At 47.0% G+C, this 142,944-nt stretch overlaps 3 protein-coding genes, 1 long non-coding RNA gene, 1 other non-coding gene and 1 pseudogene across 5 annotated transcripts; 5 read left to right on the top strand and 1 right to left on the bottom strand.

The window, feature by feature from the left end:
* The first annotated feature begins 16,159 nt into the window (after window positions 1-16,159).
* LOC148093034 (large ribosomal subunit protein eL34 pseudogene) lies at window positions 16,160-16,532 on the top strand (annotated as a pseudogene).
* A 10,877-nt stretch (window positions 16,533-27,409) lies between these two features.
* Window positions 27,410-28,250, top strand: TMEM217 (transmembrane protein 217). Its single transcript, XM_016223693.2, has one exon. The coding sequence runs from the start codon at window positions 27,410-27,412 to the stop codon at window positions 27,977-27,979; it is 570 nt and encodes a 189-aa protein (XP_016079179.2). The 3' UTR covers window positions 27,980-28,250.
* Window positions 28,251-36,754: 8,504 nt separating this feature from the next.
* TMEM217B (transmembrane protein 217B) lies at window positions 36,755-37,309 on the top strand. Its single transcript, XM_016223666.2, has one exon. The coding sequence runs from the start codon at window positions 36,755-36,757 to the stop codon at window positions 37,307-37,309; it is 555 nt and encodes a 184-aa protein (XP_016079152.2).
* A 17,659-nt stretch (window positions 37,310-54,968) lies between these two features.
* On the bottom strand, window positions 54,969-62,689 carry PIM1 (Pim-1 proto-oncogene, serine/threonine kinase). The gene is made up of 7 exons (XM_016223767.2): window positions 62,651-62,689; window positions 59,676-60,036; window positions 59,462-59,568; window positions 59,305-59,355; window positions 58,847-59,213; window positions 57,138-57,314; window positions 54,969-56,415 (listed from the first exon to the last, which is right to left on the bottom strand). The coding sequence occupies exons 1-7, from the start codon at window positions 62,687-62,689 to the stop codon at window positions 56,258-56,260; spliced, it is 1,260 nt and encodes a 419-aa protein (XP_016079253.2). The 3' UTR covers window positions 54,969-56,257.
* A 6,034-nt stretch (window positions 62,690-68,723) lies between these two features.
* LOC148093033 (U6 spliceosomal RNA) lies at window positions 68,724-68,830 on the top strand. The gene has a single exon (XR_015714621.1). It is a non-coding gene; the product is annotated as a U6 spliceosomal RNA (small nuclear RNA).
* Window positions 68,831-83,724: 14,894 nt separating this feature from the next.
* Window positions 83,725-88,154, top strand: LOC107545580 (uncharacterized). Its single transcript, XR_001604045.2, has 3 exons — window positions 83,725-83,794; window positions 84,373-85,775; window positions 87,725-88,154. It is a non-coding gene; the product is annotated as an uncharacterized LOC107545580 (long non-coding RNA).
* Window positions 88,155-142,944: the final 54,790 nt, after the last annotated feature.

Genomic DNA, 142,944 nt, shown 5'->3' with positions numbered 1-142,944 from the left:
AATATAAAAGTTTAACATGAGGCGGTAGTTACACAAATTATGGTGTGTGGTTTGTAATCTTGAACCATGCTATGCCATTAAAATGTATAAATTTAAATGCTCCATAGCACATCGAAAATGTTTATGAACTGATGTACGGGGGATGGGGGGCAGAATGTGCACTGTCTTTGCCTGATTTCAATAAAAATATATGGGTTTTGTCAAAGACTAGAAAACATGAAAAATTAAGCAAATTTTGTTAGATGGTTGAATTATACATCTTTTTATTTCTGGAATTTTTCTTTAATGCTATTACTTCTTGAATTATTATGAACCAAATGTCACACAATAAACCAGGGGCTGGCAAACGAAAGGGTCAGGTTGTAAATATTTTCAGCTTTGTAGGCTGTACAATTTCTGTTACATCTACTCAACTCTGCTGTTGAAGCATGAAAGCAACCACAGACAATATGAAAATAAATTAGTGTGGCTGTGTTCCAACAAAACTTTATTGGTGGACATAAACATTTTATGTAATTTTCAAATCTCATGAAATATTATTCTTTCAGTTCTTTTTTTCACAATTAAAAATGTAGCCCTGGCCAGGTAGCTCCATTGGTTAGAGGGTTGTTTCATATGCCAAAGTTGTGGGTTTGATTCCAGTCAGGACACATATAAGAATCAACCAATGAATGCATAAATAATTGAGACAACAAATCAATGTTTCTCTCTCTCTGTCCCCCTCCCCTCTCTTTTTAAAATCTATAAATTTTTTTAAAATATAAAAACCATTCTTAGTTAACAGGTCGTACAAAAACAGACTTGCCTCATAGAACAGTTTGCCAACCCCTAAAGAATAAAGAAAAAAAAACATGTAAGAGCAAGGTTAAGAAACAAAAAAACCTATGATACAGTTAGAGTCACCTTTTGTCCCTCCTTGATCCCCTTCCCCTCCCTTTCTCCAGTGGAAGCCACCGTCCTGAGTTATGTGCTCAACATTCCCGTGCATGTTGTAGACTCATGACATATGTGCATATCCATAAACAACATGTTTTTCATGTTTTGAAACTTTAAAATAGCATCACACTGTACATATGCTTCAACAACTGGCTTTTTTCACTCAGCATTCTGTTGATACGTGGCTGTATTTTCTTCAACTTAAATGCGATAGTTTGCCACTATGTGAATATTCCTCGATTGTCGTGTCCAGTCTTTTTAATTTCAAAAACAGTGCTCAGTTAACATTCTTTCCCACATTACCATGTGCAAAATCTTCTCTAATGCGGCCTTTTTCCAAATACAGTTTGTCAACTCTTGGAGAATTGTAGTAAATTTAAAAGCTGATACCTTCAGTGAAATAGAATAGCAGGAATAAAAGCGATCGGAGTGTTGTTCCATGCAATGTGGGTAGGAATTGCTCTGCAACATCTTTGTTTCAGCTGTATACACACTAAACATCTGTGTGTATGTGTGTTGTGTGCGTATGTGTGTACTTGGTTGTAATGTAAAGTATATTTCTTAATAAGAGGTTTGATTGGAAAGTTTGAAAACCACTGCTTTAAGGCACCGGGGAATACCTGGGAAAGGCATTGCCAGGTCGCAGAACATGCACAACTTCCACTTTACAAGATACTGCAAAATGCCTTCCAAATGGTTTTCCTTGTTTATATTCATCCTCACAGCAATTAGTGAGAATTTCTCTTGCTCCACACCCTTACCTATAGTAGTGTTTGCTCACGAGATGTTACATATATCATACACACACAAATAATGTATAAAATGAATATGCGCAGCCCTGGCCAGTGTGGCTCAGTGGTAGAGTGTCGGCCGATGCATCAAATGGTCTTGGGTTCGATTCCCGGTCAAGGGCACGTGCCTGGGTTGCTGGTTCATTACCTGGCCTCGTGCAGGGTGCGTGCAGGCGGCAACCAATTGATGTTTTTCTCTCTCTCTCTCTCCTCTCCCCCCCACCTCCTCCTCCCTCTCTTCCACTCTGCCTGAAAATCAATGAAAAAAAAATCCTCAGGTGAGAATTAACAAAAACAAAACAAAAAAAACTAATATGTGCAATTGATAAATAATAATAACATTTGCACTCAGGTTCTTTCATCCCATACTATACAAAGGACATGACGAGTACCTTAGGAGCCTCTTGGGGGTTCCTTCCCATAGGCATACCCCATTCTCCCCCTTTCAGGTGTAATCACTGTGCCAAACTTTGTATTAATCATCCTTTTGTTTTGTTTTTGAATTGAATTTATTGGGGTGACATTGGTTAATAAAATTATATAGATTTCAGGTATAGAATTCTATAATACATCATCTATATATTGTATTGTGTGCTCACCACCCCAAGTCCAATCTTCTTCCATCACCATTTATCCCCCCTTTACCCTTTTCTACCTCCCTCCACCCCCCTTGCCCCTGGTAATCACCAGACTACCATGAGTTGTTGGGTTTTTGTTTTGTTTTTGCTTAATTCCTTTACCTTTATCAACCAGCCCCGCAACACCCCTCTCCTCTGATGCTGTCAGTCTGTTCTCTATGAGTCTGTTTCAATTTTGTTAGTTTATTTTGTTTATTGGATTCCACATATGAGTGAGATCATATGGTACTTGTCTTTCTCTGACTGGCTTATTTCACTTAGCGTAATGCATTTCTCTGATGATTAGTGTCATTGAGCATTTTTTTCATATGTCTATCGGCCATCTGTATGTCCTCTTTGGAAAAGTGTCTATTCAGGTCCTTTGCCCATTTTTAAATTAGATTATTTGTCTTTTGGTGTTGAGTTTCATAAGTTCTTTATAAATTTTGGATATTATTTCCTTGTCAGATGCATCATTAGTGAATATGTTCTTCCATTCATTAGGTTGCCTTTCACTTTGTTGATGGTTTGCTTTGATGTGCAAAAACTTTTTAGTTTGATGTAGTTTCTTTTGTTTATTTTTTCTTTTGTTTCCCTTGCCTGAGGCAGCATATCAGAAAAAATATTGCTATGAGAAATGCTCAAGATTTTACTATGTTTTCTTATAGGATTTTTAGGTTTTGAGTCTAACATTTAAGTCTTTAACCCATTTTGAGTTTATTCTTGTGTATGTTGTAAGAAGGTGGTGTAGTTTCATTTTTTTGCATGTATCTGTCCAATTTTACCAGCATCATCCATTGAATAGATTATATTTACCCCATTGTATGTTTTTGCCTCCTCTGTCAAATATTAATTGACCATAAAGGTGTGGGTTGATTTCTTGGCCTCTATTCTGTTCCATTGATCCATATGTCTGTTTTTATGCCAGGACCATACTATTTTGGTTACTAGGGCCTTGTAGTACAGTTTGATATCAGGTAGCATGATTCTTCCCACTTTGTTCTTTCTCAAGATTGCTGTGACTATTAGGGTCTTTTGTGGTTTCACATACATTTTTGGACTATTTATTCTAGTTCTGTGAAAAATATCATTGGCATCTTGATACAAATTGAGCTGAACCTATAGTTTGCTTTGGGTAGTATGGACATTTTAATTACATTAATTCTTCCTATCCATGAACACATTATATGCTTCCACTTATTTGTATCTTCTTCAGTTTCTTTCTTCAGTGTCATATAATTTTCTGAGTACAGGTCTTTTACATCCTTGGTTAAACTTATTCCTAGGTTCTTTATTTTTTTTAATTTTAAAATATTTTTTATTGTTGACACTATTACATTCCCCCACCCCTTTGCCCACCTCCACCCAGCACTTGCCACCCCTCCCCTGGCCTTCACCACACTGTTGTCTGTGTCCATGGGCTATGTATATATGTTCTTTGGCAGGTTTTTTATTTTGAAGTAATTGTGAATGGGATTGTTTTCTGTTTCCCTTTCTGATAGTTCATTACTGTTGTATAAAAATACAACCAATTTCTGAATACTTATTTTGTATCCTGCTACTTTACTGAATTGATTTATCAGTTCTAGTAGTTTTTTGGTGGAATCTTTAGGGTTCTCTATATGCTGTATCATGTCATCTGCAAATAATGACAGTTTTACGTCTTCCTTTCCAATTTGGATGCTTTTTATTTCTTCTTTTTGTCTGATTGTTGTGGCTAGGACTTCCAGTACTATGTTGAATAAGAGTGGTGAGAGTGGACATCCCTATCTTGTTCCTGACCTTAAGGGAAATGCTTTTAGTTTTTGTTCATTAAGTTTGATGTTGGCTGTATGTTTGTCATATATGGTCTTTATTATGTTCAGGTATGTTCCCTCTATTCCCACTTTGCTGAGAGTTTTTATCATAAATGGGTGCTGGATTTTATCAAATGCTTTTTCTGCTTCTATCAATATGATCATGTGGTTTTTATCCTTTATTTTGTTTATATGGTGTATCACATTTATTTTATTAATGTTTTTATTGATTTTTTTAGAGAGAGGGGGGAAGGGAGAGGGAACAAGAAACATCAATGTAAGGGAAAAACATTGATTGGTTGCCTCATGCACACACCCTGACCAGGGATCAAACCCACAACCTGGCCATGTGCCCGGACCGAGGGTTGAACCAGCGACCTTTGGGTGGATGGGACTACACACAACCCACTGAGCCACACTGGCCAGGGCAGTGTATCATGTCTTGTTGATTTTCAAATTTTGCGCAACCTTGCATCCCTGGAATAAATTCCACTTGATCATGTTGTATGATCTTTTTAATGTATTGCTGGATCCTGTTTGCTCATATTTTGTTGAGGATTTTGGCATCTATGTTCATCAGGGATATTGGCCTATGTTTTTGTGTGTTTTTTAATAGTTTTTATTGATTTTTAGAGAGAGAGGAAGGGAAATGGAGGGAGAGAGAGATAGAAACAGCGATGTGAAAGCACATCTATCGGCTGCCTCCTGCATGTCCCTTACCAGGGATCGAGCCCAAAACCCAGGCATGTACCCTTGACTGGGAATTGAACCAGCAACCTCCTGGTGCACAGAATGATACCCAACCAACTGAGCCACACCAGCCAGGGCTGGCCTATAATTTTCTTCCTTTGTAGTGTTTTCACCTGGTTTTGGAATTAGGATAATGCTGGCCTCGTAAAATGAGCTTGTGAGTGTTCCCTCCACTTAAATTTTTTGGAATAGTTTGAGAAAGATAGGTGTTACTTCTTTGAATCTTTGGTAAATTTCACCTGTGAAGCCATCTAGTCCAGGACTTTTGTTTGTTGGGAGTTTTTTTTATTACTGCTTCAATTCACTAGTTGAAATCTGTCTATTCAGATTCTCTGATTCGTCCTGATTCAGTTTTGGAAGATTGTATGTTTCTAGGAATTTATCCCTTCTGTCCAGATTGTCCAATTTATTGGCATATACTTGTTCATAATATTTTCTTACAATCCTTTGTATTTATTTGGTAACAGCAGTTACTTCTCTTCTTTCATTTCCGATTTTATTTATTTGGGTCATGTCTCTTTTTTTCTTGTTGAGTCTGGTTATTGGTTTGTCAGTCTTGTTTATCTTTTCAAAGAACCAGCTCTTGGTTTCATTGATCTTTTGTATTTTTTTTAGACCCTATTTTGTTTATGTCTGCTCTGATATTTATTATTTCCTCCCTCTATTCACTTTGGACTTTGTTTGTTGTTCCTTTTCAAGTTCCTTTATGTGTAAAGTTATATTGTTTATTTGAAATTTTTCTTGTTTCTTGAGATAGGTCTGTAATGCTATGAATTTCCCTGTTGGGACAGCTTTTGCTGTATCCCATAGATTTTTATGGTCTCATTTTCATTTGTTTCAAGGTATCTTTTGATTTCTTTCTTGATCTCATTGTTAACCCATTCATTGTTTGGTAACATGTTATTTAGCTTCCATGTCTTCGTGTGCTTTTTAGTTGTTGTTTTTTCCTTGTGATTGTTTTCTAGTTTCATATCACTATAGTCAGAGAAGATGCTTGATATTATTTCAGCCTCCTTAAATTTATTGAGACTTGTTTTATGTCCTAACATGTGGTCTATCCTAGAAAATATTTCATGTGCACTTGAAAAAAATGTATATTCTGCTGCTTTGATGTAAAATGCTTTGAAGATATCAATTAAATTCATCTGATCTAGTGCGGGGTGCGTCACTTACGGCTGCCATTTTCTTATTGATTTTCTGTCTGGAAGATCTATCCATTGATGTTAATGGGGTGTTAAAATCCCCTGCTATGACTGTATTACTGTCAGTCGATTCCTTTGCTTTACATATTTTGGTACTGCTATGTTGGGTGCATAAGTGTTTATAAAGGTTAATAGCCTCTTGTTGGATTGCTTCCTTTATCATTATGTAGTGCCTTTCTTTGTCTCTTACTATAACCTTTGTTTTAAAGTTTATTTTATCAGATACAATTATTGCTACCCCAGATTTTTTTTCATTTCCACTTGCATGAAATAACATTTTCCATCCCTCTGCTTTTAGTCTATGTGTATCTTTTGTTCTGAGGTGGGTCTCTTGTAGACAATATATATATGGGTCTTGTTTTCTTATCCATTCAGCTCCCTATGTCTTTTGATTGGAGCATTTAAGTCATTTGCATTTATAGTGATTATTGATAGGTACCTATTTATTGCCATTTTATTCTTTTAACTATGTTCTTCTGTTTGTTTTTCTCTCTTCCCCTCCTTCTCCTCCTCCTCCTCCAAGAAGATAAACTCCTTTAGCTTTTTCTTGTCTGGGAAGCTCTTTATTTCTCCTTCAATTTTAATATGATAGCCTCACTGGATAAAATAGTCTTGAGTGTAGGTCCTTGCTTTTCATCACTTTGAATATTTCATGCCAATCTCTTCTGGCCTGAAATGTTTCTGTTAAGAAATCAGCCTACAGTCTTATGGGAGCTCGCTTGCAGGTAACTAACTGTCTTTTTAAAAGAAATTTATCTTTGCCCTGCTGGGCATGGCTCAGCGGTTGAGCATCGACCTAGGATTCAGGCGATCGGGGTTCGATTCCCGATCAGGGCACATGCCCGGGTTGCAGGCTCGATCCCCAGTCGGGGGCATGCAGGAGGCAGCCGATCAATGACTCTCTCATCATTGATGTTTCTATCTCTCTCTTCCTCTCCTTTCCTCTCTCTGAAATCAATAAAGATATATTTTTAAAAAATTGTTTAAAAGAAATTTATCTTTATTGTTGAAAGTATTACAGATGTCCTCTTTTTTCTCCATTGACCCCTTCTACCCCCACACCCATCCCCCACCCCAGGCATTCACCACACTATTGTGTGTGTCCATGGGTCATGAATACATGCATATAAGTTCTTTGGTTAATTTCTTCCCTCCCATCCACCCACCCTTGCCTTCCCTCTGAGAATGGTCAGACTGTTCGATGCTTTTATGTCTCTGGATCTATTTTGTTCATCAGTTTATTTTGTTCTTTAGATTCCACATATGAGTGAGATCATGTGATACTTGTCTTTCTTTGACTGGCTTATTTCACTTAACATAATACTCTCCAGGTCCCTCCGTGTTGTCTCAAAGGGTAAGAGGTCCTTCTTTTTTACACATGCATATTCCATGGTGTAAATGTACCACAATTTTTTTATCCACTCATCTACTGAAGGGTAGTTGGACAGTTTCCAGATCTTAGCTATTGTAAATTGTGCTGCTGTGAACAAAGGGGTGCAAATATTCTTTCTGATTGGTGTTTCAGGTTTCTTAGGATATATTCCTAGAAGTAGGATCACTGGGTCAAATGGCAGTTCCATAAATCCATCTTATCTAATGTGTCATTTAGAGTCACCGTTTCTTTGTTGACTTTTTGTCTGGAAGATCTCTCTAGTGAAGTCAGTGGGGTGTTAAAGTCCACTACGATGACTGTATTGCTGCCGATCTCTCCCTTAAAGTCCTCTAGAAAGTTTTTTAATATATTTAAGTGCTCCTATATTGTGTACATATATGTTTACAAGGATAACATCCTTTTGTTGGATTGATTCCTTTAGTATTATATAGTGACCTTTCTTGTCTCTTGTTATGGCCTTCATTTTGAAGCCTATTTTGTCAGATACGAGTATTGTTACTACAGCTTGTTTTCATTTCCATTTGCACAGAAAAATTTTTTCCATCCCTTTATTCTCACCTTGTGTGAGTCTTTTGTTTTGAGGTGGGTCTCTTCTAGACAGCACATATTTGGGACTTTTCTAATCCATTCATCTATCCTATGCTTTTGATTGGAGCATTTAATCCATTTACATTTAGGGTTATTATTGATAGGTACTTATTTGTTGCCATTTTAATTATTTATGCCTATGTTTTTCTCTCTGTATATTCTTATTACAGCAATCCGTTTAACTTTTCTTGCAATGCTGGTTTGGTGGTGATAAACTCCTTTATCCTTTTTTTGTCTGGGAAGCTCTTTATTTCACCGTCTATTTTGAATGATAGTCTTGGTTTCAGAACTTTACTTTTCATTACCTTGAATATTTCATGCCATTCCTTTCTGGCCTGTAGAGTTTCTGATGGGTAATAAGCTGACAGCTTTATGGGAGCTCCTTTGTAGGTAACAAATTGCTTTTCTCTTGCTGCCTTTAAGATTCTCTCCTTGTCTTGGATTTTTGGCATTTTAATTATGATGTGTCTGGGCATGAGCCTCTTTGGGTTCTTCTTGCTTGGGACTCTCTGTGCCTCCTGAACTTTTGTGACTTTTTCCTTTATCAGGTCAGGGAAGTTTCTGCCATTATTTCTTCAAACAGCTTCTCTATCCTTTGCATATTTTTCTTCACCTTCTGGTACTCATATGATGTGAATATTGTTATGTTTCATGTTGTCCCACAGCTCCCTTAATCTGTCCTGTTTTTTAATTGTTTTTTCTTTTTGGTTCTCTGAGTGATTTGTTTCTACCCTGTCTTCTAATTCACTGACCCAATCTTAAACTTCCTGTAATCTGCACTTTATCCCTTCCAATATATTCTTTATTTCTGCTCTGTCATTTTTAATTTCCTTCTTAGTTTCCTTATCTTTTCTTATGCTGTTGAACATCATTACAATCAGTATTCTGAACTCTATATCTGATAGATTGCTTATATCCATTTCATTTATCTATTCTTCTGGAGATCTCTCTTGTTCTTTCTTTGGGGCTTGTTTGTTGTTGTTTTTTGTCTCCCCATTTTTGCTGTCTGTTTGGATTTGTTTCTATGCATTAGGTAGATCTGCTAAGACTTCCAGTCTTTCTGGATGGTCTCTGGTGCAGGCCAATGTCAGATGCTGTTTGCGACTCTCCTTTAGTACCCTGTTTGAAGTTTTCTGCACTCCACAACTTGTGGTTCCCTCTGCTGGGGCTGGATGTGTTTGGAAAGGACCAAGATGCACACCAAGGTCTGCTTTTCCTAGCCTCAGGTCCAGAAGAAGATCAGGGAAAGACTCAAAGCATCCAGAGATCCACCTTTGCCTGCAGGCTGATTGATATTCAGACTTTTAATGAGCCTCAGGCTGTAGGCCACAGCCAGGAGTCAACTCCACAGGGTGGGGCAAGAGGTTTTCTAACAGGGTGGGGCAATTGTTTCCCCAGGCAAAAGCTCCCTGGATGGCAGAGGTCCACTTGAGAAAGATGTCCTCTGCAGTCTAGGTGAATGACTCAGCACAGGAGTACAAGTTCTCTCCCCAGAACCCCCAGTCCTGGAGTCTCCTTACACAGCTCTAGTCCCCTCTGCCCTCTCTCTGCTGGAGCCCAAGGTAAGTGGCTGCACCTGAAAATTTTGTGCATTGGCCCTTTAAGAGGGTTCCTGCATTTCCAGCCATCCTTCCTTGGCAGACAGAAACCCTGCTGCGTTTCACAGCCAGATGTTATGTGGGCACCTTTCTCAGTTCTGGAACTCTGGGTTGGGGAGCCCAGCTTGGGTTTCGACCCCACAGTTCTCAGTAGGGACCCCCCACAGCTGAGATGTCCCTCTAGACCTTCAGCTGCTGCCTATGGAAGTCTGGCCAGCCCTCTCACCCACCTTCACACTTCCTACCAGTCTCTCCCTTTTCATCCTTGGTTATGAGGGTTCTCTCCAGGTAGTCTTCAGTTGATTACTCAGGATGTTTTTTCTATATTTTAGTTGTAATTCCAGTTTGGTCCTGGGAGAGTGTCAGTGTAACTTCCACTTAATCTGCTGCCATCTTGGAATCCTCTGGTAACTGTCTTTCTCTGGCTGCTTTTAAGATTCTCTCTTTGTCTTTAACCTTTGCCATTTCGATTGTGATGTGTCTTGGTGTGGGCCTCTTTGTGTTGATCTTGTTTGGGACTCTTTGCGCTTCCTTGACTTGTGTCTCTTTCCTTCACCAGGTTAGGGAGGTTTTGGGTTGTATTTCTTAAGATAGGTTCTAATCCCTTCCTCTCTTTCTGTTCTCCTTCCCTTTTGGTGCTGATGTTGTTATGCTTCATATTGTCCCAGTGGTCCCTTAAACTATGCTCATTTTTCCAAAAAAAAATTTCTTTTTTTCTGCTCTGATTGAGTGGTGTGTTTTTTTACCTTGTCTTCCAAATCGCTAATTCAATTCTCTGCTTCATGTAACCTACTGTTTATTCCTTCCAGTGTATTATTCATTTCAAATATTCTATTCCTTGTTTCTGACTGGTTCTTTTTTATGGTTTCTGTGTCTTTTTCATGCTGTCATAGTTCTCACTAAGTTTCTTGTAGTTCTTGCTAAGTTTCTTGAGCATTCTTATAACCATTTTTCTGAATTCTATATCTGATAAATTGCTTGCCTCTATTTCATTTAGTTGTTTTTCTGGAGATTTCTCCTGTTCTTTCATTTGGGACATGTTTCTTTGTTGCCCCATTTTGGCTGCTTCTTTGTGTTTGTTTCTATATATTAGGTAGATCTGCTATAACTCCCAGTCTTGGTGGGGTAGCCTTGTGTAGTAAGTGTCCTGTGGCATCCAGTGGTGCAGTCTCCTTGATCATCTGTGCTGTGTGCTCCAGGAATGTCCCATGTGTAGGTTATGTGTACCCTCCTGTCATAATTGAGTCTTGATTGTTATTGGCCCATTTGTGTATGGGATCAGCCCTCAGACTGACTGACTATGAGGCTCAACCCCAACTACCGCATAGGAGATCCTGTATGGGTGCTGACCACGTGATGTAGAATTTGCCTCAGCAGGGTTTGGTGCCTGCTGAGATCTCTCTTTGGATATGCTACTTGTGAAGCATATTGAGTCCTGCTCTGATGTTGTCTGAAGCTGGCCACTGGATGTGTTGGTTCTGGGCTTCTGTGAGAGACTCTGGTGCAGTCACAGTCAGATGTTGCCTGTGACTGGCCCTGGGCAACCTGTTTAGAGCTACAAAGCGATCCACAGTTTACAGCTGCCTCTGCTGGGCCTGGTTGTACGCAGGAAGGATCAAGGTGCACACCAAAGTTGGCTGTTACTGGCACCAGGCCTGGGGGTAGGTCAGCAAAAGTTCCAAGGCACCCTGAGATCCCTCTCTGTCTGCCTCCACCTGCCAGCTGCCTGTTAGGCTCAGTCACTGAAAGAGCCTCTGGCAGTACTCATTGAATGAGGTAGGTTCTTAGTGAGTCACCGGGTAGAGATCAAGTGGTGTTCATCCGATTGTTACAGGTTAAAACTTGGTGCCAGTACTGGGTCTGAGACCACTAGCAAAAGTCTCAGGGTATACGAAATCTAGCTGCCACCCTCTGGGTGCTCATACTCCTTTGTGGTGGGGGAGGGTCTCAGGAAGTCATCAGGGTGAGGCCAGCAGAGTTTATCAGGCTTAAACAGAACAAGATTTGGCCATATGAAGGGAGAGTTCTGCACTACTCAGATGTGCGAAGGAATAATGGCCCCTGTTGTAGAGCCACACAACTCAGTCTGTCCCAGATTCTGCCAGGAGGAGCCCAAGCTGAGCAGGGTGGGGCCTTCAGGAGTCAGAAGGATGAGGCTAATGGATCTCCTATGAGAAAGAGGTGACAGTCAGGCTTCAGGGAAAGTTGGGGGCATGGCCCCCAGCCCCAGAGCCACACAACTCAGTCTATCCCAGATTTTACCCAGCCCTTGGCAGGGTGGAGCCACCAGGAATCAAGTTGGGTGGGGCCACTGGGACACTGGAGGGTAGACCTGCTGGGAGCCTGGAAGGTGGGGCTAGTGGATCTCCCATGAGACAGGAGCACCAGTCAGGTCCACAGAAAAGTGAGGGGAATGGCCCCCACCTGAAAGCCACACAACTCAGTCACAGACAGTGTCTGAGCCTACCCAGACCTTTACACCCCGGCCAAGGCAGCTGACTCCTTAGCAGGGTGTAAGCTCTGCAGGGTGGGGTGAGAGGGAGGACAGAGGGTGGAGTTATTGCTTTCCCTGAGGCTAATGCTTATGAAGGGCAGTGGTCCACCCAAGAAAGATGGCATCTGCTGTATGGGAGAGGGACTCAGCAAAGGGACCCTGGTGGCTGTTACTTCACCTCTCTTCCCAGAGCCACAAACCCCAAACTCTCCTCACATGACTCTAGTCTGGTCCACCCTCCCTCTGCTGGAGCCCAGGGTGAGTGGCTGCAAACAAAATTTTGTGTGTTGGCCCTTTAAGAAAGTGCCTGTGACTCTAGCAAACCTCTCTCTCTCCCTGACAGACAGAATCCCTGCTGATTTTCACAGCCAGATGTTATGTGGGTCCCTCTTCTTGGCTCTGGTGCTCTGGGCTGGGGAGCCCATCTTGGGGTTGAGACCCCATGCTTCTCAGGGGGAACTCCCCACAGCTTGGATATCCCTCCAGAACCTCAGCCACTGCCGGTGGGAGTAGGGCCATCCCTTTTCACGTCTTCACCTTTCTTACCAGTCTCAATGTAGCTTCTTCTGTAAATCCTTAGTTATAAGACTTCTCTTCAGCTAATCTTCAGTTGGTTATTCAGGATGATTGTTCTATAATTTAGTTGTAATTCCAGTTTGGTCCTGGGAGGAGGTGAGTTTACCTTCCACATATTCTGCCAATATCTTCAATGTCCTCATCTTCTTGTTTTTCTTTATGCTTTTTCAGCTATGTACATAACCATAAATAATATATTGTTTAAATTAATGATGTTATATTGTATCTCTTCTATTGCTTGTTTCTTGTAAACAACAGTATGGTATTGAGATTTACCCATGTCAATGAATGTAGCTATAGTTCATTCATTTTCACTGTTGTATAATATTCCATTTTATAAATAGCACAGTTTATCTATGTTATTACTGATGGGCATTTGGTTGTTTCACATTTCGTGGTACTGTGAACTGCTGCTATGAACATTCTTATTCATGCCTCCTGGCTAAGTGGACAAGCAGAAAGGTTTCTCTAGAATATTGATGTGTTAGGAGTGGAATTGCTGGTCTGGAATGTATACATATGTTCAACTTTGCAAAACAGAACCCAGTTGTTTTTCAAAGTGGTTTTATTACTTCCCTCTTCCACCCACTTGGGATGAGAGTTCCATTTTTATTTCCTAGAACATGGTTTCAACAGTAAATAAAAACTTGGGTGGGAGGTGGAGAGTTGTTTCAAAGCCAGATTCTTTAAGAACAAAATTGGGTTGAACATGAGGCAGGAAAGTAGAAACTTTAATACCTGTTCAGTCACATAAGTCTTTCTTTTTTCCTTCCTTCTTTCTTTCATAAATTTGTACATGATACTAATTCAAAATGTACAAATAGGTATGTAGAAGATTGAGTGGTAACCTCCCCCCAAAAAAGATAGGTCCACATAAAAATTCCTGAAACATGTGAATGTTACCTTATTTGGAAAAAAGGTCTTTGCAGATATAATTAAGAATTTTGAGATGAGATCATCCTGGTTTACCTAGTTGTACCATAAATCCAATGTTAAGTGTCCTTATAAGAGAGAAGACACAGAAAGAAGAGGAGGCAGCACTGTGACTGTAAAGGGAGAGAGAGTGATGAAGCCACAAGTCAAGGAATGCCTGAGGCCACCTGAACCCAGAATAGCATGGAAAGATTCTTCCTGAAAGCCTTCAGAGGGAGTGTGACCCTGCCAACACATTTATTTTGGTCCTCCAGCTTCCAGAACTGTGAGAGAACACATTTCGGTTGTTTTATGCCACCAAATTTGTGGCAATTTGTTGCAGCAGTTCTAGGAAACTAATATAAGACATAAGGAGAAAGTTGGTTTCCCTCACATCCTTGGCCCATAGCCACCCATTTTTTCTTCTCTATTGCAATTCTAGAGATTTTTTTTTCTTTAAATCCTCACCAGAGGATATTTTTCCATTGATTCTTAGAGAGAGTGGAAGGGAGGGAAGAGGGGAAGAGAGAGAGAAAGAAACATTGATGTGAGAGACACATCAACTGGTTTCCTCCCACCCTATCTGGGGCCAGGGATTGAGCCTGCAACCGAGGCACATGCCCTTGACTGGGAATCAAACCCACTACCTTTTGGTCCACAGGCCAATGCTCTAACCACTGAACAAAACTGTCCAGGGCTAGAGATATTCTTAATAATTGGCAGGGACATCCAAGGTTATTTTACAAATGAGGAGTCTAAAGCTCAGAGAGGAAGAAACTTGCCCAAGGACCCTCAAGCTAGTCAATAGCAAAGATGACCAGGAACCCAGGTTTCCTATCTCTTAGTTTTGTGTTCCTTTGATATAAAAAAAAGTATCGAGCCCAGCCAGTGTGGCTCAGTGTTTGATCATGGTCCCATGAACCAAGAGGTGACCTGTTCGAATCCCAGTCAGGGCACAAGCCCAGGTTGCAGGCTCAGTCCCTAGTAGGGGGCATACAGGAGGCAGCTGATTGATGTTTCTCTCTCATCTATGTTTCTATCTTTCTATCCTTCTCCCTTCCTCTCTCTCTAAAATATATATATATGGAAAGAAGTATTTAGGAGCAGATTTCGATATTAGGATAGGGAAAGAGAAAAGAAGGGTGCTGGGTGAATGAAGGAAGGGGAATATGTGGAAATGATAAAGGGGCATAAAAACTGTTATGATTTCTCCTCAGGTTGGCCTCAGTTCAATGAAACACTTCACCAGGTCATTGACAGACTCTCTAAGTAGAAATTAATGCTTACTTCTAACTAGCTTTTATTGAGCATCTATTATATTCCAGGTACCAAACTAGAGTAAACCCTTGATTTTGCGGCCCTCAATTTAATGGATTTCAGATTTAATGGACAAAATTTCTGGCCCATATGTCATATGTGAAAATTAACACTTTGTTAATTTTAAAATGCTTTTAACCAAGATTTGCTTATACTTAAATTAACAGGTTATTTTTTTTTGTTATTAAGTCACTGTTACTTTTAAAAAACTTAGCAAATAAGTCATATGTTAGAAAAGACACTATAGTAATTTCATCGACTTACATAAATATTACACATCTACAACCATAGTATATATATTCTAATCCAAGAGTCACTGCTCATAAACAATGTTGGGTGAATGATTAGCATGTGATCACACAGCATTATGCAGTAATTGGTTCTGTTGTCTCGTCTCGTGACTTTCTGAAGCAGTTTTAACACATGCCTATGAAGTTCTGACGTGCGCTAAGCCACGCCCCAGCTGTGTGCATTTGTTTACTCTTGGTGCCTAGTGAATGCACACATTTACTAGACCTATTTGGTAAAAATTTAAAATTACAGGCGCAGCCAGCGTGACTCAGCAGTTGAAAATGACCTATGATCCAGGAGATCTCTGTTCGATTCCCAGTCAGGCAACGTGCCCAGGTTGCAGGCTCAATCCCCAGTGGGGGGCGTGCAGAAGGCAGCCAATCAATGATTTTCCCTCATCATTGATGTTTCTATTTCTCTCCCTCTCCCTTGCTCTCTCTGAAATCAATTTAAAAATATTTAAAATTAAAGTAATACATATAGAAAACTTTCCTGTGAAATTAAACTTTTCTTACATACTTCATTTTACCCAAATGTGTCTACATAAGTAAAAACAAACTAATTTGTCAAATTTTTAACATACACACATTTGAAAAACACACACATTTGGAAAACACACATACACACATAAGTAAAAACAAGTTAACTAATTTGTCAATTTTTTAACCTACACACATTTTTATATAACGGACTCTTGGCTTTAACAGACACCTCATTGCCTGAATTAGTCCATTACGTCAGGTTTTACTGTATACTAAGAGCTGTCAACATGCAGCCTGTGCCTTCTACAAGTATAATATCTCATAGGGAAGTCAGGCTAGTAAGTAAAGCAGTATGACAAGTAATTTTTAAAAATAGAGTTGTGGCTCTTCCGGGGATGGTGACTTTAGGTATTCACAATGGTCCAGCGTTTGACATACCGTCGGAGGCTGTCCTACAATACAGCCTCTAACAAAACTAGGCTGTCCCGAACCCCTGGTAATAGAATAGTTTACCTTTATACCAAGAAGGTTGGGAAAGCACCAAGATCTGCATGTGGCGTGTGCCCAGGCCGACTTCATGGAGTTTGTGCTGTGAGACCTAAAGTTCTAATGAGGTTGTCTAAAACAAAAAAACATGTCAGCAGGGCCTGTGGTGGATCACTGTGTGCTAAATGTGTCCGTGACAGGATCAAGCGTGTATTCCTTATTGAGGAGCAGAAAATATTGTGAAAGTATTGAAGGCACAAGCACAGAGTCAGAAAGCTAAATTTAAAAATGAAGCTTTTTTGAGTAATAAAAGCAATTTAAAAATTCAAAAAAAAAAAAAAAAAATAGAGTTGTGTACTATGTCCCAAGAAAAGACAGAGCGGGGAAGCTGGAAAAGGTCTTGAAGGATAAGTAGGAGTTTAGCAGGTAGACAGGAAGGGAAAGGCATCTTAGGCAGAAGGCTGACACATTTATGGAACTAGGGAAGTTCACAAGAGAAGCCGTATTTGAGAAAATCACATAGGAGAGGCTGTTAGTGCCCCACCCACATCCCTCGACTTCTCCATGTGCTCTCTTTGCCAGAAGGCTTGTCCCCCAACTCCCCAGAACTGCAGAAAGCCATACTCCCCACACTTATAGCATACTAGAAGTGCCCAGGAATTAACTTTTCCTGGGAGCAGCCCCCCAGCCAATGACTGTCAGGAGTTGGTGTGTAAATACCCCAGCTCCTTCACCCCTCAGATGGGATAATTCTGACGTGTGTGTTTCTGAGTTTCTTTACAGGATTAAGCTCCTGTTGTCCACTCTTGTATGTGGCTTAATAGCTCACCCTTTCCCGTATCACTTTCCGACCTCTTCCCCACTGGTGTTTCCCTCACCTCCCAAATAAACTACTTGTGCTCAGGATCAGCTCTGGGAGAATCCAAACTAAATTAAACCGTAAGTAGGTGTGCATGGTAAGAACAAAGTATAAGGAATGAGGTGTAGTGACAGGAGATGTTGGAGCAGGGCTTTTCATGGTGGACTTCTAATGCCATGTAAGGATCGTGGTACCTTTTCCTCTAGGCAGTGAGACGTTCATTCCAAGTTTACTAGGGGCATGATTGACCAGATATGCATTGTAAAAAGACCGATGTGGTTACATAGCCAATTATTAAATAGTTTCCCCTACTCTTATTTATTTATTTGTTGTTGTTGTTGTTAATCCTCACCAGAGGATATTTTTCCCATTAATTTTTTAGAGAGTGGAAGAGAGGGAAGTGGGGAAGAGAGAGAGAGAGAAACATTGATGTAAGAGAGACACATCAATTGGTTGCCTCCCACATGCACTCTGACTGGGACGGGGGATTAACCCTGCAACCCTGGTATGTGGCCTTGATTGGGAATCAAACCCACAATCCTTCAGTGCATGGGCCGATGCTCTAACCACTGAGAACACTGGCCAGGGCTTGCTTTTTTTTTTAACAAGTTGTTATTTATTTATTTATTTATTTATTTATTTATTTATTTATTTATTTATTTTTATTGGTGCCCTGACCGGGAAATGAACCAGCAACCTTTCAGTGCACAGGATGATGCCCTACCAACTGAGCCTTGCCAGCCAAGGCCCTACTCTTAGAATGAAATCCAAACTCCTAACCATGGCCTATAGGCACTGCATTATGTGGCACATGCCGGCCTGCTCATCCGCTGAAAACTGTCCGATTTGGCAGCTGTTGGGCTACTGCTGACCCAAGCAGCTCAGCAGGGTGAGAAGCCGGATGAAGAGCTGTGGGAAACTGGATTCTCCTTCCCACATCTTCACTCTTCGCCACGAGACCTTGCCGCACATGAAAGTGGGTGGAGCACATTTCCCTGCTAGACTTCTGGCCAGTGGAATGTGAGCGAAGGTTGTGTGCCTTAAAGGGCATCGCGTGTTGCCACTCACTGTCTTGCATGCCCGCCATTCACCATAGAAGAACATGCCTGGCGGGGGTGCTGCTGGTCCAAGGAGGGCCAGAGCTGAGGAGCAGGCAAGCGCCCGCCTGAAGCCTCAGCCCAGCCCAGCCATCCTGCAGCTGAGGCATGAGAGAGGAAAACAGATGCTTGTGGTTGGAAACCTCTGGATTTTACATTATTAGTGCGGCGATAACTAATTGCTTCAGAAGTGAGATTAAGACGAGGAAAATCAGCTAGGAGTATTTCAGAAGCTTAGAGTGAAGAGAGCGGGAGGCTAGTATATCCCTGCTCCTCCTGTTTTGATTTTTAGTTGCCCATAACGTAAGTCCCTGTCCCGTTTATGGACAGTTTTCCACTCTGAAACTGGGGAGCAGAGCTCACCTCCCAGCATTCTAGCTAAACATGCCAGTTCCTCCCCACTTTCCCACCCTTTCTTGGGAACTAAGTCATGTGCATGTGTCGTAGACTCTGCTAATAAAATCTGCCCAACCTAGACATTGAATCAGGAGGAGATTGTAATGCAAAGAAGCAGAAGCAGAAAAAATATTCATTGTTTTGATAGGCGGTGCCAGTTGTGGCAGCATCACCCAGGGTCTGGTGCTAGAAGGCCTCTCAGTAACCATGGTGTCCCATGATCATCAGTGGCACTAACAGTGTCTTCAGTGGCCCAGCTCTGTGGTGTGATATTGGCCACTACCCTGTACGCAAAACCTCTGAATGTGGTGTGGTAGATTGAGTGCATCTGTGTTATCTTGTCAGACTCTGTTATACTGACTCTGGACTCACCCTTGTGACTTGCTTTGGTCAACGGGTGTTAGCAAATATCCATTTATTTATACAAGCAGAGGCATGAAAAGCACTTGTGTGGTTGGGCTTGCTCTTTGTCTTAGTACCTTTGGGCTGCTACAGCAAAATACCACCAACTGGGTGGCTTATAAACAACAGAAATTTATTTCTCACAGTTTTGGAGGCTGGAAGTCCAAGATCAGGATGCCAGCATGGTTGGGTTCTGGTAAAGGCTCTCTTCCAGGTTGCAGACTGCTGACCTCTCATTGTGTCCTCACATAGTGGAAGGAGCAAGAGATCTCCCTGGGACCTCTTTTGTAAGGACACTAATTTCATTTATGAGGGCTCCACCCTATGACCTAATCACTTCCCAAAGGGCCCACCTTCCAGTACCATCCCCTTCAGCATTAAGTTTTCAGCATATGGATTTTGGGGAAACACGTCCAATCTGTAGCACTGTCACTGTTGTCCTCTGCCCTTGCCGTTAGAACATGTCTTGCCTAGCCTGTTGGATGATCAGCGTCATGTGGCACTGGGCTACTCTCCCTGAGTTATCCCAGCTGAGGTCATCCTAGTCAGCCAACAGCCAGTTGTGCTTCAGACATAGGAATGAGCTCAACCAAAATCAACAGAGCTCTCTAGCCAACCAAGAATTGACCCCAGACACTCGGGTGAGTCCAGCCCAGTGCAGCCCCGGAGAAGCTGAACCCTATAGACTTATGAACTAAATACTGTTCATGTTAGATTCCACTGAGGGTTTTTTGTGTTGTGTATGTGGCATTATTGTAGCAATAACTAATGTGTCTCTAGCCCTTTCCACAAGCCTATGACTGCCTTTTCTGCTTAGATCAACCAGGAGTCGGTATCTGTTGCTTATTCTGACTAACACAGAGAAAGATGGACTGTAAATTAGAAGAAACACAGGGTCAAGGGAGAGATTGTTTGAGATGGGAGAGACTTTAGCATGCTTATAGTCAGAGCATTGGAGGGAGTTGATTTATTAGGATATAAGTGTGGCTGCAAAATAACGGTGTTTTAAACATGATAGAAATTTACAGTTTTTCTCATGTAGAAGCTGAAGCTGGAGTGGCTGCTCTGCTCTGTGAATTTTCAGGGGCCGGGGCTCCTTGTCTCTATGCTCCATCGTGTCCTCACCCAGTGGGCTGACATGGCTCCCCACCACATCCACATTTCAGTCATCAGGGCGAGGGAAACGGAGAATATGGCTTTCTACATAATCCTTGGTGGCTATATTTATTTCTTCTCCTTTCAACTCATTCTTTAAAATTGGTCACATGGCCCGGCCGGGCGTGGCTCAGCAGTTGAGCCTGGACCTAGGATCCAGGCAATCGGGGTTCGATTCCTGGTCAGGGCACATGCCCGGGTTGTGGGCTCGATCAATGACTCTCTCATCATTGATGTTTCTATCTCTCTCTGTCCCTCTCCCTTCCTCTCTCTGAAATCAATAAAAAAGATATATTTAAATAAATAAATAAATAAATAAATAATAAAATTGGTCACATGGCCACACTCAGCTGCAAGGGAATCTGGGAAAGAAAAACATTCTGGCCAACAACGTGTAGATCTCACAGTTCTGCTTCTGTGGAAGAAAGGGCAACAGATAGCAGTAGTTCCTGCCATTTAATGAAGCTGGAGGGATAGTTAATGAAACAGGTGTCAATGGGAGACTTTAGCAGCCATTTCCTTCCTCCCTCCTTGTTAAGAGGACTCGTTTCTTAGAGAGGTGAGGCAACTGTGTTCCCAGTCTGAGCATAAATCATGATTTGTCTAAATCAGTATGGCAATCCCACTCAGCTTTGCCGGGAACTGGTTTCCTCAGCCTCCCCTTTGGCTCTGGGTAGCCAAATGGCCCAGTTTTGACCAATGAGCCATGAGGGGAAGGCTGCTGGGGTGTCCTGGAAAATGGTTTCCTGCCTGTGAAAGAGACAAACATGGGGTAGAGCTTCCTGGCACACTCCTGTTTAGAATACTGGTGTGAGGCCAAGAGAATTACAGATGCCAAGGTGGGCAGAACCCGACACCTCACCATTCCCTCAAGGGCAGGAAAACCCCATTTGCTGTAGGGGTTGGGATCCACCCTGAACCTTTCTGAGGATTCAAATGATGTTGAAGGATGAGTAGGGGTGAGCCAGCTGAAGAAGGGGAGAAAAAAAGTTTGAGCAAGTGAGAACATTGTAGACATGAGAAGCAATGCTGAGAGACTCCCCTGGAAAGCTGGATTGGAGCCAGATCACGAGAACCTTGTACAAAGCAGTGTAATTTACTGTCAGAATGACCTCATTCAGAATTGGGGCTGGTTTCCCTGCTTGTCAGCTGATTCACTACTAAAGCATGACAGGCATTTTCTCTTTGTAGGTTTAAAAGGACTGCCTATCTCTTCCCCCTTTCGGGACTTTTGGACAATCTCAACTCTCAAAGGCAGAGATCTAGATTATGTGGGTGGTGGGCGGGTGCTGACTTGAAAAGCTGAAGGAGAAGGAAATGGATCCCAAGCCCTACAGCAAGTGGGGTTTCCCTGCCCTTGAGGGAATGGAGAGGTGTCTGGCTCTAACCACCTTGAGGCCTGTGTTTGACTCCCTCCCAGACCCTAGAGGGACAGGATGTGTAATGGGTTAGCTGCATGGACGTGGGAACTGAGCTCTAAGCCACCGCCTTTGTGGCTGTGAGCAGTGGGATAACTGAGGCTTGGACATGAAGCTTCTCACAGTGATAACACCAGCCTGAAGCCCAGTCCCTTCCCTGAAATTCCAACGTTTGCTGAACTTGGGAGTTCTGTGTGACTCCAGCAAGGGATAGGGGAGGTGTGGGGAGTGGGGAAACTCTGAGACAGAATTTCTCTCGAACTCATTGAGGAAGAGGGCTGAGTCAGATTTTACATTCTTTTTTTAAAATAAATATGCCAAGGAAAAGGATATGAGAAAACATCATAAGTTCATATATTATCTTAGTAGCTTTCTTTTAAGTTGATGGATGTTTTACAAGAAAATGTAGAAGTTTTCTCTCTAAGAACTCAAGCTCATATATGTACAAAGAATCCATTTTCATTTTTTAAAAACTAATTAAATTGGCCTGATACTGCCAGGTTAGAAGGAGATCCAATCTCTTATCATGGGGCCCTCCTGGCTCACAGGGATGCCTCAGAATCCAGATGTAGAACCTAGTGCCAGAAACGGGGCCAGCGTCTCTCCTGTGGCCATCATGGGGGTATTGACAGGAAGACACTTAACCAACTGAACCATACCAAACAGGGCAGTATCAGTTATTTTAATAATGTAATAGTTACCCTCAAATCCTCTAGCCAAAATAAAATGAGGATCTTGTCAGTAATTCAAATCTGACTGTTCACCCAACCCATCTCACTTTCTCCCCTGGCCCAAGGTCATCATCACCCAGAATTCTAACTTCATCATTTCTTTCCTTACATAGTTTTCTTATACAATTTAACAGTTTTATTACATCTATATATAGTCCTAAAAAGTGTGTATGCGTGTTTAACATGTATCTATGGTTGTTTTTAACTGTATTATCTCCTTTTGGTTCTTTTCTTTCACTTACTATTACATTGCTTGGATTCATTCATATTTCTGTGTGTTGTTACAGTCATTTTAAAACCCCAGGTTGCCCAGCTGGGTGTGGCTCAGCAGTTGAGCGTCGACCTAGGATCCAGGAGATTGTGGTTCGATTCCTGGTCAGGGCACATGCCCGGGTTGCAGGCTCGATCCCCAGTCGGCGGCGTGCAGGCAATGACTCTCTCATCATTGACGTTTCTATCTCTCTTTCTCCCTCCTTTCCTCTCTCTGAAATCAATAAAGATATATTTTAAAAAAACACACAAACCCATGTAGCAGTTCATTCATCCTCAAACCATTCTTTACTGAAGTACCTATTACATACTTAAGATTTTTTCTTTTCTGGTTATTAACTGGTCTGTCACACCCCATTTGCTAAGAGTTTCTTGTAATTCAAGCAGTTCTTCTACGTTCTTTATAACGGCTGCATGAGATCCTGCCTCTTCTGCAAGACTTGCACTCATGCTTTGCAAATGATTTCCCCTGTGTTGCCAGTTATTTACACTGGGCTACCAGAGAGGCTGACCATCAAATCAATGATGGGCTTAGGGCGCTTGGAGAGCTTGTAGTTTCAGCCAAGAGGAATATTGGAGGGGAGGTGGGGAATGTCAGCTCATTGTTGAGTATTTCCTTGTTATTATCTGCAAACAATAATATAAACAGAGCCACTTTAAAATGGAGCCGGAGCTGCCATGCACTTGTTATACCTCAACTCTTTGGAATGTCACAACAGGGCGATGACTGGGCCTAAGCAAACTTGTGCCTTGCAAAACACTGCAGCAGAGGTAACAAGAAAGCAGTTATTATGACTACTGGACTGAAATTTTAAAATGTTGAGAATTACTGTCACTATGTTATGTTATCTGCACCAATAGAAATACCTTCCTTCTCTTGATGTAAGTGCTCCCCTTCCCTCTCTCATGACTACCATTGCCTTTGTCTCCTAATCGGAACACTGGGCTTCTGCCTGAATTAGTGTGTCCCAAGTAACTATTCTTATTGATCTTAATAAATGTTTGTTGCCCCTCACTTTGAAAGACCTTTTATTTTTAGGTTGACAGGTCACTTTTGCTTCCCTGGGTGACCTTGCAAATGTGGGAACTTGGGTCCTGACCATTGGGATACCCAGAATCCTAGGCACCTCAGCAAGTTCTTTAACACTCCTCCCACAAAAAGCAGAACCTAACTGCCTGCGCCTTGACTATAGGCCGAACTTGGTGACCGAAGCAGCAAGTGCAACAGAAGCAATGCAGTGGGGCTTCTCGGGCTCAGTTAAGGAACAGTGACATAGCCTCCACTGGCTCACTGTTCTGGGGACATTCGCTCTGGGAAAGCCAGTCAGCAGGCTGTGAAGAAGCCCAGATGAGCCCCCACAGAGACCTCATGAAAGTCCCCTATGGAGAGGACCTGAGGCCCCCGACTGGGCCAGCAGCAACTGCCAGACAAGAGAGTCTTCCAGGAAAGGGCTCCAGAATTCATGAGTGGTGATAAGTTATCCCCGTCCAAGTTCCTCATCACACACAGTGTTAAGCTAACACCCTGTATTGTGTCCAGAGTCCTCACCTGCTGAATCCAGGTACATAATAAATGGTTGTCTTCAGCTAAGTTTCAGAATGGTAATTTATTATGCAAATTATAAAATTAGTAAAAAACAGCAACTGGTACACACTATTTTTTATTTTTAAAAAAGCTGCTATTAGATGCACACAGCTTTTTTTCAAATTATAAGAGAAAGTTTATTTAGAAAGTTACAGAGGTAGAAGTGAGCCAACTGAGCTGTGAGGCCCAGGAAACAAGTTACAGAGGCAGAGGAAGGGCCCTTGGAGCTTGGGAGAGAGAAAGGCAAAGGTAACTCCCCGGGGGGGGGGGGGGGGGAGGGGGGGGAGCATGCTCCAGAGAGGGAAAGCCCACTTGCACACAAATTTAAGATTGATAACTTCCTTTTGATAATTTGACTGCTTTATTACTAGAAAACAAAACTTCATCTCTGGTAATACCTCTCCTAAATATGCTTATTTTTATTTTGATACAGCCATTCCAGCTTTCTTTGGATTAGTATTTGCATAGAATATTTTATCCCATCTTTGTACTTTATATCTCCATATTTAAAGAGGGTTTGGTATTTTTAAAATTCTATTGGACATCTTCATCTTTTTAGTGGCATGTTCAGAACATTTTCTTTATGTAAGTATTGATATCATTGAATTTAAATCTACCATCTTGCTACCTTACTATTTGTTTTTTGCTTGTCTTATCTGTTCTTTTTTTAAAACATATTTTATTTCACCCATCCCTCCACCCTCCTCCCCTTGGGCAACCATCAACTTGTTCTCTACACCTATGGGTCTGTATCTGTTTTGCTTTGTATGTTCTTTAGTTGTTTTTTTTAGATTCTACATACAAGTGAAATCATACAGTATTTATCTTTCTCTCTCTCTAACTTCACTTAACATAATACCTCTCCATCCATCCATATTGTCGTAAATGACAAGATTTCGTTCTTTTTTCTTGCTGAGTACACCCAGCAGATGTGGAAGCTGAGGTTTGCAGAGGATGAATACACAGTAAATGGGAAGCCAAGTTTTGAACTTTGGCCATTTGATTTAAAATTTGCTTTTCTTAACCTTGACATCTCCCTTGCAGTTGTCTGTAATCTATTTCTTCCTTCCCATTTTCAGGATACCCCTGATGGCTCACAACAAGACTAACTCACTCCCCCAACACTGGGATTGAACCTGGGACTGCAGTGCTTCCAAAAAACATACACCTGCCCATGCCATGCCCTAAATATAGCTCACTCAGAAAGACAGAGGCTGATCTGCAGATTGTCAAATGAGACCCTCCTGAGTAAGGTAAAAGTTTAGTTCAGGAGAAAAAAGACAAAGACTATTGTTAAATAAACATTACACACGTTTATCGAGTTCAAAGGGTGATGTTAAAGGGAAGCAGAAGGATAAAAATCAGCTCGCTTTTTTACATTATTTTGTTATATTAATAATTTTTATTTTTTTAGTATAGTTTAAAAACTTACATAGAGATATCTTTAATTTAAAACAGTTTGAAACATAAATATTCAAAGATGGAATCAGAATCACTTCTGATTGTGTAATGTTTGAAATAATGTATCGCTTTCAAGAAATTTCACAAATAAATCAAAAAGACTTTACACTATCACCAACTACTAGTTATGATAACACGTTTAGCTCTTGGTTGAGCATAGGGCAAAGTTATCCAGCTGTCTTTCAGTGATGCCAGCTTTAACCATTTCTGAAGCTAAGGAGATACTGTATTAAAGAAAGCTACACCAGCATAAAGGCAGCCAATGGGATTAATTTATTGATCTGGATTTATTAGAAACTCATGAAAAAATATATTTTCATAAATTTATTTTTGTTAAAAGTGTGTGTTTGTGTAGTAATAATACTTAAAGGCTTATGATAAAAACAGTAGCCCTCGGCTCCCTCTCCCTATCCCTAGTCATACTCCCCACAGACCATCACCGTCAGTTCTTCTATTTCCCTTCCTAGTAACCTTTTTATCTCTAAATTATACACTGTTTTGATATTTCTTGATTAGTCATTTGTAGACATTACCTATTGACTTCCCATCATGATGGATGAAGACCTCTTATCCTCTACACACATACCCTCTGCCTTTTCTCCCAAACTCCCAACATGGCCGTATCGTCATTCATGGCTGTGTGAAGACTACAACTTTCCAAGAAGCGTTAGGTGCAGTAGCCCAGAAGAGACACGATGGTGACTGGATTATGGTGGTGACAGTGGAGATGGGCAAAACAAGGACTGATTCAAGATACATATGGGAGAAGAGTAGGTGAAACTAGTGAGTGTTGGGGATGAGAGAGGGGGAGGTACGCGGGGACTACCCTCAGAGCAAAATTAACTTTCATGCTTGCTTACCTGTCCCAGCTCTTAAGCTCCTATAGGCTTTGGCCTCCCACCTCTTACCTCCTGGCAGCATTTCTCTGCTTCTAAGAATATTTTACATCGATTTTATCCAACATTTTTAGTTGTTTTTAGCAGTAAAGTGCCCCCAATAATCAGTCAGAAATGCCTCTACTTTTTCATTGATTTCTGTTCTGTTTCTTTTCTCCATCCTATTTTTTGTTGTTCTTGTTGATTTTCTCCCTAACTTCTTGAGTTGGACACTCGGCTAATTATTGCTTTTTCTTTTCTATTCTAAGGCTATTCTAAGGCTCCGAATTCCCGTTAAAGTACACCTTTCATTGTATTCCTTAGATTTTGCTATGTAGTGGAGGAGTGATTGCTCAAAGCCACCTGTTTTCATCAACATCTCACCCCAGCGGGGCTATTGTGCCGCCCTGATTTTTCTCCTCAAGACACCTGCACGCGAGGTCTGGACAAGTGCAGCCAATTTTCCCCATCAGGGGGCAGCAGTGGTTGCCCAAGGCAATGCTAGGAGAGAGAAGAACAGAATTTAAACTACCTTTTTTGGCCTGTGTTTTCCAATCGTGGCTACATGTGAAAATCACTAGGACGTTTTCGAAAATGCTGATGTTTGGGCTCACCAGAGAATGTTCTGATTGGTCAGGGTTAGGGGCCTTGTCCTGGGTACTTTCGGTGATTCTAATGTGAAACCAAGGTTGAGAAGCACTTCTCTAATTTATCTGCTCACTGCTGCTCACTGCTGCAGACTGTATCCTTTCCCTCCCACTCACACCCCCAATTTTAAACCGTCTGTCTTCCCAAAGTTGTTATTTCCTGGTTTCCATATTTCTCTCTGTCATTTCTCGTTTGGGAAAGGAGGCAGAAACCCTGGTGATTTACACGTTGGCAGGAACCAGAATTCTCCCTCACACTGTCTGTCTTCACAGGAGGTCTCAGCATGAAACCGAAACACTGGTGTGGGATCACCGCCAAAACGGGCACCGTGTTATCAGGGGTCTTTACCATCATAGCCACCAACATGTACCTCACATTTGAACAGAAGTACATACGGAGCAGCAACTGCACTGAGATTACCTGGAGGGCCAAGAGCATGGATGTGGCGGTAAGCGAGATGATGGCCTGTTGGAGTTTCAGCATTGTCCTCTTGCTGTCTTGTGTCACCGTCATCATCAGCTGCTTGCTCCTGTACTCAGTATATGCCAAGAAGTACTGGGGCTTGGTGCTCTACATCTTCTGGATCCTCTTCTATGAAGCTATAAACGTCGCAGTGGAAGTCCTCACCAGCAGCAACACGGGCGTGCTAGAGGTCAGGGTCCTGCGCTGGTTTGGCTTGGTGTCCCGCGTATTCATGCACTGTTTCTGGATCTTCTTTGTCATGACTTATGCCCAGGTCATCTACAAAAGTAATAGCCAGGGTAATGTCATCTTCTACAGCAGACGCATTTCTACAAGCAGCCGAGACTCCCCGCAGCGGAAATCAAAGATCATCAACTTTACCCGCCACTAGAGTGCCAAACATCGGCCCTTTCCTCTCTTGAGGGGCAGGTCTCCCAGGTGCTCACGGTAGTTCTCTTTTCATCTCTTCCCTTTTTCTGGTTTGTTCTGGAAGTGGAGACCCTCCCGCCACCCTCTCTGGGGAATGTGAGGAGAAATGTGGTTAAGGTCACTTCTGGAACGTCCTGCTCGTTGAGGATGTTTAGTTAAAGGTCATTGTTATTTATCGAGCACTGCTTGAATGGCTCCTTCTTCTGGTCAGTACCACCTTCTTGGGTGACACGAAGAGGGCAAGGGGACTAAAGGAAGCTGACCTGCAGTCTGGCGATCCGTTCATCCTGGTAGGTCTTCAGCCGCCTTCAGCCCACAGCTCTCTAATTAACCCCTGGACGGGCAAATCTGTATTTATACCTCAGATTGTTGCAGCGCAAAGGATACTGTTGGTGCCTTCGGGGGCTTTGTGCCATGTTTTTTTCCCCTATGTTGTCTATGCTCGATTCCAGATAAGTAAAAGAATAAAAATAGAAGAAAATCACTTTTTCCTTTTCTGAGTCCCCACTTTTCCAAATTTGTCAAATAAAAGGTGTTTGTTAAACTTTTCTGTGTCTCTCACTGTATCTGGACACTAGGAGGGTGCAAAATAAGATATGAGGCCTAACCTTGAGTTTACAGGTTAGTGGGAGAAACTAAATCACTGTTTATGAATCAATTAGCCAAGCATATATGACAGTACAAGATTACATGTTATCACGGGTCAACAAACTTCACTTTGTATTTAGGTTCAAAAACTCAAAAGCAGCTTAAGGCAGGATAGAAGACAAATTGAGCAAACTTCTACTTCAAACATTCGCCATTATGTTGTGTTTGCTTATTTAATAGCTTTCTTGAGGCATAATTGACATATAATAACACATAATGTTTCAAGTATATAATTTGACATAAGCGTATCCCGGTGAAACCATCACCACAATTGAGTTCATGAACACAGGTATCACCTCCAGAAGTTCCCTCATGATCCCTGCTTCCCCCGTCCATACCCTCCACCCCCACCACAAGGCACTGATTTGCTGTCCCTATATATTAGTTTGCAGTTTCTAGAATTTTACATGTGGATTCATAGAGTGTTGCTCTTTTTTTTGGGTCTGGCTTCTTTCACTCATCCTAATGCCTTTAAGGTTCATCTGTGTCCTTATGTGTATTAATAGTTCACTCTTTACTGCTGAGTAGGATGCCATGGCATGAATGTAGCACTGTTTATCCATTTGCCCATTGAAGGACATCTATTGGTTTGCAGTTTGGGGAAATTATGAATATGAATTATGAACTCTATAAACACTTGTGCATATGACTTTGTATGGACTTACGATTTCATTTATCTCGAAACTGGAATTTCTTTTCTAGAGCAGCTGTACCATTTTTGTATTCCCAGTGGCAGTATATGAGAATTCCAGTTCTTCCACATCCTTGCCAGGACTTAGTATGCACAATAAGTTTTTTATTTTAGCCTTCTAGTAGGTATATGGTGGTATTTCATTGTGGCTTCAACTTGCATTTCTCTAATGATAAATGATGTTGAGCATTTTTCATGTGCTTAATTAGTTTCCTTCTATATTTTTTAGTAAAGTATTCAAATATTTTGCCCATTTTTTATTTGTATTTTTTTTCTTATGCCCATTTTTAAAAATTAGGTTGTTTTTTATTCTTTATTCTTGAGTTTGGGGAGTATGTTTTGTGTTTGTTTGTTTAATATATACTTTTTTATTGTTGACAGTATTACAGATGTCCTCCATTTTCCCTCCCTTTGCCCACTCCACCCAGCCCCTACCCCACTGGGGAGTTTTTTATATTTTCTGAATACAAGTCCTTTATCAGATACATGATTTGGAAATATTTTTCTATTTTGTGCCTTGTCTTTTGGTTCACTTAACAGAATCTTTTGAAGAGCAAAAGTTTTAATTTCAATGAAGTCCAGTTTATCAGTTTGTTCTTTTATGAGTCCTCCTTTGGTTATCATATTTATGAAATCTTTGCCTAACACCAGGTCATGAAGGTTTTCACCTATGTTTCCTCTAAAGGTCATAGTTTTAAGTTTGAAACTTAGATGTATAATCCCTTTTGAGTTATTTTTTATATATGGCGAGAGATGTAGATCAAAGTATACCTTTTGTTCCTGGATATCTAGTTGTTCCAACACTAACTCTTGAAAAGACTATCCTTTTTCTACTGAATTGACTGTATATACACACACATGCCTCTTTCTGGATTCTGTTTTATTCCATATATCTATTTGTCTCTCTTTCGGCCAATGTGACCCTGTCTTAACTATGGTAGCTTTATAATAAGACTTTAAATCATAGTCCTCCATCTTTGTTCTTTTTCAAAATTGTGTGGCTATTCTGCGTTCTTTGTGTTTCCTTATGAACTTCAGAATCAGCTTAAAATTTCTATGAAAAATAAAACCTGCTGAAATTTTGATTGGAGTAACATTGAATTTATAGATCAATGTGGAGAGAACTGACATCTTAGCAATATTGTGTCTTCTAACCCGTGACAACAGTATTTCTCTTCATTCATTTAAGTCTTCTTTAATTTCTCTCAGCAATGCTTTGTAATTTTCAATATACAACAAGTCTTTCACATCTTTTCCAGATTTATCTCTAAGTATTTTATTTTTTATGCTATTGTAAATAGTATTATTGGTTAAATTTTAATTCTGAATTTTTGTTGATAGTATATAGAAATACAATTTTTAAAATATATTGATCTCGTATCCTGCAACATTGCTAAACTCATGTATTAGGTCAAGTAATGTTTTTGTAGATTCCTTCAGATTTTCTGCATAGTCAGTCATGTCTGCAGATATAGTTTTCCTCCTTCCTGTCCTTGCCTAATTGCACTAGTTAGCTCTTCCAGTGCAACACTGAGTAGAAGCAGGGAGAAGGAACATTATCGTCTTGTTTCTGATTTTAGAGGGAGAGCACTCAGTCTTTCTCCATTAAGTATGGTGTTGGCTATAGGTGTTTCACTGATGTCCTGTATCAGGTTGAGGAAGTTCCTTTGTATTCCTTGTTTGCTGAAGAATTTTAAAAATCAGGAATAAATGTTGCATATCGTCAAATGTTTTTGTACATGTGTTGAGATGATTATATGCTCTTTATTTTTTTAGATTATTAACATGGTAAATTACTTTGATAGATTTTCAAATGTTAACCCAGCCATGATATTCCTGGAACAAACTCTACTTGGTCATGATGTATAATTCTTATTTTACATATTGTTGGATTAGATTTGTTAAATCTTGTTTTAAAATTTTGCATTTATGCTCATAGGGAATATTTGTCTGTAATTTTCTTATAATGTCTTCATTAGGTTTTGGTATCACAGTAATGCTTAGTTCATAGAAAGGAATGTGTCTTCCTTGTCAGTTTTCATAAGAGTTTATGTATAATTGATATTTATTTCTTCCTTAAATGTTTAGTAGGATTCAGCACAGAAGCCATCGGGACCTGGAATTTCTTTGTGGGAAGCTTTTAACTACAAATTCTTTTTTTATTTTTAGAAAGAGAGAGAAATAGATAGAAACATTGGTTACAGAGAAACATCATCAATCGGTTGCCTGCTGCATGCCCCACACTGGGGACTGAGCCCTAAATAGGGCATGTGCCCTGACTGGGAATCAAACTGTGACCTCCTGGTTCCTAGGTCAATGCTCAACCACTGATCCATGCTGGCCGGGCATATATCTTTATATTTAAAATATGTTTATGATAGGCAGTGTATAGTTGGGTCTTGCTTTTTTATTCAGTCTAACAACCTTTTAATTGGAGTCTTTTGATCATTTACATTTAGTGGTCCTTTATTATTTGTTTTCTATTTGTCCCATCTACTCTTTGGGGCTTTTTTCTTTTTCTACCTTCTTTTGGATTAATTTAATATTTCTTATGGTTTCATTTTACCTCCTTTGTGACATTATATATAATTCTTGGTTGTATTATTTTAGTTACTGTTTTAGAGTTCGTAGTGTATATCTTTAACTTATCAGAGTCTACCTTCAGATGATATTATGCTGCTTCATATATAGTATAAGAACCTTACAATAGTAAACTTCCAAGATTCCTCTCCTATTTGTGCTGTTGTTATCATGTTTTGCTTTTATATGTTATAAATCTCAACCTACATTTTGCTTTTGTTTAAATTATCTTTTAAAGAACTTTAAATGACAAGAAAAACATCAAATATTTGCCCATATTTTCCCACTTCCTCCCTTCCCTCTTGCTGCTTAGCCAGACAGAAACTCTACTCCAGACTGATGCAGCCAAGAAAACAGGCTTCCTCCTCCTGATCCCCTAGTCAGGGTCTTCTTCCCAGGAGGAGCAGAACATTGGCATTTCTCACCCTGGCCCCAGGTACCTGTTGCTGAGGCTAAAAGGAGGGGGCCCCCTTTTGCTGCCCAGCCCCTACCCACAGGAGAGAGGCATTGTGTTGGATGGGGTACTGCTGAGAGTACTGGGGCCCCAATTACCCTTGCCCCAGTTTGTAAGGTGGTAGTTCCAGTGACGAGAGGCAATCCAAGAAGACCCCAAGCTACTCTTTCTTCCTCATGAGCACTCAGATTCTAAAGCAGGAGTGTCACTAAGAATAAAGTAGACAGTTGTCCCCACCCACAGTTCCAGAGCCCTGGCCCAGAGATTTTGGCTGGGGCGTGGGAGATAAAACAGTTTGTAGTCTCTTCCTAAAGAGCTGGCTTCATTTACAACAGAGCATGGAGACGTTCAAGCCTAAAGGCACTCTAAAAAATGGTGAAGGTTGTGGCAAAAGGCAACTGGGTGGGTGCAGGAGGCAACTAATCAATGTCTCTCTCATAGTGATGTTTCTCTCCCCCCCCCCCCTTCTGCTCTCTCTGAAAAGCAATGGAAAAATATCCTTGGGTGAGGATTAAAAAAAGAAAAGTAGAATAACTGAAATGAAGGCTGCACTAGAGAGGCTCAACAGTAGATTTAAACTGGCAGGAGAAAGAATTAGTAAACTTGAAGGTAAATGTCAGAGATTATGCAATCTAAAGAACAGAGAATAAAGATGAAGCAAAATAAGCAGAGTCTCAGAGAAATGTGGGATGTTATAAGGCATAGCAACCAAAATATGCATAATGGTAGTATTGGAAGGAGAGGAGAGAAAGGAACAGAAAAAATAAATATTTGAAGACATAATGGCTGAAAACTTCCCAAATTTATTGAAAACTCTATATCCAGTAAGCTTAAAAAAACTCCAACTAGGATAAATACAAAAGCTCCACAGACACTGCATAGTAAAACTACTCAAGTCAAAGACAAGAAGAAAAGTGAATGTTGAAAGCAGCAAAAGATGCCCTGCTGGTGTTGCTCAGTGGTTGAGCATCGACCTATGATTCAGGAGATCGAGGTCTGTTTCCTGGTCAGGGCACATGCCCGGGTTGCGGGCTTGATCCCCAGTCAGGGGTGTGCAGGAGGCCGATCAATGATTCTCTCATCATTGATGTTTCTATCTCTCTCCCTCTCCCTTCCTCTCTCTGAAATCAATAAAGATATTTTAAAAAAGAAGAAGAAGAAAAAGAAAAAAAGAAAGAGGAAGAAAAAGAAAAAGGAAGAAAGAAAGAGGGAAGGGAAGGGAAGGGAAGGGGAGGGGAGGGGAGGGGAGGGGAGGGGAGGGGAGGGGAGGGGAGGGGAGGGGAGGGGAGGGGAGGGGAGGGGAGGGGAGGGGAGGGGAGGGGAGGGAAGGGAAGGGAAGGGAAGGGAAGGGAAGGGAAGGGAAGGGAAGGGAAGGGAAGGGAAGGGAAGGGAAGGGAAGGGAAGGGAAGGGAAGGGAAGGGAAGGGAAGGGAAGGGAAAAGGAAAGACTGGTCGCTTATGAGGAAATCCCAATGAGATTAACAGCTGATTTCTCAGCAAAAACAATGGAAGCCAGATGGCAGGATAACATATTTAAAGTGCTTTCAAAAACCCACTGTTAACCAAGAATCCTATACCCAGCAAAGGCTCAGATTCTCTCTGCGTTCTAAGCTGACGGAGGTGGTTTCATAGGAGACCTGTCTATTTGTCCCTAGGGAATGCAGACCCACCGTTTCCCAAGATGTCGTCCTCCTCACCTTCCCCACCCCCACACTGAGTGTGCTCCTGCCTTCATGCTCTCCACCTCAGTGTTCATCCCAGATGCTTCCTCTCACAGCCCTGTTCCCCAAATGCAAAGTCCCTGTGTTAACTCGCTTCACCCCATTTTCTTCACCAGCCTCTCAACTGTTCACCTGCCTCCACTCTTGCCCCCTTCTGACCCATGGTCCCCTCAGCAGCAAGAAGTAGTTTTCTAAAATGCAAATCAGATCCTGTCTCTCATACACACACACGCTCAAGACCCACCCAGGTCTCCCTGTTGCCTTCCAGAGAAACTTCCACATGGCAGGTGGCAAGTAAGGCCCCTTCCTTTCTCTGGCCCCTGCACACCCCTGCAGCCTACCCCTCTGCTCAAGTGACACCAAACCTGCAGTTTCCAAAATGGCTTTGCTGATTCTGAGCCTGCATGGATGTTGTCCACTTTGCTGGGGATGAGGCTTCTCCCTTTCTACCCAGTTCCTACCCACATCCTTTAAGACACAAGCTCACGGTTGCCTCCCCCAGAAAAGCCTCTCCTGCTTCTCATTCGGGGTTAGGCCTTGTTGCATCTTGAGGACACTGAACCACCTCTTCCGCAGCATTTATCACATTGCAGGGTACATTTTGTTGTCCTTAAATTTTTGTAACATTTTATTTGTCTAGCTTCCTCCCCAGAATATTTACTTTATATATCCAGTACCAAGCTCGGTACCCGGCACGTAGTAGGTGCTCGATAGATGCCTGATGAATGACGGCTGAGTGAACGTCCAGAGGAAGGCGACAGGAGACAGAAAGAGAAGTTAGGTGGTTATTGGGGTGGCGATTCAGGAGGGAGGTGACAGGGCCAAAACCAAGGCTGGGCAGCAGGGATGCGAAAATAATGGGATTGATAAAGACATAGCCTTGAAATCTGCAACACAGGCTTAAACCACAAGGTTGAGCCTGGGTGGTTTGGGGCCCTATTTGGGTTGGTGCAGAAGAACACCCTGTGGATAGTGGCTGCTCTGGAAGCTGCTTTGTGAGCAGGAATGGGGTGCTCTTTAGTTGGTGGGGACAGGGAAGTATCAATACAGCTATTGACTGGCAAGCACACTGCCTCTCCCACCCCACGGGGACCCTTCGGGGCCTGGGGTGCAGCGAGAGGTTCGTGCCTCGAGGACTACTCTTTGGAGTCACACAGGGTGGGAGGGTAGCGGGAAATAGTGTGTGAGAATACTTGGGATGAGCCTTGACAACGTTACGCGAAGTGAAAAAGCCGGACACAAGAGGACAAAGACGGTGTGATTCCACTTGCATGAGATGCTTAGCATAGTAAAATTCAGAGAGGAAAAGTGGAATGGTGGTTAACGGGGCTGGGGGTTGGTGTTTGATGACAAAGGTATTCTTGAGGAACATGAAAAAGTCTGGAGATGGGTGATGGTAAGGCTTGCACAACAACGTGAATGTATGTAATGCCATTGCATTGTACATGCAAAAACGGTGAAACGGTAAAATTTGTTATGTATGTTTTATCACAATAAAAAAAAATGCTACTGACCAAGAAAAAGAAAAGAAAAGAAAAGATTATTTGAGGTTGATAGAGTGAGGAGAAGGCTGGAGGGAGGCTTATGGCAACCTGTCTGTGCTTGACAGGACTGAGCAGGAGCCCTGTCCCAGTCTGCTCAGGAGGCCACAAACATCGGACACACGTCGGCCCGAGGACTGCACGTGCTCCTGTCATGTGTGACCGTTCCCCTTCCCTCTCCCCGCAGTGCCGGCTCACAGGGTGAGGAGTGAAGAGGAGGGAGCTTTGCTCTGGAATTCTCTGAACTGGGAGCCGGTAAGAAGGTGATCTGGGCTGGGAGGGACGTTTAAACCGGCCCAGCCTATTCCAGCCTTGGGTCCTCCGCAATCAACATGCCCTCAGGGGGTCCACTGGGTCTCTGGGCCTCTCCCTGAGGCTGGAGCGGGCCTCTAGGGTTCAGGTTCAAGTCCAGCCTCGATTGCAGCAGGAGGTCTGCCTGCTGGGCATTCACCTCCACGATGGTGGCTTATTGTTGAGGCACCTTCACCCTGGGCAGAGAAGATAGTAAGTCGGATCCATAAACCTTCCCCGATTCCACTCACTGCCGGCTGAACCTGGACTTGGAACAAGTCTGGGTCAGACTCGGGGAGCAAAGCAGGGAAATTCCATTCCTGAAGGCTTGGAGGAAAGACAGAGCGTCTGGGGGAAGGTCAGGGATCATCCCAGGCCCTCAAGGAACCAAGCGTTTTTCTGACCTCAGAGAAACAAACATCCCAGAGAGGAGCCCAGAATGGACTCTATTATTATTCCAGACACAGGAGCTTCCTAGTTCCCACAAGCCTGACACCGACAAGAACACCCTTTTTATCACCATAAAGCAGAGCAGCAGCTGGAGCAGCAGAGCTGGAAGATTCCTAGGGAGCATCCCAAGCCAAGGATGCCCCCATTCCCAGGGATGTGGTCACCTATAGCTAGTTAGGTCAGAGCAAGGACCAGACCCCCTTTCCCCATGCTGCCCATGGCCTGTCCGCATACCATTGTCACTCTGAGCTCCCACATTGACCTCCAGCGGCTTGGGGAATTTGCCTAGGGCTGGCTCTGCCACCTTGTCATGGATCTCCGTGGTTTTTCCTGCAGGAGAAGCTCGGGTAGAACAACAGGAGATGGATAACAGGATGCTGTCTGTTTTGGTGGGCATCTTCTCTATCCTTAACACCATTCAGCTCCTCATCTTCGACTTGAATGAGCTTACATTACTAGGCTACGAGGATAAGTTCTCTATCTACGTGGACTCGAAGTCTGGGCTAACCTCTTGGATCTTGATACACAAAAAAAGCATCAGCATCTGCCTGTCCACCATCACCATCATGGCCAGCACCTTGCTGCTCTACAGCATCCACGCGAGCATCTGCGCGGGCTTGCTGTCCTATGCCCTGTGGATCGTCCTCTATGAGCTCATCAACTTCTCCATGGTCCTGCTCATCAACAGAGCCTTGAAATACCAGTTCAGGGAGATAGGTTACCCACACTTGTTCTTCCAAGTCTCTCTCATGCTCCTGTACTTCTTCTCTCTGCCCTTTATCGTCAAGTATACGTACAACATTTATATGGACCCCAAGACTTTAAGCAAGATAAGCCGCCGCAGGCTCTCCTCCATCACTACTCTCGACTCTTGGACACACGTCGGGCCAGCAATGATGTACCGCAAGTTAAACTGAACTGTGGCAGGGAAGAGAGAGAGAGAGAGGGGGACAGTGCTCCCCAACAGTGGAGCTCCCCTTCCCCGCCTACTTTTGTTGCTTCTGTGTGCCTTTTTGGGGTTGTTGAGTTTTGTGCATTTAAGAGTGATTCTTGGGGGAGGGAAGTTTGCATGGATCGATTACTGCGCGTGTGTTTGTGACTTGCTTAGCATTGAATTATATACTACCTTCGTGCTTGCTTATCGCATGCCATTGTCTCTCATGGCCCCCTCCTCTCTGCATGCCCTTGGTTTCTAGTTTTTCTCTCGTGGATTGCCCACACATGCCTGGTTCTGCTGAGTCCTTGTAGCGCAGTGCTATCTGATAGAACTTTCTGTGCTGGTAGAAATGTTCTGTCTCTGTGCTGTCCACCAGCTACATGTGGCTGCTGAGCACTTGGAATGTGGCTCTTACTACCCAGGATTTTCAACCTCTTAATTTATTTTTATTTCAGTAGCCACATTTGGCTAGCTCCTAGCTACCACATTGGAGAGCACAGTAATACAAAGCCTTGTGTTACTCCCGCATGAGCCATCAAAAGAACCCCTTCCAGCGTCAGGCATCACCCTGCTTCCCTCATACTTTTCAGAAAGTAGTAAGAAAGCTCGAGAATTTCTCACTTTAAGAACATTTTGGACTGAATAGTTTGTCTTGTAAAGGGCTGCCCTATGTACTGTAAGATGTTTAGTAGCACCCCTGGCCTCTGCCCACTAGATGCCACTAGATCCCGCCATCCTTGTGACAACCAAAAATATCTCATTGCCAGTTGTTCCCTAGGGGGCAAAATTGCCCCCAGTTGAGAACTATTATTTTAAAACAATACACCCTGGCACCAAAAGCTGGTGTGTCACTACTGTCAACTAATGAAAAGCATCTTTTACTGAGAGCTCTTTACATTCACCATCTTGCATAGTTTTCACCCTAATGTTTCCATTTTATGGTTTGACGAAACAGAGTTAAGACTCTTAAGTGATGTGATCAAGGTCACATAGTAGAAAAAGCAGGATTTGAATCTATATCATCTGACTCCACACACAAATGTCCTGTTTGGTCCCCTGAAGCACTTTTACCAAGAGTTTAAAAAAAGGGGGGAGCTCCATTTAGGATATTTCCTTTTCCTTCAAAAAATGTTGGGAGTAAAGTCAAGGGACACTGTTTTGACCACACTCCCCCAAACCACTTTTACTGAACACTGAGTACTGGGTGCTATTCTAACACTTCACTCAATTCTTCCCACCACCCTAAGAGAGATTTGGAGCCAGGCCAGTTTCCAAAATGACCACCAGATGGCAGTCAGCAGTAAGCTTTTGCTCGGCTCTGCGGCCTGGGTGGGATTCTTCAGGGCTGGCTGGCTGGCTGGCTGATTTGCGATTTAGGGAGCCGCAAACTGATGACTGAGGACCAATAGTGTGGATTCCTGCCCTAGTCTCACAAGGTGTGCCTAGACTGATTGTAACTTGTTGGTACCAGACTTCAGGGTTCTGCTCCCCATCCCAGCTGGGGGGGGGGGGGGGATTAGGAGACTGGAGACCTCTGCAGGGAAGAGGTGGAGGGAGAGAGCTAAGAGCTGCCTGATGCAGAACAACTTAAGACGCTCAGACACAGGCTGGTGCCCCTTTACACCAACACTCCAAAGTGTGTACATCTGCCTTCACTTCCTGGCTTCCCGTTTGTCTAAAACCCCCTTACTTCCACTGAGACTGGGCTTGGTAAGATGATCTCCACACTGCCCAATCCCAGGTTCCGTTCTCGACCTTCTCTTGCATGACCTCTCCATGGCTTTTGCCCAGCTGATCCCTCCCTGTTTTGCAAGCACTTTCCTCTCTCGGCCTAGGGACACAAGGCCTTCGCCCTCCATCGCCTTTGCAGTCTCCTTCTCATCTCCCTGACCTCCAAGCATCGCAGTGCTCCAGGGTCAGTCCCTGGTCCCGTTCTCACCCCTGTCTCAGTCACTTCCAGCTCCCACCCAGGCCCACTGCAATAACCTCCATGTGACATCTGCAGCCTGGACCTCTCCCCTGTACTGTGCACTTGATCCAATTGCTTCTGTGCTGAAGCAGGCACCTCTAACACGATTCCTGACAATCCCTGCACACTCATCACCTCTCCTTGAATGTGGACTGAACCCCCAACAAAACCCATCAGCTTCATCTTCAACACAGATCCAGATCTACCACTTCTCATCGCCTCCACTGCCACCACCTAGCCCAAACCGTCACCATCTTACTCCCAGACTGTTGCACTGGTGGCATGCTAACTGGTCTCCCCAATGCCACCCTTGTCCACTCTGCGTCAGTTCTCCACCCAACAGCTGAAGGGATCCTGTTGAACCCTTAGTCAGATCACGTCTCCCCTACTCCGCTACTCATGTCCTGCCAGGGCTCTCCACCGCACTCGGAGTAAAACCCTGAGTGTTTACCATGGCGTGCTAAGCGACCCAGTTCCCTGTCATCCCTCTAACCACTTTGTCTTCCCTCCCTCTGCTCCAGCCACACTGACCTCCTTGCAGTTGCTCTTACACACCCAGCACACTCCAGCCTCAGGGCCTTTGCACATGCTGTTCCTTTAGCCTGGAATGTTCTTACTCTGTATAACCACCAGCTTCCTCTGTTGTTCCTTTCAGGTGTCTGCTCAAAAGGCATCAGAGAGGCCTTCCTACCAACCTATGTGACACAGCCCCTCCCCAGCTTATTCTCCTCTAAGCCACTTATCCTGCTTTACTTTTTCATAACTTGTGCTGTCACCTGACTTACCTCTCCGACCCCTCAAAATATGAGCACCGTATTTTCTTTTTTTAATTTTTATTTAATGATTTTAGAGAAAGAGGGAAAGGAAGAGAGAAACATCGATTTGTTGTTCCACTTATTTATGCATTCATTGGTTGATTCTCTTTTTTTAATGTTTTTTTTTATTGACTTCAGAGAGGGAGGGAGAGGGAGAGAAATAGAAACATCAATCATGAGAGACAGTCATTGATCGACTGCCTCCTGCATGCCCTGTACTGGGGACCAAGCCTACAACCCGGGCATGTGCCCTGACCGGGAATCAGACCGCGATCTCCTGGTTCATAGAGTGATGCTCAACCTGCCGGGTAATTGGTTGACTCTTGTATGTGCCCTGACCGGAGATCGAACCCAAAACCTTGGCTTATTGGGACAGCGCTCTAACCAACTGAGCTACCCTGCCAGGGAGCACTATATATAGATTTAAATAAATCTTTATTGATTTGAGAGAGAGAAAGGGAGAGGGAGAGAGAAACATCAATGATGAGAGAGTCACTGATCAGCTGCCTCCTGCACACCTCCCGCTGGGGATCGAGCCCGCAACCTGGGCATGTGCCCTGACCAGGAATCGAACCCTGATCTCCTGGATCCTAGGTCGACGCTCAGCCGCTGAGCCACGCTGGCTGGGCAGCACCACATTTCTTCATTGCTATTTTCCCAGCACCTAGAACAACGCCCAGCACATAGGAGGTGCTCAACAAATATTTATGGAATGAATGGACACAGACCCTCAGCAGAATCGAACAGCCTGTCATTCCTTGTTTTCCAAATGGTGGTTACAGTGCATGGGCTGGCGAGAGGCAAATTCCTGCTGCTCGCTTCTGGAGTCTGTGGTGGGAAGGCCCCCCCAGGGGGCCTGCTTTCAGCTTTCTTGTCCCTTCCTTCCTCCCTCACCCCCTTGCCTTGCAGTAGCACTGACCCCAGACGCATCACCTCCGCCTCCAGCTCCGCCTCACCAAGCCCAAAACAAGCCTTTGGAGCAGCGCAGGCCCGGGGAAGGGCAGTGCTCTGAGAGCTGGCCCCACGCCCATGGAGAGCTCCGGCTTTCCACCCTCTCTTGAGCTAGGAAGTATAGGATACCCTGGAAAGCAAGACGCAGGCCACATTCCCAGGGGCCCCCAGCCCACTGAGGGGCTGGGTCACTCGGGGCAATTTACACCCAGTGTGATAGGTGCTGGGGGCCGCAGGACAAGTCTCAACTCTCAGAGGGCAGAAAGTCAGGGAAGTCTTCCTGGAGGAGGAGACCTTAAGATCCTAGAAGAGAATATAATGTAGCCCTGAGAAGGGAGGGGAGGGAATGGAAAAGTGGGATCCTGAGAAGGCGCAAGTACCCCTGAGATAGTCGCGCTCTAAGCTCTTATTTGTCATTTCCACCTGAGGGTGAAGGAAGGGACTCAGTTCAGGGCACAGTGGTGTCGAGAGTAGGCACGAACTTCCCCAGAGAGAGAGCTCCCCTTTCCCACGGCCTGGGCAGCATCCACCACGCCTGTGCGCATTTTTCTTTCCCACCCCGCTGCCATCGCCTGGAACCCCAGATCTCCACTAGCAGCGTGTCCCACAGAGGTCACGCTTCATCCTGTGTTGACTTCTCCCACCAGTTTCAAGACATGCGAGTGTCTGTCTGCCTCCCTTCAGTCCCCCGCTTCCTTGCCCCCGCACCCCCGCAGCTGCCCGTCGCGGCTGCCCTCGGCCTGTGAGCCCCTTTCTCTCTGCTTTGGTCTTGTCTGGCTATTGGTCTGTACACAGGGACTGATGCCTTGCTCTTTTTTCCCCATCGATTTGCCCACCCAACAAGTGGGTACGGAGGCCCCTGGGAGCCTGTCCCTGGCGAGGCCACCAGGCGACAACAGGCTGACCTCCTGACCGGCCAGACGGCCTTCACGTGGGCAAGCTGCTTGTGAAACCCTCGGCTTCCTTCCCCTTGCCTTTCGTCCCTTCACCAGCTGCTAGTAAACAGAAAGTTATTTAAATGCTTAAATATTTCTTTCATAAATTCATATGATTTTCTTCCCAGGGAAATAGGCTTTACAAATGCCTTCTGACTATTAATTTATTAATTTTGTTTCCTAAACAGGGCTTCATGTGTGTGCGTGTTTGTGCATCTGTGTTTGTGTATATGAGTGCTTCTGCTTGTGCACATGGTGTTTGTGTGTGTATTTGTGTATGTTTGCATCTTTTCGTACATGTGAAAGGCAGAGTTAAGCAATTATTTTGTGATTATCAGAAATAAATAACTTACATATTAAAGATATAAAAAGGTTAAAAAATTTTTTTTAAATCTCCTTCTGCCTCCTACCAAGACTGCCTTTTTCCTTCAGAAATATATTCCATGAGCCTGGCCGGTGTGGCTCAGCGGTTGAGCGTCGACCTAGGATCCAGGAGAATGCGATTCGATTCCCAGTCAGGGCACAGGCCCGGGTTGCAGGCTCGATCCCCAGCGGGGGGCGTGCAGGAGGCAGCCGATCAATGACTTTCTCATCATTGATGTTTCTCTCTCTCCCTCTCCCTTCCTCTTTCTGAAATCAATAAAGATAAATATTTTTTTTAAAGATAGAAAAGCAATATATTCCATGAGGGGCGACACTAGACTGCATCTTATTTAAACGGGATGTTTGGTTTTTCTCTCGCCCAGCAGCGTGACACTGACAAGATGTATTCTATGAATGAACTGAAGATGGAACCTTGAAACCCTCTTCCTTCTCAGGGTTTTAGGGGGACAAAGGATCCCTTTCAGAGGGATTGGGAGAAAGTAGTAGTAAGAAGTGCCCAGGCAACTAGAGATCCTATCAATTCTGCAAACAGACACTTGGCAGCTCCTTCTCAAGGTTTCCAAGCTCCTGCCTCTTCTTCTGCCCAGACTGAACCTGCTACCAGCACCCTGACCTCAGCCTGCCCCACCTCCCATCCAAGGATCTCTTGCATTTTCTGGCCTGCTTGAGATTATTTTATTTAGCATTTGACCACCTTTGTACCATAACCACCCTCCTTTGACTCCTCTGACATCCTGAAACACGCCTATGCTTCCTAAACTTGTACACTCTTTCTTTTCTCTCTCTCTCTCTCTTTCTCTTTCTTTCTTTCTTTCTTTCTTTCTTTCTTTCTTTCTTTCTTTCTTTCTTTCTTTCTTTCTTTCTTTCTTTCTTTCTTTCTTTCTGTCTCTCTCTCTCTCTCTCTCCTCTCTCTTTCTTTCTTTCTTTCTTTCTTTCTTTCTTTCTTTCTTTCTTTCTTTCTTTCTTTCTTTCTTTCTTTCTTTCTTTCTTTCTTTCTCATTTATTCATTTATCAAAATGCATGGCTTGTCAACTGTTTGCTGGAAATTATACTAAAAAGTGAGGCAAAATTTAAAAACAGGATGTGGACCTGGCCAGTGTGGCTCAGTTGGTTGAGTGTCGTCCATGCACCAAAAGCTTGCTGGTTTGATTCCTGGTCAGAGCACATGCCCAAGCTTTGGGCTCAATCCCGGGTAGGGGGCATGCAGGAGGCAGCAGATTGATGGTCCACTTTCACATCGATGTTTCTCTTTCTCTCTCCCTCTCCCTTCCTCTCTTTCTCTCTAAACAAACAAACAAAAGAACAAAAACAAAAAAACCGGATGCAGTCTTGGCCCTGAATCAAGAAGGGGGCTTGTGAGGAAGTGATTACAATATTATATAATAAATGGAGTAACAAAGGTAAGTCCAAAGTGCGGTGTTTTCTCTATTTCTCAGTGGTTTGGTCACCAAATGTTTATTGAGCACATGCTATACATCAGGCCCTGTTCTAGATGCTGGCACTACAGGGGTGAAGAAAACATATAAAGTTCCCGCTCTCGCAAAACTTACATTCTAAAAAGGGAAGACAAGAAATAAGCAAGTGGACATCTAAGTATATATCATAATTTCAACTAGTGATAGGCACAAAGAAGAAAAGAAAACAAGGTGATACAATATAGTTTTACCCTGGATAGCGAGACTTAGCCGTTCCTAATAATCCCAACCTCTTGTGATTGACTGTTTCAGGAGCAGGCCCAAGACTCAGTGGAGAGGGCATCCAGGAGGCCTTTGGATAAGGAATGTCTCTCTGGGGAGGTGATGCTTAACAGGACTGTGAAGATCTGCAGGAAGGGCATTCCAAGCAGAGGGAACAGCAAATGCAAAGTTCCAAGCAGTGGGAACAAGTTTGTTGTGTTCACAGAATAGTCAGAAAGGCAGTGCCTGGGGCACAGTGAGTGAGCCATGGGGAGCAGGATGGGTCCACTGGCGGCATCCCTCACAGCCCCTCTAATGCATCCTCCTGGGTGTCAGCGTGGAAAGCTCAACCCAAATGTTCCAGGCTTCCTTGCAGCTGAGGTCCTAGGGGCTGGATGTAGAGTATTGGGACAGTAAAAACAAGGCAGAGACCATCTTTCTCCCACCGTTGACTGCAGCTGGCAAATGAGGTCATGGAGCCACCCCAGTTGTCTGCTGCAATGACCCGGTGCTCAGTCACTAGCTTTGTGGGCAGCTGTGACTTTCTGAGCCCTGGGTTGCTATTGTGGCATTTATTTTTGGAAATCAACAGTTCCAAAGGTGAGTCCCTGATCCCCAGCTTCCTGAGAGGGCAGTGACAGCAGCTCCCCTGGCGGGCAAGTTCAATGGTCATGCAGGAGCCATCCCTAGAGGCCCAGCACCAACCGAAGGAACCAATTCCTTAGACTCGATCTCTTTCCGCCTCAAATACCTGGAATGTTGTCTGGTTTCCCGCAGCTGGTCCTGGCGTTTGGGACACCCAGGTCTCATGTTTGGGAGACCCCACCGTCAAACAGAGAAGTACCCGTCTAACTCTACCTGCTGTTTCCCAGGCCAGGGCCAACTCCTTATTCAAAACAAATCACCTCCCCTCGCTGCCTCAGGGCAGCTCAAACTTGGTCAAGGAAGCGTTGGCAGTCCCGATAAACAAGTCTAGGAGTTTCTCTTTGTCTGCTGAGCTTGTTGAATTGCTCGAAGAATTAGAGTAGATGCAGCAAGCATAGTTCAGATGAATGAACTAATTTAATTCTCTCTGAAATAAAGCGTATTGTTTTCCCCATTTTACAGGTGAGGATGCTGAGGCCCGGGAAGGCTGAGTTACTTTTTGAGTCACACATAAAGTGGCACTGCTGGGATTTGAACCCAGGCAGCCTGGCTCCAGGGTCCCTCGGTTCATCACAACCAGGCAGTGTGTGAGGCACAAGGGAAGCATTAAGAGAGGGAAGCAGCGGCAGGAGTGACTGTGACCAAGGGAATTGGGGCAGGCTTCCCTTCCCCGTAAAGAAATCGCTCATCTGGTCAACTCTGCGAACAAGCACTGGACCTGGGCTTTGTGCTGGGCCTTGAGAAAGGTCCTGGTGATGCAAAAATGAGTGAGGCCTACTGTGCTGGCCCTGAGGGGCTCACAAAGTAGGAGGGGAAGCTGGCAGCTAAGAGCATCAACTGGGATGGGGGATAATTAGGGACCCAGCGCCAAGGAGGGGGTCAACTCTGCAGGTGACTTAGGCATAAGGGAAGGCTTATGAGATGAGGGACACACAAGCTGGACTTTAAACAATGAAGACGGTTTGCTAGGCCAACAGTTTGGGTGGGGGTGTGGGAGGCAGAAGCCATCCTCGATGGAGGGAACAGCAAGTTGGTGGGGAACAGCATGGTGTGTCCAGGAGGGGGGAGCTCGGTTGGGTTCTGTGGTGCGGTGCTGGGGCCAGCAGCCGCGAGGAGGCTGCAGAGTGAGCAGTGGCCATGCCTCGAAGACTCCGCCGTGCAGGGCCGAGGATGAGTTTGCACTTTGCTCTGGGAAAGTGTTTTTCAACATGAGGGTTGCAACCCACTCAAGTATGGTGAGGTCAGTTTAATAGGTCAAGACCAGTATTTTAAAAATGAACAAGAAATTGAATGGAGTAGACTAAAATAAAAAAGAGAAATCCAATGCTTTTGTATTAAGAGTAAGTACAATTTTGTACAAATGTTGTTTCAGGTTTATATATTGTGGCAAATACTGCAAGTTTTCCATCAGTCCGTTCTCCTCTGTTCATTTTAATAATCAGACCCCCAAGTGCTGGCACATGGCTGCCCAGCTGGAGACGACATTTTCCTCTTTGCAGTCAAACGTGGCTGCGTGACTGAGTTCTGGCCAACTGAGCGTGAGCAGAAGTGGTGTGTGCCACTTCTGGGTTATGCCCCAAAAGGAATGGCATGCCCTCCTTTGTCTTTCCCTTTTCCCTCCGGCTGCATACAGGCATGAGTGTAGGAACTGGAGCAGTCACCTTGGCACAGACTTGGAAGCTGTGTATTGCTGGTTAGAGCCTTGAGAAGCACACGCCCAAACTACGAAAGAGAAGGCAAGTTATGTGAAAGAGAAGTTAACTTCTACTTTATTTAAGACACATTTCTTTTACAGTATCTCAGACCAGTCCCTAATACAACATATATGTATATGTATATGTTTACACACACAAACATACCAGGTCATACTGTAAATTATATATTACCATAGATTGTGGTTTAAAAAAAATAGAGGAATTGGCTGCCCTTAAATGATATTTAAGGCAAATGAGTGATATGACGAGATTTGTACTCCCAAGCTGAAAGGAACTTAAGGATCACTTAGCCCAGTGAGTCCTTCCTCTTATGGATGGGAAACTTAGGCCCATAGAGGCTGGGTACCTGATTCAAGGTCCTGGGGCTCAGTGGCAAGAGCATGTCCTTCAACCTTGATCTCTGAACCCAAGCCCCGGCCCTCCCGTGTCACCAGCTGACAAAGATTCATTTATCTTGTTCTCTCTTTTAATCCCCCAACACTTTCCTGCACCACATTGTTCCCCTAAATTTCTAATTAGTTCAATTCAATTCAGCAAATTTTTTAATATGTTTTTACTGATTTCAGAGAGAGGAAGGGAGAGGAGAGGGAGAGAGAGAGAAACATCCATGATGAGAGAGAGTCATCCATCAGCTGCCTCCTCCACGCCTCCTATTGGGGATCGAGCCTGCAACCTGGGCATGTGCCCTGACTGGGAATCCAACCTTGATCTCCTGGATCCTTGGAAAATTATTGAGTTTCTGAGTCTGCTTTTCTCATATTTAAGTGGGAAATGATTGTATACTTGCAAAGCATCTGTCACATGGTAGGCACCCAATAAATGGTCATTTCCACAAATGAGCACATGCTGTATGACACCATTTACATGAAATTCTAGAACAAGCACAACTAATCAGTAGTGATCAGAAAGTGGATCAGTGGTTGCCTGGGGGAGGCAACCACTTTTGAGGGAGGGATATGGAAATGCTCTATATCTTGATAGTGATAGTGGTTACACAGGTGTGTACCATTGTCGAAACACATCAGATAGTTCACTGAAAATGGGTGTTATTTAGTGAATGTAAATTATCCCTCAATAAAGTTGGTTAAAAAAAATCTCATTCCCTTCCTTTTTGTATCAATGAAAATATGTTGGATTAAGGAACTCATTATAGAGTCAAATACACATCTTAAGTTCTTTTTCATTTTATTTTATGTTTTATTGATTTTAGAGAGGGAGAAAGGAAGAGAGAGAGAAACATCTATGTGAGACAGATTCATTGATCGGCCGCCTCCTATACGCCCACACCCTGACCTGAATCAAACCCACAATCTATGTATGTGCCCTGACCTGGAATTGAACCTGTGACCTTTTGATGTATGGGACAGTGCTCCAGCCAAGTGAGCCACTCCAGCCAAGGCAAGTTCCTTTTCATTTTAGATTATTCATATCACCACATAATTTTCCTCATTAATTGATGTAAATAAATTAGACTTGCCTTAATATCAAATCTCACTTTTTAACTGACTTGTATAATAAAACCCATAGTTCTTGAAAAGGAAACATTTCAATAGCACATTGTTAAATGGGGTGTGTGGGGAGGAGAGGTTACAAAAATTATATAAAGAAAATATGCATGTATAAAAATATTATAAATATATGAATGTACTAAAAGTATTTCTCTCCAGTGTTGTAGCATTATAGCACATCACTTTAATTCACTTTACACTATTATTTTTACTAAAAAGCATTTGCCATTTTAAAAAATATATATATTTTTATTGATTTTTAGAGAGAGAGGAAGGGAGAGAGAGATAGAAACATTGATGAGAGAAACATCAATCAGCTGCTTCCTGCACGCCCCCTACTGGGGATCAAGCCCACTACCCAGGCATGTGCCCTGACCAGGAATCGAACCCGTGACCCCTTGGCTCATGGGATGACATACAATCAACTGAGCCACACCAGCCGGGCCATTTGTCATTTTAAAAAAACCTATTTGCACTTGGAAAATTCGTGAGCATCTGTGTCTCTTGGGAACTTCATGAGTGGAACTCAGAGGCGAGAGGTGGCGGGTGGAGACTCAGGGGTTGGCCTCAACCATTGTCCTGCAGGCACGCAAGCGATATTCAGTTACTGGGTTCTTGGGAGACCCTGGGCAGGGGGACCTAAGAGGCCTGGAGTTCCGGAGAGAGGCCTGTGCTGGAGTGCGGGAGCCACAGCGGAGATGGCCCGTGGGGCTGGGCGAGGGCAGAAGCCCGCAGCCCCGCGCTGGGCAGTTTCCTTGGCTTCTGCAGAGTCACCCCCGCCCCGCCCCGTCTTGCTCCGTGCCGCAGGCTGACCTGGGGATGGCCTCACACCAGGTGGGGGCCCTGGTAGGAGATGAGAGGGTGGGAAGGAGACGGCCGGGTTATTTATTTCTCTGTCTGGGTTCCTGGGGTTAGCACAGACTGAAGCTTCCCCTTTGAAGGTCGAAGGTCAGGATCCCATCAGGCCGGCTCTGCTCCCTCTGCCCTCGGGTGCTTAGCCCCAGGGCACAGCGCTGCCCACCTCCCGGTTTCCCAGCACCTGCCCCACCTCTGTGAAGAGCTCTTCACTCTCCTCACTTTGCCCGTCCGAGACTGCCACCTGCTTCCTGCCGAGGGCCTGGGACCAAGGCCGCGCAAGGGTCATACACCGGGGAGGAGTTTCGAGGAGGGTGCGGCCAGCAGTGTGCGAAGCCTGCAAGGTCAAGCTGAGGGGGAGGGCGCAAAGGTCAGGGGGATGGGCGGCCTGGAGGAGGAACTGGGAGAGGCACCCGGGAATTGGGTGGGTGGTTGTGGAGCAGGGACCTGAGCTGGAGATCAAAAGAAGATAAGACGGGAGAGTTGAGAGAAGGGAGCGGGCGGAGGAAAGAACCAGGGCAGAGGTAGGCAAGGAGGCAGCCCGGCCCCGGGTGAAGAAACAGGGCTCTTTGGCCCAGCTGTGGTGAGCAGGCATCGGCCCACGGGTGAGTGTGTATGTGCACATCCACACGCATGTGTAACACCCACACCACCCTACTGTACGTGCACACCAACACACACACTCCAGCACATGTACACCACCCCGCTTCACTACACACACCGAAGATACAATATGTGCACACCCCCCCCACACCACACCATCACCTCTGCACCACCTCAGACACACACCACGCACACACCGACATGCCACACCCCACCCCATGCACAGCAGTCGCCGTCAGAGCCATAGAGCTCACTGGGAGCCCATGCAGTCAGGTCTTTGCTTTGCTGTGACACTTGTCCATTTGCTGGGGTCACAGTGAACTCTAAAGGGTGCAGATGAGAAAAGCCTGGTTCTGTCTACTCACCCATGAAAAAGGAGCTCTCAGTGTTGTTGGCGTGGTACCTGGTGCATAGTAGGTGGTCCAAGGATAAATCCGAAAGGGCTACATGGTCACTGGCTCTCACCCTGAGGTATTGGGCAAGGGCTACACCTTGCTGGGCATGCAGACCTCCTAAGCAACTTATCCCAGGGGGCCCCTAAAGACTGGCCTCCATGGGCCATAGCCCAAATACCTGTCCATGTCATGGAATATTCTAGAGTGAAAATGGACTGAGTGCTACAACGTGCACTAATCTTTACAACATAATGTTGAGTGAAAAGAGCAAGTTCCAGATCGCTACATACATGCATGATCCTCTTTATAAAGTTCAAGAACAACTAAAACTAAACACTACATAATTTAGGAACTCATGCCTATAAAATAAAAACTTTTTAAAGAAATCTAAGAGAATGCTAAACAAAATTTCTGACAGTAGGTTATGTCGGATAGAGGCAAGGAATGGAGTGAGAGAGGATCATAAAGATAGATGGATGTCATTGTTGATGTCTTCTTGAGTTGGGTGAAGGCTCACCACCCAACATAATGAAATAATGACAGCAGGCCATGCCTAGACCAGGGGTGAGAATATATTAGGAGCCAAGGATTATGATTAACTCAATTCTGTACATCAGATGTCCTTTTACAATAAATAAAAATAAAGTCTGTCCTCTCAGCTTGACCCTAGTTCTGCTTATTTTTGCACTTCCTCCCGCAGCAACGCGGAGGGGTCACTGTAACCTTGCTCTTGGCAATAGGGGTTAGTAGTACAAGGCTGGGCAGGAAGTGCACTGGGGGATGAGGCCATATCTGCTACAACACTGTTCTCGATAGGTCCTTTGTGGTGAGGGTTTCCAAGAACCAGCAGAGCAGTTGAGGGAGCTGAGCAACATTTACAAGAAATGTGCCCTGGCCCCTCCCCCCTCCCCTCCCCCTCGTCCCCTCCCTCCTCCCTTTCACCGCCTCTAACGCTTCCTCTCTGCCCCAGACCCAGTGCGGGGTAACTCACAAGAGCCAATAATGAATTATTTCCACAGAATAGAACTTCTCACCCTGCTCTCTGGAGTGTGGGGAAGACCTGCCCCGATCTCCAGATCCTGGGCCCTGAAGGAACCTTGATGTGACTAAACCGCACAAGTATTTATTGAGAGGCAGATTAACAGAGTGATAAGGACTATGGATTGCCTGGGTCCAGATTCTGGCCTGGCCACTTCTTTAGGTATGTGATCTTTGACATGGAAATTAACTGCTCTGCACCTCAGTCTTCCCCATCTGTAAAATGGGGATAAATCATAGCATCTACCTCATGGAGATTTGTTGTAAGATTAGGTTAATATGTGCAAAGCTGGACACATAGTAGGTACTGAATGAGTGTTAGCTGTTATTGCTAAATATTAAGAAAGATGCAAATGAATCAAAGAGACCTTGGTCTAGCGCAGAAGCTAGCAAATTTTTTCTAAGGGCCGCATAGTAAATATTTTTGGCTTTGCCAGCCATAAGGTCTCAACTACTCAAGTCTGCCCCTGCAGCACTAACACAGCCACAAACAATTCATAACTGGATGAGCTTTATTTATGAACACTGACAACTGAATTTTATATAATCTTTCTGTGTTGCAAGATAATATTCTTCATTTGAACTTTTTCTACCATTTCAAAATGTAGAACCTAGCCTTAGTCTGCAGGCCGTACAAAACCAGGTGGTATGCCAGACTTGGTCAGCAGGCCGTACTGTGCTGGTCCCTGATCCAAGGGGGGGAAACATTAGCCCCTCTGGGTTTCTCTGCTCTAGCAGCTCTGAGCCTCAGTCTGTTCGGTTACAGGTGAACAAACTGAGGCTCATCCTTCAAAGCCCAGTTGAAATGTTGCCTCCTCTTTAAAGCCTTCCCAGATCACCTCAGCCAAGGAGGCGCTATCTCCTGCCTCCTATGTGATAAGCACTAATTTGTTCATTACTTTTTAAATTTTATCATGAGGCCCGGGACGTACCTCACTTGGTTGGAGCATTGTCCTGGATACACCAAGGTTGCCAGCTCGATCCCCAGTCAGGGCACTTACAAGAACCAAGCAACAAATGTATAAATGAGTGGGACAGCAAATCAGTGGGTTTTTTTCTTTTTTTCTTTCTTTCTTTTTTTAAATATATCTTTATTGATTTCAGAGAGAGGAAAGGAGAGGGAAAGAGAGAGAGAGAGAGAGAAACATCAATGATGAGAGAGTCATTGATCGGCTGCCTTCTGCACACCCCCAACTGGGGATCGAGCCCGCAACCCGGGCATGTGCCCTGACCGGGAATCGAACCCCGATCGCCTGGATCCCAGGTCGATGCTCAACCGCTGAGCCACACCCGGCCGGGCTCAATGGTTTTTTTTCTCTCTCTCTTTCTTTCTGTCACACCTTCTCTAAAAATCAATAAATAAAATAAAATTTTATCCTGAAATATTTAAGATAAACCCAAAACTATAAAGAATAATGCAGGGTGACCCTGGCTGGTGGGGCTCAGTTGGTTGGGCATCAGCCTGTGCACCAAAAGGTTGCTGGTTCGATTTCTGGCTGGGGCACATGCCCAGGTTGTGGGCTTGATCCCTGGCAGGGGATGTGCAGGAGGCAGCTGATCAATGGTTCTCTCTCACATCCATGTTTCTCTCTCTCCCTTCCTCTCTCTCTAAAAATCAATTAAAAAAAAAAAAAAAAGAATAGCCCAGTCGTCGTGGCTCAGAGGTTGAGCATCGACCTAGGATCCAGGAGATCGGGGTTCGATTCCCAGTCAGGGCACATGCTGGGGTTGTAGGCTCCATCCCCAGTAGGGGGCGTGCAGGAGGCAGCTGTTCAATGACTCATCATTGATGTTTCTATCTCTCCCTTCCTCTCTCTGAGATCAATAAAGATACATTAAAAAAATAATAATAATGCAGGGTGGAGGGGAGGTAGAAAAGGGTAAAGGAGATAAATGGTGATGGAGACTTGACTTTGAGTGGTGAACACAATGTAATATATGGATGATGTTATTATAGAATTGTACACCTGAAACCTATGTAATTTTATTAACCAATATCACTCCAATAAATGCAATAAAAATAAAATTAAAAATAAAAGGAGTAATGCAAACACCTTAGTCTTTACCATCTAGCTTATGAAATGCAGCCTTGCCCAAACAGTCGAAAGGCCCTGTGCAGATACCCCTCCCAAAATCACAACCTCCCTTCCTCCTCCCCAGAAGTAATAACCACTATCCTGATTCAGGGGCTTATTACCCTGTACTTCTCAGTACTTTCACTACATATAGATCTGTATCCAGATATAGTATTTGTTTGCATAAGTACAGTCATTACTTAACCCAATCTTCCCATAATTTAACACAGATCTTGCTAATAATCCAATCTAGGGGTATCTGTATTTAAAGATTAGTTTCAGAGTGTGTGACACCTTGCCCAAGGCACCCAGGTAAGTGATGGTGGTAGGATTCAAAGGCCGAGGAGGATTCCCAAGGCGATGCTCCTAAACAGTGCTCCCTCTATATCCTTGTGGCCAAGCAGTCATATTAGTTATCTGACTTCCTTTCCACACTAGATTTTAAACTACCCATGAAAAGAGACTAAATATGACCTTTCACCCTTCCTAGACAACCCCTAGTATGTTGCACCCAATAGAAGCACAATATGTATTTGTTCAGAGACCCTTAGTAGTCTCAGTAGAGGATGGGGAAACTGCCAGAAACTCAAGGGGAACAAGGGTGGGGCTTTGCTAGATTTCGTTACAAGTTTGGAGCAATTTTTAATTGTTCACGTGTCAACTTTACTGGAAAGGATGAGAGGCATGCAACCCTCATGTTCCAAGAGGTTGGGAGTTCGTGAGTTGGGGGGGGAGGGAGGAGGGAGGGAAAAGGGGAACTCAGCCCCAGAACCAAGAAATCCTTCCTTCCTTCCTCTCCTGCAGCCACATGGGCAGAGTTAGGGTTTGGGATCTAGTCCAAGCTTAAGGGCAGACAGTGAGGAGCGATAGGTATTGCAGCCTGGACCCTCAAGCCTCTTGACAAGACAGCATCCTGGCCAGCGTCCAAAGGGCGTGCACACGCACCAAGGGGAGAGGACAGGATGACCCACAGGGAAGGCAGAATGTTGAGAGAACTGCTGCTGCTGCTGCTCATAAACAAGAAGCCAGCCTTTACTAATACTTATGCAAACTGAGTGCTCTCAGCATGTCAGGCTCTGTCAGGCTTGTGCTAAGTGGCCTCATCTACCATCCAGTTTAAACTAAACTCAAGAAATGAACAAGGGCCCTGGCTGGGCTGTTGGTTGGAACATCCTCCCGTACACAGCAAAAGGTCTCAGGTTCGATTCCTGGGTTGCAGGTGTGTCCTTGGTCAGGGCGAGTTGGCCGGGGGGGGTGGGGGTGGGGGGGGGGCAGTGGACCAATGTTTCTCTCTATATAAAATCAATATGCATATCCTCGATGAGAATTTAAATATATATATATATATAAGTGAACAAGGGGCTTAAACAGATTCCTTGAAAGAAACAACATACTAAAAATACTAATTATCCCAACCAGGGATAATGGAAAGAAATAACAGAACATGTCACCTACTGTTTATAAACCTGCTGTCAAGGTTTGACATTGGAGGGGAAAACCCTGCCTGCTTGTCAAAAAGCACATTTCCACTCATCCACTATTGTTCATGAACAAACCCATTAAATGTGAAGGGAACGTGAATCAGTAAACTAAGGGTAATTAGTGTTTCCAATAACTGGGATATGTACCAAGGGTAGGTACATGCTGTTTTACTAGTGGGAGACAGCTGCAAAAAGCAACTGACAATAGGGCTGTTTGATAGCTCAGTTCACTAGAACTTTGCAGTGATGGAAATGTTCTGTACTTCCAGGGCCACTACTCACAAGTAGCTATGTCTAGAAATGTGGCTAGTGCACCTGGAAAATAGCCACACGGGCTGTAGTAGTGAAGCTTGAGAACTTGCATTAAGTAGAGACTGGGACTTCACTGGGCCCAAGCCAAATCTTGTCCACGATCGCCTCCCCCTCCTTTGGCCATACATCGTTTCAGAAAGTGATTACCCCAGACGTCCTGCTGAAGGAACCTGATTTAGGCTGCAGTTCCCTTTTTCTCCTCGGATAGGGTTCTGGCACTTACCAAGTGGTCAAGAGATGCACATGAGCATGTCCACATGGACAACACTTAGAAGCCACAAGTTAAGATAAAAGGTTTTTATTCAAAAAACGCCAAGTATAAAAAAAAAAAAAATAAGATCTCTTTTATTCCCCTGTACAGTATTTCACTCAGATAAGACCAACAGGCTACATGCTGCTCAAAACACAGCCCCAGAGAGGATCCGGAAGGCACACCATCCAGAACTGGTTTCCATGTCTCTACCCTATATACACAAGTCAGCGACGCCCCTCCCCGTCACCCACAGAACCCACCCCCGGGGGCCGCAGCAGTGGGGAGCTGCAGCAGCTGTCCCGCCTGAGAGTCCCATCACCCTAAGAACAGAGCAAGTGTCACAGCCCTCCCCCAAAAGGTCCCCAAGTCAGAGGGAAAGGAGGAAAGAAAACTATGGCGGCGGCCGTGGAAGCTTGGAGCTGGAAGGGAACCAAATAAATAAATAAATAAATACATAACGTTGACCTCCAGGTTAGAATGCGCATCTTTCAAAAAAAAAAAAAAACAAAAACAAAAACAAAAAAAAACAGGTAAAATAACTTAAAGGCAAAAATTTTTAAAAATTAGATCAACTACAATCCTCTTGTACACTATCATGCCAACTGTACACACATTTACAGGTTTTCTGTTGATTTGCATTGTTTGTGCATATTTTGTGTGTGAGGTCTTGGCTTTGAAACAGTTAAGTAAAAACCAAAAGGGAAGACCAGAAAAAAGGGCAGGTGGCTCAGCATTTGGCCCTGTAGCCTCTTCCATGGCACCTTTCATATGAAGGAGAGGGGAGGGGGGCAGGAGAGAGAAATAGGGAACCAAACCCAGGCAGATTTTTGGAGAAGCAGCAGGTAAAAGAGGCAAGTTCAAGTATTTCTCCCAGCACAGCCGGAGTCCCCACAGAAGGCACTCAGAAGAGTCGGAAGAGGTGACAGGGACTTAAAATGATGCTAGTCCTATCCCACCCCAACCCGTTTTCCCCCAACCCGACCCATCGCGGCATTCAGCAGAACTCGTGATGAAGGGAACAGTTCCATGGCAGGGTTCTGACCCACCCCCCACCCCCACCCCGGGATTTTGCAGAGTCCAGCAATGCTGGCTGGACACCTATGAGGAGAGAGCATCTATGAGGAATTCAGGCCTAGGACGCTGGGAGAGGAGTTTCTTCCCCTGCCGGAGGCATCCTCCAGGGGCCTGGGGTCTGGAATGAGTTGTAAATGTTGTTCCTGTATCAAGCACTGTCCTGCTTAGTGAGAAGTGTCACTGGTACAGAAGCTTCCCCTCCCTGGAGCATCTGACAGGAGGGGAAGACCTGCTGGAAAAGCTGCTATTTGCTGGGCCCTGGCGACAGGCTGTGGAGGTGGATCTCAGCAGTTTCCTGGGGCAGGAGAACATCCTGCATCCACGGATGATTCTGGATTTCTTCAAAGGATGGCCGATCTGATGGTCTCAGGGCCAAGCACCATCTAATGAGATGCTGACACTCTGCAGAAAACAAGAAAGGTCATGAATGACTCAACCTGTTTTTGTAAAGCAAAGGCCTTCCCAATTTGCTTCCTGGGGGCCTGCAAGTCTGGGGTTCAACACAGACCACATACTTTCTAGCACTCGTTTTCTTTAGTGAGAATGTATTACAATCTGGACCCAACAGTCTGCTTTCAGCTAAAAAAAACAGCACCCCTCTTAAACCTGTGGTTTTCAAACTTCAATAGCTCGGGCCTTTCCCACGACACCCACTCACCAGAAATAGGAAGGATGACAAGGGATTTTGATGAGACATCAGTGAGCACGAGGTGATTCAATTCACCTACCAACTTACAAATATGAACACCACCCACAATGAGGTCATTGGAACCGCAAAATTTAGAGCCTGCCTTAATTTAAGGGAGAAGGCTCAAAGGGCCCTCAACTTTTTACTCCCAGTCAGTCACTGAGGGATCAGGATGGCTCTGCTGGCACTTTAAAAAACCCTTCAGTGAAACTAGATGGTCTTTTCTTAATATTTTCACACTCGCTCTTCCTCTGACCGCCTAAGGAATTCTCAAATGCAAACCATTCGCCTCCTGGGGGTCAGCTCGCAGGGTGAATCACTGGCCCAGGATTCTGCTAAGCCAAAGGTGGGTGGGCATCTCCTGGAGAGCAAAGCTCTCCAGAATCCAAAGACTGTGTTCTTGCTTGTCCTCAACAGGGGGCTTCCCAGAAGTTACCTGAAGAGACCCGCTGCCTGAAGAAAACTTGGCCCCTGATGATCTCCTCATCGTGCTCAAAAGGAATATCTCCACACACCATATCGTAGAGCAGGATCCCCAGAGACCACACAGCCGCTGACCTGCCGTGGTAGCGATGGTAACGGATCCACTCTGGAGGACTATACACTCGGGTTCCTGTGAGCCAGGGGAATAGAAAGGAAAACAGGCTTTTAGCAAAAATAAAACACCAAGCAACTGAGGGGTGTGCTGAGTAACTCTAAAACAAAAGGCACCACCTGCCTTCTCTCACCATTTTCCCCTGTAAGCTAAAAGGAGTGGATAAGCAGCTTATGGCATCTCTCCAACCATGACCCACCTCTCTACCAGCCTAGGCTATAAACTAAAATTCTTTACAAACTGCTCCAAGAAACAAACAGGCTGGCCGCAGACCCAAAGCCTGAGGCCTGTATGTGGCAGGACCACCCATAAGGGGATGAAGGGACGAATGTCTGCACAGTCAAGGGAGGCATCCCACAGGCTAACCTTAAACTGCACTGAAGGTTGCCCAGGAGCTAGGGTGAGAGTCTCATATCTCAGATATGATGATGCAGGTGAGGACACTTGCACAACATCCTAAGTCAGGGTGCCCTTTGGGAGGCCTTCCTCCCCACCCTCTGAGCGCAGGGGCAGACACCCACACTCTTTCCTCCCCACACTGGAAAGGCAGACAGCTGCAGAGCTGGTTTCAGACCACGTGATTCCTGTTTACAAACTTTGGGTTGTAAAAAAAAAAAAAAAAAAAGTAGGGGCCATCCCTCTGGTGCTCACCAGGGGGCAGCAAACACTCGAAAGAAAAAACATGGGAGGATCCGACCAGCCATTAACTGTTAAATACAAAAAAATGCAGCCCAACCCAGCGTCCTCCAAGGGCAAATAAACACAAACCACAAGCCCCAGTCACAAGTTTTGAAAGGCTGTCGTTTGTTAGGTTAAGCTGCTCAGATGGCGACCCACCCGACTTTGCTTTGATCTCAAGCTCTTCATTCCATCTTTTCTGAAAGAACCCGCTCCAAGCCCCTCCCTAGGATAGGTTTTCATTCTCTCTTCGGAGACACCCAACTAATTTTCAAACCAGCAAGAGATCTTATTTCACAACATTCATTCCCGACTCCCTCGCCACACAACACCGAGAGAGAAAAAAAAAAATCAACAAAATGAATTATTTAGTGAAACTACTGTTTCTATTCTTTATCCGTCCCTCGATCAAAGGGGAGGAAAAACTGCAGCTCTGAAAACTACCTTACAAAAAAAAAAAAAGCTAAACTCATAGAACAAAACTAAAATTACAAAACCGGCATCAATTTTCATCTCTCCCGCTCTCTCCCTCTCCCCCCTCCCATCCTTTTCCTGGCGGGGAAAACTGGGTCAGACTTCAGAAATCTGGGCTACGGCCGGTTGCCCGCAACCTCTTATTCATCGGCAAAGCTTGGAACCCACCGAATTCCACTTAAAAAAATAAAATAAAAATCATGCCAGAAACATTACAGGTTCAGCTGGCCTGAAATCGCCGGCTGGGAAGCGCTCTTCGCCCCACCCCTGCTATCATGGAGCCAGGCGGCCCGATGACCTTTACAAAGGGCCGGAGAGGGAGGCTGGCGGAGGCCTCCAGGCCAGGCCGGGCCACCTGGGCAGCTCCCCCCGGAGGCTCCCTCCCAGGCCTGGCTCACCGTCAAAGTCCGTGTAGACGGTGTCCTTGAGCAGCGCCCCCGACCCGAAGTCGATGAGCTTGAGCTCGCCGCGACTGAGGTCGATGAGGATGTTCTCGTCCTTGATGTCGCGGTGGAGCACCCCGCAGTTGTGGCAGTGCCGCACGGCCTCCAGCACCTGCCAGAAGAAGCTGCGGGCCAGCTCCTCCTGCAGGGCCCCTCTTTCCGTGATGAAGTCGAAGAGGTCCTGCACCGGCTCGGGCCTCTCCAGGATCAGGACGAAACTGTCGGGCCTCTCGAACCAGTCCAGGAGCCGGATGACGCCGGAGAAGCCCGAGCTCACCTTCTTCAGCAGGACGACTTCCATGGGCACTCGGGTTCCATTGGGCTGCGGGGACAGGGAGGCAGCGTTAGGGCGGGAGTCGGAGGGCGCCCCTCACCCCACCCATCCCGGGGGTCGCTCCCTCCTCGGCACTCACCAGCTCTCCCCAGTCGGAAATCCGGTCCTTCTCCACGTGCTTGATGGCCACCTGGAAATCACCCCAGGAGAGCCTCGTTAGGTCCCCTCGCTGAGCCAAAACACAGCCGTGTGACCCCCGCCCGGCGCGCCCTCCCCGCGGCGGGGCGCCCACTCACCGGCAAGTTGTCGGCGACACGGATGCCTGAGTAGACGGAGCCGAAGCCGCCGCTGCCCAGTAGCGGGCCCACCTGGTACTGCGACTCCAGGGGCTCCTTCTCCTTGCCTAGGAAAGGGGGAGACGCAGGGAACTTAGTGCCGGCCCGCGAGCCCCCAACTCCCACCCTGAGGGTCCAGCCCCCCTCCCCATCTCCGGATCAGGGAGGCGCTCACCCGGCGCCAGCTTGGTGGCGTGCAGGTCGTTGCAGGGCGCGGCGCGCAGGTGGGCAAGCGAGTTGATTTTGGACAAGAGCATCCCAACCTCCAGGGTGTCGACGCAGGGACGGCGTCTGGAGGAGCTGCGGCAGGAGCTGGAGATGGGACTGTGCCTAAGGCTGGGGCTAAGGCTGCGGGTGGCGATGCGGCTGTGGCTGCGGCTGGCGCGGAAGGCCGAGGGCGAGTCGGAGGACAACTGGGGGTGCTGCCGGGGCTGGCGGCTGGTGGACCCTCCGGAGGGGTCAGGCAGCGCCGAGGGCGACGGGGTGGACGGCTCGCGGGACTCGCGTGGCAGGGCCGCGGCACAGGGGGCTTGGAGCTACTGCTGCTGCTGCTGCTGCTGCTGCTGGTCCCGCCGCCGCTGCCGCCAAGTCCTCTCGGGCCTTCGCCACCGGGGCCGCTGCAGCAGACGCCCGGCTCGCCCAGCAGCCAGGAGTAAAGGGGCGGAGCGCGCCTGCAGGGGGCGCGCGCTGGCGGGCGGGGACGGGGCGGGGCCTCTCCCGGAGGCCTAGGCGGGGAGCCGGGCTGCCTGGCTGACAGAGGGAGGAGAGGGGGTAGGGAAGCCGCCCGCCGGGGCGCCTCCCCCGCGGCCCCGCCCCCCGGCCCCGGCCCGGCGGCGCACCTCCAGCCAATCAGAAGCCGCCGATCTGCATAGCGCGGCGCGCCCCGCCCTGATCTCGCGGTCAGAATGGTGTCTACGCCGCTACGACGTGGCGGGAAGGAAAAGGCGCCAAAGTGGAGGGGGAGGGGCGCGGGGAGCGCGGGGAGGCGGGAGCGGGTGCAGAGCGGCGAGGGAGGAAGGATGGGGAGGGGCGTATCGATTCAAACCCAAACAATAACAAAGCCTTCAAAGGCCGCCCGGGGCCGGCTCTGCCGCTCTCGGGCTGCGAGGTTTTTGGGTCAAGGGCTCGAGCTGGAGCATAACAAGTGGCGCAGCGACGACGGGCGTCGGGGCCGGGCGGGGAGGCCGGCGGCCCGCGCGTCGGGTGTGAGGGCCGCCGTGTGTGGGGACGCCGACCAGGGTGGTCTTGCCGTGTGACTCAGCCCCGGGACCTCCAAGTCGGCCTGGGCGGGGTGGCGGCGTGCGGCCCGCGCCGGGGCCTCGCGGGCTGGCGCTGGGGCGCGTGGGGGGAGCGGGGCCCGAGGGCTGTGAGTCACGGCGTTTGCGCCCCGGGAGCGGAGGCGGCGCAGGCCGGGGGCGAAGCGCGGGCCCGCTGACGGGGCGGCGGGTCCCGGTCGCGCGTGTCGCAGCCGGTGAGCAACATCGGCCCCCGGCTTCGCGGGAAGGTTTATATTTTGAAAGTGCAGGAGGGAACTCAGAGGGGTTTGCGGCGGAGCAGCCGGTGAGGAGGAAACCGCGGGGCGCGTGTCGGTGCCGGGAGGCCGGCCGCTGCCTCGGCCCCGGGGTGAGGGCGGGAGAGGAAAATTCCTCCTCGAAACGCGGGTGGGGGCGGCGCTCGATTTAATCAGTTTTCGCGGTGTAGTCACCTTTTCATCAGCCTGTTATTACCCGTCGGACATACCAGCAATTATTGGCTGCCCCAGTCTCGTCTCAAAGGAAATCCCCTCTCCCTGCGCCCCAAGGAGGCTACACGGAAAACAGACCCATTCCACTTTCATCCTTTGTTCTTTTAAACTTCACGTAGAGTTGATAACGACGTGTGAAATGAGTAAATGCAAATTCTGTGTCGTGCATACATTGAATGGTCTGTGGCCTAAGTAACTAAAGCTAACTAGATCCCGTTTTAATTTTTTTTCAAGTTCCTGCCCCTTAAAAAATGAGATTCGAGGATCTGTACATCTGCAAGTTATTAATGAGTTTAAATGCTTCGTTAAAAGTTTTCTCCAGTGCTTATTTTATAAAGATGCCCAGATAGTTTACTGTTTTGAATTTATCTTATAAAATATTACTTATTTTCCTTTTGTGTACTGTGGCCTAACTCATTCATTTTTAAAAATTATATATTGATTGGTGTTAGAGAGGAGAGAGAAGCATCGATTTGTTGTTCTCTTTATTTATGCATTCATTGGTTGATGTGCATGTTCCCTGACCAGGGATCAAACCCCAACCTTCACGTTATTGGGAAAGAAGACCCTCCAACCAACCGAGTTACCCAGCCAGGGCTAACATTCCTTTTTGATGACTAGGAGAAAGCCTAAGGGAACAAGAACCATTCCCTTTTTACAGACAGGAAAATGAAACACAAGTAGGATGACACCGGGTCATACAACAGCTAACCGGCGAGGAAGAGCTGAAATGACCCAAATTCGACTCCCGAGGATTCGAACATTTCCTCGTATCAGGGTCTAAAACTGCCCCTGGTCCTGAGGAAGACATCAAGCGTAAATGTATGTGACCCCCACCTCCATCCCCAGACCCTCCCTTTCTCTTCTCAGGCCCTAGTAGAAACTTCCCGCTTGTTCGCACTCATCCAGCACTTTCCAGACTTTCTGCCTGTGCAGAAGCAGTCAACCTGCTCTGAGAATGTCCTCTCTTCACTTTTATGTAAAGCCCTTTCAGCCATCAGGAAACTATTGTAGTTCCGCCCAGATTGCTAAACAGGCCAAGCATTCATCCACTGTCCACTCCATCACAATAATGCATTTGGGTGGTGGTGGTTTTTAAATCTGTGTTAATTAAATTTTCAATTATGTCTCCCTATTCCCTGAACGTATACTTTATCTAACAGTTGATGATGAAGGGGAAGACCAAAATGGGTCCCAACAAAAAAGGTCATGATGAAAGTCGATTTATACCAAATTGAAGTTAATTAAGTGGGCTTAGGCAAAATAAAAGTTAGAGGCGAGGGCTTTAAACAAAGTTAGCTGGCTTCCAAATCTGGGATCTGGCACCTTCTGGTTATGTGATATTCGTCAGGTTACCTAACCTTCCTAAGCTTTAGACTCTGAATGGAGATAATGATAGCACCTACCTCATAGGGCTGTTCAAAGGAGCTGATAAAATCCTGCATGTAAAGCAGAATTGTGCACATAGCTTAGCACAGGGTAAACTTATAAATATTAGTTATATGGCAATAATGCTGATGTTGACTGTGACGACGATGATGAAAAGGAAGAGTTTTGGAATGGCCTTGCACCTTGGCGATTCCAAAGGTGAAATTCTGGGTAGTTTGATTTTAATCATCTCGGGAGAGAATATGATTCAAAATAGCCGTATATGACCCAGGATCCAGGAGATCGAGGTTCGATTCCCGGTCAGGGCACCTGCCTGAGGTTTCCGGCTCCATCCCCAGCAGGGAGCTCGCTGGAGGCAGCGGATCAGTGACTCATCATTGATGTTTCTGTCTCTCTCCCTCTCCCTTCCTCTCTCTGAAATCAATAAAAAACATTTTTTAAAAAGTTGTATACATTAATTAAGTTTAACCTTTTTCACTTTCTCTAGATCTTTGTAGGCCTAAATATTTAATTAGAGCTAAAGTAATTAACATTTAATATGTTTGCTTTATATAGTGGGTGCTTCACAGCTGGAAGTTACAAAACATGGACCTTGCTTGGCAAAGAGCTTTTATTTACCTAAAACTGCTTTTAAAGATAATTATTAAACATTCAAGTATGTTTTGTGTTAAAAGTTAATTTTTGAGTGTAGGGAACTTGATGTTTTGATTCATCAAAATGTAGTTTAAATGATAAAAGCAAGCACTACTTGTGTTGTCTCAAAGAATTAACAAAGAATCAGAAAAATCACGCTAATTATTAAATGACAAGTGCTTTTGGAAAGATAAAGGCCATAAAAATGCTAACAATTGTCTAGAAAGGGAAGAATGTTAATGTTAATTTTTTTTTTAATCCTTACTAGAGGGTGTTTTTTCCATTGCTTTTCAGAGAGAGTGGAAGGGAGAGAGAGGGAGAAACATCAATGTGAGAGAGAGACAACGATTTGTTGCCTCCCGAACACACACCTTGACTAGGGCCAGGGATCGAGCCTGCCACCGAGGTACTTGCCCTTGACTGGAATCGAACCCGAGACCCTTCAGTCCGAGGGCTACCGATGCTCTAACCACTGAACCAAATTAGCTAATGTTAATTTGAACAATAGCCAAATGAATCCCTAGGTGGTTTCTGTACTCTACCTGCTATGGATTTAATCAAGCCATTGTCAAAGGAATGACTAGCAATTTCTGTAATCACAGTGTAGAAGAACTGAGTTTGAAAGAGATGCCTGTACACTATTTTTAAAGGTACCTCCGAGTCTAGCTGATGCATTTGTATGAGTAAATCTCTACTTCAAGCCCTCACTTAATGTCATGGAACTGCAGCAAAACAACAGCATAATGAGACCAGTTTTACCATAGGCTAAAGGAGTTAAGTTTCTACGCATTTCATCAACCTTGTAACAAAACAATGTTGTGGGAAACAACCCTGTTGGAGGACCTGCTGTATAGCTTTCTAAAAGCTAATTGCAATTAATCAGGTGAAAATCATTTTGGTCTGCATCTCTTATTTCTCTCCTTAAAGAAACAATTACTGCATTTTGTAAGTTTAAAGTTTAATTTTGAAAAATTCATCATATTTTATTTTATTCTCTGGTGAGATCAAAAAGGGAAATTTTGGAGAAAGCCAACTGCAGTACACTTCTTTCTGTATACCTTAAAATATTTCCAATTACCTCAACAGTTTAAGATTACTTAGAAAAATTTAAATTTCACATATATTTCATATATGTGGAATATATGTGAATATCCACTACAAACATAAGACATGAAACAGTCGAACTTTAAAAAGACTAAAGCCTCTATTTTAAGTTGTAATAATGTGGTAGTGGCGAACGGCTAGGAGGTCCAGAGTGTCAGCTTCAGAATGGTCAGGGACTCTGTGTAGTCCGGTCAAAACTGGTTCTTGTCCTTGACAACATATGACATTTGTTTTAAGTTTATAAATCTCTTTTAGTCAACTTGCAGTTTCCTCAGCAAGACCGGAGAAAGAGCGTTTCTATTCCCCAGTAAAGTATATTTAAATTCATTACCAATTCATTTTTTAAAAATAACCTAGATTTATTTTTGAAATTTTACACATTGGAATTTTACAGTACTGACAATTTGAATTAAAATAATATTTATTGAAGGCACTATACACAAATATTTTATAGTTCCTGAGTATTAGTAGAGAGGTAAAAACAAAAAGGGGTAGCTCATAATGTGTAAAGGCTACACGAAACCTAGAGACTGTTATAAAATATCTTTGTCAAAGACTAGGAAAATCTATGCCGCAGATGAAACATGCAAACAAAAACCCTGAGAGAGAGAATAGAAAGGATGTCATATGTCTGGGAGTTGGTGAGGGGATTGTCTGCCTTCTTTTAAACAGTAAAATAAGCCCACCCGGCGTGGCTCAGCGGTTAAGCATCGACCTATGATCCAGGCGATCGGGGTTCGATTCCCAGTCAGGGCACAGGCCCGGGTTTCGGGCTCGATCCCCTGTGGGGGGCATGCAGGAGGCAGCTGATCAATGACTCTCTCATCATTGATGTTTCTCTCTCCTTTCCTCTCTCTGAAATCAATAAAAACATTTTTAAAAAAGTAAAATAAGCCCTAACTGGTTTGGCTCAGTGGTTAGAGTGTCGGCCTGTGGACTGAAGGGTCCGAGGTGCAATCCTGGCCAAGGGCACTTACCGCCATTGAAGGCTTGATCCCCAGCCCGGGTCGTGGTGCAGGGTGCGTGGGGGACGCAACAAATCAATGTGTCTCTCTCACATCAATGTTTCTCTCTCTCTCTCTCCCACTCTCTGAAAAAGCAAGGGAAAAAATATCCTTGGGTGAGGGGGAAAAAAAAGTAAAATAAGATTGCTGATGTAGATTCGAAAAGCCACAAAATGCGCCTAGGTAGGAGGGGGAAAGTGGCTCAAAATGATTTTGTGGAACATCTTGCTAGGCTCTAAAAGATGCTAATGAAAACAATTGTTTGTTGTGTATCTCATTTGTCATTTAATAACATACAGCCTTTCTTTTCTGTATTTGTTAAGTCTGTGCAACTAAATTATAAATGTAGTGAGAGCAGAAACCGTCCTTTCATTGAACAGAAAGGCTAAGTGCTAAAAGTGGGTTGGACAAAAGGCAAAAGAGACACTGTGAGAGCAGCCAGCATTGAGCATCAAAAATGTGCTAAGCATTTTTCTAAGCACTTTATATGAATTCTCATCTAAATCCTATGACATGGCCAGTTTTACTATCTTCACTGGTTTACAGGTAAATAAACAGAAGTAATTTGCCCAAGGCTATATACCTAAGTGACAGAGCTATTTCCTACCCACCTTAACAATGTGCTTTTCCTTTGACCACAAGAGGAGTTTAAGGGATTTAACAAGGTATCTGTGATTAGGTCCTAACTGAGGGTATCATCCACAAGGACAGGGTTCAGAGGACGCTGAAGAAGTCAGGAAAGACTCCATGGAGAATGTAGAACTTAACATGGATCTTAAAGGGTGGGTAGGGGATGAATAGGTAGAAAGGAGGGAGGAACGGGTGAGTAATGTCAGGAATTGAAGCAAAAGATGCTTTGTATTAAGTTCTTTGTATGCCCCAATGCATGGGAAATGAATGCATAAAAGTTTCTTTAGCTACACCAAGACATGGAAACAACCTAAGTGTCGATTGATGAATGTATGAATAAAGAATTTGTAGTATGTATTAAAAAAATGTAATATTATGCAGCCATTAAAAAAAGAAGGAACTCTTACCACTTGCAGCAACACGGATGGACCTTGAGAGCATTATGTTAAGTGAAATAAGTCAGAGAAAGACAAATACTGTATGATCTCACTTATACGTGGAATCTAAAAACCACAAAACAAACTCAGGAAAAGAGATCAGAACTGTGGTTACCAGAGGCTGGGGGGGCGGGGGGAGAATTGGATAAAAGTGGTCAAGAGGTACAGATTTCCAATTATAAGATAAGTAAGTACTGGGGATGTAATGTACAACGTGATGACTATAGTTAACACTCCGCCGTATGGTGTATTTGAAAGTTGTTAAGAATGTAGATCCTAAGAGGTTTCATTACAAGACATTTTTTTTGTATCTCTATGAGATGGTGGGTGTTAACTAGACTTACTGTGGTAATCGTTTCACAATACATGTAAGTCAAATCATTGTGTTGTACACTTTAAACTTAATGTTGTATGTCAATTATCTCTCAATAAAACAAGGGGGCGGAAATGTTTCTTTAAATTAATCAAAAGTAGGAAAGCCAGAGAGAGAAATTAGTAGGATCTCATGATGTCATGGTGTAAAAGGTGAAGGAAAGAGATGAAAAAAAGATTAAAAAGGCTTTAATTTCAGTCTTCATTGAAGAAGAAACTAGGCAGGTTCTCTATTCAAGTCATCTCAGATGCTTACGGTTTAGGACTAGTAGCTTAACACTAAGGTGTTCAAGATCCAAATGACATCCCTGGCCAAGTGGCTCAGTTGGTTGCACCGACGGGTCACCGGTTGGATTCCCTGTCAGGGCACACACACAGGTTACAGGTTTGATTCCTGATCAGGGCACATACACAGGTTACAGGCTTGATCCCCAGCATTAACTGAGTGTTTGCCACGAATGGGGCCCTAAGCTCTTCAAGTGCAGAGACGATATTGTAAAGTTTTGCATATGGGAGGCAACTGATTGATGTTACTCTCTCATGTTGATGTTTCCCTCTATCTCCCTTTCTCTCTCTCTCAAATCAATAAAAAAATAAATATTTTTTTAAAAGATCCAAATGACAAGGGCATGCATGAACATGATTGGATGAAACCCTCTCAGTAATTTGGAAAACCTTATATTTTCAACATACACTTCCTCTTTCCAGCTCTGTTTTAGTTCCCTTTTTAGGTTGGGCGCTGCTGCCGCCAAAACAAACATTGACAGCTCACTACAGGCAGAACTAGAACAACCATATACAAATACGGAAGCTCTTTTTATGGCCCTTAATGTATAACTTCGTCAAAGATTCTTAGAATTTCTAAGTATAGCCTTGCTCACTCTGGACTAGAGAGCTGTGTTACCCTCTTCATAGGAAGTGTGGCTTGTCCCTGGGTGGGGTAAGCTTGCTGCCTTGTACAGTGATGCTGCTTCATTAAAGAGCCACCCACTCGCCAGATGAATCAAATGTATCACTGGCAGTCGTTGGCGTTAGCGCCGAAGTCACTCTTATGAATGAAAGTTCTGTTGGCAAACAGCCAGTCCTCTTGTGCAGGGCTGGAAAGACAACACGGATTACATACTTTAGCCCAAATTACGTACGTATCCCCAAGTTCAGTCCATCCTTTCACACCAACGCAAGGCCATCTGAACTTCTTGCAGCTTTCCCTGATCACTCCAGACGATAGTTTTTAAACTCAACAATTATTATATGTACCAGGAATCTGACACAATCATCCTCTTTTGTTATCTAAGTGTTCGCTGTCATCATGGCATCATCTTTAAGAGAAGCCAGCATTAATAAGAGTGTTTGCTATGAATGAGGCCATAAGCTCTTCAAGTGCAGAGACAATATTGTAAAAATTTTAAGACTACATAGCTCCCTTTGGGAAGTACTAAACAGATCATTTTTAAATTTTTTTAGTATATTTTTAAAATATATCTTTATTGATTTCAGAGAGAGGAAAGGAGAAGGAGAGAGAGAGATAGAAACATCAATGATGAGAGTCATTGATCAAACCCACAACCTGGGCATGTGCCCTGACCGGGAATCGAACCCTGATCGCCTGGATCCTAGGTTGACGCTCAACTGCTGAGCCACGCCCGGCCAGGCCAGATAATTTTTTAAAAACCGAATTGAATTAAACCCAAGAAAGAAGACATCTAAGATCCTGTGAATGTCCCCTGCATTAATCTTTGCCCCTGCCACTTATTTTATAATGAAAAAACAAGTGGCTGTTTGCTCTGTTAAAAATACTGACTTCAGAGCAAAATTTTGCCTTTCTCAGAAAAGCGCTTTTATAAAATAAGATTGCCAGGTTCCTAAGCCAAAGGCTTAGAGAAGTAGGTACAGTCTAATTTATAATATCTGTGCTCACTTCAGCAGCATGTATACTAAAATTGGAATGTCACAGAGAAGATTAGCATGGCCCCCGCACAAGGATGACACACAAATTCGTGAAGAATTCCATATTTTAAAAATATATATATACACATATATATGTAATATTATTTGAGCATTTACTGTGTACTAAGCACTATTTTAATCACATTATGTGCCACATAATGTGGCAGCACGTATTATATATGATAGATATTCACATGACACATATTTTTCTTTAATCCTCTTAACATTATTCTGTGCAAGAAGGTAACTAACTTGCCCAAGGTCCACAGGTGAGAGAGTCACTAGTCCTAATCCATGAAACATGCTCTGAGTAAGAGATGGACAATGTATGGGGTAGCTCTTTGTGTGTTAGAGGTCACACTTAGAGCACAGAGGGCCATGAGCCAGATTAAATAAAATCAGGAAGCAAGGTAATGAATGGAAAGACAATAGAGTTTGTGGATAATTTCCTTCAGTATTGTGCCCAAGAGAAGTGAATGGGGACTGGAACAATATGAAAAGTTAACGGTGTGGCCTGGCCAGGTAGGTCAGTTGGTTAGAGCGTCATCCCAGTGTGACAGGGTTACGGATTCGATCCCTGCTCAGGGCACACACAAGACGCAACCAATGAATACATAAATAAGTGGAACAACAAATCGATGTTTCTCTCTCTCTCTCTCTTCCTCTCTCTAAAGTTAATAAAATAAAACAAAAAGTTAACGATGTGAGTGGTGGCAAAGAGGAATGGCTGCTGAAAATGAGAGGTTCTGGCAGCTAAACACGTGGGGTAAGGGTTAGCCTTAGGGTGAGGTGAAGCTATAATCTTCATAGCAGTGAGCCAAGAATCATTTGTGTCTTGCATTGGTTTGACTAATTCAGTCAATTAATCAGTAAACATTTGCTGAACAGCTACTATGTTTAAGGTACTGTGTTAGGTACCACGGAGATACACAGAAGCAAAAGACGTGATCCTAGTTTCTGCTTAAGGATCTTTTTATCCTGATAAGACAAAATATATAGAACCATAAAGAGTGAGCTGAAAGGAAACTTAAAGATCTTTTCATCTAATCTCTTTAGTTTTACAGATGACCGAAACAAAATCTCAGAACAGGAAGTGATTTGACAAAGTTCCCATTGCATTTTCAGATCAAGGCTAGAACCCAGAATTTATTGCTACCCCAGGCTCTTTCTATTTTCTTTTCTTTCTTTTTTAAAAAATATATTCCACTGATCTCAGAGAGAGGAAGGGAGAGGGAGAGGGAGAGAGAAACATCAATGATGAGAGAGAGTCATTGACCAGCTGCCTCCTACACGCCCCCGCTGGGGATCAAGCCCGCAGCCCAGGCCTGTGCCCTGACCGGGAATCAAACCTCGATCTCCTGGATCCTCGGTCAATGCTCAACCACTGAGCCATGCCAGCCAGGCTCTATTTTCTTATATAGATATAATTAGTAATAAAACCAAGTAGCAAGTTACTGGTATAGGCAATGCATTCATTCTTACCATAAAATGTTTACAAAGTCAAGGTCTAAATGCTAAAAGTTTTTCTGGGGAATTTCAGATGCAAAGGGACTTTCCCGATTGTCTCTTCAGCTGCTTTAGCATGAAAACAGAAAACAGCCCCTCCTCTGTGCTCTCGGAGCACCTGTGTCACCTCAATCATACACGTCACATGTGATCTTGATATGTGCAGCTCGCTAGTTCTGAAAGTGTGTAGTTTCCAGACTAGCAGCACCTGGAAACTTGTTAGAAATGCAAATTCTTGGGCCCACTCCAGATCCACTGAATCAGAAACTCTGGGGGTGGGGCCCAGTGATATGTGTTTTAACAAGCCCTCCAGGTGATACTGATGACATGCTTTTGAGCTTGAGAACCTATGGTCTCTCCAAATGGCCCTCCAGGGGCTCTCTCTAGAGCACAACCTCGCCTTTCTCCTTCCCCCAGGCACATTTTCCTTGCCTCTCTCTTTCTCCTAAACTCCAAGGCCTTTCTTTTGTCTCCGTAACTTGTTTCCTGAGTCCATTTCTTCTACGGCTCACTTTTTCTACCTCTGTGACTTTTAAAATAAACTTTCTCTTATAGTTTGAAAAATATAAGAAATAAAATAAATGCCCCTCCAGAGAAGACAGGGACCATGACTGCCACTGTTTTTTTTTTTTTATTAGCTTGGCGTCAAGCCTTGAACAGTGGACGTTCATTAATATTTCTTTTTTTCTTTTTAATCTTCACCCGAGGATACTTTTTCCATTGTTTTTCAGGGAGAGTGGAAGGAGAGCGGAACATTGATGTGAGAGAGACACATCGATTGGTTGCCACCTGCACGACCTGGGCAGGAATGGAGCCTGCAACCGAGGTACATGCCCTTGGCCGGAATCGAACCCGGGACCCTTCAGTCCAAGGTCTGACGCTCTAACTACTGAGCAAAACTGGCCAGGGCTCACCAGTATTTCTGAAACCACGATAAAAGTGAACACGGTGAAGCAAAGCATCCCATTGTCCAGCTCTCTTCAGGTACTGATCAGCACTGTTTGGTTCACTTTATGTTATAGGCTGAATGGTGTCTCCCTCACCCCAAAATTCACATGTTTAGGTCCTAACCCCCCGCATACCTCAGAATGCTTATTTGGAAATAGGACCTTTAAATAGATAAGTAAGGTAAAATAAGGTCATATGGGTGGGCTCTAATCCAGTGTGACTGGTGTCCTTAGAAGAGGAGAGCCCTAGCCGAATTTGCTCAGCATCGGCCCACAGACTGAGGGTCCCGGGTTCAAATCTGGCCAAAGGCACATAGTACCTCGGGTGCAGGCTCCATCCCCAGCCCTGGTCTGGGTGAGTGCAGGAGGCAACCAATCAATGTGTCTCTCTCACATCGATGTTTCTCTCTCTCTCCCTTCCACTGTCTCTGAAAAGCAATGGAAAAAACATCCTTGGGTGAGGGTTTAAAAAAAGAAGAAAGAAAGAGAGAAGAGAGAGAGAGAAAGAGGAAGGAAGGAAGGAAGGAAGGGAGGGAGGGAGGGAGGGAGGGAGGGAGGGAGGGAGGAGAGAGAAAGAAAGAAGAAAGAAAGAAAGAAAAAGAAAGAAAGAAAGAAAGAAGGAAGGAAGGAAGGAAGGAAGGAAGGAAGGAAGGAAGGAAGGAAGGAAAGAAAGAAAGAAAGAAAGAAAGAAAGAAAGAAAGAAAGAAAGAAAGAAAGAAAGAAAGAAAGAAAGAAAGAAAGAAGGAAAGAAGGAAAGAAGGAAAGAAGGAAAGAAGGAAAGAAGGAAAGAAGGAAAGAAAGGGAGCTGGGCCGGGAGTGGCTCAGCAGGTGAGCATTGACCTGGGATCCAGAAGATCGCGGTTCGATTCAGGTCAGGGCACATGCCGGGGTCATGGCTTGATCCCCAGCCTGGGCGTGCAGGGGGCAGCCCATCAATGACTCTCATCATTGATGTTTCTCTCTCTCCCTCCCATTCCTCTCTCTGAAATCAATAAAGATATATTTTTTAAAAGAAAGTAAAGGAGATAAGGGCATAAGCTCAGAGGGGCGACCGCGTGAAGGCTGAGGAAGGGTGGCCGTCTACAAGCTGAGAAGAGAGGCTCCAGAAGCAACCAACTCTGTCGACACCTTGATTTCAAACTGCTAATCCCCAGAGCTGTGAGAAAACAAATTTCCATTGTTTAAGCCACCAGACTGTGGGACTGTGGGACTCTGGTATGACAGCCCTAGTAAACTAATTTGCTTAGTAAGAAATTTTACAGAAATACTGGCTCAGAAATCCAAGAACTCCCATCCAAGCCTATGACAAGACAATGCTGTTTTTAGATGACTCTGCAACCATCTATAGATGTTAACCATTAAAGTGTTTATTCAAAAAATTACTCTTTCATGTTCAATATGAGCACAGATTTTGGAGTCAGACAGAGGTGGGTTTGAATCCTGACTCAGCCACTTAGAAGTTATGCAATCTTAACCTCTAAAGACTCAGTTTTCTTGTTGGTAATTTGGGGCTAATAATAGCTCCCTCCTAGACATAGCTCAATAATTGGCAAGTATATCATAGGCGCTCAGTATCTGGTGACTTTAAAATGATAATTAGCCAAATTATTCAGATTGGCCTTCTCTGGAAGATGGAATTGCAGCAAAATTTTACTAAAATGCTTGTAATCGGTTCAACAACCATAGTACTATAATGACGTTTTTAAAGACTTTATAAAATGACAGAATAAGTATTTTTTAGAAGAAAGGAATTGAAGTCAAAGGGGAAAAAAAGAACATGAAAGTCAGGAACATAGACTGACTCTGTAAGATGTAACACCCAGGAAGAGTTGAATTATCTCAGGCCGATGAGTAGCTAGGCTGCAGGAAGGTAGGGATTGTTGATTTTTGTCTTGTGTCCCCAGAGCGTAATATGGCACCTGGCACTTCTCTAAGCTCAACAACTTTTGGTTGAGTGGAAGAATGAATGGCCTTCTGCAAGGACGGTTATACAACTCACACAAAGGCTGGATTGGATTTCAACCCAAGTACAGCATTTTGCCATCACGCGACCAAAACTTTAATTTTAACCCGGGAATTTCACTTTGGGGAAATAACCTAAGAAAATAACCCAAACGGGGGGAAGTGTTATTTTTTTAAAAATCTTCAATTATAGTAGTATTCAAAATAGGGAAATCCTGGAACAGTGTTCAGAGCCTCTTCAACCCTCTGGTACATCTCTCCTCTCCCACCTGTGACGAGGCTCTCCCTGCTGTCCCCAAACCGTTCTGACCATCCACAGGGCCCTCACCAGAGTGGCCCAGTGCCCCACACTTCTAACCCTTTGCAATCAGCATCTCCCATTAAAACTTATTTGTGCCAGCTTATGTTTGGGACTCCACTCAATCAGCTTATCTAACGAATTGATTTAAACTGAGGTGCTAATGAATGCCGGAGGCTGGATTCGAGTCCACTCCTGGATAACAACTGCCTGTCAGCAGCTCTTACTGTGGAGAGTAAGTAACACATTTCAGGCATGCGTCCTGGACATCGGAGGAAGATATTTTAAGCAGGGGGATTTCCTCAAGCCCCTCAAATTACACCATGTAGACAGCTGCCTAGCCCACATGATCAGGCCAACTCCTTGGCATCCAGTTATCAGCACTCAGGGGACACCAGAGGAAACAGGTTTGTTCCTCTTCTTAACAGAGCTTGGAAGCTGTGACAGGACTATTTATGTCACTGAAAGGAAAAGGGCATTTACTCTGGAACCTACCCAGAAGGCACCTACTCCCTGGGCTTGGAGGTAAAATATTCTCCACCTGATCTCTGCGGATGGCTGAGTGACCGGTGCCCAGATTAACCAAGATGAGCGAGTGGGAACATGCAGATGCTGAGAAGGGACTGGCAGAACAGAGTTGAGCTTTACAGCTGAAAAGATCCTAGACATCGGTATGAATTTATATGAGCAAACACGAGAGAGCATTGAGCCTGATAAAAAAAAATTTCTTTAAAAAGCGGCCCTGGCCCTGGCCAGTGTGGCTCAGTTGGCTGGAGTGTTGTTGCACACCACAAGGTTTCAGGTTCAATTCCCCGTCAGGGCCCATACCTAAGTTGTGGGTTTGATCCCTGGTGGGGGCGGGGTGCAGGAAACAATCGATCGATATTTCTCTCTCCCATGGATGTGTGTGTGTGTTTTTTCTCTCTCTCTCAAAAATTAATAAAAAACACATAACCTCGAGTGAGGATTGAAAAAAAGATTAACTGCCCTTTATTGGGTGTTAACTATACTGACTGAGCTAAAGTATTTACATATTTTAAAAGATGTAACCCTCTGATACTGAGGGAAATAGGGGTTGTTATCCCTATTTCAGATGAGGAAACTGAGGCAAAGATAGGTTAAGTGAGTATCCCACAGTCAAAGGCAATTTTGCGATTTGAAGCCAAAGCTTTGAAATCCCAAGTACATGGCTGTAACAGAAGCTCAACAGCCTTTCATGTTTCAGAATCAATCTTTTTTTTCTTGATTTTTTTTTTTTTTTTTAGAGAGAGAGAGGAAGGGAGAGGGAGAGAGAAAGAGAAACATCGATGTGAGGGAGGAACATCGATGGGCTGCGTCCTGTACACCCCCTACCAGGGGTCGAGCCTGCACCCCGGGCATATGACCCGACCGGAAATCGAACCAGCAACCTTTTGGTGCACAGGAAGATGCCCAACCAATGAACCACATTGGCCAGGGCCAGAAGCAAGCCTCTTGCCCTGGTCGGTTTGGCTCAGTGGTTAAAGCGTTGGCCTGCGGACTGAAGGGTCCCAGGTTCGACTGCGGCCAAAGGCACACACCTCAGTTGCAGGCTGATCCCCAGCCCTGGAGGGGACGGGTGCGGGAGGCCACCTATTGATGTCTCTCTCTCTCCCCCTCTCCCTTCCACTCAATTTGAAAAGTAACGGAAAAAACATCCATCCTCAGGTGAAGGCCAAAATAAAGAACCTTAAAGCTGAGGACCCCAGAGCACCTGTGTTAATGATCCGGACCCTGATTACCACGACCGAAAGGAGTCTGCTACCTTATGAGGCAGCCTGTTCCAAACGGCTATGCTTGCTGGAAGCTTCTAAATGATACGTTAAAACCTGTTTCTCCGCAGCTTCCCTTCATTTGGTCTTAATCGTGCCCTCTGGAGAACTCAGAACAAAGCTACTTCTCTTGGCGAAGCCTTTTGGTTGGAGACAGAGATCATGCTCTCCCCTCCCCCACCCCTGTGCTCGCCTCGGTCCCAGGAGACCTCAGCCCTGCTCGGCTGCTCAGCTGTTAGACTCCCGGGTAACACAGAAAAGCCCCCAAGGGCCACCTATGTCTTTCAGATGTCCTGGGTCTAAATTTGGGTAGTAGGTTTGATCCCAATTACTTACCCAGATACCCGTGAAACATCACCTTAGTAAGTGGTAGGGCTCCCACATAAAAGCATGGAATTAGTCTAATACAGCAAATAATCGTAACATTACTGAGACCTTTCTGTGTGCCAGGAAGGGTGCCAAGTGCCTTATGATACACTCCCCCCTCCGCCACCACTCTCCGAGGCAGGTGCTGTCCCTGTCCCCGCTTTACAGATGAAGAAGCTAAGACCCAGCTAGTCCCAGGTCTTGTGCTCACACTTGCATGTCTTTCTTTCCCTGTGAATGTGCGGAGGGAGTGAGGACAGGACAGGACTTGCTGTCCCCAGAGTGAGACTTGCAATTTCCCATGTCTCTTTGCTTATACGTTGCCTCTCCGCTTTGGCTCCTTTCTTCACAAACATTTAATGAGCACCTCTCACACAGTTACCTGCTTATTAGTGATTAGAATCAGGACAAAGTATGCGACGCAAGCTGCGACACCCTCTAAATCCGACCTCCGGGTCAAGGGAGGCTTAGGAGAGGGGGTAGCACCTGATGTGGGCCTTGAAACAAAAAATAGGAAGAGAGGAATCAGCCAGTCGAAGGACAGGAGGGGGAAATTCAAATTTCAGCTTGGAGGGACAGGCATGTGTAAACACCCAGAGGCATGAATTTGCATGGACAGAAAAACCCATCATGGTAGTTAGGTCCAAAAAACCTTGTAAGCATAAAATAGAAGAAAAAGGTCGCATTATTGTGACATTAAAGAAAAATGGTTATTTTGCAGTTGGAACTGTGCGGACACAAAAGCACACAAAGTAAGGACAATGAAACTCGTTATGTACACAACTGACTGCTCCTGAAGCGAAGTTCAAAGGCTCGAGAGGCAGTCACTTACCAGTCCCCCCACCACACCCCCTCAAAGAGATCTTCACTCGGCCTCTGTTTGAGAAAGGGGGTGATTGCTTGGTGGGGGACTGTCAGTTGCATTACACTGAAATTTGCATAATCACAGACTTCTGTTTTGTGAGCAGTGTGGCCCCATCATTCAATGAGTTGCTAGCAAAATTTTACCTGCCTTTTTCCCCCTGCCCTCCTCAATTACCTGCAAAGAGCCCATTTCCACCTTTAAACTCGAGGACCCCTTCCGCACCTTTCCCCTTTGCCCCAGATGACACCTATAACCATTTTGGCCTGTTCTCAGAATTTTCATGCTTATGTGAATTTCTCATCCTCACGTAGTAAAATTTGATTTTCTCCTGTTAGTCTGATTATTAGCCCAGCTAGGAGAACTTAGTAGGTGGGGAAAAAAGTATTATTATTTTTTTAGCCCCCACAGAAGCAAAGGGAAAAGAATCGTTTGGGTTTCTCTCACGTCACAATTCAGTTCATCAAAGTTGAGTCCACAATGTGGATGGACTAATGATGCTGTAGAGGCGAAACAAAAATTTTAATGTGTTTATAAATGTGGTTTATGCAACAATATTCAAATGAAGCTTTTACCTTTTTATTTGCTTTTTCTTTTGCATTCGAAAGTGTAGGGGATGCCCTAGCCGGTTTGGCTCAGTGGTTAGAGCGTCAGCCTGAGGCCTGAAGGGTCTTGGGTTCGACTCTGGTGAAGGGCAAGTGCCCCGGATGAGGGCTCCGTCCCTGTGCCAGAGGCAACCAGTTGATGTGTCTCTCTCACATCAGTGCTTCTCTCTCTCTCTCCCCCTTCCACTCTCCGAAAAGCAATGGAAAAAGTGTCCTTTGGTGAGGATTTAAAAAAAGTGTATGGGACTATGGGGGACACAAAGCATTTGAATGTGCTGTAAGTATGATGTTTAACCATGGATGGTTAAAATATTTTTTCTGTAAAATTGGTAAAAGTGTTAAGATCCATTCCTAGGCCTAATTCCACTGTCAAGATCCCAGCCATCACCCGTAAACCTCCAAATCGCCATACTTCAATTTGAGGGAGGGTGCTTAGATTCTACAGAAACCAAACCGAACTGTAGAAAGACCCCACGGTCAGTGATTCTCAAAGTGTGGTCCCTAACGTAGCCACTGCAGTACCTGAGAACTTGTTTGAAATGCAGAGGTGCGAGTTATCAGGCCCCACCTCTGAAAGCCTTTAGGCAGAAATCCTCGGGGTTTTAACCAGCCCTCCGGGCAATTCGGAAGCAGGGAGCTGGAGTTTCAGAACCACTGCTTCCAGTTGCTTCGGCAGCTGCCCTTTGCCAGGGAGCGGTGGAGATGGGCGTGCGGGAACCTCTTCCCAGCTCTTCGGGGACCCCTATCTATTGGTTTGCTTTGCCATTACCCTAATACGGCTGGACCGTAAGGCCCATTAGACGAAGCACGAACCAGGCCTGTTGCGCAGAACCGGGGAGTCAGTTTTCCTTGGCTTTGCCTTCGGTCATTTTTTAAAAAACTTATTGCTTCATGAGCCACACTGGTCTCTGAACTTTTCCCTTTTCTAGTAAAAGTACAAATTCCAGCTGGAGTTCTTGACCAGCAACATCTTTCTACAGAAGTTGCTATCTTCGATGCTTTGCCGAGTTCCAGAGATAAGATAAATAATTTACCAAATGTAGGTTTCTGATTACTCACTCTATTAGCATTTAGAGCAGAGAGCTCTGGCCCCTGGGGAGTTTGACTCGTTCAGATGCAGCCCATCTGCTTTTGTGTTTTTATGGGGAGTGTTTTGGGGGGTGGGGTGGGGGTAGGGTTGTCTGGAAAAGCCAGGGAGCTCCCAGCATCCCACACATACTTCAGGGATGAACTGCCTAAGTCTTACGGGTTTTACTGGAAATTCTGGGGAATGCTATTTTCTTATTTAAAAAACACACAGCTGTTAAGAATCTTTTTTCCTCTTTCGCCCCCTTTTTTTTTTATGCTGAGTAAAAACAAAACTCCACAATTCATTTTCAAATATTATACAAAATAAGACAGCTAAAAGGGTACTTTCAATATTGAACAATTTATTTATCCTAAATTCATGCTGCACCCTACAAGAGTAATTTCCGGGAATTTTATAGAAGAGATTAAGTAGAGTTTCTCCTAAATCAAGTGACACTGGGGGGAAAAAAGAATAGATATCACATAAAAGCCTCATTCTTCACTCACACAATTTGTGAAGTATAGTAGCAGTAGCAGTAGTGATAGATACAACAGGAGATTTGTATCTGTAGTTATTCCGGGGGCTCTTTGCTTTACAGTAAATACATGTCATTATTATTTTATACAGGTCTTAAGTGTAAACAGTGGTACGGAAGAAATCACAGCAACAATAGCTGATTCTGTGGATGGTCCACTGCAAATGCTTAGAAGAGAAGGCTGAGATAAACCCAAGAAGTGATGTGTTGGATATGTAATAAATGCTCTCTTATTTCCTTCAAGATAAGTTGATCAACAACTTACTTCATCAATTTCGAAAGGGAACATTGAGCCATGAGTCTGGGCCGTATACATAGTGGTGAGTGGGGCCTATTTTGGTAATTCCTAAGAAATAGAAATTGCATTTAGTCTCCCATGTGAGATTTTTGTATTTTCATGGATTTCTTATTGCAAAATCAAGATTACACATCCTACTTTCTATGGTGAACACCCAGTGAATAAGTAAAATAATAACACAGTGACACTTTACTACAAACCTGACTGTTACTTTCCTGTTAGTGGTTTAGTAGAAAGTTGATTGTTAAAAAATAAGAAATTAAATTAAATTAAAAGTTGATTGTCTCCCGAAACCAAGTTGTACTGGAAGTCCCTCGCATGGAAATGAAAGTTGCGGCTAGGTTTGGGGAGTGCACCTCGCTGAGCAATTAGCTCTGAAACAGAAACAATCTATTAGAGCTGGGATAGCCCTAAGAGGCTGAGAGAGGGAAGGAATTCCTTGTGCTTCACAGCTCCTGGCTTGAAGCAATTAGAGAGTGTGGAAGGCGCGAGAATGCTCCTTGCTACCTATTTTGTGTTTCTCTGAGAGATTAACCTACTTTCTTGGCTCATTTTCTTTGGCCTCCACCGGCAGGTATAAAAGCTGCGGTAGCTGGCAGCCTCAGATGACCGCATCTGCGTCTGTGATCCCAGCTCCGGGCCTCGAAGGGACTTTGTGGAATTTACCTCCATTTCCTTTGCTTTCTCCCCACAGCGGGTAAAAAAACCTGCCCCAAACTTAAATACTCTCCCCCTGTCATCAGGATCTCCCAAGCCAATGACGGTGTCAGTAGTAGAGCGTGTGCTTCTCTCTTTCGCTGTCTTCGGACAGATCCAAGAGGTTGGAGCGGTGACTCTGAGGAAAGTGGCCTAGAAGTACACAAACGCACACGTGCACACGCACACCCTCACCGGGAGCCCTCGGACCCCGCCACTTGCCCACTTCAGCTTGCCGTCTGCTGTATTTTAGAAGGTTTCATATTGCTCCTGCAACATTTTTTTTTTTTTGGTTGGTTGGATGGCTGAATGAAACCCAACCTTCCCTGCAGACATCAAAGCCTGTCTCCAGCACAGCAAACCCTCCCTGCAGCCTTTCGTCTCTCCGGCTACATTCCAGTTTCACCGGGGCTGCCTTGCATGGTAATCAGGCCTAATTACCACTTTCTCCCTCGATGGTGGTGCCGAGTTTTGGAACTGCTGGGCTCTTTTCTCAGTTTGGTCCTGCCTTCCCTCGCTCTCCCTCCTGTTATTTAGCACACTCTTCCAAATTCTCCGATTTCCCCTTTATAATTAGCAAGTGGGTGAAAAGGGCCCGACTGTGCCTTTGGGACACCGGCGTCTGCCCACTTTGCTCACTCGCTTTCCTCTCGCCACTGTGGGAAGACCTTGCCGCGTACAGGACACTCTGAGCACCACGCGGCTTCAAGCGATGACTAGGTGAAGCCTGAAACAAAGGCCACGAGACGATAATCTTCCCATCCCGGGAGGGAGGTATTTTCCTGCCTTCTCTTACCACATGCCCTCAGACATAAAATCTGTTGTAAAATGTTAAGACCAGAAGGAAAGGAATGTAAAGTCGGCCTTTGGGGAAATTTTCCCCAATTCTTTCACTTGGTAAGATGCATGTTGATGCCTTAAGTTCTTTAACTGAAAAAGGAATCAAGGGCAAAGAATTGAAAAAATGAGAGATCAGATAATCCTGTTTACCTCCAGTGTAGACCATCCAAGGAGATGATAATTTATGTTTTACGACTAAAGTTCTTTCTTTAAAAAATCCTCACCCGAGGATATGTTTTTGTTGATTTTAGAGAGGGAGGGGGGGAACATCGATGTGAGAGAGAACTTGTCCTGACCTGGAATTGAACCCAAAACCTTTTGGTGTACGGGGTGATGCCTCAACCAACTGGGCCACCAGTCCAGAGCCTAAAGCTCTTTAAAATGTACTGTGGTAGCCCGACCGGGTAGCTCAGCGGTTGAGCATCAACCTATGATCCAGGAGATCTTGGTTCGATTCCAGGTCAGGGCACATGCCCAGGTTTCAGGCTCCATCCCCCGCTGGGGGCGTGCAGGAGGCAGTTGATCAATGACTCATCACTGATGTTTTTCTCTCTCTCTCCCCTTCTCTTTTTCTCTCTTTGAAATCAATAAAGACATATTTGAAAAAAATCTCATAAAATGTTCTATTGTATTATTTTACTGCCTACCTTCATGTGCCGGGCACAGTGTTGGTACTGGGGGTTCCAAGACAATAGGACACAAATCTTGCCCTCAAGACAAGCTGAGACTGAAAGGATTAGAAGCTGTTAGAGGAAGGGAACCAGGAAGATTGGGAGGGTCTAGATGTGAAGGTTTTTCAAAAATATAGTCTAAGGGCAACAAATCTGTCCCTGGGTTGAATTGTTGTAGCTGGGTATTGAAACACCATAGTTCATGATTACTATTTTGTTTATTTTATTTTTTAAAATATATCTTTATCGATTTCAGAGAGAGGAAGGGAGAGGGAGAGAGATAGAAACATCAATGATGAGAGAGTCGTCATTGATCGGCTGCCTCCTGCACACCCCCGGCTGAGGATCGAGCCCATAACCCAGGCATGTGCCCCGACTGGGAACCAAACCGCGACCTCCTGGATCATAGGTCCATGCTCAACTGCTGAGCCACGCACGACCAGACCTATTTTGTTTATTTTTTATATGTTTGAAATTTTCCATAATAAAAATTAAAGGAAAAAAATGTAATCTGGAGACCATGATTTGTAGAAGAGTGGGAGGAAGCTGGCTGAAATGCAGATGCTCTGGCCCACCCCCATCCTGCCCAATGCATTTCTTGATTGGGTTCCAGAATCTGTATTTTAAACAAGTTCTTCATGCAAAGCCAATGCCTATTGAAACTTGAGTTCCTTGGTAGGGGAGACAGGATGTGCCAAGACTGAAGGTGGAAGAAAGAAGGAAAACCAGTTATCAGAGAAGAAAAACTTCCTTGGAAACCACTTAACTAGATCAGCCAATTTCAGGACTCCAAAGAGGACCTTTGAGATCCCTAGTCTAGGCCAGAACATCTAAAATGGATTGTGCACAGGAGCAATCTGGGGATCCTGTTCCTAAGCAGGAGGTTGGGTGGGTCTTAAATTCTGCATTTCTAGCTAGCGTCCAGGTGAAGCCTCTCCGCCAGTTTGGGGATCACACTTCGAATAGCAAGGATTCGTATTTTACAGATAAGGCATCTGAAGCCCAGGGAGAGTAATACTTGCTCCAAGTTGCACGCATTATGGGCAACACTTTGTGGGGCCGTGGTCTATAGATGCTGAGCCCATGGAGGAGCCTGTTGCCGTTGGATATGGGGAGCAGGCTGCACCTCCATGAGGATTGCAAAGGCGGGTCAGTGCGGAGCTGAGCTACAGTACAGATTTCTCCTCCGCGCCGTGGGAATGATCTGAGGCTATTTTGCCACAGTCTGTTATCACCATAACTGCATCTTCCAGCTCAGGCTGCTTAAATTCTTCTTGGAATTAATTCCATGAGACTTGTTGACCCAGTGCAAGAACATGTGCCCAGACTTTAGCATATTTTGGTCCAATGCTAGTTAAGCAAGTTAGCTAACTATCCTGAGTTGCAAAAACAATATGGGTTAATAATCTATTAAATATACTCCCTAATATCAGGACTAGGGAGCACCCCTTAATACAGGAAATCCAGTTTTACACAGTGACTAGTAAAGTCAGGGGCTGGTTATCGCAGAGGTGGTACAGATTGAAACAGCTTTCACACCGTCCCTGAGGATGCCTAACGTGGTGTATCATCCGTAATGAGAGGGGTTGCTTGGAGGTTCCCTAACCTTTGAGCTTGGGGTCAGAGCTGTCCCTGCCTCTGGTTTCCGGGTCACTGACAGAACTCAGGACAGGGTGACTTGAGAACCCACCCGGCGCCTTTTGTAATTGCTGATTTCCAGGTAGTGAGAAACTATAATAGGATAATTTAACTCAAGAAATTTATTAACAGAGTTAATTTGTTACCAGAGCCTCTCTCCACGGACCTACAGTCTCGCACACATTTTCTGCCTACACCTTCAAAGGAGCATCTTTTTCTCTGGCTTCAAAACATTTCTGGCAGAGGAAACCCTCTCTGGGCTGGAAGGGCCTGTGATCTCTCCCAAAACGCGAGCGGGTGTCTCTGAAACATCGCAAGTTACATTCTCTCTTTCTCCCTGATCGCCCGCGCATTTCCCCTGAGCCCTCTTATCTAGAGACGCTAAGGAGGGCGCAGAGGCACCGACAGGCGGGTCTTCCACCCGACGCGGTCCCAGCCGGAGTGACGTCCGAAAGCATTCCTGAGGGTCGGAGTCCGGGAGCAGTTCCCCCTTGGCTCCGGGCATGTGGACGTGGGCTTTGTGCAAGTGAGGGGTGAGGGGTGAGGGGAAGGCGAGGGCAAAGCGCTCGGGGTGGGAGCGGGGCCTCCCTGGAACCTGGGCCGTCGGGAATCTGCTTTGTGAATGGAGTTAGAGGGGGAGGGGGCGCGCATACTTGGAATTCCTGTATCTGGGTGGGCTCCTGCTCCGGGATTTTCAGGATGTGGGAAATGGAAGATGAAAGAGCTGCACTTCCAGCCTATCGGGTTACAGCCTGTAAAATGGAGAGGGCGAGCCGGGGGTGGAGGGGGCGGGGAGGCCTCGCCGAGGGGCCCGGGAAGCCCAGTTTGGGAACGGGCCGGGCTGAGCGAGAAAGCGCGCGGGGCCCGCGGCTCACGTTTCCCATCGCGTCAGAGCTGTGGAATTTCCTCTCGGGGGGGCGGCGAGGCCGGTGTAGACGGAGCTGGTTTAAGGTTAGTCTGCGATGAGTAACAGCCCCGAGGCGGCCGGCGGCGGGTGCTGCCAAGGGGCCGGGTGTGCGGGCCGCGCGCTCCGGGGCCTCCGTGCGCGCCCTCGGGCGATGCTCTGCCCCGGGAGCCGGGTCCGTGGATGGGTCTCATTTGGGCCTGACCTCTGCGGCATGCGGAGCCTCAAGTGCGGGCCCAGGAGGGGCATGAAAGGAATGGGGGGGTAATTAGAAAAGGCGGGGGACGCTCCCGCGTGCACCCCCTCCCCGGGCCCGGCCCGGCCGCGCTCTGCTGGGCGCCCCGGCTGCCCGCGCCCCCGGCTCTGTCTGTCCCGGGGGCACGTGCTCCGCGCTGCGCCTTGTCGGGCCCCGCTCGCCCGGGACCCCTCCTCCCGAGAGATGCTTGTGCTAAAAGCTCTACCAGGCGAGGGTCTGATCAGAGAAACAGAGCAGCACCTCTGAACCTCCACCACTCGGGCGAGGAGGGGGACCTTGTTCCTAGGCCAGCGACACCCTTTTTTTTTAGAGAAGAATAAAACATTTTCGGGTAAAAGCCAGACCATAAGCAAAACCCTTCTCTCGCAGAGCTGGGCCTGCCGGAGAGGGGCTGGGAAAGCACGTTCAGAGAAGAGGAGCCCTTACTACACTCTGATGCCAGCCATCAGGCAACGCCTTGTTCTCACATTGTGATGGGTAGAAAGTTCATGCATGGCATGTAAACCTCCCCATACTACGGATGGCAGAACTATTTCTTGTTTTCAAAAAATTAGAATACAATAAAATACGCTCGCTCCAAACCGCGCCACGCTTCATTTAATCTTTTTCTCCTGTTTCAAAAAGCTGTTTAGGATTTTGCAGTCCGCTGGGGTCACCGTTTCCAAATACCTATTAGCGCCCAATTGTAGTCTGGTGAGAGGTTCAGTTCGTCAGGATTTCTGGTTTGTAGGTCGCTGGAGCAAACAGACCTGCATTATCATCTTTGGGTTGCTACTGAGGTAAAGTACACCGTGCCCATTTTTTAAAAATCATTTTACAAACCTTATACTCATGTTCTCCCTCTCAGTTCTCTCCTTTCCAAATACCCTCCCCCTGGCAGTTTGCAAAAAATAATAGTAATAATAATAATACTGGAATATTTCCTCCTCTTTGAATTATTTGCTCTCAGCTACCTTTCCAAGGAAAGCTGTAGCCTTGAACCTTGCCAGGCTCAACTGAACTTCCCTAATTCACCCCCAGTCATTTTCTAAATGTGAGGGTTTTTTTTAGCAAAATCTCATAAATTTGGGAGAGGTGCTGTTATTTGAACTGGTGCTTCTGGCTGTCTCCGTAGTTTCCTAAGAGCCGGCAAGTGTAGGAACTCGAATGATATTTCCTGTGTTCCCAAGTAAAATAAGCTAGCAGCATGTTTTTCTATTCTTAGTTGAAATGAAAATTAGTTTTTGAAAGTCCTGTAGTTAGCTTAGTCCACCGTAGCCTGCTGATGACCTCAGTGGTGGAGGACCTGAGGCCTCGAATGTTAAAATTAGAACTGACTTTGAGCACTAGCCCTATTTACCAGCTGGGCACCTTATTTTTATTTGACTAACACTTAGGCAGCATTTACTATGTGCCAAGCATTTTACAAATATTTTCTTGGCGAATCCTCATAGTAGTGTTACTCTATAACGCTCTTATGAAATAGTGTGGCTGTTATCCTCACTTTGCAGGTGAGGAATCCGAGACATGGGGCTGTGAACTCATTTGGGTTTATGAACATCACTCCATCTCGCCTCCCTCGCACGTCCTCGATTGGTGGGAGGTTCCCACATCCACCACCTCGCGCCCTCCGACCAGTCACTCAGTGGCACTGGGGCCATGCGGAGGCTGTGACACCGTGGGCAGAAGGGAAGACAACAGTCACAGACGTGGAAAACCAGAGCAAAGCCAGAAGAAAGGAAGCTTTCACAGCTGCGCCTTCCACCCCCATCCCATGTAGAGCCGCACAGCAGGTCTCCAATACCTTCTTGTAATTCAATTCACAACCTCAGTCCTGTACCATTTCCGTTTTCTTGAACTGCATCTAGACATGATTCTGGTCCCCACCAGCTTCTGACCTCATTACTCTGTTTACAGCTTGGCCTCACCCTGCAGACTGCCCTGATTTCCCAGATAGGAATTTGGCTGCCCTCATTGACTACGATTCAGATTTTGGCCCCAGCCACGTTGCAACAGGGCGTCCTGTGCACACAGCCCTCTGGTCAGATGGGTTCCCTGGGCCCCCTCCTTCCCTTGAAACTCCTTTCATGGGTAAAGCAGGCTCTATGAATATATCCCATTCTGAGAGTAAAGGCAGGGTTATGGATAAGACCTCTGATGAAATATTGGGGTGGGGAACCACTGAAGGGTTTGCAGCTTGGGGGGATTAATGTGATGAGGGGGCCTTTAAGAAGATGAGACGGTTGTGCAGGATGGGTTAGAGGCAAGGTCTTTGGGAAATAAGGTACAAGTGACAAGCAAGGGCAGAGGTGAGGTGCCAGTGGAAACAGAAGGGGAGATGCATGCATGGGAGACAGAAAAATCTCCCCACACTTGGGTGTTGCCTGATTTGAGGGCAGGAGCGTGTGGAGAGTCAGGCCCTGGGATTCTCCAGGATCCACATCTGAAGCACCTGGGAAGCTGATGCCTCAGCTCCCAGGAGAAAGCAGGAGGGCCTAGCGTAGTGCCTGCAACTAGGTAAGGCTCAAGAAGTGTTTACAGAATGGGGCATGTTTATGTGGACTCTCTAGAGCTTGTCATTAAAATATTAACGCCCTCCGGAAGGGTAAAACCGGGATCCTCGTACACCTTTGTCTTAAGGGAAAGAGGGAAGACTTGGGAGGAGAGGCTGAGGAGGGGTTGAGCCAGGGAATGAGGTGTTTCCTACCAGGGCTCACCTGTTTGGGTGAGAGGGAATGAGAGGAGCCCACAAGAAAAGCCTCACCTTTGCCCGCATCTGAGCTTCATGTAGAACTTCCCCGTGCAGAAGGCAGGCAGGGGGACCAGGGTGGAAGGAGAGGCAGGGCTGAGAGCAGGGGTGTGACGGGTGGCATTCAGTCACTGACTGCAGGATGCGTGTTTGGGTGGCGCTGGGGGTGCCCAAGAGGGAGGCCCGCAGGCAGCGTAGGGCAGGCACTGGAACCGCTCTGACCATTGTCTTTCCAGGTCTGTTCTTTTTTTTTTTTTTTTTTTTTTTAATTATGTCTTTATTGATTTCAGAGAGAGGAAGGGAGAGGGAGATAGAAACATAAGTGATGAGAGAGCCATTGATTGGCTGCTTCCTGCACACCCCCCATTGGGGATTGAGCCTGAAACCTGGGCATGTGCCCTGACTGGGAATCGAACTGTGACCTCCTGGTTTATAGGTCGATGCTCAACCACTGAGCCACACCGGCCGAGCTCAGGTTTGTTCTTTTTTAAAAATATATCTTTATTGATTTCAGAGAGAGGAAGGGAGAGGGAAAGAGAGAGATAGAAACATCAATGATGAGAGTGTCGTCATTGGACACCCCCATTGGAGATTGAGCCTGCAACCTGGGCATGTGCCTTGACCGGGAGTTGAACTGCGATCTCCTGGATCCTAGGTCGATGTTCAACCGCTGAGCCACACCAGCCGGGCTCAAGTCTGTTGTTTACATCTGAGGTAGAGAACTAGTCTGTGAGCCTTTCCAAGTTTAGAGACATCTCCTCCTCTCTCATTCCCCAGTTATTTCAGCTTCCTCCCCCTCCTTGACATCTCTTCATTTTCCATCTACGGTCTCCTTGCAGTCATGACAGTTAATCCTTTCTCTCTTACCCAGGTAACTGCCTGTTATCTCTCTTCCCTGGAAACTTAGGACAGAATTGAAAAAGTTCCCCCAAAGAGGAAAAAAACTGCAACTAATTTTTAAAATGTTTTTTTCTGTGTCCACGTTGACTACAGACCTGTTTTCCACATGTCTCATCTTTAAGTCTGGATTGTGAGTTGTCTGTCCGGCTTTGAGGAGGTGTTTTATGGTGACTGCATCAGCCTTCCTCCAGATCACAGTTTGACTGATGGAGCCCGGAGTGTGATTGTCCCCGGAGCCAGCATCTATTTTTCCAGTGCTAGGTGCTGTGTTAATTGATTTATATTCATTCTCCTGAATCCTCACAGCGACCCTGTCAAGCACAAGTGTCTACCTCCATTGCATGAGGAAATTAAGACTCGAGGGCTAAGTAACTTGTCCCGTTATAGTTGTGAGTGTTGGTTGCAAGCTGACATGTACTGAGCACGGGGACATGTCGGGCTCTCAGTGCTTCCATTGACCCCTCAGGAAAACACTACGGGGTAAGTGTTCTCGCTGCCCTCCCCTTCAGGGCCAGGAAGCGGGCTCAGGGAGGCCAGATAGCTGCAGTATCCCCCACTGGAAAGCAGGCTGTCACTCCAGGCAGTGGCACCTCTAGGCTTTGCTCTTTGGCCACTGCATTTAGTAATTAAAACAGCAAGAGGAAATCTGTGCAATTTGGTTTTATCCCTGAAGTGATGCCAGGGAAGGCCCCTCGGGACAGTTTGTCCAGGTTTCGAGGGAGGCCCTGGCTGTGTGCGGGGGAGCCAGGCGGCCTGGGGAGAGGCCCGGGAGGCTGAGCTGGTTGAGGGGCCGGCGGGAGCAGAGCAGCCCGCGGTGCGGGGACTGCCTGCGTCCCGGGACTGCCTGCCCTGGGAGCGCCCTCGGCCCTGGCTTGGCTTCCGCGCTGGCCCGGGCTGGCGCGAAGCCTGCTGGAAGGGAAGCCCCAGCCGAGGGGGCAGCGCAGGACCCTGGGGCGGTGGCTTCCCCCTCTCTGACCTTTAGCTTGAGCTGATGAATTGGCAGCAACTGTGTGACATCAGGGAGACATTTTCATCTTTGTGAGTTCAGAGCTTCCATTTACAAATTCCTCAGTCACAAGACGGAGGCTGCCGGAGTCCAGGCACACTTGTGGCGGCAGCAGGTGACGGGCACTTGCTCCAAGTCCTCCAGCAGCCTGCGTAATCCCAGGATGGCCATGTAAGGTGCGATCGCTGGCCTGACTCATCCCCGCAGCGCTGCCAGCTCCGAGGAGCCCTGCAGTGACGCGATCACAGCGGCTGGGCACAGGGCAGGCGCCACAGCCTGGGCCGCCTGCCGCAGTTTTCTGCCTGACCCCGCTCTGCTTGTTCTCAGTCCTGCTGAAGACTCGCACTGGGTTAAAATTAAGTGAGCTCAAAAGTTACCCAAACATGTTCTTCCTTGATTTTTCTGTGTGATATGAGTGCGGGGGCAGTGAGAAATCTAATGCCGAAACTTGAGCGGTAGAAGGAGCTATTATTTTTAATATGGCAGAGGTCAGAGTTGAAGGGAACTTAGATCTCTAAATGCTGAAAGCCCCTCATTCTACAGAATAGGAAACTGCAGGTTCAGGGAGGGGAAGTGACTTGCCCAAGACCTCACAGCACATTAGTGGCAGAGGTAGCATTAGAATGATGACCTTGAGCTAGGTTTTCTCCGGGCCTCAGTTTTATCACTGATAAATGACCCCGTGGGATTTAATGACAGCCAAGATTTCCCTCCAGATCTTAAACTATAAGGTTGAAGTTGAGTGACTCTCCTCGGCTCCCTGGGGGGGGTCCTAGTGGAGCTGGGCCCTGGACAAGGCAGGTTCAAGGCTACAAAGGTGGGGCCCTTAGATGAACAGATAACTCTGGGACTTTGGGATCGATGATTTCATCACCCTGGATACACACATCTTCATTTCAGTCCCTCCCCCCCCTTGCCTTTGGAGGCCAACGTTCACCTTAGAGCAGCCATCCCCCCCCTTCTCCTTCCCTTCCCAACCCACAGACACACGTTCCCTAATTTCTACTCATTTACGGGACCACTATTAGTCTCACTTATTCATCTGTAGCTTCCCACTACCTTTTAAAAAATATGTTTTTATTGATTTGAGAGAGAGAGAGGAAGAGGGAGAGTGAGAAACATCGATGTGAGAGGGAAGCATCAATCATCGATCCGCTTCCTCCTGCACACCCCAACCTGGGCCTGCAACCTGGGCATGTGCCCTGACCAGGAATTGAACCAGTGACCTTTAGGTGGATGGGACAGTGCTCAACCAACTGAGCCACACTGGCCAGGGCGGCTTCTGCTATCTTTATTGAGGAATCACTATATGCAGGGTACTGCATTCCATCCACACAAGAAACACCCATATCTGTAAAGAATTTTGATAAGAGTTTATTTCAGTCAAACTGACGACATATACCAGGGGAGCAAGATCTCAAGTGCTGTGGGGAATAACAGGTTTTTAATTTTTTTGGCTTTTTAAATTCTCACCCAAGGATATTTTTTCCATTGCTTTTCAGAGAGAGTGGAAGGGAGAGAGAGAGAAACATCGGTGTGAGAGAGACACATCGGTTGGTTGCCTCCCACATGCACCCCGACCGGGGCTGGGGACGGAGCCTGCAACTGAGTTATGGGCCCTTGGCCAGAATCGAGTGGGCCGACGCTCTAATCTCTGAACCAAACCGGCTAGGGCAGGAATAACAGTTTTGCAGTTTCTCTTACGCATTTGAAATTAAGGAGACATAAAGATTCCATGGAGGTGAGAGAAAGCAAGGCTAGGCTTGGATTACAGGATAGCTAACAAGATTATGTGCTCTCTTGAGGGTTAATATCCCCTTTGAGGGGTGCCACTTCTGACATTTCAAAGGTGTGTTAACCTAGATGCACAGGAACAATGGGCAGGGCTGGCTTAACCCTTTCACTAAAGAAGTTCTAGGCCTAGGGCGTGACGACCCACCCGGACCTGCCCATTAGGAATTCACGATCACATCACTCTGTCAGGTTGCTTTCCATAGAAACCTTTTTTGGGGTCCACAATACTTTACATTGTCATGTGTAATCCTCCTGCCTCCAGCCTCTAATTTAGGTTCATCCCCAGAGTGTAGGTGAAGGAACGAGGCCCGGGGATTTACAGACTTGCATGTTTCCGTGGCTAATGGGCGGTGAGTTCCTAAAGTGACTTGAATCTGACTGGAGCCCAGGCGTCATTTCTTACGTTACCTCTCTTGGACTATCCCCCACCTTGCCTCTGGCAGCCCTGACGCTCTGCTGTGGCCCTGGACGTAACAGGCGCTAATGAGACTGAGGTCATTGGTTTTATTTCTGTGAGGACCCAATATCTTTGCCCCATTCTAAGACCACAGACTGTACCTTGAATTTGACCCCTCGCGCACAATGGGTGCTCGAAATCGGGGCTCAGCAGAAGAGGAACCAGGATTATTTGTGTGTTTCATGACTTCCGGACAAAAATTCCAAGTAATCAGTTATCATTTTTTCCTACCCTGTTAGATTCCTGGAATCCACCCGGAGTGGTGATTCTTCTCAAACAAGTGTGGGCAAAGGTCTGCAGGCTGAGAGGTTAGGTGGGTGGGACTTGGTGCGAAGCCATGCAGATGCCCTCAGGGACCAGCCATTCCTTTTGGGTCAGATCTGGGACTGTTTTGGGTCCCAAGGTGCTGCGAATTCCAAAATGAATACTCAAGACGTTAATATTCTTCCCCCCCCCCTCTAAATATGTCTTTATTGATTTCAGAGAGAGGAAGAGAGAGATAGAAACATCAATGATGAGAGTCATTGATCGGCTGCCTCCTGCACCCCTCCCCACTGGGGATCGAGCCCACAACCCGGGCATGTGCCCTGACCAGGAATTGAACCTCGATCTCCAGGATCATAGGTCGATGCTCAACCGCTGAGCCACGCCAGCCGGCCAAGAAGTTAATATTCTAACGCCAGAGACCAACATATAAACAAGCCATTATTATACGACATGAAAAGTGCTATGCTAGAGCTATGGTTCCTTAATGGAATGAGGAATTAGTTCTGCGGGGCTGGTTTGAGAAGATCTCACTGGGAAGGTGTCCTTTGAGCAGAGTCCTGAGATAAGAGGAGAGGAGAGTACATTTCAAACCCGGAGAGGAGCTAAAGCAAAGGTACAAAGGCCTAAGCGAGCACCGCTGATCAGGGAACTTGGAGTCTAGCTTGTTCCAGAGAGAACCGGCAAAGGACAACTTTTGCAGGTATCAGTAGATCATCATCGTCATCAAGGCTAACATTTCTAGAACTTACAATGCACCAGGCAGTCTGCAAGTGCTTTACTCACATCTCCTTTTTTAATACAACAACCTGAGGAGGTAGGTTTTTTCAATACCATTTTACAGGTGAGAAAACAGGCTTAGAGAGACGTTAAGATACCGGTCCAGGTTAGGAAGCACCTAAGCCCCCAGTCACTGCACTCTGCCTTCCCAGTTTGTTTTCCCCTTTCTTTGTAGATGGTTTTATTTTAAAGGTGGGCTTTTTCTCAACTGTGTGGTTGTGTGCGCACATCCACGCCCCCTCCTGTCTGATGGGGAACTCTGGGACGTCAGCAAGCAATTCTGCATAAACCGAACCAAGCCAGAAGTTCCTTTTTTTAAGTTCCCTTTTTTTCTTCATGAGAAAAGTAAACCCAAAGAAGAAATGAAACATACTCAGAAGAGTTTATTGTGCCGCTGCTACTGCCAAAGGCGTTTGCCTTGACACGAAGTTAGCCAAGTTGGAGTTATCACTGGAAAGTGGTCTTTTAAATAGATACGTGTGTGAGGGGGTGTTGCAATGGGGGATGTTACAGATTGGAAGTTAATTAGGTTCAGCTTCTGGAGAGCTTCAGATACCATGTAGAGTTTGAACTTCATTTGATGGTGTTAAAAAGGAAAAGGGTGTTGCCCTGGCCGGTGTGGCTCCGTTGGAGTGTCGTCCCATGCACCGAAAGATTGCGGGTTTGATCCCCGGTTGGGGCATGTGCGGGAGACAACCGATTGGTGTTTCTTTCTCACATCGATGTTTCTCTCTCTCCCTCCCTCTCTCTAAAAATCAATGTTTAAAAAATTTAAAGAAAAAGGGACGGGAAAGGAATGCCTGCGAGCTGTACTGGTTTTGAACGGGGCATGGGTGCGTTCAGTTTAAGACGAACCAATGTTGGATGTCGGAGGAATTGGAAGGGAAAAGGTTTAGAAGCAGAGATTCCAGTTTGCAAATGATGATAAAGTCTGGGGGTGAGGGGTGAGGGTGATGTCACTGAATTAGGGTGATGATGACAACGAGAAGGGGACATTTGATAAAGATACTAACATGTGATAAATATATTTGACATGTCAACTCTGGTTTTTCAGTTTTCCAAATTTGATTTCCTGTTATTAGGCTTTGTACCGTGGACTCCGCTTGCACCGTTGCCTTCCGTTCTCTTGCAAGCCTTTGCCTTGCGTGCGGCACCTGTTGCCGGTGCCGGCGGAAAGCTTGACTCCGAGTCTAACCCCAGCCCCCTCCTGACTTGGAGAAAAACCTAAAGCTGGCAAAGTGCCTTCATCTCTCTTCAAGTAGCCGTCTAGAAAGTAGCCCCCCTGTGAACTATATCTAACAGCCTCTCTTTAGCTCCTCTGAGAAAGGGCTGGCGTTGGGTTCGACCCCAGCGTCCGTGTGAGCCTGTCCTTGAGGAAAGCGGTGGCCCCTCAGGCAGGTGCGTTCCTCGCATTCCTTCCACTGCTCGCGGCCGCGGCTTCTTAACCCCAGTGCGACGGGAAAATGCTTCGTCCGCCCCCTGAGAGGCTGAGAGGCTGAGAGGCTGAGAGACTGAGGGCCGCAGGCACCAGATCACAGGAGGCGGAGAGTCAGCGTGGAAGGAGCAGAAGGCCCTTTCCTCTTTCAGGCCGTTTCCAGCCCACACGAAGCACCCTGTCCGGGGGTGCAAGGCCCACGCGGCTTTATTTTATGGTCTGGCCCCGAACGCGGGTTGGGAGGGCCAGGTCGCATCCCCATGTGGCATTGGAGGGGAATGCCTGGCTCCCGGGAAGTCCTGACCCCTGGGGGAATGCTAAGAAGGAGGAAGGGCCGGCAGCCTCTGCTTTGGCAGAAGCGACCACCCAGCTAACCCAAAGGAGAGTGTGAAGGGCTTGAATGGAATGAGCTGTCCTGCAGGATTTGTCATTCGGACAGTGAGGTTAAGGGTGTGAGGCTGTTCAGAGGCTCCAGATCCGGGTAGCACTAGGGTTTGCAGCAGGAGAGAAAAAGCCAAAGGGTGAATGGAGGGGGAAAGGGAAACGGTGGTATGGAATGAATGGAGAGGTCAGGGCAGTCTGGAAACGTGCGTGCGTGCGCGTGTGCGTGCGTGTGTGCCCCGCCACTAACCTGCTTTATGACTTTGAATAAGTCATTTCCCCTTTTGTACAATGAAGCCATTGGAAGGATACCAGAAGGCGCCTCCCCGGGCTGCCCTGGAGTAATGGCAGGAGGGCCACCTCCTCCCCACATACTCCCTCAGCTTGTTTCATTGATTGTGTCTTGTTAGGAAAGCAGCAGAGCCACATTATCAATAATTGAAAGTCAACAACTCTGCATCTCACCAAAATCCCCAACCCACTCCCCAGCACCTTCAGACAGCACTACAGCAATTGCCTTTTGGGTGGATTTCCCATCGATCTTTTTTTTTTCAAATGTATACAGTATATATTTTAACATATCTGCAGTATACCTACAATATTGCACCGTGGTGTGTGTGCCCCCCACCCACCCTTCAGTTTTTACCTAGTCACCTGAGACCATTGCTTCTCCTTTCAACAGAGGAAGGAAGAAACCTATGTGTTTGTGAAGTGAATTATCTTGAGCCCTCAAAGCCAGTCTCTTCATAATTTTAAATAAAGAATTGAATAGGGGAAATAATCACAACCATATTAGTAACACTGCTTTCACTTTTAAAACACTTGGCAGTCTCCAGATCATTTGAATATCCACAATCTATTTGATCAGAAGGGACCAAAATCCTGCCTCCCTGAGGCTGCTTTTTGAGATACCGATTTTAAGCTGCTTATTAAGAAACAAAAGACTCAGAACCTTTGACCCTTTCCCTTTCCTGCCCAGAAGATTCAGACAGAGAAACCTGCTCCAAAAAGGAGACCTTAGGATGCTGCCTTAGCCTAATTTGAGTTAAGTGTGGTAAGTAGGAGGGCTTTAGGCAGGGGCCTCTGTCAGCTAGATACCCCTGTGTCCATTGTTTGAGTTGCCTAGCAAGGATTTTCCTGCCATGTGTACTCCACTCTTCCTCAATTACCTGTAAATCGCCCATTCTCACTTCTGAAATCTAATACCCCCCTTCCCCTTTTCTCTGTCCAAAATGTCTTATAGAGCCAATGTTGCCTCACCGCCTTTGGAATTTTTATGCCTATGTGAATTCCCCAAGTACCTGTATTAAACTTTGATTTTCTCCTGTTAATCTGTATGTTGATTTGATAGTTGGCCCAGGCAGAAGAACTCAGAAGGTAGGAGGAAAAGCATTAATTTTTTTTTAGCCCTCACAGATCCTTTCAACAACCCTGGAAGGACATTACCATCTCCATTTTCTTTCTTTGTAAGAAATATGTCTTTATTGATTTCAGGGAGGGGTGGGGGAGAGAGAGAGAGAATCATCAATGATGAGAGAGTCATTGATCAGCTGCCTCCTGCAGGCTCCCTACGAGGGATCGAGCCCGCAACCCGGGCATGTGCCCTGACCGGGAATGGAACCGTGACCTCCTGGATCCTAGGTCGATGCTCAGTCGCTGAGCCACACTGGCCGGGTATCATCTGCTGGGTGGTAGAGCTTGGGTTCCAAGCTTTACAGTGCTCAGTGTGCATTCACATGTTACCTTGTGCCCTGTCTGTCCCCGTTCCTGAGATGCACACCACTTTGTCCACCAAATGATTAAAAATTACCCAAAGACCCAGATCTGAGAGCAGATAGGACTCAGGTTTTCCCTCTTAGCTTGGGTTGCACATCTTCTTGTTTCCTACATAAAAAGAATCATTGCAACAATTGCTGCCTCTCCCTCCAGGTTTTCTGCCATTTGACCCTGACCCTGCTCACTGCCACTATCCCCATCCAGGCTTTCATCATCACACTTGAATTATTGCCATAGAGTCACTCTAGGTTATTAGGTTATTAAGACTAGAACACTCATGGAGCCCTACTATGCACCAGGCCATGTGCTAAGCTCAGTTGGGATAACTCTTTCCTGGTCCTTGCCCTCAAGGAACTTACCGGGAAAACAGGGACCTGAGACATGTCACTGCAATGGGACAAGGAAAAAGCAGTGATGGGGACATGTGCAGGGACCTGAGGAGGGGCTGGGTAATGGCAGGCTATTCCTTCCCGTTGGTCTTAAGGCCTTTGGTTCTCTTCTGTCACGGTGCGAGTGTTCTGAGTGTTCCCTGGTCAAGATCCTTCAGTAACTTCACGGCGCCAACACTTCAGCATGGCGTTCAGTGTCCTCCACTATCTGGCCACTGCACTTGACCACTCCTCGGGAAGCGCTCTGGCCATTCACAGCTTTCTCCTGATGGGCACAGGCCCTTAGTGCTTCATATTCCTATGATCTGGTCCAAGAGTCAGGAGTAACCCTAGTACTACTTCTGCCTGTCTGTGTCACTCCACTAAGCAATTTGTCACGTTATTTCATGTAATCCTCACAACTCATGGTACAGATCATGAGTTTTCCTCGTTTTGTAGGTGAGGAAGTCAAGGTTCAGAGACGTTAAGTAACTTGCACATCTCACCCAGCCAGGTCATGGTCACATGGCTCCCCAGGTCAAGCCCCAAGCCATCCCACTCCTGCCATTCCACTCCACCCAGATGAGGGGCAGACACTGGCATAGGTCAGGGATTAGTAACTTTGTCTCCTCACTCTTTTTTTTTTTTTTAATATATCTTTATTGATTTCAGAGAGAGGAGAGGGAGAGAGAGAGATAGAAATATCAGTGATGAGAGGGTCATTGTTCAGTTGCATCCTGCATGCCCCTGACTGGGGATCGAGCCCGAAACCCGGGCATGTGCCCTGACCGGGAATCGAACCCTGATTGCCTGGATCCTAGGCCGACGCTCAACCGCTGAGCCACACCGGCCGGGCTGTGTCCTCACTCCTGATGCTCCCATGCCTGAACTGCCCACTTTCTCCTTCAGGGATGTCAATGTTGCACTTATCTCAGTGCACCCCAGAGCCTCTCCCTCACCTTGAGTCCCCTCTGTTGCTTGCTTCCTTTCTATCATCTGATCATGGACTACTTAAGCTTCCATGGCCTTCGAATTGTTCTCTAGTGATTTTTCATGAAGTGTATTTGAGCCTGAGTACAAACTACCATTCAGACTGGCTAGATGGCCAACATCCGTAATAATAACTAACAATTAATGTTGCTGACAGTGTAGACCAGCCATCAGAACACCTGTAGAGGCCTATCAAGAAGGGCTCACAGTGTAATTAGTACGGTCACATCTCTGAGCTACAGTCCCCTCATCTGTAAAGTGCAGGGGCTCAAACCAGAGTCAACAAATAGTGATCGTGCCCCAGGCACCAGACACTCTCCTAGGTAGCGGGGATAAAACAGACAAAAATCCTCGCCCTCATTCTAGTAGAAAGACACAGTAGCCCTGGCCGGGTGGCTCGGTTGGAGAGTTGTCCTGTGCACCAAAAGGTGGTGGGTTTATTTCCGGCCAGGGCACATAACCAGGTTTCGGGTTCCATCCCCTGTCGGGATGCATGAGGGAGGCAACTGATCGATCACATTGATTTTCTCTTTCTCTCGCTCTCTCTCTTTTCCTCTCTCTAAAATCAATTTTAAAATGTGTTTTAAAAAAAGAAACAATAGACGAAGTAAATACATAAAGTATCTTGAGGTCAGAGGAAGGTAAGTGCTATGGAGAACCATAAAGCAGGGAAAGGGGAAAGGAAACGCCAGGGTGTGACATCTGACTTATGCTACAAAAGGCTCACTGGCTGCTGGTGCAGGTGGAGCGAGGGAGCAGGAAGAGCAATTAGGAGGTAATTGCAGCAATCCAGATGAGCTCTGGTGGGGTGGCTTGGAAAAGGAGTAGGGGAGGTTAGAGGTGGTCAGATTTTAGATATACTTTGAAGGTAAAGCCAGCCTAATTTACTGAGGGATTGTACGTGGAGCAGACTCAAGGGTTTTGGCTTGGAAGGAAGGAACATCTGGAAAGATGGAGTTGCTATTAACTAAGATGGGCAGACGATGACAAGAGCAGGTTTTGAGACGAAAACCAAGTGGAAATAGGGAGTAATCAGGTGGGTATGTGGGTCTAGAGTTAAAGCGAGGGCCAGCCTGGAGATGTGTCAGGGTCATCAAGGTATAGATGACGTATGACACTGGAGCACTGCTTTCAGTCCCCTTGGCCCCGCTTCTTTCTCCAGCTGATACAATGCAGCTGAGCTTGGCTGCATTCTCAATGTGTACAGTCACAGTGGCACCTCTGCCTGCTCCGTGGACTTGCTGCCCAAGGTGGCTGTAGGACGAGGGTGGGAACTCACTCAGCACTGCCCCATGCACAACCCAGAATTGTGGGGGGTTGATACGCATGGGGCCGCCCGCAACCGATGGCGAATGGAAGCTGATGGATAATCGTGACCCCTTTTCTTTCCTTGACAGTTCTGAATGTCCTTGGAAGGTTCTGTGGAGCATCAGTCTCACATTGTAGTGGTCAACTCGAATCGGTTTCCCTTCTCTGTTTCTCGTGCCCCATCCCTCCTTTCTGCTCTCTAGAATTTCATTCCTGTACAAACTACCTGCATGCAAACCTTTTGTTAAAGTTCTGCTTCTAGGGAACCTAGGCTAAGACAGGTGGCATTTGATTCCATGAGACTGAATGAGGTCACCAAAGGATTAATGAAAGATCGGGAACAGATCCAAGGACTGAGCCCTGGGCCCCTCCCACGCTTATAGGTGAAGGAGTCGAGAACCTACCAAAGGAGACCCTGAAGAATAACAGAGAATGTAGTGTCGTGGAAACCAAGAAAACAGACGTGTTTCAGGGAAGAGGGAGTGATCAGCCGATCCTTGCTGGGCAGTCAAGTAAGGTGAAGACTCAACCCACCGCCCACACTGAGCCTTCTCTCTGGCTTACAAGGGAGCCTGCTCTCCCCACGTGTTTCCTGCTTATGCTTCTCTCCCTTCCCTGCCCTTTGCCACAAAGGTTTGTTTCTTTTGGGCACATGACGGTTCTTCAGTGTCCCGGATGTGCACCTCACTATTAAAGTTGTTCAGCCAGACAGGGAGAGTGCTGATTGTCCACCGTGTCACTCCTTGCTGGGTCCTTTTCCTGGTCCAGTTCAGGTGCCTGGTGGAGCTGGGGAAGGAATTGCACCTGGATGTGTTAGGTGGGCAGTGGGACCATGGGGCCTGAGGAAGGGAGGCGCCCCTCGAGTTGGCCCTGGGAAGAGCCAGTCACAGGCTGGATGTTGGTCCTGGCAGGGACTGGGAAGTGACTACAGGGAACAGCAGGGTGGGGTGGCCCTCAGCCACCACGATTGCTCACTTCAGGCTTTGAAATGTTTCCTTCTGGTGGGAAGTAGTTTAAAGTGGATGTGTCTTAGAAGCAATAAACTTAAATCAGTAAAAACAAACCAAAAAAAAAGATGAAGACTCAGTGGTGACCATTTGGTTTGGCCACCGTGAAGGGACCTGGTGACCTTAACAAAGAGCAGTCTGGGTGGCGTCGTGGAGCCACTGACACAGGTTTGAGAGAGAAGCTGGAGGGGAAGTAGGGTTAAGAGAGACTTTAAAAAAAGATGAGTGGAGCCCGGCCGGGCATGGCTTAGTGGTTGAGCATTGACCTCGGATCCAGGAGATCGTGGTTTGATTCCTGGTCAGGGCACATGCCCGGGTTATGGGCTCCATCCCCAGTCAGGGGTGTGCAGGAGGCAGCCGATCAATGACTCTCTCATCATTGATGTTTCTGTCTCTCTCTCTCCCTCTCCTTTCCTCAATCTGAAATCAATAAAGATGTATATATATTTAAAAATTCTTTAAAAAAAAAAAGATGGGTGGAATTATAACATATTTATGTACATTTATATGCTTATATGAATGATTCAGCTAAAAGGGGAAAGCCGATGATGCAGGCGAGAGGAGGGAGCATTGCCGGGGGAGAAGGGGGGGCAGTGGCTGGGAAGGTGTTTTCCTTAGATAGGAGCGCCGACAGTTTATCCCCAAGAGCAGGAGGGAAAGCAAATTCTCACATCCCTTAACTTGACGTGTGCTTGAATTGCATGAGGTCACTAGGACTTTGAGTCTGGGCTTCCCACCAGCCCCCTCCATTTTACAGATGAGACCCAGGGAGTAGTGACCTGCCCAAGGACCCACCATGGATTAGATGCAGAATTGGAAGAACCTAGGGCTTCCCCCTGCCTTGCCCAGCACCTGTGGCCTGTCTCCTTGGGCAGAATCCTGAACATACTCTGCCACTCACCCCACCTGTGTTCTGGGTAGTGAACAGATAGCTTAGTGGCCTCCAGGAAGGACATTAGAAGAGGGAAATGGAGAAATGGGCAAGCTTCAGAATAGGACCAATAAGCCACCAGCTGAGCCCATTTGCAGGTCTACTGATGAGTTTGAGGAATCTCCCTAGATGCATCCTGTAAGGAAAGCTGTAAACCTGCAAATTGGGTTGAGGAAAATCTGCCAAAATGCAAAGGAGGATATTATAAATCCAAGAGCAAACAGAAGAGCACAAATCCCTTTGGTATATTGATTTCTGGGGTCAAATATTCTGTAAAGCCTTGTTTCCCATTGGGGTTTGGAAATAGAGTCCCTCTCAGGTTAGACAGAGTCAAATGCAGCTTGAGGAGTGAGTTCCAGGAGGGGGACACCTAACCAAGAGGCACAACCTGCTGGTCCCAAGGAAGGGCCACACAGCAGGCTTCTCCTTGACCTCTAGGAGACTTGCGAGGACAACCAAGGCATTCCTTCCCCTAATTCCATTCATTTCATAAACGTTCTCCAGGCTTTTGTGCTCAGTGTTACTGATATGCAAGGTAAGGGAATGGGGGAGGGGGATAGAAGGACAGATAAACAGAAAGAAGCCCCGCCCTAGATTTTTATAGTCTTATTGAATGAGCTATTCACGCATTTGACTGCAACTTCACGCCCGCTGCTCAGTGTCCAGCTTCTACAGTCTCCTGGACAGAGCTGGTGTACAGTCTGGGGAGACTGTCTCTAGTCACTGACAGCTCTAGTCAAAGACAGCTCCCTGACTGCGGATTCAAAATTATAAATTATAACCTGCTCTTGGGTACAAATTACTCCCATGTGAGTTTGCTTGTTGAGCATGATCCACTTATCTCTCCGGCTGATCGCTAGTTAAGTCCTGCCCTAGTAGCTGAAAGCCTGTTTGTTTTACGACAAACAGGAGAAAGGGGCCCTGCGGAAGCTGTGCCTAGGCTAGAGCCTGAAGCCAATGCCCTGAGATGTTCCTTTGGGGACTACGTAAGTGGGTACAGCCTGTGACGCCTCTCTTCCCCCCCCCACCGAACAGTTTCTGAAGGGACGCCCAGGCCCGGCCTCTGGCTTCCAGCGCGTGGGTGCTGGGGTTCTGTGATAGCCAGGAAGGCTTCCCTGAGGCAATACTCATGATCTGTGTTTCTGTTGCCCTTCGCAGCTGTTTCAAAGCACTGGCAATATCAGAGCTTTCCTGGAACCCTCACTTCCTCCCGAGAGGTGGGTGGGGCAGGTTTTATTATCACCTTCGTACAGCTGAAGAGAGTGAGGTTCCAAGAGGTGACATGACTCGACCCAGGTCACATGGCTCATAAGCAGTTGAGCTACAAGTTGAATTGGATGACAGAGAATACTAGCCCTGGCCGGTGAGCTCAGTAGGCTGTAGCGCTGTCCTGTGCACCAAAAGGTTGCGGGTGCAATCCCAGGTCGGGGTGCATGCAGGAGGCGGCCGATTGATCTTTCTCTCTTTGTCTCTCTGTCTGTCTATCTCCCTTCCTCTCTATGAAATCAATAATAAATAAATAAGTAAATAAATAAAATGAGCAAGCTAATAGTACCCAAGTCCCCATAGCTCTTGGTTACGGGGGAGCTTGAATTGTGTGGATTTCAAGGGGCAGCCAGGGGGCCTAACGGAATCACGGCAAGCTTAAGATTACTCTCGAAGGGGGACCAAAGTTTTGCCACCCCAAAAATATGCCCTTTGGGATCACTGATTTAAACTGGTTATTGAGAAACAAAAGACCGAGAGAGAACCTTCGACGTTTCCCCCTCACCTGTCTAATGGGATTCAGGTAGAAGAACTGCTTCAGGAAGGGAGCCTCAGCGTAGTCGCCTGAGCATATATGAAGTAAGTGTGGCCGACGGGGATCCAGGCAAGTCCTAGACCCCCCTCTGGGCCATTGTTGGGGGTAAGCAAGGATTTGTTTACCACGTTGCTTTCTCATGTACCCGTGAATCACCTGCTTTCCATAGAATTCCCAGAGCCCTGTCCCGCGTCCCCTTTGCCCCAAATGGCATATAAGCCTCACCTGCCCGACGTGTCTTTGGGTCTCATATCTATGGCACCCCCACATGTGTATCCGTAATAAATTCTGCACGTTTTCTCCTGTTAATCTGTCTCATGTTCATTTGACTCTTGGCCCAGCTAGAACTTAGAAGGTGGAAGAAAAGGCTCTTTTGTGTGTCCCCACACCTTTCAGGATGAAAACAGCGGCAAGCAAAGTGGTCTGCAGCCTAGAGACCCCTCCAGCCCACACAGCCTGCCTGCACCTCAGAACCTGGGCCTGGGGGTTGGAAAGGAGCCCAGGACACGGGGTGAGTCCAGCTGACTCCCCGCAAGTGGGTGAGAAGTGAAAGGACAGAAGGGCGCCGCTCCCGCCTGAGAGCTGAGAACACCTTGAACGAGTCAGGGCGCACCTCTGTTTCCTCGTCTGTAACAGGAAGAGTGGATTAGATAACGTCCCAGCTGCCTTCCTGATGACCCGAAAGGGACTTGCTTGAGGACAACAGTGACACATCAGAGGCAGTTTCCAAAAACTTTATTATGAAAAATTTCAAACAAATTCACACTCAACAAAACAATAGAATGAACCCCCACCTATCTTGTTTCATCCCTACCTCCACCCCCTCCCACTGAGTGGTTGGTTGTAGAGTTCCTTTTTAGGTGACATTTACAAGCATTGACATGCAGGAATCTTAACTGTGTGATAGGGACAAATGGATTTGCCCATGTAAACTATACATCTATCCCGATATAGAATATTTCCACTTTCCTAGAAAGTTCTCTCGTGTCCATCATGGGCGAATGTATAACTGACCTCATTAAACAATAAAATTAAACAGAAATGTGAGTTTAGCACACTGGAGATTAGCAAATGCTCTCTTTTCAGTGCTGGCTAGGTCAGAGTCAGATCTGCAGTCTTCAGCGGTTTCTGTCCACCCTGCCATCCTGTGTGTCCCTGGAGGTTATGGCCGTCTGCATGTACTCTGTGGCTAGTTATCTATTAGGAAGCCTTTACTACACTGGCTGCAAATTCTCAGAAGCTCCCTTTTCTTCCTCCTGCACTTAAGAGTTCTCCAGGTTTTTTCTTTTGTTTTCTTCCGTTTTTCTTTCCTACAACCGCCTTTTAGAGCATTCTCACTTTTCTGTGTTCAGCCCATCTTCTCTGAGCTCACTGTCTTTTGTCTTTGTTCACATCCTGGACACTAGACACTGAATCATAACCCGAGGTCCAGCCCAAGGCCAGGCACGTAGTCAACAGTGGGCGAGTGAGGGACTGCAAAGGGCCCAAGCTCTGCAAACACCTGCAGTCTAGTGCTGCTGTCCACTGAGGAGCCCCTGCGGCCTGCCTGGCCACTTCCCGGCCACCTTTCTCCCTGCATTGAGCAAGAAGCTATTTATCTGGCCCTTTGGAAGCTCCAGCATTTGAAAGGAGGGAGGCTGATTTCCTGGCAAAATGTGACCCAAAGGACCATTCTCCCCCCCACCCCCATCATTAAAAAAAAAAAAAGAAAGAAAAGCAGAGCAAGCTGGGCTATCAGGGATACTTCCTGTTTTCCTCTCTTGAAAGCATCCTGGATAGATGAAACTGAGGGATCAAAGGGACTGTCTGCCTCTGGGGCTTGGGGACTGGCAGAATGGCTTTTAACCCTCTGCTGACTCCTTCCTACATGTGAGTGCATGGGCAGTTTATGTCTTATATTTCCTGGTTAGATCTAACTTTTAGAGGGCAGAGGCCTTGCCATTCATTCATTCATTCACTCATTCGTCAAACACTACTGTACTCTACCAAATGCCAAGCTTTGTTTGAGGATGTGGATACACAGGGATGAATATAACACAGGCCCGGGCCTCATTCATCTAACAGCAGTGACCACAAGTACTAAGTTGATTAAGCACTTTCTCTGTGTCAGGCACTCACTACATGCTCTTCATGTAGTAGATCCTCACAACAAGCTTATGAGGCATTATTATGGCCATTTTACACATTACGAAAGCTAGGCTTGCAGAGGTTAAATAACCTGTCATAGGCACATGACTAGTAGCTGTCCATGCTGGAGTTAGAGTCCAGAGGTCCGACAGCTCAATCTGCCTTCTTGGTGCTACCCTACCCGAAACACGGCAGTGACTCATTGCAAGCAGTTTTACAAGTGCAGTTTATCTCTGGGCTTGGTCAGGTGGCTTCTGGTGACCAGGTTTGTTTGCATCCCATTTTCTGCACCGCGCTGTACTAGAGCACAAATGAGTCTTCCAATCCCCCAAAGCCTGGAACCGGCTGAGAAACCAAGAGGCCCCATTTGGCCCTGTTTAGGGGACAAAGAATGTGTCAGGTTCTTGCTTCCCCTCCCCCATTTCTGGAACAGATGAGTTTCTCCAGGTTTGTTTGTTTGATTGTTGCATTTTATCTAAAGCCTCAAAAGAGACCCAAGGGGATGTTGATAGCAACCAAGTGAACATATACTGGGGAATTGTTCTAGGCCTTTGCTTATATTATCTCTTGCATCCTTACAAAAATAAATAGTATTATTTTCTCCATTTTGGGGGAGCTCAGAAGGCTTAGTTAATATATCCAAAATCACACAGCTAGACAGAGCCAGGATTTGATCCTAGGTTTGACTAACCCTAAAACGTGCACTTTAATTATACTGTCTCCCTGATGCTGAAACTTGGCAGAGAAAGGAAGGAACTCCCTTCCTGCTGAGATTCCTGACAAACCGAAAGTGGCAGGTGAAGATACCAAGTAACCTTGAGATCACTGGGTAGGGACGTCTGGCACAAAAGGATCTTAAGGTGCTTCCGACTCTGCAATTCTATCTCTTTAAGACCCAGAGCTCCCATGCCAAGCCTGCTCCGTGATCCTCAGAGATTTCAGGGGTGGGGAAACTGGATTGAATGCGCTGACATACAACAAGCAAAAAAAGACCTCAGCATTTTTGCCTCGCCTCGGTGGCTCCGGCCTTTTTTCTCCCCCTCTGTCTCATTTATTTATTACTATGCTATTCCCTGGCCCTGCTGCTGTGTCAATACTGATAAAAGCAAATCGCCCCACAAACAGGTGCAGCCGGAGCTGCCCCTTGGACAGCTGCCAGGGAATGTGATCACTCAGCTGGGGTGACCTGCCCCTGCCCAACCCCCTTCTCAGGTTCCAGCCCAGGGCATGTGTCCTTGGGCAGTTAATGTCGGTCCGCATGTTCCGGGCCTGGTATCTCCATTGGCATCATGGACTGAAGCTGGCAGGTGTGGGTGGGGTGGGGTGGGTGTATGCAGGACAGAGGGGCCTCCAGGAGTTATCCATCTATTTATTTTCTCTTTCAGTTTCTTCTGAAATTCAGATAATCATACTCTGGCACCAAGTCCCTCCTGCAAGTATTTGAAAATATTTCCTAAGAATATCACTGCCTAATTTTTCTAGGTTAGAAATATTTTTTTCCAGCCCTACCCATTTCCAAATTCACACAAACACTTGTGATTTAATGATCCAAAAGACATTTTCTGAGTACCTCCTAAGGCTTGGCTGAGGGCTCACCTAAATCAACATTTTGTGAGCCAACCAGAGTGCATTTTGATGCTACCAAGCCATGTGACTTTGACTCTGGTTTGGAAAAGATTGTATTTCATTTCTGTGTTTTGTCCCCAAGCATCATTTCCCCACCTCCCTGGGGCACCAGCCTTTCCGGAAATGCCCGAGCTCGGGCGCAGCCGTCGCCTCCTCGGGAGGGGCTGCGGCCACAGGGCAGAGGCGGCGCGGTGCGGGGCTGGGGCGGCGCGGTGCGGGGCTGGGGCAGGGGCTGGGGCTGGAGCCGCGGGGCGGGGCCCCCGCCCGCACCCGAAGCCCGAGCGGCGCGCAGCTCGCGGGGGTGGGGGTGGGGTGTTGCTATGCAAATGAAGGGCGGCCCGCAGCCCCCCTTACCCTGGGGCCCTCTGGTTGCCAAAACAGACCATTCCCCAGAACTGTCGCCTAGAAACGGGCGCTGTCATAGCAGCTTCTCTGATGCCACGGCGAGCCAGCCGGAGCCAGCCGGGCTGCCAGGAGGAGCTGGGTCAGGGTGTTCAGACCTCGCAGCACCCCCTCCCCACCCAGTCTCCACCTCGGGGAAGGGAGTGTTGGCTTGGGCCCCTCCTTGGAGCAGGGGAGGCCGCTAATTGGCTTGGAACACTCCAGAAACACATCAGCTGCTCCTCCCTGGGGGAAAGGGGTGTGTGTGTGTGGGGGGTGCAGACTCTTTGTGCTGGGTCTCAGCCTCACCCTCCCAGCAGCCTCGCCCTGACCTGGTCCTCACCAGCCTCCACCCAGCACCTTCCTAGGGCACCATGGGGCAAGATTGTTGTGGAGTGTAGGAGGCAGACACCGATAATTACCCAAATGAAATTCAGCTATGACAAGGAGGGGTCCATGATGCTGTAGGAATTTGATATGGGACCTGACCTGCTTTAATGCAGGCTTGCTGAGCTCCCAAGCCAATACCCTAACTACTTCATCCCTAACACCCCTCTTCTCAGCAGCCTTCCCTCATCTTGCCCAGCTTATGCTGACCTGGCTGTCCCCAAACCCTGGGACCAGGGACATTTTTTTCTACCTCATTTGGCAGCAAGAGAGCTCCTTGTCATTTAAGTGTCTGTACCTTGCTTCTTGCCAGTTAAACTACAGCATAAACTTCTAAAGGGTGGTTTATAAATTTGTGATTGCACCTTGACCATGAAGAACAAGACTGATGAGATCTGCCTTGAATTTAGTGCCAGTGACCAGTGATCTTTATCACCCTGGGAGGTCTCTAGTTGCCTTTGCAGCAACTGTTTCAAATTTGCCTTTAGAAGTGACTAAAACCTCACAAAACCCTGGGATTGGGGATGGGAGGAGATTCAGTGACAGCCTGAGTGACATTAAGCCAACAGGTGAGCTACTGAGAAAGTGAGTGAGACCTCAGGACACAGCATTCCATGTGGCCCCCATGCTGCACACCACGGGAAGAGGCTTATGTGAGCACGTGTCTTTGATGGGGGTGGCAGCCCAGCTTTGTGCTTCTGTGCTGAGCAGGGGAGTCCCCTTCCTTTATAACCTACAAAGGCCTTGGGAGTCTTACTGACCCAAATGTAAAGTCTTTGTTCAGCCTGGCTTAGTAAGGCAGCATGTAAGTGTGTAATCTCTTCCTTCTTTCTCCCTCTCCTTCTTTATGTTGAAGTGCCTACTGTGTGCCAGGCCCTAGAGATTCAGAGAATGATTTAATTGGCATGGAGAAATACCATGCATATTATAGGGGACATTTGCCAGGCCTTAAGGTCACCTTCGATTTTGTGGGTTTTCCCCACATCCTAAATTCCACTTCTCCAAAGTAAAGGCCAGAAATTTGGTTTCATTTCCAGACTCCCTTGCAACTAAGGTATAGGCATGTGACCCAGGTTCCCCCAATCAGATGCAACCATTTGAGATTTTTGACTTGGAAAAGAGCAACCCAGGAAACAGTCGTTCTGGGGAAGAAGCTGGAGGCAGCATCTGGCCTTTAGGGCAATGAGAGGGATGTTCTGGGGCTCCATTTCCACCATTGTTGAAGGAGGTGGGGTGATGCAGGTTGCTGGTTGATAGCTGCCATGGTGGCAGAGTAGCTCTGGGTGGTCTGGATGTCGTCTTGAATACTGAGCCTCTGTGCCGGCCTTCCCTTTGGAAGTGTGGGCCTCTTAATATTTTTAAAATAAGTTCCTCTTCTGTTAGAGTGGATTCTGTTGTTTGCAACTAAGAATTCATACAAATGGATGGATGGATGCATGGGTAGGTTGAAGGGTGGGTAGGGTGAAGGGTGGGTGGGTGCATAAAGGATGGATGAGTGGGTAGGGAGAAGGATGGACGAACCGTGGGGAGAAGGGTGCGTGGGTGGGCAGGCACCATAATATTGAGTGATTTTGGGGGGAGATGAGATTATAGGCTATTTTTTCTCTACAGTTCTCTCTCTGTGTTTTTTACAGTGAAAACAAGTTACTTGTATAATATAAAGTTATCAGAAACCCAGACCTGAAAGAGCTCACAGTCCAGTGGGAGATCAGAACAGGAAGATAGAAGCCGACTCTGAGCACTGAGGGTTCTCAGCCAGTATGAGCTGAGGGGGCCCTGACCCTGGACTCACCCCATGGTCTCACCAAGCCTGCCCTGACCACCAGCAAAAAGCTTGCCTTCTCTTTCTCTCCCTCCCCTGAACCCCATACCCAAGGCTGTGCCCACCACTCAGAAAGCAGGCACTTGGTTCGTTCTGCCTTGTTCCTGTCGTTACTCAACAATCCTATTTTACCTGAGCAAGGTTAACACTCATCTGTGACTCATCCCATATTGCTCTGTCCTCTCCCAGCTCTGGACTTCCAGCGGCACTGACTGTCCCCTTGGCCGGCAGGGACCACAACCTTGCTCTGCAGCTTTATTTCACATGGGCAGGTCCCATCACCCAGCATAGACTGTCAGCTCCATGGAGGCTGGGATGGCAACTTACGTGCATTTTGCAAACCCCGTTCCCCACAGCTTTGCGGGAAGCAGGATTTTATGCTATGCCTATAGAAGATGATGGTCATATGTTTCTTTTTAACTTGATAACTTTCTCCACAGTAGCAGTTTAAGGTTTTGAAGGCAGAGCCTCCCTCCCTCCCTCCCTCCCTCCCTCCCTCCCTCCCTCCCTTCCTTCCTTCCTTCCTTCCTTCCTTCCTTCCTTCCTTCCTTCCTTCCTTCCTTCCCTCAATGCCAGGTGTTACAGTTTAATAGCAACAAACAGAAATACAGGCAAATAAGTGGGGGAAAGTGGTAGAAAGGCTCAGATAGCCAAGTGTGCAGGGGAGAGAAGAGAGTAGTTGGTTAGGGGAGAAAAGGCTTCCTCGCTGGGAACAACATCAAGCGCTCGCTCCTTTTCAGATGGCTCAGTTCTCGTTCTTAGCATGCAGGATCCTTCCCTTAATCCTCTCAGCAGCAGCAGGCAGCAGTCCAGGCATCACTCCCGCTCTGCAAGCGAGGAAACGAAAGCCCTGAGAGTTTGGGTGCCTCACAGGGCGGCTGCAGAGCCAGGATGTGCGCCCGGGCCGCTCAGCTCTAACAGCAGTGAGCCTAACCGCTGCCCCACGCTGCCCGGAGCAGATTCTGGAAGGTGAGTGAGCGATCGCCAGGCCCCGAGGCCTCCACAGGCCTGTTCCGTTCAGCTCGGCGCGGTGCGCGGGGCACGGTGCAGGGGCTGGCCACGCAGTGGCAGGTGAGCACTCACTACCACAGCCTTGAGCTTCAGTTCCTCTCTTTGTTTCTCGAAGGGTAATTTCAGTGCTGAAGAGGGGTGACCTGAACACAATTGTGAGGTTGACAGAATGGGCTCCTCCTCCCCAGGTGGGGGGAAAGACTTACTGGCTTTGGAGTCATGGGCACATAGGATTCAGTCCCAGCCCTGCCACTCACCAGCCAAGTGACAAGTGACTCCACGTCTCTGAGCCTCCGTTTTCTCTATTGTTAATGGAGGCTAATAACCTCCTCACGCTGACGTAGATGAAATGAGATAACACGTGGAGATCAGTTAGAATGTGTGCCCAGCACTTGGCAAGCTGGCCCCAAGTGGCACCTAGTTTAAATCCCAGCCTCTTATCTACAAATCCAAAAGCCTAAAAACTCTGAAAACAAAACACTTTTGGCCACAAAGCCTGTCCTGGACTAAGGCAAGGTCATTTGTGGTCTTCCTATACCTCACCTAGTATGATGATCCATGTACTTCATCACAGAAATATTTTTCTTTTTTTTTCAATTTTTTTTTCCATCACAGAAATATTAATGTGCTTGAATGCAGGATGTGGACCACAGCCTGCCGCAGGCGTACAGAATATGTGGAACAGGCATGGTGCTGCTTTTCTCAAATGTAAAAACTCTGAATGACAAAACAGAGCTGACCCCAAAGGAATCGTAAGGGGTTTAAACTTGCATTATTTCCCTTCTGGACCACTCTCTCCACTTCTGGTCTACTTCTTACCCCAGATGCTCAAATGGCTTGTGGACATCTAAAATCAACCTTTCTCTTCCAAAGAAATACATATACACCCCCATACCCCACAGACCTGTGTCCCTTGGCCAAGCTCCTTCGCTCCCCATAATTCAAATTTTAGTGCTCTTTCCGCCCTGTGCCCTTGTGGAGAAAGCCTTTGAGGATGTGTTCCCTGAACTGCCTTGGCAGTATGGTCTCAGCGCCTTGTGACCTGCCCGTGGGCTGCAGAGTATTGCAAGAAGTCTGTATGGCCCTGGCCAGTGTGACTCGGTTGGAACAATACACCAGAAGACGGGAGATCCAGCCCCTGTCCAGGTACATACCCAGGTTGCGGGTTCGAGCCCTGGTTGGGGCTTGTGCGGGAGGCAGCCGATTGATGTTTCTCTCTCTCTCCTTTCCTCTCTCTAAAATCAATTTTTAAAAAAAGTCTCTATGTCTATTTGTACTCCCAATATTTCCTGCCAACTGTATAGGTAATGTCTGGGGTAAAACTGTGTGTCTCCTTTGCAACTGTGCTGAAGCCCTGGTTGTTTTTCCACTATGAATTTCCCTAGTCGACTAAAGCCCAAAATAACTCCTCTAATCTGCAGGATTGCAACAGTTTCCAAAGGGAAAAAGGAGTCCTCATGCTGGAGCAGGTTGGAAACCACTGAGCCGGGCTGTCAAACCACATGTCATTCCCCTTTAGCAGACAGGGAGTCATGAGACCTGAGGTCAGATTCCAGCCCCTCCCCTGCCTAGATGATCTTGGAGGCAGCCCAGTGTGACTTAGAGAGCTTTGGTTTCCTCATCCTGGAGCAGAGATCATGCGAATTATTCAGCAGGATTGTCAAGGAGATTAAATGAGATAATGAAAGGGCTTTGAAAACTGGGAATGCTGCATAAATGTCAGGATTGTTGTTGCCATCTCCTTACACATATTGTCAGCTTCTTAGGGGCCGGGACGCGCCTTCTGTTTTCTCCTTCCGTTCCCTGGGTGACACCTCCCACCCCTCCTGCCTCCTGCACTCAGCACAGCGGCAATATGGAGATGACCTCCTTAAAACCCCGCAGTGACCCGCACGGTGGCTGAGCACGGAGAAGTTCCTTAAATTAAGAAATGGTAGCTAATATGCACACACGTGCTATTGTATGGCCCCTGGTCCGAATCTCTCTGCCACTGCTAGGGCAGTGAGTGTGACCTTGGGCAGGGTCAGCACTGATGTGCTCTAGTGTCCTCGCCTATCCCACATGGCTGATGACAATAGTAGCTAGTCTAGTCCCTCCCTTTCCTAAAGTCCTATGACTCACGGTTGTCCTCAGGATAAAGTCTAAATTTTCAAAGTGGCTGCGTCTGGCCTCATTTCTCTCCTTTGTCTTTTTTTTTTTTATTGGTGTGACATTCTTTGGTGGGATTGTGTGGGTTTCGGGTGTACAATTAAAAAAAAAAATAGCCCAGCCAGGCGTGGCTCAGCGGTTGAGCATCGACCTAGGATCCAGGAGATCGAGGTTCGATTCCCCGTCAGGGCACAGGCCCGGGTTGCGGGCTTCATGCCCAGTGTGAGGGGGGCGAGGGGCGGCCGATCAATGACTCTCTCATCATTGATGTTTCTCTCTCCCTCTCTCTTCTTCTCTCTGAAATCAATAAAGATATATATTAAAAAAAAAAGAAAAAAAAGAATAGTAGCTAGTTCATGCAGTGGTTGTGAGAACTGAAGTTTAGTCTACAGAACAGAGCCAGGCACAAACCCAGCGCCCGTGGGCATCAGCCGTTGTCATCTTCCTGTTATCCACTGAGCGATTCTTCAAGAGGTGGTGCGAGCCGCTCACCCGACCCGAAAGCGGGAACTCTAGGTGCTGGGCACGGCCTTTAACGAGGGGGTGGGCGCTCAGGCCTGCCTCTCAGGGTCACACAGTAATACGGCCGTGACTGCTTGGGTGGTGTCGCCCCCAGGTGCGGACCAGACCCGGTTAGGTTCAAGGTGTGCACATTTGACACTCGGGTAGCTGTCACAGCTGTCGAACATGCACTGTTTCTGGTTGCATTCTCTCTAGTCAGAACAAGAGGGCCTGTTTCCCCGTACCGTGACCCACCTACATTTTAAGTTGAAATTTTATTACTTTTTTTGATGAGGCAATATTTGCAGAGGACACAAAATTTTAAGAATACGCCCTAGCCGGTCTGGCTCGGTTAGAGTGTCGGCTTCTGGACTGAAGGGTCCCAGGTTCAATCCCAGCCAAGGGACCTCGGTTGCAGGCTGGATCCCCCCGGCCCTGGTCAGGGCGAGCACGGGAGGCAACCAGTCAATGTGTCTCTCTCACATCAATGTTTCTCTTTCTCTCTCTCCCTTCCACTGTCTCTGAAAAGCAATGAAAAAAATATCCTCGGGTGAGGATTAAAAAATAATAATAAAAATAAATTAAAATAAAAAGGTACGCTTTTTATTTTTTATTGCTCTGTGGTAGGGCACACAGAGCAATATACAGATCTTGTAACATAGAAACCCACACCTGAAACCCATATGTTCATATTGACCGTTGACACCCCAATAAATTTAATTAAAAAAAATAAAAATATTTTTAAAAAACTGTACAAAGGGGTATACAGTGAGAAATCTCCTCGCCCCTGTCCCAGCCGTCCAAGTCCCCTCCCCAGAAACACAAATCTGATCTCAGCCTATCTGATAAGTGGACAATGGTATCTGACTAAAGCTCTATTGTTTTTATGTGAAAACAGACCAGAATATATTCTAGAGTAGAATATTGCATTTGAATGAACTTTAAAGATAAAACCAGAGACTTCAAAGACATTTTCTGCCGAAGTGTAGGCAGGGTGGGGAGTGCTTCTGGCTTCCCCCACCTTCTCTCGGGGGAAGTTGGTACAGCTCTGAGTTAGTCTGCACAGTGCAAGCTTGAAGGTGCCCCCTGCTCCTCTTGATTATGTTGGGGCTGTCCTCATCGCCACGCTCGCCTGTGTACGCTCCTTGCCTTATGTCTCTCCTTGCTTTTGACTTGGCCACCACCTTGCTGCCTGACCATGAGTCAGTTGCCTCTGCTCTGGGCTTCAGTTTTCCTCACTTGTAAAATGAGGTGTTGAACTAGGCCCATTCCAAGTGGAACATTCCAGAACTGATCAACTAATTCACATTAAGGTGTAGATGACTGATAGCTTAATGTAGTACCTCTCCTGTGGGTGGGAGCATTTTAGGACATGCAGTTTCTCATCCCATAAGAATGAACCTGTATGGTGCAATTTCAGGCATGTCACAGGTGGGTGGGGCTGATGTGGGGAGGGGGCACCTTTCCTGACATTCCTCTGGTGGTCACTGGGGTGAGGGGCTGCTCCAGCCAGGGGTGGTGGTAGCTCTGAGGGGATGTGCCTATTGGTTTCCCTCCAGAACTCACACCACATTCATTTCTTTCTGCCCGTGGCCAAGAGGAGGGTTTGGTTCATACAGAAAAATGCCTCACCGGGGAGACCCACGTGTGTGGCCTGGAAAACTACCTTTCCCCTGGGGCAAGGGATGTGGTGGGGTGTTTAGCAGCTTGACTTCCAGGTTGGCAGGTCAGGTCTCATCCTGGGGGAGTGAGGAGACCCCGCTGGAGGGCCATCGGCTTTCTGCCAGAGCAGGTGGTCTGGCCACACCTGGGTCTAAGACATTTCACCCGGGGAGAAAGGCTGTGCCAAGCGCTATCTGGTTTCATTTTCTGTGGGGGGGTTGGTTTGGCTTCTGAATTTTCAGGGAGGGCTTGAAAGGGGGTGCCCACGGCCATCATTAGCCCATGAGAGGTGAGAAGGTGTTTCTCTGGCTGGTGAAGTCTAGTCAGACTGACCTCAACAGCACTCACTTTTGTCTCTCAGTGCATCTCCTCTCCATGCCCCTGCAGTGGAGGCTGCTGGGGATGGGGTGGGGGGTGTCAATCTGTGCTCCCCCAAAACAGCGTTAGGTGGGAATGGAAACCAGAGACAGTGGTCAATGGTCCCCACACTGTCGGCAGTGCTGAGGCTCCGACCAGACCCGAGATGGGCGTGCCTCGCTCTCTGTCAGGATCTCCACCATCATATCCCCTCCTCTCCTCTGGAGCAGGGCAACTTCTCAAGACCCATTGATGCTTAACCCACGAGCCTCACGTCGAGCACACAGAGCCCCAGTCCTCAGAGTGTGGTCCCAGACTAAGGGCACTAGCCTCCTCTGGGAGCTGGACAGAAATACAGAATCTCAAGACCCAGCCTAGGCTACTGAATCAGAATCTGAATTTTCACAGGATGCCAAGCCGATCGCAGTGATGCGCATGGATGTCTGGGAAACACTGGCCTAGATGTTCGTGCCTTGGGGGGGGGGAGACAGAAGCCCCCTGAGCGGGGCCTCCGAGGGGGAGACCCACCCACAGTGCGGGGAGGCAGACACAGGAAAAGGCCAAGGAAGGCACTGCGGGCAAATGTGTGGAAATAGGCAGGTGCCTTTAATGCTTTTTGTTTTATTTTAATCTTATTTTTAATAGCAATTCACTTACATAGTTAAAATTCTAAGGGTACAGAAGGGTGTGTCAGACAGCTTCTTTCCCGTACCTGTCTCCCAGCCACTTCCTCCTCAAAGGCAGCCTGTTACTAGGCTAGAGATATGAGAGATTCTGCAAATAAAAGTGTTGGTGTGTGTGTTCTCACAGACCTCTTTGAAAAAAATTCAGATGGTAGCCACCCAACACAGTGCCTAGACCTTGCTTTCTTCACTTACTATGTCTTGGAGAACATTCTATACCCACATGTGAAGCTATTAATTGTATCTCAGCTGAATATATTTCCACTCTAAGAATGAACCTTGCATATTGCCAGGCCCCTACTGATGGACCTGCATGGTTTGCTTGGCTTTTTAAAAATATATATCTTTATTGATTTCAGAGAGAGGAAGAGAGAAGGAGAGAGAGATAGAAACATCAGTGATGAGAGAGTCATTGATCGGCTGCCTCCTGCAAGCCCCCCCATTGGGGATGGAGCCCACAACCCGGGCATGTACCCTGGCTGGGAGTTGAATGGCGATCTCCTGGATCCTAGGTCGATACTCAACCGCTGAGCCACGCTGGCCGGGCTGCTTGGCTTTTTAAAATGCAGCTTAATTTTAGGATCTTAGAAACTGGAAGGTCATTTAGTCCAATCTCCCATCCTGCCCAGGAATTCTTTCATAGCACCTGCTGTACTTCTGAGGCCCAGGTCCACGTTGCCTCCTCTGAAAACTCCACCCCCCTCTCCCTGCTATCACCCTCGCATATACCTTTACCAGAGCCCTAATCACATGGCATTATTTAGGGGAAGGCATGCTAACATTGTCCCATCACCCCTGTCCCATCGTGGTGCACAGTAGGTGCGTGGAATGGAATGGACCGTCCCTGAGAGGGGAGTCCTCCAAATTCTGCAGCCTGAACACTTCTAATCACAGGCCTCGGCTCCTCCAAAGCCCACTCTGCCTTCCACAGGCTGTATCGGAAGGTGCTTGGATGAAGCAACGTCTGCTTCCCAGTGGCTTGGCCCTTTGGCTCTAGTGCATCTCCTAAAACATCGCAGAAGTTTAGTCCCCCTTCCAGATGTTTAAGATAACCATCTTTTCCCAAGCCAGCCCTGTAGGTCCTGGTTCCAGATCCTTCTCCTTCTAACATTTTCTTCCCTATACCTTTTGGTTTGTAATATGTGCCTTTTATTGACTTTTTTTGGGAGAGAGAGTGGGAGGGAGGAGGGGAAACAGAGAGACAAGAGAGGCAGAGACAGAGACAGAGAAACATCGTTGTGAGAGTGGCAGGTGAACTGTTTGCCTCCCGCCCCTGCCCCGACTGGGGTCAGGGATCGAACCTGCAACCCAGGTACATGCTCTTGACTAGGAATTGAGCCCAAGACCCTTCGGTGCTTTGGCCAACGCGCTAACCACTGAGCACACTGGTCAGGGCTGTGATATGACCCTTTTAAAAATGACGTCTGCCCCGGACACACTTACTAGAATGGCTAGAATGAAAAAGACCGACCATACCATATACTGGCGGGGATGTGAAACACCTGGAACCCTCCAACTGCCGGGGGGAGTGTAAAATGGTGCAGGCACTTTGGAAAAGAGTTGACAGTTTCTTCGAAAGTTAGACGTACATCTTTCATATGATCCCCATTCAACTCCAAGATATTTACCCAAGATAAATGAAAGCACATGTCCATTTAAAGGTAGATGTTCACAGCAGCTTTATTTGTAACAAAATCTGAAACAGCCCAATGTCTAGCAACAGGGAACGGATAAACAAACCCTGGTGTGTTGATACAACAGGATACTACTCAGCAAAAACAAACAAAACCCAAAAGGAAACCTACTGATGCACTTCACAACATCGATGAATTTCAAAATAATTACACTGAGTAAAAGAAGCCAGCTGAAAAATAACAAGAGTCTGTGCTGGATGATCTCATCCACATAAAATCCCTAAAACGTCAGGACACACCTTGGTGGCCGCTTGGGGATACAGAGGTAGGGAGGAGCGGGAGGAAGGACTACAAAGGCCACAGGGAAACTTTGTGGGTGATGGTCATGAGCACTTGATTCTGGCGACAGTCTCACAGGTTTTATAAGGATGTCAAAACCTATCAAATTGTATATGTATACAGTTTACTGCGTGTCAGTGATACCTCAAAAAGGCTGTTTAAAAAACCCTGGTATCTGGAACTGGCCACATCCTCTTGATGTCACTGACGGGTGCATAGTAGGACAGCTAGCTGCTTCGATTTGGTCACTGTGTTCCTATTGATGGAGCCCAAAGTTATGTGAGATTTTTAAGAAGCTTTATTGTTCAGCAAAAATCTCAAGATCTTTTTTTTTAACTAAAGTTTTTTTAAAAATTTTTATTTATTTATTTAAATATATCTTTATTGATTTCAGAGAGAGGAAAGGAGAGGAAGAGAGAGCGACAGAAACATCAATGATGAGAGAGTCATTGATCGAGCCCGCAACCCGGGCATGTGCCCTGACCGGGAATCGAACCCCGATCGCCTGGATCCTAGGTCGACCCTCAACTGCTGAGCCACGCCCGGCGGGGCAAAAATCCCAAGATCTTGATGTCATGAATGCCGGTGTCCAGGTCTCCTCCAACTTTAACGTGAATTGTATCAAGGTCATTGCCCCTTCAATGTTCATTTTCTTGGTGTAGGAGTTGGCTCAGTGTGGTGTGATCAGAAGCTCAGGGTGGATAAGTTACTTAGCTTTTCTGAGTCTCAGTTTCCTTATCTGTGAAGTGGGTCAACTGATCTTGTAGAGGTGTGACAATTAAATGATACCTAAAGGAAATGAACTTGGCACAGCGCTTGGTACATCGAGGTACCCAATGAAAAAAAGCCAATTTTATAGTTCCACCACTCCTGCTTGGCACAGTATTTTGAAATCTTCGTGTGTGCCAGACCTCTCATAACATCTCTATATTTGATTAGCAGACCTATACACCTGTACTGGAATTTCTAACATAACATTGAAATGGGCCTGGTCAAAACCCGCTCCATGGTGCACCACCATTAAGATTCTTCCAGATCAGCGCTCCTTGGGTGGGAAGCAAGGAGGCCGGCCCTGCATTTTTCAGTGTGATGGCTAATAGGCTGGCTAATGTAGAAGCCGTCAGAGGAGCGCGGGATGAGAGTAAATAGAGCAGCAGCTGTGAAAAATAGAATGGCTCTTAAAAAACCAGACAGAGAATTATCATATGATCCCATAAGCCCACTTCTGGGTATCTACCCAAGAGAGCTGCAAGCAGGGAGTCAAACACCCATGTTCCTGGCAACATTATTCATAACAGCCAAAAGGTGGGCCCAGCCCAAGCACCTATTGACCGATAAAGGAACTGTGGTGTGTCCATACGATGGAATATTATTCAGCCTTGAAAAGAAATTAAGCTCTGACACACGCTTCAACATGGATGAACCTTGAAAGCAGTATGCTCAGTGCATAAGCCAGACACAGAAGGACAAATACTCCATGTTCCCTTTGCATTTGGCATGTAGAATAGTCAGCTGGCCGGATGGTGGTGATAGCTGCGCAGCAACATGACTGTACTTAATACCACACAACTATACGCCTGGAAATATTTAAAATGGTGTATTTTGTGTTATGTATAGTTTACACACTGAACAAAAAGTGGAGCAGCAGGCTGCTCGGCAGTGGAGAAGGCCTGGCCCTGGGCAGCTGAGTCAGGGTGCGCTGGGGAGCAGGGTGGCCTTGTCAGATGGGGGAGGAGGCTCCGTGTGCCCTGGTGAGCCTCGGAGCCCAGGCTGACGGACTGGGGTTTGAGATCCTCACTGAGTCACTCCTTGGGATCAAGCCTTCATCTCCTGGTTAAAGTGAACAATTTCCCGAGGGCGCGGTAACCCAGGAACTCCATAGTCAGCCTGTGAAGTCAATGTGATGGGTTTGCTTGTGAGCCATCAGGTCTGGGTTTATGGTCAGAGTGGGCACCGGTGGCACAGCACACTGGACGGGTCAGTCTTGAGGCGTCCTAGGATTCTGACAGTTTCTCTATTCACTGTCTGTGTGCCCTTGACTGTCCTCCCCACCACGCCAAAGACGAAGGCTGGCCTGTTGGATGCTGTTTCAGGTGAGGTAGGCAGGGCAAAACCCAGAGTGGGCCACATTTCTTTAAATAAGAAAGGATGGCCCTGGCTGGTGTGGCTCAGCGGTTAGAGTGTTGGCTTATGGACAGGAGGGTCTCGGGTTCAATTCCTGGTCAAGGGCATGTACCTGGGTTGCAGGTTCAATCCCAGGCCCCAGTCAGGGTGCATGCGGGAAGCAACCAATCGATGTCTCTCTCTCACATCGATGTTTCTCTCTGTCTCTCTTTCTCTCTCTCTCCTCCCCCCATTCCACTCTCTCTAAAAATCAATGGAAAAAATATCCCCCAGTGAGGGAGGAAGAGAGGAAGGGAGGAAAGGAGGGAGGGAGGGAGGGAGGGAGGGAGGAAGGAAGGAAGGAAGGAAGGAAGGAAGGAAGGAAGGAAGGAAGGAAGGAAGGAAGGAGGAAAGGAGGGAAGGAGGGAGGGAGGGAGGGAGGGAGGAAGGGAGGAAGGGAGGAAGGAAGGAGGAAAGGTGAGGGGGGAGGGAGGAGGCCAGCAGAGCCACTCCTGGGTGTGGGTGTGGGTGTGTGGAGGGGAGAGGCAGAGCAGCTGGACTGAGAAGTGGGACTTGGGCAGATAAGAAGTCCTTCTGTTATGTTGACATATTTTCTCTTTTGTGTGTCCTCGGAAGGTATTTAGAAAAGACCTGTGTTATTTTCCAAGCGGTGCTGGAATCCTGACCTTCTTTTGAATGCTGTCACAGGCCTTGAGGTGATGCAATACAATATATCTGGGTCACAATTGCAAAATGTCTCACACACTGTAGGCTCAACAAATGCTTCTAGTTATTATTCTGGAAGAAGACAGGGCTGGAAGCTGGAGAGACTGGGGCTGAATATCTTTAAAGAGCAGACAGGACATCCTCCGGAGATTCCAGGTCACTGGGCGGGGTTACAGGAGTTTTCGGCCCCAGCCCTCCCTCTCTGTGGAGCTGCGCTGTCCAGTATGGTAGGCACTGGCCACATACAGTATGCAAAATTAAGTTAACTTTTTTTTTAAATTAAAAATGTAGTTCCTAAGTCACATTTAGCCACACATCAGGTGTTCAATAGCAACATGTGCTAGTGGCTCCCACACTGGATGACACAGATCCAGGGCATTTCCGTCAGCGCTGACACTTGTATTGCTCCAGGAAGATGGGGAAAAGCCCAAGTAGGTCGGGTTTGTTTATACCCGACTTGTTCCTAAAAGGCTCTGAGGCAGCCGGGGACAGGCCTTTAGCCGGAGATGTGACAGTTGGGCGTGTGGGCTGCACTGGTCACGAGTGGAGTCGCAGAGAAGTGAGGCCCCAGTGGGCTGAGCTCCAGGGCCCCGATGGGAAGCGGGAGGGGACACGGAGGTGGGGATGCAGGGGGAGTGACTGTCAAAGGCCAAGGCTGTGGGCAGTCGGCTGTTGAGCAACGAGAGGCTTACGGGAAAGGCCTCCGTTCCTCTCAGCAATATATGGTTATCTGACCTGTTTAATCAAGGAGTCCCCTGTGCCCTTCTGTTCCGAGGTACAAATTCCAAATTCCAGCTAATTAAATGCAATTAAAGGATATTGTTGGCTGGGTGCAAGTCCTGACTTGCATCACCAGGGTAAGATGCCAGGCCTGGATCTGGGCTCACCAGCCTGGTATGTTTTGAGCAGCCTCGCCGGAGGCGGTGGGGCCAGGCACTATCCTTCCCGGTGGGTGACGTGAGTGGAAAGGTTGTCGCCGAAGGGAGCCAGGCCCGAGCGCTTATACGCTCTAGGGATGGATTCTTTTTGAGGGCAAATCAGAGTTTAAAACATGTTCACTCAATTGACCTTTTATGCGGAACTCATTTCTTGGGATTAAAGACAAGCCCAACACATACTAAGATGATTTTAATTTAGGCTTTGTTGGGAAGTTCAAAAACATCACAGGATGGGGGGTGTCAAGAGGAGCAGCTTCTTATTGCTTAATTTGAGATAATATATATAAATTTTATTTTTACTTTTATTTGGAGGCATAACAGAGTTACCAGAAAGTGCACTAATTGCTAATGTACAGCTCGGTGAATGTTTACATGTGTAAGGACCTGTGTAACCTCCGCCCAGATGGGGATCCAGGACACCTTCGGCATCTAGAAGGTTCTGGAGATGCTCTCTCCTGGTGGGTTTCCCTCCCCTGATTCCTACACTGTCAATTAGCTCCGCCTTTTCTTAAACTTCATATAAATGGGGCCGTACCGTATACATGCTGTATGTCTGGCTCCTTTCACTCGTAAGCCCACGAACTTTTTTAGGAGGAATTTCATAAATACAGATCCATGATCCTTGACCTAAAACCCTTGAGGCAGACAGCTTTCAGCAGAGTTTTTTGTAGTTTAGAAAGATGCCTTGATGAGTTCACTCGCACTGTATACTGTAAACTACCCCCCCCCCCCCCCCCGCAGGGCCTGGGCAGCACCTGGTAAACATAAACAGTGCTGAGCAAAGTCTATGAATATTCACGTACTGTGGTGTAAAGAGAGGCTGCAAATAGCATCACCTCAGCTGAGGTCGGTTTTGCTGCCAAATGAGTTCACATCAGGTCAGGCTTTGCAGTCCAATGCCTTGTGATAAAAGCGACTTTATCACTCCATTTCCAGAGGTTTGGGGATTTTGAAACTGAGAATAAGGAATAGTGGACCTGTTAGTTCCTCACCAGCCGTGGGCTCTGTGGGAGGCAAACTTACTGGGTACGTGTAGCATGGGGTTCCAGCTCTGATGAGCCCTCATAGGGGCTGCAGAGCGCAGCTGCCTCCACCAGAGCCGGCGCCCGGCTGTGTCTGCACGGAGCAGGCTCTCTTGCAGGGGCTGTTGGAAGGCCGCCTCAAACTACTGGAAGGCCACCTCGAACTACTGGAAGGCCACCTCGAACTCCTGACGCTGAAGGCACATCTTCGCTGTGTACATGTGCATTTGGGCATTTTCTGGGATCCTTATTTTTGCTTAGATTTTCAAAAGGACTATGCTATCCAAATAAGGCTAAGAGCCCAGTTAGAAGGTGCCCTTGAGGATGAGAGCGGTGCTTCGTCACAGCCCCTCTCTGTGGCCCTGGGTGGCTGAAGGGCATGGGATTCTGAGAACAGACTCAGTGACTGTCGGGCGGAGGCAAGAAGGGGCAAGCACACAGGTTTAAGCAGGAGAAGGAGGGCAGGATTAGGATGAGCACAGAGCAACCAAGGAGGAAATGCACGTAGACCATGGGGCTGAGCCCAGGGGTCAGGGGAGGGGGGTATGTCTTCAGTTCAGGAGCCTGTGTGAAGCAATTTCTTTGTGCCTGGCACTGGGGATACAAAAATGAGTAAGACCTGCTCCCCACCTGTGGGCTCAGAAGGGGTCACATTGCTCCTCTCTGACCAGTGAGCCCCTTTCATCTCCCTCTTCTTCCTCCCACCACTTAAGAAAACACACCCACACACCAGGAGTGGCCTCAGTGCAGCCTCAGGCTCCAGACCTTTTGGGCTCTTTCCCCCACCTCCCACCAAACCCCCGGGTCTTATGTCCCATGTCCATAAAGCCCATGTAAAGGAAGGACGGTGGTCAGCTACCAAAGTGATGTGTTGATCAGAGGCGTGGGCTGGTGTTGCTGGGGTCTAGTTCCTCTCCACCACTTAGTGGTGTGACCTTGGACAAGTCTTTTGCCCTGAGTCTGTTTCCTCACCTGTGGAATGGACCTATATTTTAATTTTTATTTATTTTTGTATATATATTTTTGGTGAGGGAATCTGTACCATAAGCACCATCTTTATGAAGGTGAAAACCAAGAACAGGAAGTGTTGTCACCATCTTTGTTAGGGACCTATTTAAAAAATATATTTATTTAATTTATTGATTTGAGAGAGAGAGAGAGGGAAACATCGATTTGTTGTTCCACATATTTATGCATTCATCGGTTTTCTTGTATGTGCGCTGACTGGGGATTGAACCCGCAACCTTGGCCTATCAGGAGGACATTTTAATGTGTCATTTTCCTACCTCACAGGGTGTTGTGAGGACCAAAGAAAATAACATGGTGAAAGATGTAAATGGCAAGGCTTGCGCAGGGCTGTGCTGTACTTACTGGGCTTATTGGATTCCCAATCAGGGAGCCTTCACCCGGCCCCTTAAGCAGCAGCATGTTAGTGGTTGTACAGACTCATTCTGCTGTTAGGCACCCTGAGGTGCTATGGGGCTGTATGGCCTCTTGGGTGACCCATAAGGTATTCTTTGCACCTCAAATGTGGTTTTATGCTCTGCTTGCAACAGTTCTTTGGAAAATAATAGTTGCTTGCAGATGTTTATTACAGTGTTATTTATAGTAGTCCAAGAAAAGTTATTTTTCACTGCAATCCCCAACGCCCAATGAGGAACAGCGCTCAAGAAATGCATAAGTTACCAGGCCAAGCGTGGCTCAGTGGTTGAGCATCGACCTAAGATCCAGGGGATCGGGGTTCGATTTCCCAGTCAGGGCACATGCCCGGGTTGTAGGCTCAATCCCCAGTAGGGGGTGTGCAGGAGGCAGCTGATCAATGACTCATCACTGATGTTTCTCTCTCTCTCCCTCTCCCTTCCTCTCTCTTAAATCAATAAAGATATATTTAAAAAAAAGAAATGCATAAGTTAAAGGCTTGGAGACCCCACCTCTCCTGCTCTCCAGTGTCTCCTTTTGTGGTGGTGGGGTAAATCCTTCACCACCCATAAAGAGGTTGAATAAGGAGTGGGGACAAGAGCCACAGGGCCCCCAAAACCTGAGAGTTAAAAATGGTCTTTCGCCCAGCCGGGCATGGCTCAGCGGTTGAGCATCGACCTGGGATCCAGGCTATCAGGGTTCGATTCCCGGTCAGGGCACATGCCCTGGCTGCAGGCTCGATCCCCAGTCGGGGGTGAGCAAGAGGCAGCCGATCAATGACTCTCTCATCATTGATGTTTCTCTCTCTCTCTCTCCCTCTCCTTTCCTCTCTGAAACCAATAAAGATGTATTTTTAAAAAAAAAAGAAAAAAAAGATGTTTAAAAAAAGAAAGGTCTTTCACGTGGGCAATGGGTCTACTGCTTGAAATGTTTCTCTACAACAGAGGGGAAGTATAAGGATGGTCATCACAGGGTTATTTGCAACAGTAATATGTTGAGAGCAGCCATAATGTCCACCCACTGGGAGATGCTGAAATAAACTATGGTGTATACATCTGGTTTCTATGCAACCATATGAAGAATGTCGTGGAACAGCCTTTCCTACACGACGTTCCACAGACCTAAGCCTCAAGAGGATCCCTCCAGGAATTTCACAGTGAAATATGTTTAGGATACTTGATGATTCAGAACGTACATTACTAAATTAAAGACTCCGAGAAGTCCTCCAGGAAGGAAGCCCATTTAAGCTAGCATAAGCCAGGGCGTCCCAAACAGGTGGGGAAGGACTCCTCTTTTAATAGCAAAATGGCCCTGACTCTCTGTGGGGCCAGTTTGAGGAACACTGTCATAGGAGACTCACGTGGAGAGAGCTGAGAGAAAACCGCAGGTTCTGAGAGTCTCTGCCCCACGATTTAAGATATTTTTTAAAATTTATTGATTTGAGAGAGAAACATCAATTTGTTGCTCCACTTATTTATACAGTCATTGGTTGATTCTTGTATGTGTCATGACCTGGGCTCAAACCCGCAACCTCGGCCTATCGGGAGGACACTCTAACCAGCTGAGTTATCAGGCCAGGGCTCTGCAGCACAATTTTTTTTTTTTTAAATATATCTTTATTGATTTCAGAGAGAGGAAAGGAGAGGGAGAGAGAGAGTTACAAACATCAATGATGAGAGAGTCATTGATCAAACCCACAACCTGGGCATGTGCCCTGACCGGGAATCGAACCCTGATCGCCTGGATCCTAGGTCGATGCTCAACCGCTGAGCCACGCCTGGCCGGGCTGCAGCACAATTTAAACTAACACACCTACCTGTGCATATATTTGTATTTGAAAAGTTCTAGCAGGATGCATCTCTGAACTTCCATGGTAGTTGCAGCGGTGGGAAAAGAGGTGATCTTTATTTTATCTTCCTTTGTTTTCATCTTTTAGCTCATCTGGGTTTTCTAAACTGCCTTCCATTACTGTGTATAAGTTTTATACTGAGTAAAATAAAAAGTAGCTCCGAAAGGGGCTGCGGGACAGCTGGAGGCTCGTCCTGCGCGAGGCTGCGCCCGCGGGAGCCGCCCGGGCTGGGGGCGGCCCGGCCCCCACGGCGCAGAGCCCGGCCCCGCCCCGGGCGCATTCCTCCGCGGCCGCGCCAGCTGCGCCCGGCCTCCTCCCGGCTGGTCGCCTGCGCCGCCGGCCGGCCGCACATCTGGACCTCGTTAGGGGCCGCCGGCACCAAAGCCGGCACATCTGGTCGCCGCGAGGCGGAGCGCCCGGCGGGGCAGCGAAGGGGAAGGGGCACGTCAGGACAGGGCCGGCGGGGGGGCCGGCGGGGGGGCCGGCCGCAGACGGCGCTGCCTGCGGGAGCGGGCCCGCGAGGGGCGCCCGGGTGGCAGGGGGGCCAGAGGCCCCAGAGGCCTCCCGGGACGAGGGGCCTAGGCCTGCGGGAGAGGCAGGCGTTCTGGACTCCAGGCGCGGGGCTCTGGCCCTCAGCGGGGCCTGGGGCTGGGGCTGGGGCTGGGGCCTGGCTGGGGCTGGGGCTGGGGACTGGGGGCCGGGGGCCTGGGGCTGGGGCTGGGGCCTGGCTGGGGGCTGGGGGCCGGGGGCCTGGGGCTGGGCCTGGGGGCTGGGGGCTGGGGGCTGGGACCTGGCTGGGCAGGGAGCAGAAGGCGGCTCAGCCGGCTGCAGAGAAGCCAAGGGCAGGAGCAGAGCTGCTAGGCTGTGGCCGCCAAGCCTGGGGCCGCAGGTCAGGAGGCAGGGTCTTCTACATGCAGAACACCCCTGTTTGAAATAAGAAAGAAGGGAGGGGCCACAAGGCAGGTGGAAACAGCTGCCCCCAAGGCCTCTTCCTTACACCCCTGAGCCCAGGGCCCCTGCGCTCCCCCAGGGGTGCCATTATTGGTTCCCCTCCAGGCCCAGTTCCTCTAAGGCTTTAGCAGCCCTGCCCATTCTTTCCTTGAGGCATCAGCAGATGCTCCTGAGCTTCTTTCCAAAGTCAGGCAGAGATAAAAGAAAACAGCGCGTCAATAAAAAGTACAGCCTCTCAGCTCAGCCCTCGTCTGCTCCCTCTGGCCTGGGGCCTGGCCTGGGGGAACCCCCCAGTGCCTGCCTGTTCTCCACCTCCCAATCCTCTCCCCACCCACCAGTCGTCCCCCCCCCACTAGGGCCCTGGGGAGAATTCTCTGGAAGACCTAGTGGGCGCCAGTTGTAGAAGTAGAAGCCCAGGAAGACAGCAAAAAGCTCCGAACCCAAGAGACGTCCAAAATCTGGTTGCTTACCCTCTCCGAGCACCGGTTTCCTCGTCTAAGATGAGGGTACTATCCCTTAAGAACTGTTTTAAGCTCTCTGATAGAAATATACAGTAATAGCATTATGTATTTCCCCAACAGAAATATAATGTAATTATAAACTAATGGGGATTTTACACTTTTCATTTTGGAATTATTTCAGATTTATAGAAAAGTTGCAAAAATTACACAGCAAGTTCCAGTAATCTCTCCACACAGCTTCTCCTAAGGTTACCATCTTGCATAACCAGGTACAGTTGCCAAAACAAAAAAACTAACATTGGCACGATACTATCAACTATGGACTTTATTTAGATTTTGCCAGTTTTCCCAAAACATATGCAATTTAAAATTTTCTACTAGCTACATTTAAAAAGTAAAAAGAAATAAGTAAAATTAATTTTAATAATAATTTTATTTAGCTTAATATATCCAAAATATTGTCATGTCAGCATTAGTCAATCTAAAATACACTATGAATGAGATTTTCACTTTATTTTTAATTTTTTTTAATCCTCACTTGATATGTTTCCATAGATTTGAGAGAGAGAGGAAGGGGGAGAGAGAGACATGTGAGACAGAAAAATCAATCAGGGATCAAACCCAAAACCTAAGTATATGCCCTGCCCGAGAATTGAACTCACAACCTTTTGGTGTACAGGATGACGCTCCAACCAACTGAGCCACTCAGCCAGGGCGCTTACTTTTTTTTATACTAAGTCTTTGAAATCTGTGGATTTTACTCACAGCACATCTGAATTTGAACACTAAATTTTCATTGGAAAATTTTTTTTTATCATTGGAAATTCTTGATCTGTAGTTAGACTTCAACAAAATGTACAGTTGAAACAATAGATTCACATACCCAAGTTGTTCTAAACATATTTAAAAGTTTTCTAATAACTGAATTGAGTATAAATTTTAAAATTTTATATTAAATTAAATAAAAAATTCAGGTCCTCAGGGGCATAGCCACTTTCAAATGCTCAATAGCTGCATATGGCTAGTGGCTGCACTACTGGACAGTTCAGAATTTTTTAAAAAAATATATATTTCCATTGATTTCAGAGAGAGGAAGGGAGAGGGAGAGAGAGAGAAACATCAATGATGAGAGAGTCATTGATCGGCTGCCTCCTGCATGCCCCCGACTGGGGATCGAGCCCGAAACCCAGGCATGTGCCCTGATCAGGAATCAAGCCGCGATCTACTGGATCTTAGCTCGATGCTCAACCGCTGAGCCATGCCCGGCCGGGCTGGACAGTTCAGATTTGAAGGATGAAGAACAGTGCCTAGCACATAGTAGGTATTCAATAAATGCTGTCCAATGTTATTAAAGCCTAGAGTTCCCAGCAGTAAAATTAAATTCTAATCATGTTATCAAGACTCTTGCACCCATTTACTGCCAGGTGTGATGGAAGGAAGCCGAGAAAAGTATTGGTCTGGGGAGAGCAAACAAGGGGGAGGGACCCCTCCTTTTTTAAAAATATACATATATATTTTAATCCTCACCTGAGGATATATTTTGAAACATTGATTGGTTGCCTCCCAAATGTCCCCTGACCTGGGCCAGGGATGGAGCCTGCAACTGAGATATGTGTCCTTGGCCAGAATTGAACCCAGGACCCTTCCATCCATAGGCCGATGCTCTAACCACTGAGCAAACAGGCCAGGGCGACCCCATCCTTCTTAGAGCCGCCATATGCTGCGCTCCCACTACACCAGCCTCCCCTCCCCCGCATTCAGTGCTTTTGCCAGTCTTCAGAGCAGGCACTATTACCTCTGTTCATAGGTGAGGAAACTGAGGCTGAGTTTAAGCAAGAGAGAGGCAGGAGCCCTGAGTTCCTACCCAGCCACCTTGTCTCGTTCCGAGGCCTGGGCGCTTTTTTTCCTTCTCGGCCTCAGTTTCCCCAAATGGGTTCAGAAAATGAGATGGAAGTTGGTTTGGGTTGCTGGGTCCATCTAGGACAATTTAGAATTATTCAAACAGGGGACATTTGGCTAGCCCTCACTTCTCAATGTTCACCTAATTCTGATTTGTAAATAAGTAAATAGGCAGGAAAGAGAAAGAGAACTTATTTTACAACTCACAGTGGGGGCAGGGGAGACCTGCAACGTAGTTGGTAATATGTGTGTCCACAGGTTGGGACATCCTCTCCCAGTGTCGAAGTGCCTAGGAAACCGAATTAATTATGGAATTAAGGGGCCCTACTTGTGCCCATATAGAATCAGGGCCTTGGGAGTTAGGTGTCTCAGGGGATGTTTATAATGAGCGGTGGCAGTCTGGTGAGTCACTGCTCTGCTCTCCAAGAGGACATGCCTGCCTCCCAGGAGTGGGGGGCTGCCACTCTCTGGTCAGGCCCCTTTCTCTTGCAGGGCTGGGGACACACACGCTGTGGGGAACCCTCCCCCCTGCCCTGGGCTCCCCTGGGACACTGATCAATTCGAACCATTCTCCTCCCCCATTTTAGCATCATTTCCCAACAGCCTCCCACTTCCCAGACCGAGGCTGCACTGTCCACCAAGGATGATACAGACTTGCTGTCCCCCAGGAACATCTCATTCCATAGGGATTCCTTCCCGGAAGGTTCACTACGGCCCAGCCCAGCTGTGCAGCTGGGCTCTTGAGCAGCCTCTATCCAGGGCCAGTTCTTCTGGGAAGCAGAGGCATAGCAGAGAGGCGAGGGAACGGACATTCATTGAGCCCTTTCTCTGTGTCAAGCCCTGGACAGGGCACTTGATGTCCCTTAGCTCAATAAAGTGTCACAATAAGCTGTGTCCCACACTTTACAGACTGGGAAACTGAGACTCGGGGGAAAAGTAGCTAGGAAGGAGCACACAGTGCTAGAGCCAGGGTTCCCACCCAGGCTGTCTAGCTCCAAAAGCTCTTGTTTTTATAAGATCATCTCAAGCTATCCTACTAGTATACAAAACACTCTCACTATATATATTCACTTAACTCTCAAAATACTGAGGGCAAGTCCAAACAGAGAAAGATGAATAACCTCAGAACTAATAGAGGAAAAAATGCAATGGCAAAAAAGTAATAAATCCAATAATAATAATAATAATAAATCCAAAAGAAGGGGGAAAAGGGAGAAAAAGGAACATAGAACCGATGGAACCAATAGAAAACACAGAATAGATTTCATCCCAAATATATTCATAATTACATTAAATATAAATGGCCTAAATGCTCTCATTAAAAGATAAAAATTGTCAGAATGGGTAGAGGCCAAATCCCAACTCTGGAGTTTACAAGAAATACATCTAAAACATAATAAAGATTCAGAAAGGTTGAGGGCAGAACCAAAGTCTGAACCAGGGATCCCTGAGACTGCAGGACATGTTCTCTCTGGTCTCAGCCTTCCGCTTGTCCCTTTCTCACCTTGGCCTTGGTTGTCCCCGAGTGAGCTCTTGCCAAGTGTGTGCTTTACTGGAAGGCACTCTGACACCAGCGTTAGATGATTCAACTATGTGACCCTGGACCTTCTTAGGTGACCTCAGTGTCCTCCTCTGTAAAATGGAACAATAATTCATACCTTACAGGGCTGCTGTAAGAGCTACGGACAAGTTCATGGCACCCGCTACACAGTAAAAACTGTAATTTAGGTTTAGTTTTTGTTTATATTATTATAATTTTCCATGTGCCCGTGTCATTGATAAGACCCTGTAGGCTGTCGCTGACAGTCCAATGGAATATTAAAACCTTTTCCTGTGTGTTTTTGGTGGGGGCGTTGGGGGGGGGTGAGTCCACTCTTCCTTCCAGGCTGGGAAATTCGAGCGGGGCCCGGGGTAACTCCAGGATGCCCGCTTCCTGTTTGTTTGCAAGCCCGACCAATCTTTCCCTGTCTTTGCTTAGGTCACATTCCTGCTCAGGCCCTGGCCTTGGCGACTTCCTCCTGTCTGTGTGTGAGGGTCCCTCCTGTGGACGTGCCCCCCCAGCCCCTCCAAGCCTGGCAGCCCCCCCCCCCCAGTCCCCACCGGGGCTGCCGCTCCTCCTTTGTCATCCAGGTTCACATTCCCTTGTCTGCAGTTCTGAACTCCAAATGCTCTAAAAACCAGACTTTTAAAAATAAGCTTGATATAAACGGATTTGGCCACAAATCGCGTCTGCCCTGACGTAAGGCTGTTTCAAGTCTATTATGTCTCCTGCTGCCTGTTTCGCCGCAGCAGCCTCGCTGTGTTTAATTAAGGGGGCTGCCCAGACCCTGCCGGGGCTTCTGGCGTGTCAGCACGTGCAGCATGTGACTGTCCTCAGGGCTTCGGGCGACGGGCCGGGAGCCTGCCGTGATGACAGCCAGTGGCCCGCCCTGGGCCAGGCTTCAGATCCTTATTGCTCATCCTGGTCGCAACCTTGGACGGTGGGCTTTAGCCCCTCCAGTTCACAAGTGAGGCCCCAGGTTATACAGCCAGGAAAGTGGCCAGACCAAGTCCTTCTGAGGGCCCAGCCTCCCACACTTCTCTCCTCTGTACCAGGTTCCTCTCCTTTCCTCGGGAGCTACCCCCTCGCCCCCACCCTCTGCCCGGGACAGGTGTGCACAATGGTACCTTGTTTCGATTGCTCGGCTTCCCATTGGGGGCTTCTCACACTCTAATGTGCACACAAAATCTTAAGATGCTGGTTTGGATTTAATAGTTCTGGGGTGATATTCTGCATTTCTGACAAGCTCCAGTTGCTGTTGGACTCCACTTTTAGGGCTCCACTTTCAGGGGACAGGTGGACACAGAGTTGAATAAGACTCAGTCCCTGCTGTCATCACTCTCATGTACCAGACTGTTCTATGTGCGTGATCCAGAGGTGGGTGCAACTATTATCCTCATCTGACAGATGAAGAAACACGTACAGAGAGGTTAAGTAACTTGCCCAAGGTCTCACAGCTCAGAAGAGATAGAGCCAGGATTTCAACCTGGTGAGCCTGGCTGCAAGAGTTCACGCTGTTAACTGCTACACAACACACCAGTCGGAGAAATGGAGCCTGTGGGTGCAGTGCGACAGCCAGTCACTGCAGGCAGGCCTGGCAAGGGCAGAGCACTGCAGTGGGGGCTGGGCTCCTTTTATAGTCCATGGTGAATTTTCAGGGTAACTGGAGCTCTCCCCTTTAAACACCTAAACACATTTTCTTTTTTAAAAATATATATTGATTTCAGGGAGAAGAAAGGAGAGGGAGAGAGAGAGAGAGAAACATCAATGATGGGAGAGTCATTGATAAGCTGCAGCCCACAACCCCGGGCATGTGCCCTGACCGGGAATCGAACCCTGATCGCCTGGATCCTAGGTCGACGCTTAACCACTCAGCCATGCCCGGCCGGGCCAAACACATTTTCTTCAGAAGCTCTTCTAAAATGGATTGTACATCTTCCTGCTGTACATAATTTAACCTTTTCTTGATAACTCAGGCCAATATTATTATGATTACTGATGTTTGTAACCACTGCAGTTCTTAGAATAGCGTCATTTCGCTCAATGTCATTTTTTTTGTTTCGTTTTTTTTAAAGGTAATCGTGAGGCGATGGATGAGTTAATTATCTTTTTTAAAAAAAAGTCTTTATTGATTTCAGAGAGAGGAAGAAGAGAGAGAGAGAGAGAGAGAAACATCAATGATGAGGGTCATTGATCAGCTGCCTCCTGCATGTGCCCTGCTGGGGATCGAGCCCTCGACCTGGGCATGTCCCCTGACCAGGAATCGAACTGCTAACTCCTGGATCCTAGGTCAATGCTCAGTTGCTGAGCCACACCAGCCGGGCTCAATGTCACTTTGTTATAATGATGAGGTGCCCTAGGGACTTAACCCTTGTTTATATCAATTAGTCTATGGTAAATTGGCTTCGTTACATGTTGTTTCACCTAAAGTCACAGAACCTCTTGACAATGTTGAGGACTTACTGTATTCTAAAATACTAATTCTCAGACCTTCAGCTTTCAGTTTCTCGTAGCTGTTCTTATGCAGGCTTCCAGTACACTGAGGGCTGAGAAAGCAAGCGACCAACCTTGTCAGAATCCTGTGTAAAGTAAGGGTTTGTAGGTGCAGAGTGAGGCAGTTTCTTTAAGACAAACAGGCTTTAGCCTTTGCACGTGGAATGGATGAGATTCAGTCGGGTTGCTCATTTGCATGTTTTTGCTTATTTCTCAATTCATGGCTGCATTTTTGAGAGTGGGAGGATCTGGATAGGCACCCTTTATATCTGATTTACAGACTGGAATGTGATGGACTCCCAGAGGAATTTTTAAAAGCTGCCTGGGGCCCTATTCTGTACTCTAAGGTGGGATGTGGGCCTCTGAATTTTGAAAAACGACATTTGGAACCATCAGCATTTAGCACCTACTGTATGCTCACACGTGCTGGGCACTATGGACAAGAAAACCTCATGCATTACAACATCAAATTGAGGCGACAAGTTGCAACACATGAAGCCTACTTCACTTTTAAACAGAGAGGGCGAGTGACAGCAGCACTGCAGCACAGTGAGGACATCTTCACGGAGGGGAGGGAGGCCCCTGGTGTGGTGAGAACAGCCTGGATGTGGGATGTGGGGTCAGCAAACCTGGCTCTGAGTTTTTTTCTTTCTTTTTTTAATCCTCACCAGAGGATATTTTTTCCATTGCTTTTCAGAGAGAGTGGAAGAGAGACAGAGACAGAGAAACACTGATGTGAGAGAGACACATTGATTGGTTGCCTCCCGCAAGTGCCCCGACCTGGGCCTGGGATCAAGCCTGCAACCAACATACCTGCCCTTGGCCGGAATCGAACCCGGGACCCTTCAGTCCTCGGGTTGACGCTCTAACCACTGAGCCAAACCTGCTAGGGCCTGGCTCTGATTTTCTGCTCCCTGACCTGCCAACGAACTCCTATCATCTCTAAACATCAGTGTCCCCATCTGTAAAATGGGGATAAGCCTCTCTTCTTCCCAGGCTTGTGATGAGAGAATGCCTGGGAAAGCACCGTGTAAACTGTAAAGTGCTATCCACACATGTGCAGTGAGACTCTGCAGGTTGCAGGGAACACCAGCCCACTCTGGTTCCTTCCAGAGATGAGGCTTTTTGTAAGGTTGTGCAGGGATCCCATCAGACAGAGAGCAGCCTCCCAGGATGTCTGGATCCTCCTGCAGGAGCCCTTGGACGCTCACACCAAACCTGATTATGGACTCTCTGCCTCATGTCCTCTGCTGCCTCCTGGCTCTTGCCCGCTATCTTCTCGTGTAGTCCTTACCTTCTGCCCACTTAAGTGCCCTCAGTTTTCAGACATCCTGGTGAGAGAGAGCTGGATTGATGAGACACTGTTCAATACACAAGGTCCCTACAGGGCAGAGTGTTTATGCTGGGCCACCCCTCTTCCGTGCCCCTCCTGCACATCCAGCCTGTGAGTGTCAGCCAGACCTTGGCCCGGGCAGTTGCTGCCAGGGTGTGGGCTCCTGTGCCCAGCAGTGCAAGGCTGCAGCTACAGGGGCAGTGGGTGTGGCTTGTCCTCGGAGAGGAGTGCACACAAGCCATTGCAGAATGCGAGCTATTTTTATAGAGGGAGGACATGGTTAAAGCAGTTCATCTGGCCAGCAAACAGCACCTGCCTGTCATGTCTCATGTGCCACTCAGGAGGGGCCAGCCACAGGCCACATTGTGCAATCTGGGAAGGTTGTGGTGTCCCCAATCTCCATGTTTTGCAGGTTTCTCTGGTGGATGACACACTCTTCTCAATGATCCCTGCCTCCAGGCTCTGAGTGTGCTCCCCAATCCCATGTTTAAAACTGGCACTCACCCTGGCCAGCGTGGCTCAGTTGGTTGGGTGTCCTTTTGTGCACCAAAAGGTTGCTGGTTGGATTCCAGGTCAGGGCACATGCCTGGGTTGCAGGCTCGATCCCCAGCAGGGAGGGGTGGTGCAGGAGGCAGCTGATCGATGTTCTGCTCTCACGTTGATGTTTCTCTCTCTTTCCCTCTCTCTTCCTCTTTCTCTCTAAAAATGAATTTAAAAATCTTAATAAAACAAAAACCAAAAACCTTGCACACAGCATTTCTCCACAAAGGTGGTCATTGCTACATTGGACATAGTCAAGAAGAGTTAGAACCAGCAGTGGGGGGACTAGTTACCTATACTTGGTATATTTATATGACAGTGTGCATGTATGCATTAGGAGTTATGTGATCTGCCCAGGCTGGTGTGGCTCAGTTGGTTGGGCATTGTCTTGTGCACTGAAAGGTTGCCCATTGATGTTTCTCTCACATTGATGTTTCTCTCTCTCTAAAGAAATCAATACAGAAGTCTTGAAAAAAAAGTTATGTGATCAAAAAATATTTAATGACATGGTATAACAGTAAAGAAAGAGCCGATTTTGCGTTATTTTCATGGGTATGTGAATATGTGTACATTCATCTGCACATATGTCATTCACATAGGAAAAAGACTAGAAGATTTTTATGTAAAAAATGTCAGTAGAGGTTAGCTCTGGGTGATATTTTATGAGCAAATTTTGTTTTCTTATTTAGGCTCTTTTCTACAGTTCTACAACAAATGTGTTATTTTTATAATCAGGAAAAAACCCCATAATTATCATTAAAAAAACAACCAAACCCTATCCTCAGAGAAGAAATTTATAACTCACTTCTCTTCCACACACTTGAAGGGTTCACAGTTCCCAGGAGGGAGTTGTATTTTCCGGGAAAATGAAGTTTTCCGTGAAAGGCCTGACGTTCTGCTGGTGGAATGTGGAGTCCCAGCGACCTAATAGGGAGGCGCGGAGGAAGCAGGCGTCTCTCCCTGGTCTTCCGCTTGGGGAGGTCCTCATGGTGGCCGGACCTGGGGAGCTGGAAGAGTCCAGAGTGGACAGAGCCAGGACACTTCCCAGACAGATCACCTTGTCACCAACAAATTTGAAAGGAATGAGAGTGAAACGGACATTTACGTTGTCAGTTACGGCAGTGACTGAGTTTTTGTTTCCCTTCCAGGAAAATCACTGCCCTTTCCCTCCAATGGGAACAAACTCTATCCTACTGTTACCACCAGGGACCTCGACCTCGACCTTGACCTCCGGGAGTGTGGGGGAGGGGAGTGGGGGAAGAGGGGGATGCAGGCACTTGCCTTTTAACTTTGTCTTTTATACAGTTAGAAAAAGAGAGCATTGCTGGTATGTGGGTTTTTGGAAGTCTTCAATTTTTTTTATTGTGAACACAAGATACCTTTGTAATCAGGGGGAAAATGTCATAATGAAAGGACCAAACATGTGGCTGTTCACTGGGTGGCCATCCTGCTGTCCCCACCTGCAGGCCACTGACCACCCTCACTCTGGGGCCACAATCCTTGGGCTCGAAGCTGCCCATGCTCGGCAGGGGGTGGGAAACAGGGCAGAGAGCAAGCAGCCCTTTTCCTCCACTCTGCCCACTCTGGCCCTGCAGGGCAGATCTCTGACCCCCGGGTAGCAGAACTGGTCGGCTCATTTCGAAGTCATGGTCTCAGCTGTCTGCTCAAGCTTGACCCCGTCTGTGCCTCCCTGCCCTCTGCCAGCGCCAGGCCTCCCTGCTTACCTGGACTCCAGCCTGAGCCCTCTGACCAGCCCTTTCCCCGGGCTGGGACTGCCCAGGCATTTCACTCACTTGGCTGAGAGTTCAGGGCTGCAGTTGCAATCTCAGGAGAGGGCCTCCAGGCTTCACGTGGACTGTCAGGCGTTTCCTTGGCCTGAGACAGATCAAGGCTCGCCCTCTCAGTCAGCAGGTGAGCATGGCACGAGGTCCACAGAGAACCCCGAGGGAGAGAGGGTGCGGGCCCGAACTTTATGCGGCCACCTGCCAAAGCATCACAGACTTTGGGGGCCTGAGACACCTGTCAAGTCCCGCCTCCTCTGAGTGTAACGCCAGCTCGGAACCCTCTGAGCTGCACACCCCTCCTCTGTCACATGGAGGCAATAATGCAGTCTTTCATCCAGGACTCCATCAGGAGCACATAGGTCAATGTACCTGGAAACGCTTTGTTAGCTGAAAGTGCTTAAGCAGTATTTTCTGTGCAAACCCATTCTGGAGCTTTGAGAAGTTTAAAAAACAAACAAACAAACAAACAACTAGTTCTCAAGTGCTTGTTACCTGCTAACTACAAGCGCTCAGCTCTCAGCTCAATTCCCCTAGCAAGTCAAGAAACAGACGAAGCTCCCCGGGGAAGTGGAGCGCTCATTCAATGCCCATTTTCTCTCTGGGTGACTGGGAGCTCCGACTAGGAGCCACATGGCCGCTGGTGGGGCGGGGCAGGCGAGAGCCCCTGGTTTGGGGGTGAACGAACCTGCGTAGGAACCGGGGCTCTTCCCCTCACTAGGCTCCCTGAGGCTGTGGGTAAGTCCGTTTCTCTCACCGGGCCTCAGCTTCCCAAGCTGCGAGAAAGGGGAATGAAAGGAAACTGCGTATAAAGTGACTACCTTGGACCTCTACAGTGAGGAAATCAACAAGGCTCCCCCCCTTTTCCTGAAACTTTATTTTTAATTATGGTAAAAAACATAAAATTTACCATCTAAACCATTTTTAAGTGCATGTAGTTCAGCAGCGGTAAGTATATTCACGCTGTTGTGCAATCAATCTCCAGAACTTTTTTATCTTGCAAAACTGAAACTCTACGCCCATTAAATAATAATTCCCCATTTCCCCTCCCCCAAGTTCTCAGTAACTGCCATTCCGCTTTCCGTCTCCGTGAACTTGGCCACTTGAGTTACCTCCTCTAAGTGGAATCATGCAGCCTCTGTCCTTTTGCATCTGGCTTATGTCACTTAGCACAGTGTCCTCCAGGCCCGCCCTGCCGCAGCATGTGTCGGAGTCCCGTTCCTTCCTAAGGCTGAGGACTGTCCCGTCGCACGTACAGGCCACAGGCCGCTGATGCATCTTCTGTGGACAGTGAGGTTGCTTCCTCCTCTTGGACCTGCAGGTAGCGCTGCAGTGAGCACGAGTGTGCCAGCGTCTCTTTCAGACCTTGCTTTCCATTCCTGTGGGTCTAAACTAGAAGTGGCATTGCTGGATCATATGGTAGTTCTATTTTTTGTCTTTTGAGGAACTTCCGTGCTGTTTTCCAGTCTCACCAAGGGGGCACAATAGTCCCAATTTCTCTAATCGTGTCCACACTTATCTTTTTTGTTAAGAACGGCCATCCTAATGGGGGTGAGGTCAACAAAGTCTCGTTTTGCAAAACGATTGAAATTTCTTCTCACCGCCATAGCAATGCTTCTAACGAGTCCGACTGTGGGACTGACCCAGCATTTGGTCAAAGGAGTGTGTTTTCTGTGTGATCTTGGAGAGCAAAGCAAAGTTGGGCAGGAGGCCAGTGCATTCGACCAGCTGAGAGTTGTCCACCATGGCCTGTGGCTGGGAAAGGGCACGCATGAGCTGCAAAGGCAGGCCAAGTCTGCCACTATATTTACTTTGGCTGAAAAGATGCCACCAAGGAAACAAGGCACTCGCTAGGGTGGCCAGATCCCCTGTCACCCTTCTCGGTGGCCTCTTACCACTGTTATCTTACTCGACATCTCTCCTAAGGTTATGTTTGGTGAAAAAATTGTTGAGAGCTTAAAGCCAGGGTTGTTTGGCTCTGTTGAATGATCTTTGGGGGAAGGGCCTCAAGGCATGGTTGAGGGCCCAGTAAAGGGGTGACCTGCATTGAGTGCTGCACAGCTACAGGAGGTCCCTGCACTTGGGAAGCTGGATGGAAAGCTCAGGTGCTGCCCAGGAGAAAGAAACGAGCAAGAGAAAATTCCAGACAGGAGGCTCTGCAGAAAGAGAATACCAGTAGACTGTTAGGGGTGCAGTTGAGCAGGGCTCGCAGTGTTCCTCAAAAAGAGACAGTGGGTGTCATGGTTAGATCATGGTTTGTAAAGTCAGAATACTCAGATTCAAACCTGACCAGGTTTTGGGCAAGCTATGGAAACTCTCTGAGCCTCAGTTTCCTTATCTATAAAATGGGAACAAAAATGCAACCTCAATGAATTGTTGTGAATTAGTATTGTTTACTAAACACCCTTTGTAAGCAGGCTGCGTGATACAGTGGTCAAGAGAGAAGGCTCTCGGGTTTGACAGACCTTGGTTAAAAGGTCTTGTTAACTGTGGGACCACAGACAAGGCTGTTAACCTCCCTGGGCCTCAGTCTGCTCATCTTTAAAATGGGGATGATAAATGGGAATGATGACGCCTGTCTCCCCAGGTTGACACAGTTATTGGGGAGGTCTCACACAGTGCTTTCATGCAACAAATGTTCATGACATGCCTACTATGTGCCAGCACTGTGCTGGAGGCAGGAGACCAAGGGCGAATTAGACCAACGCTGCCTTCAGGAAGTCATCCTCAATGGACAAGGAAACAGCTCATTTCAGTATTGAGGTGAGGAAGTTTGGGGAGCAGTGCTGCCTGGAGTTAGAGGCTTGGAGCTGTGTTTGCGAAGTGCCCTTACATAAAGTAAAGGTGGTTCCGATCCAAGCATGGCGGAGCTGATGGAGAGCGGGCGTGCTCCCAGCCCCTTCTTGACGTCACCCCTGTTCTTCTGGACTCCTGGGGTTCTTGGGCTTGAGAGGAGCCCTGCATCCTGTCAGTTCCATCTTCCCAGTGCAGATGGAAGGGCTGGGAGGGGGTGTCCTGAGGCCTTGAACCCACCCTGGTGTCCGCCCCAGCCCAAGTAGAGGCTCCAGGCCGCTCATGAGGGGACATGTCTGGAGGTTACCATTCTGGAGTGAAGATGCCACCATCTGAGGGCTGCAGGGGTGGGCTGTGGCTCCCGAAGAATGCTGGCCTGATGTCTGGGAGCCAGGAGAGAGGGCAGTTGTCCTGCCCAAAGGCCTCCCGAGACCCACTGCTGACCCTCGGTCCCTCACCTTCCCTGGAAGAGTGTCCTGGGCACATTTTTCCTGCCTCCTATCATCCTACTGGGCTGAGAGCTCGAAGGAGGAGGCACATTGGTGGGGGTGGGAGGGCTACCCCCCCCCCCCCCCCCCCCCGGCAGCCAGTCCAGCCTGTGCACGGCCACATTCCTATGCGCTCAGGCTCCGGCCTCCCAACCCCAGGCGTGAACATGCTCCTGTCACAGAGACACGTGGGAGCCTGACAGGGGAAGGGTGGCCGAGACGGTCGCTTGTCAGCACAGTCGGGGCAAGAGAGAGTGAGAGCTGGGTGGGCACCCCGGCTGAGCCCAAAGGGACTGGCCCTGAGGGTGTCACAGACCCCGGCAGCTGCACCAAGAGCTCTGCCTCCCTCATCTGGAGGGAGCCTCCCGAGCCGGCCACCCGTTAGTTTCTCCTCCGAGCCTGTCACCATTTCCACACACAGCAGGGGCCGTGAGGGTGGCGGCTTTTTCCAGACATGTATTTAAGGGAGGAGAGAAAACAAGGCGGGTCGCCCAGGTTTTGCCAAATCAGTAGGCAGGAACGCAACCCAGGAAGGAGGCCAAAAATAAGACGCCGCCAGGGTCACCGTCCTCTCCTGAGCGGCAGCGGGTCACGGCGGGGCTATAATGGCACTTTTGTCTGAGGACGGCCCTTGCTCCCAGGGCATCGGTCTCCTGGGCAGAAGGCAGCCGAGCCCTGAGTGCGGGTGAGTAATGGTGACTCAGGGAAATTCGCAAGGACACAGGGAACACCCCAGCCACCGGGACATGCCCTGGTTCCCCCTGCTGGTCAGGGAGCCAGGAGTCCCAGCCCCCACCAGAAAGCTGAGATTTCGCAGCTTTTCCCTGGAACTTCGGCAGAATTCCACGGGCTCTCTCAGAGGAAGCGTTCAGCTTTGGGTGTTTTTCGGGGGAAATTACTAAAACTTTTTCACCTTTATATCTGTTTATGAATTAGTTCCTCTTCTCTTTTAGCTCCAAACTATATTTCTCTCTTTATTCTGATGGGGCGTTTGTTACCTATGTGCTGCAAAGAGCAGATAGCCACAGTAGTAGCAATGCATCTATTCAGCCCTCACTATGTGCCCGGTACTGGTTTCTCCACGTACTTTGTGTCTTGTCAAATCTAAGGCTCCACCGGTCAGATGCGCCATTATTTATGTGCCACTGAAGAATGCATGACACGGCGTCGATCTTGAGACTCACCCTGATGGCAGGACTGTGAAAATGGGAATCTTAGAATCAATAAAATGCAGTAACTATTTTGTCATCCTTGCCTTACAGATGGGCAAACTGAGGAACGGAGGCTGAGTAAACCTGTCCCCATGTCACACAGCGAGTATGTGGTAGAAATGGGATTCAAATGCAGAGTCAGGCCCCAAAGCCTGTGCTTGTGGCCACTGTGCTATCTTGTATGGGTAAGTGCTATCTGTCCAGGGGCAGAACAGAGGGAAGGACACAAAATAAAAGAGGGGACACTGGAAGTCGCCCTCCACTCCCTCTTCCTCACAGCCCCAGGCCCCAGTTGATGTCCTGTTGATGTTTTGCTCTTGTTCTTCCTCTCTCCCAGCACCTGGCACCCTGGAGCTGTCCTTCCTCACCTCCCTCTTGCTCCTGCTTGGACCATTGCAGTAGCCTCTTAGCTGTTACCCTCCTCCAACTCTCCCACTCCCAACACACGCTGAGTGACAGTCATCTTCCCAAAATGTGAGTCTGATCTTGTTACTCTGTTCCGAACCCTCCAAGGGGTCCAAATCCCAGCGAGCATTTTGTTCATTCACTCACCTGGGTCAGCGCCTGCTCAGTGCCAGGTTCCGAGGATGTGGAGGTGAGCAGAGCCCGGTGGGGTCCACAGCCACGGCCTCAGTGGGCACACATGAGCCAGTGTTAAGTGCTTCAACGGGGTGTGCTGGGCCCGGGGGAAGAGCACCTGCTCTACAGACTCAGAGGGCACTTTGTGGAGGATGAATGGGAGCTCACCAGGCAAAGAACAGCAGGGATGCCCAGGCAGAGGGAACAGCATGTGCAAAGGCCCAGAGTTGAGAGGTTGAAGCAGAGTGTCGGATGGGATGTGTCCCAAATGAGTCTGGAAGGTCAGGCTTGGGTGTAGGGGGACAGCTGGGCAAAGCTGTCTTTTACTGGTCCCACATTTCTTCCCAGCCTCTGCTCCCCTTTTTCCCTCTCTGCACAAAATGCCTGTAGGATGGGTACTTGTTTCCCAGACAGGCCCCTTCCTCTTCACACATCCTCCAGGTGGCAACTCTTTGCTCAGCAAACTCACCCTTCCAGACCCTCCCCAGTGAAAACACCCATGACCCTTGACTTAGCTCTCTGAGCTCTGAGCCAGGCAGAAGAAACCTGGGGAACTGCTCTCGGGTTCAATGGGGATTTGGGAGCATTCTGACAAAATTCAGCTGAGTAAAAAGCCAAAGTTCTTACAGAGGCCTTTAAGACCCTGCACTGCCTACACCAGCCCACCTCCTGGACCTTATCTTCACTGCTCTCTCCTTTGCAGCTCTGCTTCTGCTCTCCCGGTCTCCTCGCTGGTCCCTAGACACCTGCCCCCTGCATTCCCACCCCAGGTCCTTTGCACTTGCTGTTCCTAGTACACCTTTCCCCTGCCTTCTCTGCACAGCTCCCTTCTTTGTCTTCATCAGACTTTGCTCAAATATCACCGGAGAGAGGTCCGCCCAAACACCCTATTTAAAATTGCAACCTTGTCTCACACCCTTTCTTGCTTCGTTTTTCTCCCTCGCACTCACCACCTTCCAGAGCCTGTGTGATTCACTTATTTGTTTACTGTCTGTCTTTCTCCATGAGAATGTGTGTTCCAGCAGGGCAGGGATTTGGGCCTGCCTGGCTCACCCTGTATCCCCAGCATCTAGCACAGCGCCTGGCATACAGTAGGTGCTCAATAAATATGAATGAATGAATTCTGAGTTCTGACTGTGCCAGGCAGGCTCTGCCCTGGGTGCCAGGGAGGGTGGAGAGCTGGAGAAAAGAGGTATCTGCCCCTCCAAGGGTGCCGGCGGAGCTGGTTCTGGCGGGCAGTGGGACAGGTCCCTGACAGCCAGGTGAGTCCTGGGTGAATCACCGCTAATGAGATGGTGAGGGCCACGCCAAGCTGCTTCCCACACGGGCAGCCGACAGGTCACTGCCTGTCGCCAGGAAACTCCTCAATAAGGATTGAACAGGACCCTGGGCTGGGGCGGAAGTGCCCGCCTCCCCTCGAGACCCCACCCATTCCTGAGGACTGAGTCGGCTCACCTGGGCTCCCCCACCCCCAGGTCTTGGCAAGATGCTGGTTTCTCAGCCTTGGCTCTGAGAAGAGTTCCTTCCTAAAAGGAGTTTCGCTCACTTCGTCCCACGCCCCTCCTGGGCAGGGCCTGCCTGGGTCACTGAGCCTGCAGAGGGAAGGCGGCTGAGCTTGGCAAACCCAGGGCACCTCTGGGCAGCCCTGGGGAGAGTCAGCTGGCCAGTCGAGCTGAGTTTATGAAGTGTGGGGATAGGATCAGTGGGCTTTTTAAGCCCGACTGGATAGCATGAAGTGACCTCCATGACCACATCCCACCTGCACCATTGGGGCCTGGGGCCCACCAGAGAGCCATTGGGACAGGGCATCAACTTCCACAAGCCTCCGTTTCCGCATCTGCAGAGCGGGGCAGAGCCTCCTGCCCTGTGGGCAGCTGCAGGCTGGGATGAGGTCATGGGTAGACACAGTGAGGAACGCAGGTGGGCAGCCAGGCCTCCGCCCTGCAGCCCAGAAGATGTGGCAGATGTTGAGGAGGAGGCTGCCAGGTCCCGTCCCAGAATGAGCAGGCCGGTCCCGCATCCCTCCTGCTCTGCCTCTCAGGTCGGTGTACTCCAGGCCCCAGCAGGTCCTTCTGCCCCAGAACCCAGAGCCCCAGCCCTCTGTCCGCCTCTGAATTCCCCACCCTTATTTATTTGTATCATGGTAACTGGCTATAGCTGTTAACAAATGTATTGTTGATCAGTCATCAGATGTCCACGGGGCACTGCCCA

This window comes from Miniopterus natalensis, chromosome 5, assembly GCF_054644295.1.
Source record: "Miniopterus natalensis isolate mMinNat1 chromosome 5, mMinNat1.hap1, whole genome shotgun sequence".
Lineage (NCBI taxonomy): Eukaryota > Metazoa > Chordata > Mammalia > Chiroptera > Miniopteridae > Miniopterus > Miniopterus natalensis.
Note: the sequence above shows the minus strand (reverse complement) of the source record. Positions and strands in the feature narration are given on the sequence as shown.

Bases quoted from the DNA above. Each gene is read 5' to 3' on its own strand.
- TMEM217 (XM_016223693.2), top strand. From the start codon at position 27,410: ATGAAACCGAAACACTGGTGTGGGATCACCGCCAAAACGGGCACCGTG.
- TMEM217B (XM_016223666.2), top strand. From the start codon at position 36,755: ATGGATAACAGGATGCTGTCTGTTTTGGTGGGCATCTTCTCTATCCTT.
- PIM1 (XM_016223767.2), bottom strand. From the start codon at position 62,689: ATGCAGGATTTTATCAGCTCCTTTGAACAGCCCTATGAG. The intron at 60,037-62,650 runs GTAGGTGCTATC...CAGCAGCAGTAG, and splicing joins CCTTTGAACAGCCCTATGAG to CTCCAAGCCCCCTGTGCCGC. The intron at 59,214-59,304 runs GTGAGTGCCGAG...CTGTCCCCGCAG, and splicing joins TTTCCGACTGGGGAGAGCTG to CCCAATGGAACCCGAGTGCC.